We start from the raw sequence: 144,179 nt of genomic DNA on the forward strand, positions 1-144,179 counted from the left end.
TCTATTGGTCATTCTTTCGAGTGTTTCCATGGCTCGAATCAAGCTGTTAAGACTAATAAAATCCAGTTGGTAATGCGTTGGACGATAGTAAAAATGTTAATAGAAAATAATACGAGTCTGCCGACGAGAGGTGTGACTATATATTGTTTCTTATAGGGAAATGTACGATATGTGAAAAACTGACTCATAAATCTTAGTGAACGTTAATAAATTTTTCCCCTTCAAAATATTTTTGTCCAGAATTGTTTAGTGTGACACACTAATCTACTTTACCACATTTTCTGGCATGGACCAACCTCCAAGGTTTCTTTTAGAATATTTTTTGAGTGGCCAGCTTCCGAATGCTACCGAATTTTCTTTAAAAATGTGGTTCAGAGCAACGTTCAGCGCGAAAACCTTAACTATCCTGTTATAGAGACCCCTGGACCTTGGGATGCGAGTCAGACACTCTAACCCTAGGCCACGCAGGTACGCGGTACGGCTTTGTTAAAGCGAGGCTTTATATGTATGCTGTGTGGTCGAGCAGACCGCTGTTTCTAACACAGCCACTGGCGGAGCTTGCGAAACCCATGTTGGTCTTCCCTAGCTTCCGTCAGGCTGATGAGCGGCATCGTGGTGGGCAGGTCGCAAGTGCATCATGTCTAGCAACAGGGAACAGTTTGCCCACAATCTGGTTAGCAGGTTTTGAGGACGTCGCCTGACCTCTATCGACCAATCGGGGATTTTGGTGACAGAGAAGCATGAAATTTTCTTGAAGGCAACCTATATGCTATCGCATTAAAACATACTTTGAAATTGCCCCATTCCTTGTGCTGCAGTGCATTCTCTCCATCTTCGTCTATCGCTATTATCATGGGGTAACAGGAAACCTTCGCCAGATAAGAAAAAAATTACGGAACAACAATTGGACGGACGCGGACGAATGCGATTGCATTCTCTAAGTCGCCAATCTACTCCAGCATTGATTATATTGCAAGTTTGATTCTGCCACAGTCATGAGTTCCACTTGCCTGTTCCACTTACGACTGTGCAACCACGCGAAAGGTGTAACTTGATAGACCTTGGCGAGCCCTCATACCACTACCGGCGCAGTGGCGCAGCATTTAAGCTATGCGCCAGAGAACTGGCTGGGGGCTGTTTCAAAAGCAGCCACCGGTGGGGTTTGTGAGAGCCAGGGTGCTCTTCCCAAGCAATGCGAGAAGGAAAAGCTGCCGCGAGTCTCATTTTTGCACAAACAGTTCGTCGGAAGGGAGGCTACATTATATGCTGCATGTAGGCCTGCGGTTATTTCAGTCATTCTCTAGGCCATTTTCATTTTTGGAGCAATTTACCGTTCGGTGTCTCCCTCGTCTCTCCTACAAGTGAAAAAGGATTGGAGAGGGTAATCGTTAACAAATGGCCAATCCCCTCAAGGCCGCCTTGCAGGTGAAGGATTCACACGGACGCCACTGATGCTGCCAGACACTTCATGGCCTTCCTAATGCAATCGCGTCGAAACCCAGTGCCGTCCGCGGTTGTGCAGAAAAATCCTCACTGGCTGCAGGGCAGTGACGTCATCTCTGACATTACCAGAGCTGAGAAACAAAATTGGTTGGAGGGCCGTTGCGTCAATAGTCCGGAGAATGTTCACTTTTGGATGGGAACTGACGTCATCAAACCGGCTACGACATCATCAGGTCAAGTTCTTAGGGCCGTAGCTTCTGCTTGCTAGCCGTGGCAGGTCTTTACAGGAAGAGCAATCTGGGTCTCAGAAGCGCCACATCCGGTGTATTCACCAACAGCTTTGAATGCTATCGCGTTGCAAACGCATAATAAAGTTCTGTACAGATGTTTCAATGCAATGCAATTTTCGGCGTCTACGTAAGAAAATTTTCTGATTAATCAAGGGGTAACGTGGACTTTTGACGCCTACACAACCCTCCCACTATCGCTACTGCAAGTTTCTATATGGTGTGGTCCATAACTCCATAAGTTTCCGTAAAATTTAGAGGAGTCAATATGGTGCATACGGAGTTTGTGCGTACTATATGGAAGCACATACGGAAATTGGCGCACTCCATAAGACGTCATGTTAAATGTATGGAAACCGCATGGAGATTATATAGAATTCTTATAGGTTCCGTAAAGAGGGGGTATGGATTTCCATATATTGTACCATATCTTATGCACTCCATATTCCCATAATTCCATACGAGCGGCTAATACAAAAAGTTTCACTAGGAGTGGAAGATGGAAACCTGGCCACCGGACTGTGTGCAATTTCCCTACCGTGCCAGAAGGCAGGTGGTCTCCCACCCAAAATTTCCATTTTGTCCAAGCCCCAAAATGTGCAAAGTATCTCTAAAATCCACCAAGTAAGGCTTCATCAGCAAACTCCCAGCATTCTTCTTTGTGGTCATTTCCAGTAGGTCCCTCCCTCTTTGCAGGGAAGGATACGGCGGTAGTAGGAAACTTGAATGTGCGTGCTTATTTGCATTTTTCCTAGTGCACTCTTCTTGTATTCTCTGTTTACTTGTAAAGGCAACTGCATTTCAAACGTAAGTCGTCCGTTCGAGCAGCGAAACGAATTTCGCTTCTGTTGCTGCGCTAAAGTGCCGCATACCGTGCGGGAATTTTTCACCCGTAAGAAAACTGCGAGGACAGAAGGAGACTGTGGTTTCCACTCGTAGTCATGCAGGTGATCCTCGGCTGCACTCTCTTGTGTAAACTTTCGTACTGCTCCTACCGTCACATCGTATGCATAATGTAGACGGGTGAGTACGCGGGGCAAAAACTGTAGAGCACTGCAGTCTGGGGCATCGGAGAAATGCGTCGGCTTTTGCGTTTGAATGTCAGGAAGATTTTTACAAGTCATTCTTCTCCAACATGAGTACAAATCCCCAACACGCTTTACCGTTGTACACACCACAACGCGTTCACTACGTACCCCTCTAACACGCTTGAACCGACATTTAGTGGCATATGCGTTGCCATCCCGCGTGGTACACACAGGTCCTTTGTTCGAACCGCGCTTCCGGCTAATTCCTTTTTTCAAATGGTCATTTTCGTGCGGAAACGCTTTGCCGAAACACTCTGCTGAAACTCTTTGCTGACAAGCTCTGCTGACAGGTCCTGTACACGCTCCTAATGAGACAATAAATGTTTTCGCATTAATAAAGTCAAGTCTTATCGCAGGGGCTTGGTTAGGAGCCAGGCTCTTGAGCCTGTGCGGTTCGCATGCGTATTCGGCTTAGCTCGAGCGCAACTATATTTAGTGAAAAGCGGCACCTGATTAAAAATCTGATTTATTTCCTCCACACGGAGCTGCTCCCGCGCTCTAGACAAGTCTGGTCATAGCTCTCGCTTCTACGTGCATTGAGCCCAGCGCCGGCAGCACCTCCTGTCGTCGATTTCGCGAAGCAGCGACGGGGCTGCTCCCGCTGGCTTGTTGCCGCTGTCCCCCTGGCATTTTGCTAACGCGTGTCCCGCTGAAGCTTTATATAATCGGACAAGCATTCAATGAATCTCACTGGTGGGTTTAGCCTCCCTGTGTGAAAAAAGAGCCTGTTCTGAGGATTTATACTGTGTGCTTTCTACTGTCTGCGGCCACACTTGACGGGACAGCTAATCACAGCAGCTATAGTTACCGATTGCTGCTGAACCACTTTTGTCGCAGTTCTGCGAGGCTTTTTTCCTGAATTACCTTAAGTGGTCCCTTAGTCCGTAATAGACACGATGTATTCGTCTAGTTGCAAGTTTTCATCAGCACGGCAGAAATAATCTGAACTATAACACGAAATTTGTCTGTAGGGCAATATCGTTAGCAACATGTATAAAACAGTTAAAGTAGCCGAAGAGCTATAGTAGCCAATGTAACCAGAACGTTAGAGAGTTGAGCACAGCAATGTGGACATCCGGCAAGCAACGAAAGAGGAAGTAAATAAAGACTCAGGAGCAATGCAAAAGGGGAAATCAGGTGTTAAGGATCAGGTTATAGCAGATCTGTTAAGACTGAGGGGAGATTTTTCTAGGAAAACTATCCACCCTGTGTACGCAATGCGTTATTATCTCAAGCGTACTGGAAGCTTGGAAGAACGCTAATATTATCTTAATTTATAAAAAATTTGTCGTCAAGGGCTTGAAAAATTACAAACCGATCAGCACAATTGCAGTTGCCTACAACGTATTTACTAAGGTAATCGCTGATAGTCAATACTTCAATAAGGCATATGATCAGGCATGCTTTCGTATAGGATACTCCACAATATATCATATTCACACTATCAGTCAGGTGTCAGAGAAATACGCATAATATAGCCAACAGCTCTCTATAGCTATCATTGATTACGAGAAAGCATTTGACTCAGTGGAAACATAAGAAGTCATCCATTCATTGCGGAGTTGGCGTGTAGAAGAGCCATGTGAAAATTCTGGAAGATATTTATAATGAATGCGCAGCTACTGTAATGTTCCATAAAGTCCGCAATAAAATTCTAAAAAGGAAGAGCTTCAGGCAGGGGGACACATTCTGGCCACTGCTGTTAACCACCTGTTTACAGGAGTTTTTCCGAGGCCTTAATTGGGAACAGTTGGGGTAATAGTTAGCGAAGAATGCCTAAGTAATCTGCGACTCGCTGATGACATTGCCTTACTAGGTCCCTCAGAAGATGAGCAGAAAAGCATGAACAATGAGTTAGACAGATAGAGCAGAACGGTGGATCAAAAAAGCAACAAGCAGAAAACCAGTCTAGCAAGGAAACAGCAGTTCACAATGGGTAGCGAGGTTCAGGAAGTGGTAAAGGAATAAGCCTCTTTAGGACAGATAGTTACCACTGATCCGGATCATGGGACGGGAATAACTAGAACAAGAATGGGGTCGAGCGCATATGATCATGATTGGCTTGGAATAAATCTCAGATCATGAATGGCAGTTAACAAATATCCCTCAAATGAAAGGTATACAACGGCTGTATCTTACCAATACTCACCTACGGGGCAGAAACATGGAGGCTGACGAAAAGGGTTCAGCTTATGTTAAGGACCACGTGCGCCATATGGAAAGAAAAAACATAGACGCAACGTTAAGAGACCGCAAGTGGGCGGAGTGGGTGAGGGAACAAACTTGGATTAATGACATCGAAGTCGAAATCGGGAGGATGAAATGGCCATGGCGAAATCATGTAATGCGAAGGCAAGATAATCCCTGGTCCTTACGGGTAACGGGGTAGATTTCAAGAGGAGGCAAGCGCAGCAGTGGGCGGCAGAAAGTCAATTGTGTGGATGGGATCCCAGAAGAAGGACAGGGTTAATTGAAGAGACATGGGAGAGGCCATTGCGCTGTGGTAGGCGTCGCCAGTCTCCTGCTGATGACAAATGTGTTCAGCAGGCAATGAATGCCAAAAAGCCGCGATTATTAAAGCGAAATAATTATATGCCTCTTGTGACAGAAAACCTGTCAGCGGAAGTTGTTTTCAAAATATGTCCGGAGGAAGTGGCACGTCTCACCTGTTCAGAAAAGAAATTAGCTGGCATTGAGTTTCGAACCCAAGCTCTCTACGTACCTTGTGGGGACGCAATGCAAATTCCGCAAAGGCTCTTATTTTTCTTTGTTGGATAACAATCAAATCCGCGAAGCTAACAAATGCTTCACGTACACGCATACTATTACGCGATGCAGACAAACATTCTCATGTCATCGTACCATGAACTCCACCGGCACATAAAAATTGCGGGAGATATACACATGCGTCAAGAATCGGCAACCATTCAGGCGGGCAGTCCTGCGCAGCATAACGACCCCGCACCAAGGCGCACTGTTCCCTGAACAGGGACTTAGATGAACGAGGTGGCTGTTCATGTTGATCTATCAAGCGGCTCTTCCATAAGATAAAAAGTCCAATAAGCGTTAATCGATCGCACAGAATACCGGAGTATTTCAGGACAGAAGAGAACCTTATACTGTAGGGTTAGATCTGAATGTCCTTTTCCATTGTTTACTGTAATATGTCCAAGAAAAACGCTGCATCACGGCACCACACAAAGAAATGGTCGATCGTCTCTGGTTGTTCGCATAGGCAAGAATTCACGGACCCTGGCACAAAAGTTCCCTATTGACCTCAAACATGGCACGATAGTCCCCGACCATGGAACAACAGTCCCATGACACATTAGTCCCGTATCTTGACGGATAGAGTAGAAGTTTGCCACGAAGGGTCGTTGGTTTAAGCGTGTTAGAGGGACACGAAGTGAACGCGTTGTGCTGCGTATGTAATGTGTGTTGGGATTTAATGATGCTGAACAAAAATGACTTGCAAAACGTTGCTGGCGTCATCCAAGGGACACATGATAGTAATGGCTCAAAACAGTTGCGGACGCCTTCCAACGATCACCTGATGAGTGTCACGTGACAACGATGAGTTGCAAGAAAAAAATTGATGAAGTTCAAGCGCAAACCTCTTTCGCCCTGTAAAGTTGGGAAATAAAGTTAATTTGATTTGATTGACTGAATGCTTTTGCATTTTTAAGATGCAGCAGACTGCAGTGCTAAGTTTTACGAATTCAAAATACGAAATCAACGCCGCGTACTCGTTTGCACATCATTACCAGGAATTCGGGGCAAGTACTTCTAGTCCGTGTGGCTGCCACCATGCAGCGCATGGCTTTGAACATAAAAAGTGGCACGTCGACACCATTTGTGGCATAAAAAATTGACAAATATCGACGTAGTGCGCGCTAGTGATGCGCTATAGGCCGTTAGGCTTAGGGGCACTGGCTAGGCGCTGTTAAGAATTTCCGGTAATGGGAACCTGAGTGCAAATTCTTAAGTTTGCAGGACCAGCACTACTCGAAAGTTCGTGGCGCCACTGTGAAAAACTAGATGAAGGTGAAGGAGGTGCTAATGTAAAGCCGTGTAAAAAGATCAGCACAAGTGATCAATTATTGGTACAAACTAATCGCCTCTGGCCGTTCTGCGGTTCACGAAAACTCCAGTAACAAGCATTGCTGCCATTAGTCAATCTTCAGTCTTCCGTCACGTCTAGCAGAAAGTCGCAAAGAATTCTTAAGGCTGGCTCACGTGAAAACAACTCAGCGAATTTATCGATTAAGCGGCGCGTCACTGCGAAAAAGTTTCAGTCTTCTTGGAGTCTGGTCGCTCGAGCCGCTTGAGCCACCGCCCCGACTCTAAATAGGTTTTTGCTTCGCGGCGGCAGGATTCGCCAGCGTTTTCGCTTGCATGTGAAACAGGCGTCCGCTCCTGCGTTGAGCGTCGCCGTTGGCCTCAGCGTAACCGAGCGAACGAGAACATCGGAGGATAGGAGAGAGAACGCAGAGCGCAGCGGAGGGAGGGAGGACGGCGGTTGCAGAGTGAGCGAAAGGCGGAAAGCGGAGGAGGAAAGTGCGACAGCGCCACTATGATGCGGTTGGCAAGCGCGAATATTGCGCAGTTGCCCCGAGTGCCATGGATCTCTACGACTACGCGAGGGGGAAAGTGGAGGAGTAGGTAATGGTGGCAGAGGAGAGAGCAGATTAGCGCTATGGTCGTTGGCCGGAGGCGTGGCTCATGGGCAGCGGAACACTGTGACGCTGCCCAAGTCGAAACCCAGAGCAGCCTCCGCTCTGCCCTGCGTGTTCTATATGTGGTCTCCTACGGTCTCAGTGCCGCAGTAGCGGCGCTCAAAAATCGCGTTAGCTAGAGGCGTGTTTTTTAGCGACAGCTACATAGCGCTAGCGTTTAGAGCCTTCAGCGTGGTGCGGAGCAGCTGCTGCTGCAGGCGATGCGGCTCGCCGGCGAAACCAAGGAGGGGGGGAGGAGAGTGAATCCACGTCCGGGGACGAAGAGGACGAAGGAACGCCCAGCGACACGCAGCGGCGAAAGGCTGACTTTGCAACTTAACCGGGCGAATTCCACGCGGCTAGCTGTAGCTATCGCGTCACTCCAGGTTTAACCAGAGCTAAACCACAGCCTTTTTTTTCCACCCAGCCATTGGCCGATCACTTCTGCTGATCTTTTTACTCGCGACTTCTGCAATACAAAATTGCATTGCTCGTCGCACCTATTTTGTGAAAACTGTTGTCAGAGGAAGAAAAAAAAAATCGTTGCTTTAAGACAAAGGTATATATATATATATATATATATATATATATATATATATATATATATATATATATATATAAATATATATATATATATATATATATATATATATATATATATATATATATATATATATATATATATATATACCGATGCCATAGGTAGCGTAAGGGGGCTCTCGCACAGTTTCCGCCCTCGCCGTTAGATTACGTTCCACGTCACTCTCGTGGTATTACAGGACGGGCTACGTCCGCCGCTATGGACGGGGTGGCGCTGGTGAACACTCTCAAGGTTAGCTTACACCCATTAAACATTAATACCCACGAGAGCAGCAGATTGGACAGCCGTCGCCGTAGCTCAGTTAGTAGAGCACCGGACGAGATATTCGGAGGTCGTGGGTTCGGATCCCACCGTCGGCATGGTTGATTTTCTGCTACTTTATAAGTAACTTTAGTAAGCGGTATTATAAGAAAGCGGTAGATTAATCTAAGTTTTATTATCCCACTGATACGCACAACACACTAACAGAAAAAATTAACATTCCCCTATGCACCTTGGTTTTAGGTTTTGGAGACTGTTAGCACAATATATATATATATATATATATATATATATATATATATATAAGATGGATGGACAGATAGATAGATAGATAGATAGATAGATAGATAGATAGATAGATAGATAGATAGATAGATAGATAGATAGATAGATAGATAGATAGATAGATAGATAGATAGATAGATAGATAGATAGATAGATAGATAGATAGATAGATAGATAGATAGATAGATAGATAGATAGACGCAACCTTTATTTTTGTCAATTGACATACAAAAAGAATCAGGCCTACATAAGCCTCGGACGGCTTACGTAGGCCTGGCAGACAACGAACAATATAACAAGAAAATACCAAAAGGGACAAAGTGCAGAGTTTGCAACGTAATGCAATAAATTCTTTGTGCAGCGTAATGCGATAGGCTCGGCGATATCACTTAGTCACGCGCCGCGCATGTGCAGCAGGAACCGCTTATGATGCTACATTCTTAGTCTGGTTCCACCTAAGGATACACTTAGTGCGCAACTTTTAAGCGCCTGTTCGTTGGCTGAGCCGCGTTGCCGCCGTCGGTGTAACTGAGCGAAAGAGGGTACCGCCGCTTGCTCATAGATGGCGCTAGAGTGGTGCGTGCCGTCAGGATATATTCCTGCAGGCAATATATCAAGAAAATGAATTTGAAATAACATGGCAGGGGACTACGAGTACGACAACTGGTCGGGTACATGAAGGATTAAGGCAAGCTTGTCCTCTATCACCGCTGCTGTTCATGATTTATATGGTAAATACAGAAAGAAGGCTGCAAGAAAGCATACTAGGTTATAACCTGTCGTGTTGATTAGGCGGAAAGGATTTAGAATAGCGACTGCAGGATTTAATGTACGCGGACGATATTGTACTGTCACCAGATAGCAAGAAAGATTTCCCGACTCTGGTTAATTACTGTGGAGACGAAGGAGGCACTCTAGGTTTCAGTTTTAGAGCAACTAAGTCGGGTGTGATGGTTTTGAATGATACAACTGATAGCTGCTTGCAATACAACAATATGAAATACCACGAGTGACCGAATACAAATATCTCGGGGTATGGGTAAACAAAGGGCATATGCACACTGAAAATCACGAACAGTCACTTACAGCAAAATTGCGAAGAGATGCCGCGATAATGAAACATACGGCATTATGGGGTTACAACAAATATGAAGTACTGAGTTATTTCGAAAGGAATAATGATGCCGGGGCTTACTTTCGGGAATGCGGTTCTTTGTTTAAAGGCAGGAGTTCAGTCGAGGTTAGAAGTAAGTCAGAGGGCTGTTCGAAAATAACACTAGGTGCCTATGGAAAAATCAGAAACGAGGCAGTACAGGGGAATATGAGCTGGGCATCGTTCGAAGCCCGGCAAGCACAGAGTAAAATTCTATATAAAGAACCCATGAGGAAATTGGACGATAACAGGCGGGCAGCTTAAGTATGTAACTACCTATACAGGAAGAGCATTGACTCACATTGGCGGAAATTTACTAGGGAGCTAACCAATAACTATGCCAGAGACGAGGACGGAGAAAGAGCATTGAACGAAAGGTTGAAAATGCGGAAGGTAAAAATTGGATAAATTCAATGGAAAAGAAGCATAGTGTAGACAAATATCGATACTCAAAAAGGCAGATGAGAAAGGAAGCGTATTTTTATAGCTCAAGAGGCTTTGCCCTGCACTTTGAAGGTAGCTTAGGATATCTTCCCGACTCTCTAGGGTTTAGAGATAAGAATAGTCATGTAAATAAATGTGCGGTGGTGATGAGCAAAAAGCCTTTGGAAGATTGTTGGCTCAAAAGTAGAGAGGTGACAGAAGGTTACAAGCGCAGGAAGACATATTTAAGGAAAATGACCAGTTCTAATGAAGGAAAAAAATGAGCATGGTGGCAAGTGCCACCACCCCGCTTCAAAGGGGACGCTCCTACTTTCCATCCATCCATCAGGCGCGCCGCGCACGCCATCACCACTGCAAGAGCGGAGGAGGTACGGAGGTTAGGGGAGGAGTGGTTTGCATGCGGAGGTCTCGCAGTCTCGCCACACTCCGCTCCGTGGCGCGCGCTGCTTTGAAAAGTGCTGGATGCGACAAATTGTGCACATCGGTCGCGCCAATCACGGCATTGTCTGCTAGTATGAACCGTCTGCTTAAATGCGCGAGAATGTCCCGTTCCTCGCCGCTACTCTGACGACCTCGCGAAACACTTGTGTCGGCTTCGTTACCGGGTGCACAGGCGGAACGTATTTCCATCCATTTCTCCGGCCACACAGCCACCTTCATGACAAACAGACTGGTGAAGGGCGTGTTACTTAAAGAGTACACACATACGCGTATCTCTCAGTTTTTTGCCTCAATATATGGCAAAACAAAACACCTACAGAGCTGCGCTCAAATTTCGCATTAGTGAGCGCCGTAAGCATCCGCAGAAATCTTTTTGCTAAATGTTCCGGTAAGTGCGACGGTGATTCACGTGTTCCTAAAAGATGTGGAACAGTATTTTCGAAATTTTAGCTGGAACTGTGCCTCGCATATTTTTAGTGACGCAGCGCTTCGCATATCCTTAAATGAAGTGGTACTCCAGCCATTCTCGGTGGAACGCTTTTTCTTTCGGTCAACGTTGTCGCAGTTGCTGTTTCAGTCCCTGATAGCCTTTTCCAGGTGCCTTGTAAACAGAAGCTGAAGTTGATAACTCATTCATGGAATTCAGCTATCAACTGAGCATGCGAGAAGTGGTATAGAGCAGGAACATTTCTATAATACAACTAAAGAGCTGAGGTTCTGTCAAATTAAGACTTCCTCACACCTTGTGGGCTCTTGGCACTCAGTCGAGTCATGAATGCTGTTCAGGATAAACTAGTTATGGATAAAGTTATGGATGGAATTATTCTCAACAGGATTCATGTTTCGATTGAGTTCCAAGAGCCTACAAGATGTAAAATACAGTATATCTTAAGACCGCATTATTGACCTAGTCATTTAAGCATCCGCCTCGCATGCGGGAGGTGCGGGGTTCGATTCCCAGTGCCGCCGGGCACCTGCCGGTGATGTAATGGGTACAAGGTTTCCCCTGCCGGGGGCCGGCTTCTTTAGTGTGCATTGCTTGGAAAATGGGTCGTTGACCTAACCTTGACTAGAAGGAAAAAACCTTGTGACATGGCGCTTCTTGACCACAGATGCCGTTGCGCCATAAAAAAAAATTCAGCATCAATATATACACCTTCTATTATGTATGTAATACTCTGGCGACAAACTTTTAAAATTAAATTGCTCCCAAATTGCTGCTGTGCTGCCAAATAACAATAACGTAAGCTTAATCAAATTTATACTTAAGTCATGGTGCTGCAGATTGCTTTGTTACAGAGCTTGAGTATCCAAAGTATGTTTCATACCAGACTCACAGTTAACATGCTACTCCTCACTTGAGTGTGGTGTGTGGTCCTCCACCTCCGTCGACGAGCGTTTTAATTGAAAGCACAGCCTAATATGTGATGCCTGCATACATCTCGTTTTCGTTTTCTTATTAATAATGGCTCAACTGGCAGTAGGCAACTTTAACTTTGTCTCTTGCATGTGACAGACACTACAATCTTAGTCGGAAGCGGAGAGATCAAGTGTTCAAATGTCAAATCACTCACGTAAGTATAGACCAAAACCATCTTTGAAAAAATAGGGGTCGTCTGCGCTCTCTGGGTATATTAGTGCTGCAGTCACTTGCTCTAATTCAGTGTTACCGTGTATAGATTTAAGTGTTTGGCACTGCTCTTCATGCTTCTTATATACTGCAGGAAAGCAGCCTAATTCGGTTTTACAAATTTGCATCATTCCAAATTCCCTGGAACCATGCTCTTAACGCAGTTTAAGACAATGCGAAAGATGCAGCTATGCGGTCGCAGCCGCAATAGACAGATAAGCAGCAGTGTTGTAAGCGTTACAAGAAAAGTATCTAAATACGTTACTCTTTAGGCTAAGAAGAAAGGAGCGCGTTACCGCACTAAGTTAGCTACAAAAAAAAAAGGAAACGCGTTACCGTCACCGAAAAAAAGGTACCGCACGTTCCTCTGCCGTTACTCCATGGCCATCAATTTTAATCAGTGCGTCTTCGTTGCAAGAACTCGTACAAATTTTATAAATCTCATATTTTACACAAAACTTATAGCCCAAGCAATGCTTTCTCATGAAATATTGATTTAACGATAATATTTTGCACAAATGTGCAGGTGATTAGCAATATTATAGTGGCCTAAAGTTGCCTTTTGAGTTACATGTGTTGGCTTCTAACTCTGGCACATCGTGAAGATGTTTTATGTCACATTAAACGCATAATAACACTTCATCATCAATTCTAACTTCACAAATGAAACATAGCTGAACTCTCAACAAATTTACAGTAATTCTGAAAATTGTGATGTCTCAAAATGCTTGGCTTGCTTCCACTGTTTAGAGAGTTGTGCGAGTGAGTAGTTTGGGAAAGGAAGCTAGGGGAAGGGAAGTGCATGTATGCGTGTTCGTACACCTCTTTCGTGCTTTATGGCTGTTCTGTCCAATTCCTTTAGTTGGGTGCGTCATCGAGGGCAGGTGTTTTCTGGCATGCGTGCGAGCCGCAACAAGGGTCCTGGAGAGCACCGGCACATTTTGTTTACATGCAGCGTCACTATAGGTGATCTGCGCTTTTTTATTTGAAGCAGGCCATTGGGGGGGGGGGGGGGGGGAAGGGGCAGTTGGAATAAAAAGTATCTAGTAACGTGACACCTCTCGTTACAAAAAAGATATTAACGCAAATACGTTGCCCGTTACAGTTCCGAATTCGTAACGAGTGCGTTGCTAAGTCGGTGAAAGAAACTATCGCGTTACCAATAACGCCGTTGCTTGTAACGCGTTACCGCCAATACTGCCTCCATGTTAGTTCGACTAAGCTATAGGCCTCTCGCGGGCTGGTGGCTCTGGCGGAGCAACACGAAGCGTTCCGTGAACTCGCTGGCTTCTTCACGGTCTGCGCTGCACATTGGTGCGCAAGGCGGCGATTTTCCGGTGTCTTGTATCATGACAAACTTGCATGAAGCAGCTAGATCAGAGACGACAAGCGAGTCAGCAGCGACGAGGAAGACAGCGTAGTGATCTTTTAGCTCAGCGGGCACACGGTTAGAAAGTATTTTGAATCCTAAAGGTGCGAAGACCTATTCATGCCGACCGTTCGGAAAAGTAGTATATCACGTGAATGCTATATTTTACGCTTTCATTCTGTGTGTGTGTGTGTGTGTGTGTGTGTGTGTGTGTGCGTGCGTGCGTGCGTGCGTGCGTGTGTGTGTGTGTGTGTGTGTGTGTGTGTGTGTGTGTGTGTGTGTGTGTGTGTGTGTGTGTGTGTGTGTGTGTGTGTGTGTGTGTGTGTGTGTGTGTGTGTGTGCGTGTGTGCGTGTGCGTGTGCGTGTGTGTGTGTGTGTGTGTGTGTGTGTGTGTGTGTGTGTGTGTGTGTGTGTGTGTGTGTGTGTGTGTGTGTGTGTGTGAAGAGGGGGAGGGTCAACTTGTTTTGGGCTATTTTATGTATATAGTGTAAGACGTCCTCGAGTACGGGACTCGACATTAACAGTCGCTAAACGTCTATTAACATGGGCCGGGCGAAAAGGCTGAGTGGGTAAATTGCTGGTATCGACAGTATGTGATGTGTCAGCATGAGGATGCGTAACCGTGCTGTCCCTTCTGACAGCATTCTTTCAAGCTAGCTGGTGCACAGTTTGCCGAACTGTTAGCGCTATAGGCACGGACAGCAGACAAGGAGACGACGCACATCGCTACTAACACCTCGAGTTTAGCCGCACTGTGTACATTAATTTCATGTAGTCCGCCTTTCTGTGCTAACGGTCCCGTGCATTCTGGATTTGCGCTGTTACGGGGCTTAGGGACGAGGGCGGTGTAGCCACCACCCCAAGGCACTGGAGCAGAGAGCGGAAACAAGCGCGGCTGGAAAGCTGTTATATCTGCTTTCTTTTTTTGAGCTGCCTTCTATACTTCTGCTTGTTCTTCGCCTTTGCTTGAAATTCGCCTTACAGTGGCTGGCGCACTGTTTCTGCAGCGAAGCTCTTGAAGAATATACCGGCAAGGACCTCGATGTAGCCCTGAGCGACGGCACCGCCTGGGACCACTACAAGTGGATTTCAGTGTACTCCTTTGATTCTAGACAGAACTTGGGACACTTCGGGATCCCATCCCCACTGAAGGTGCCGGTGAACGTGGGCGGCAGCGGTGGCAGTCGGCCCCAACGGGCTTTGCAGCGACGCCTTCGTTTGGGAAACCAGAACCTCCAGGCTGGATCTGGTACGAAAACAACCAAGCTTGTGCTGTGCGCCCTCTCCGAAAGGCTCATTCTCTTTCTGGCCCCTTGATCCAAAATACTAATGAAAAAACAAAAACAAAATATGGAACCGTATCAGGTTCGCGAGCTGATTTACTCGATTTTGGCTACATGCGCAACGCTACAGTAGTTTTGTTTCATGTCAACATTTTGACAAAACTGTCCTGCTGGGAGGCGGCCTGTGCAGAAAAAGCCTTGAACGCTCGGACTAAAAGCAAGTGTGCTTAGGTGCAGTAACGCGAAAGGATTTTTCTCACGGCGTGTCCTTCCTCCTCATGCGTGTCCGCCATCTGCTAGACAAGCGCGGTACATTGCGAGAGTGGTTTTTAGTGAGTGCCCCATCAAAGCGCAACGACTGCGCTTCAAGCACGGAGGAAATTTACAGGTAGCGTACATCTGTAATTTAGATGTACACCAGGCATGGGGTTGTAGGAAAGCTATCTCCAAAGGAAATAAGCTATGGGAAACAATACAGAGTCTATGGCTATTCATTCTGAATTTACCCCCTGGAATGCACACGCATAGGCAATAGTGTCAGCATGGATACCTCCCCGGATCTGACGTTAACAAGAAACATTAAAGACGATAAGTAGTCTAACAAAGGCCACGAATTAGATAGTGATCACTACACAATATCTACATTTCACACCATGCCCACCTCCCCTCATCCAGCAGAAGCGGTGGAATGGGTCGGTTCCTTCAATAAAGACACAAAAACTGCCACCGTCGAGCAACCAGTTGAGGAACAGAGTCAGATTTCTGACTCTAGACTACTGCGCAAGTCAGAGGCCCACCTAAGCCTGCAGATGCGGTGTAAAAAGCAAATCGCAACAAATCTATGAACAAACGAGTTGCAGCACTCGAGCGAAAGATAGAAGAGTACACACTAGAATTCCAAGACAAGCAGTGGGGCCAAATTTTCGATAAAATGAGCGGGCAGATGGGCCGTAAATACACATGGCAGCTACTACGGCACCCAGACCAAGTCTGCACAAAGTAGTCAGCTGGCAAGTGGTGCACCAGTTTACGGCCACTAACGAAGACCTTCACGAGGACCTACAGAGGCGATACCGAAACACTTCCCCGGTTAACCCACTGCCGGATTACCAGGGGATCCCCAACGATGACTTAGACTCAGACATCGTGAATGCCGAGGTGTGATACGCCCTCAGTCAACTCCGCACCCCCGCCGCGGCCGGTCTGGACGGAGTTACAAACAAAATGCTTAGGAACCTCAACCCCGGCTCGGTCGTGGCTCTCACAGACATCATGAACACCTAGTGACGCGAAGGAAAAATCCCAGAGTATTGAAGGCATGCTATAGTCATCTTCATTCCCAAAACGGCAAGAAACTTTGTATAGAGGATCTGAGATCCAGATCACTCACTTCTTGCTTAGGCAAGTTGATGGAACACGTAATCGTTAACCACCTACAAGGGTTTGGGGAAGACAGCGATCTAATTCCTCCTAGCATGATTGGCTTCAGAGCGCATCTATCTACACAAGATGTCATGCTTCAATTGAAGTCCGACATCATTGACCATGTGCAAGAGACGGGCACGAAGGCAGTGCTCGGCCTTGACCTGAACAAGGCATTCGACAACGTCTCGAACGAGGCTATCCCTACGAACCTATCTGACATTAATCCCACGTTGCGGAATTCACATATATCCGCTCCTTCTTCTCAGAGGACTGCGGAGCTCGCAGTAGGTGCGACCGAGTCCGACCCCATCCACCTAAGGGGCAGAGGAACACCTCAAGGTTCAGTCCTCTCACCTTATCTGTTCAATCTGTCCCTCATCAATCTTCCCTCAAAACTCGCCGCCATACCCGGGTTGCATCATACTTTCCACTCGGACGACATAACTCTGTGGGTAAATACAGGGAGAGACGGCCAAGTGGAGAGTACACTGCAGCAAGCGGTAGACACGGTCGAAACATACGCCCTAGCGGCGGGCCTCTCGCGCTCGCAACAAAAATCTCAACTCTTTGTACTCAGAAACAAGCCCAGAGGCGTACACCTAAAAAACTACGTTCCCCCGCTTCCCTTAAATGTATGCGTAGGAGGTTTGCCCCTGAATGGGGAACACCTCATACTCGTCTGCGACGCTGGCGATAAAGAGAAAGAACTTAATTGCCACAGACTCATCAGACGAATATCCAACCGCAGACAGTGCGTCAAGAAAAAGAATCTTTGTCGTCTGGTTCAGGCCTTCGTTCTAAACAGTCGTATACTCCGTCCCCTACCTCCGCCTATATGCAGCGGAGAAGAATACAACCAAAAATGTCATAATACAGGCGCACAAGACCACACTCGTTCTACCGCGTCACGCATCAATAGAGAGGCTCTTAGATCTGGGCATGTACAATACGCTAGACGAACTCTGCGAAGCACACCTCACGACACAAGCGGAAAGAATTACTCGTGCCAATGCGGACAAAGCCATTCTCTCCAGTCTTGGACTGGGCAACGCACCTCCGAGAGGAGAAGCGAAAACTCGGCTACCAAAACATATTCTGAAGAACCTACTCATAAAACCACTCCCCGAGAACATGTATCCCGTGCACCACGAGGGCTCTCTTCGAGCCAGAGCACGCGATCTACACGAAAGTACAGGCAGCACTCGGGAGTGGTGCACGTGGATGCTGCGGAGTACCCACAAAACAAAGCCTACGCATTGTTGGCGGTGGATGGGCCCGACGGACTGCTACAAGCCGCGACTAACAAGCTCCTCCGAGATAGCGTAGGAGGCGGCAATAGATTTAGCTATAGCTAATACCACCGCTGGTAATATTTTCACCGACTGAAAATTCGCCGTTCTCAATTTTGCGGTGGGGCCGAATAGCACCCATCACCCTTAGCATTCTGAAAAAAGCAGCCCTACCTGCCAGGGAGATCGAACTGATTTGGGTGCCGTCCCGCTCAGACAGTCCAGGGAGCGAGGCAGCTCACAATAAAACCCGAGGTTTCGTCACCTGGGCAGGGAGCTGGCCTATTCATCCGCTATTTACGAGAGACGGCATGACCTCTTTTAGTGACATTAGCCATCATCACACCTTGGGCAGGCGAGTTTATCCCCTGCCTGTTAAAACATTGTCCAAAGCACAAGAAACCACGTGGAGACGGCTTCAAACGTGCTCCCTCACGAACCCCGCTCAACTTTCACTCATGTACCACTCGCATTACGAACCCCAGTTTTTTCCGCTGTGGCAAACGTGCCAATTACGACCACATCTTATGGAATTGCAAAGAACCGCCTCCGGCGGAACAAGTACAATGCCCTTCTCTCGAGCGGTGGCAGGTTGTGCTGGCGAGCTCAGACCCGAAGACGCAAGTCCGGGCCGTCGAGTGGGCCGACCAGGTCGCCAACGGTCATGGACTAAGGGCCACCTAACACAGTCCTCCAATCACCGAGCTCTTCTTGACGAAATACAATTTTTTTCTAATCCAATCCAGTGACTCAGTGCGCAGTACGTCCGACACGCCGTATGTTGCGGATTCTCGAAGCTGCGATATGTGAGGAAAGCGCTGCCTTGGGCGAGCAGCGAAAAATAGAAAATGAGCTCAAGCTAAAAACTCGTCGGCGACACTGGCGAGAGAGAGAAACAACTTAATTGCCACAGAATGTCGGTATTTAGGGCAGGTGGGCTTGGTGTGGTCCCCTGGTAGTGGCGAGCTCCTTAGCCCACGAAGTGAGTGCCATGAACCTTCTCTTGTCATCACTACCCCCAGTTCTCACCAGTCAAGTCCTACCAGCCAAGCTGCCAGGACGCCCACCTGTTGTGCGCCGTGCTGCCGTTCTCCGACCGCCCCCCCCCCTTCCACCCGCACCCCTACCCCCAGCTCTGAACAGTGATCCCCGCAGAGGGAAGCAGAAAATAGAGCCACTCCCCACCTACATTGAAGCGACCGTGATGGTCTTGTCTGGCCTTCTGAGGAGTTGGTTCCATCTTTCCTCCGACAGGGCTGGCAGTAAGCTTCGTCGGGATGGGTGTCCTGCACAACCCCAGAGGTTATGCGCCTGGATGGCGATTTGTTGTAGTTGTCAGTGGCTATTTATTAATAAAATAAGAATGGAAGGAAAAGATGTTGCAAGCCGTGGCATCATCCACCGAAACCTGAATCACCTGAGTAGCGGCTAGCGGGAATAATAAAATTACATGGAGAGAGAAGGAAAGAGGCGAGGGGCGATATTTATCTGGTTACAGTTTTGGCATGCGCGGTTGTATTCCTCGTCTGTAATGAGTGATAGTCTAGAAGGGGAAAGACCGAGTATCTGCAACCTGCGGAGCATGGTGGCTTGCGCTCGATGAAAGCCGTGGTGGGGAGGCGGGGAGTGGCCTCTCGTCTATGTTTGGAGGTTGGTGATTTCGGCAAAGTTCAGGGGAGCCTGGGCAAGAGCGTCTGGGTGTGTCCGGCCGGTCGCCCAGTTGGTTAGGCCTCGGGTTAGTCGGCCGACCCGTTTGCTTCCAGAGTTTCCCGCGTGGGCGGGTACCCAGAGTAGATTGATCTTTTGGTCGCGAGTGCAGCCGCGAAGGATGCGTGCAGCGGGGTGGCAGATAAAACGTGCCAAGTAATTTTGTGTCGCTTCGTTAGAGTCTCTGAGGACTGCGTTTACATTAGTCGGCGATGGCGGATTCTTCCGCTGTTGTGGGAGAGCGGACTCGTACTGTCGCGGTTGGGACGAGAGTGATTTGTGGCATGGTTGCACAAGCCACGTATGTGGTTGCACTTTGTTGTGCAGCGTCAACGTGTATTTGTGCTCGTCAGCAAGGAATGTGGCAACCAGTTCTCTGGCTTTGAACTGGTGCCGCGTATCATGGCGGCCAGGTAGCAACTTTTTAGGTGTTGGTTTGATGGGCGGCTATCGACTATCAGAAATGGGGGCCGTGGTGTGAACGTTGCCTATGGGGTTGATGTTCGGACGGTCAAGTGTGAGCCGGGCGTGATTGGTGCGGGATATGTGGTGGATTTGGGTGGTCTTGTTTTCCGCTGAGTCCTACGAGCGTGCTGTAGATGCGGAGACGGAGGGGATGCTGTGTGCTGCCGTACTGGTGCAGCCTTAGTGCCGCTTTTCATGCTGAACATACAGTGCGGTTCACAGCTTCCTCTTTCCTCCGGCGGCGGAAATTATAGGAGGGGTAGGAGTAGATTATCCTGCTTATGAGGAATGCTTTACGGTGCCGAGTGCCGGATCACGATGGTCCGGCTGGTAATGTGCGTGTCTGTTGTTCGCCCGACTCGCAGGCGCTTGCATTACATCCGATTTCATCCCAGACTTAACCATGCTCTTCACCACACGGCTTCGCGTCCTTCCACGCTTTTGCGTTCTGATCCTCCTCTCTTTCATACCTCTTTACGTGCGTTGCCGCCGGGACGGCAAGAACGCGAAACCTGGAGAACTAGGTTGACAGCTAGCGTGGCAAAAAAAAAGAAACCACTTTATAACGGTGCTACAAGAGGCCCGCGTAAGCTTCTGTTGTGGGCGGGAAGTTTTTATAATGGAGTTGTATACAATTAAAAAACAGAAGTTGCTGCGTACATCAAGCAGTTTGCTGCCGCAGAGTTTAAACACTGTGGGTGCTTTAAACCAGTAGGAAGTTCACAGACAAACTCCTTGCAATTTTTTTCAAATGCATGGCGATTCAGAAAGCTGTGTGCTGCTTTCGTTTACAGCGATACATAAACTTAAAAGAACGTCTTGCTGGGCAAGTTGGTACATCTTTGGATTACAGGCGCGAAAACAGACAGACAGACGGGCGCTCCGTCCCGTTTATCTACCTTGTGGTCTGTCTGTTTTCGCGCCTGTAATCCAAAGATACATAAACACTTACCTTATTTTCTTTAACATTATATTTACATTAGTTCTTATGATTATAAAGGAGTTAAAGCAGATTAATAAAGTATGAAGTGTACTTAAGTCTCCTTACGTGCGGAAATGCGAAACCTGTTCCGCCACCTGTATCATCTGCTCGGCCAGCCCCGTACATACGAGTGGGGTGGTTCATTGGGGGCCGCCTGATGTGGCTACGGCTGCACGCCAAGCACGGGGAAAATTTACCGGAAACGGAGAGAATTTAGTGCTCGCTCGATTACAGCGTATGTAATTAACATGCTACTAATAATGTAGGCCTCACTAAATATTTTTAAGATACGTTTTTAAGAACTTCGCATTTAGCAGATGCGCCTTTATTGAGCGTAGAGGGCGAAGTGACGCGGCCGAGTGGGCCAATCGGCGGCCCTTATTCGGTTCGCAACTAGACACCAATTTTATTTTCTTATTTTTATGCTATAACCAGAACCATTTGCGCTGTATTTATATTGCGGACAACTTTTGCGGACAGATAACCTACAACTGAGCCATCTAATGCTTTTGCATTAATAATGTGTTTAAATTAACTCCTCGGATTAACGTCCCGAAGTGACAAATGGACGATGAAGGATGCTGTAGCTGAGTGATGAGTATTTAGACCACATTGTGTCCTTTAGCATTGGGAAATATCATGCAGAACCCGCAATTTCTTATATGTCGCCTTCATCGCCACACAACTGCAGCGGCCGTGATTAAACCCGCGACCTTGGAGCAGTAGCTGAACGCCAAAGCTACTAAGGCACCGCTGCGGGCACAAATACGGTTGCGATTGTTGCTTTACAAGAACGGTAAAGATATGAAATAAAAATATAAACAAATATGCCCCTAAAGGTTGTTGGGTTAGTTGTAAAAAGCTTTGTATATTCATTTCCAGGTACCATGCATTGGTATAAATCAATTATTTCATGCTTGCAATATTAACTAAAAATACAGGTGCATTGTTACTAATATAATACCAGCAATGAGAAACTGAGTCAATAGAAATGAGCTTCTAGCGATAGACATGCATTTATGCTTTAAAATATAAAATCTAACTTTCAATGGCACTTTTTGCGCAGATTTCGCCCAGCCAGCCTTCCTGGCTAGCAGTGAGACGAATGACCTGCTGTAGCATATAAAGATTGAGCCGAACGCTTTGTTTACACATTCAAGCAAGGGCAAAAGTAGAAATCCCAAAGGCTACTTGTTGATATTTGTTTGATGTGGTATGGTGGATGCTTCTAAAAAATAAATGAAGCCATGAAAAGTTTTGTTTTACACTTACCTCATGTCCGCATAGAAAAGGAACCAGCGAAAATAGACGCAAGACAAGAACAAAGGAGGCACACACCACAACGCTGGACTTACAACTGATTTATTGCGATGAAAAATCGCTCATTTTAAAGGAATTTCCTGCCTGCGCACCCACCCTACAGACAATACACTTCGCGCACCACATGATGACATGCCTACTATAACGATAAAAACTTGTACTCCTTTTCAGTGATAATCAGAGACGGCTCGCTGACGCATTTCTGCTTATTCTTTCTGATCATGAATGCCTCCAATAGCTCACGCTCACGTTTAGATTTCCCCCGCCCGATAATGCTGGCAATGTGAAAACTAGGAGAACATTTGCAGTCCTTTACGTGTAAGGCTAGATTGCTGCCTGTGCCTGTGCCCAAAGTTGTGCGATGTTGCCTCAGGCGCTCATTTAAGCATGCTCCAGTTTGGCCTATGTAGATTTTCCCGCATGACAATGGGATTGAATACACCACGCCCACTGCGCATGTGGTGAACATAGTCTGGTGTTTCGTGTTGCAAACACCCGTTCTGCGCATGTCTGCAAAGGTTTGGGCGCACAAACCGGACAGTTTGCAAGGAGCAGAAAATGCCATAGTGACACCAAACTTCTGAGCCACTTTTTTCAGACCATGTGAAGTCTTGTGGAAGTAAGGCATGACTTCCAACTTTCTTGTTGGCACTTCTACTGGCCTGGCATCCTTTGAAGATAACTTCAGTTTTTTCACCAAAGATTCCGCCACCGCCAGCAAAACCGAGGGAGGAAACCCAGAACATTGTAGCCGTTCAACCTGCTCCGCCAGACTTTGCTGCATCACATGAGGGCAACTCTTCTTTAAGGCATTCAAAAAACATTTTTAGCAAAGTTTTTAGCAAAATATTTTTAGCAAAGTTTGACTCGATGCTACAAAGATCTCTAAACGACACACGTGTTGCAAGGGTTTTTAGATATGTTGACGATTTTTTAGTAATTTTGAACTTAACCGAAACTGACCAGTTCACCCTTGTGGCAGACCAGATTTTAAATATTTTTAGCACTTGTTCTAAGAACTTGGTTTTTACGCATGAGATTCCTTCTGACAAGACCATTAGGTTCCTGGATTTAGAATTGACTTTTTTACCCAATCAACACGTGTGCTGGAAATATGCGCCCAGGTCTAAGAAGGCACTGTTGCCGTATGATTCGGCCCATTCAAAGTTAGTGAAGCGCAGCATTGCAAACTTATGTTTTTTGAATGCCTTAAAGAAGAGTTGCCCTCATGTGATGCAGCAAAGTCTGGCGGAGCAGGTTGAACAGCTACAATGTTCTGGGTTTCCTCCCTCGGTTTTGCTGGCGGTGGCGGAATCTTTGGGGAAAGAACTGAAGTTATCTTCAAAGGATGCCAGGCCAGTAGAAGTGCCAACAAGAAAGTTGGAAGTCATGCCTTACTTCCACAAGACTTCACATGGTCTGAAAAAAGTGGCTCAGAAGTTTGGTGTCACTATGGCATTTTCTGCTCCTTGCAAACTGTCCGGTTTGTGCGCCCAAACCTTTGCAGACATGCGCAGAACTGGTGTTTGCAACACGAAACACCAGACTATGTTCACCACATGCGCAGTGGGCGTGGTGTATTCAATCCCATTGTCATGCGGGAAAATATACATAGGCCAAACTGGAGCATGCTTAAATGAGCGCCTGAGGCAACATCGCACAACTTTGGGCACAGGCACAGGCAGCAATCTAGCCTTACATGTAAAGGACTGCAAATGTTCTCCTAGTTTTCACATTGCCAGCATTATCGGGCGGGGGAAATCTAAACGTGAGCGTGAGCTATTGGAGGCATTCATGATCAGAAAGAATAAGCAGAAATGCGTCAGCGAGCCGTCTGTGATTATCACTGAAAAGGAGTACAAGTTTTTATCGTTATAGTAGGCATGTCATCATGTGGTGCGCGAAGTGTATTGTCTGTAGGGTGGGTGCGCAGGCAGGAAATTCCTTTAAAATGAGCGATTTTTCATCGCAATAAATCAGTTGTAAGTCCAGCGTTGTGGTGTGTGCCTCCTTTGTTCTTGTCTTGCGTCTATTTTCGCTGGTTCCTTTTCTATGCAATATGAACCAACTAGCCCAGCAGTTTGCACTCCTGACCTCATGTCCGCATGCGTATGCTGCTATTCAACGTAATAGTGAAGTACTGAAGTAATACTGAAGTACGTCCTCTATCTTATACTATGACTTTTATTTTCTGGCTTGTCGTTTATGAATCTTCTATGGAAACTGCGTCTTGTGCAAAGACTGAGTCATTTTGTTTTGTGTTGGACGAAAGCAATTGTTCGCTACCTAGATTGGGATTCTCTAACAAAGTGAACAACGAGTGCAGTAGGTAGCACATTAAAGCACAATATGCTGTGTTCTGGAATACATTGTTTTAATGCGTTGTAGCAAATCCATGCCTGATAAACTGAAGGTCCTCCCTGAAAGTACATGCTTTGCAAAGCATTCAAACATAAAAAAGCCGTAATTTCATTTCAATGAAAGCTCTGTACTGACTGGGGTACCTATATCGTGCAAGGACCTGTTTATAAATAGTGAGTTTTCAAAACTGAATCAGATATGAATTGTGTAGCTCCTTCACCCAGTCAACACGAAGTATTGCTAAACCCGAATCGAGTACGAATGCAATAGTTACAGAAGGAAGAGACTACAGAAAGAAACTATTTACTAACATTAGCTACTTCCGCGAATACTCCCTGAGAAACGAATAATCGTGTGATACACGGATGTCTGAACTACTGCACATTAGTACTGTGCTCTAACCTCTGTTCGAAGGCGTAACAAATCTCCTCACAAGGAGGGGCGTAACACCTGGTTGGCAGAGTAGCAGACACATTTAGTATTGCCGCCAGGTGTCCCCGGGCGGCGCCTTGAGGAGAAAGTGAGTCGCGCGTGCTCTTTGCAGCTGGAAACTGCTTGATTCCTTGCGGCCTGTGCCGAGCCTGTTGATTCTGCAACCCATTTGTAACTTTTTGTGGTGGAGTGCGCTGGGTAAATCGCTCTGGAATACGTCGCACACCCCTCCGAACACCGAGGACCCCAGACCTCTCCCTGTCGACACGCCAGTGCACCGGGTCAGCAGCCGAAATCTTGGACTGCCCCCTGAGCATGGGCTATTGGAGACAACCTCGCCGTTTGGCCGACTGCCTCCTGTCCTCAGGCCATTCGACTCTCCCTCGGCGCATATTCCTCAATCGGTAATACAAGGCGCCGCGTACTACACCCTCTAGAACCCACGGCTACCATAGTCCTTTCACGGGACTCAACTGGAGGACGGAGAAGATTGGCTCCTCCAGTTTGAATGTGTCGCCTCATTTAAAACCAATGGGATGACGCCGCCATGCTGAGGAACGTTTTCTTCAGCTTGGAGGGCGGTGCTCGTAGGTGGTACGAAGACCGTGAGGACACTCTTTTATCACGGACTGAGTTCCGACGTCATCTGCTCGCCGCGTATGTCAGCGCTAATCGTCGGGAGCAAGCTGAACGAGCCTTGCAGTCCCGCATGCAAATTCCCAACGAAATTGTTACCGTGTACGTCCAAGACATGACGCGGCTCTTCCGACGGGCTGCCATGACTGAAGCCAAAAAGCTGCGCCACCTAATGCGCGATTTTAAAGAACAGCTTTTCGCCGGCCTAGTGCGCAGCCCCCCCCCCCCCCCCCCAGCACTGTCGCCGAGTTTCTAGCGGAGGCAGTCACGATGGAGCAGGTCCTCCGGCAGCGTTCCACCGCGTACGACTGGCCAGTCCTTGCTGCTTCTGTTACGGAGTCCCTCCCGGTTTTCAACAGCAATACCGACTTTCTCCGGGACATTATCCGCGCTGTTGTCCGTTTGGAGCTAGAGATGATGTGTGGTACGTCGCAGCCAGCAGCCAGCTCCCTTATGAGCGTTATCCGCGAAGAGGTGCTGCAAGCTATCAGGCCTCCGTTACTACACGCCGAGCCACAGCCTACCCAGACAGACTACTGACGCCTGACATACGCTGAAGCTCTGCGACGCCCCGCCCCAAATCCACCGGCATTTCCACCGCACGATCTACCCTGACGCGCTGCGACGCCCTGCACCGAATCCAGCGGAAGTTTTTACCAACCATCACGACGTCCTGCTACCCTCCGTGCAGCCAGGGCAGCACCGCATCCCGTGTAATCGAGAATCCCTGCACAGAGCGGACGTCTGGCGTGGCCCTGACCACCGGCGTTTGCGCTTTCACTGAGGGGAGCCCGGTCACCTGTTCCGCCGGTGCCCATATCTAGAGCTTCGCCTGCAGGGTTTCCCTCTCATGCGCCAAGGCCCCGGCTTGGCCAAAGACCCCGTGAGATTGAAGAGTACATGACCCAGCAACCTCAGTGGTCCATGGCGCGCAGTCAGACCAGATCACCGTCACCTTGCCGTCCAACGTTTTCACCGAATGTGCAAAACTCCTCGCAAGCGACGGCGGACCGCTCGCCCAGCCCTCGCCGGGAAAACTGAGGACAGCGACCTCCGGGGGCGTGGTCGCTAGATATCGACGCTGTAAAAACCCCCTGACGATGCAGACGACGCAGACCTCCGATGATAGAGATTTGACGACGTTGACGATAGCAGCTGAACTAAAAGACCGCTTCTCCCTCGACATACCCGTGCTTCTCGATGGTCACAGCACTAGCGTGTTGGTGGACACAGGAGCGGAGTTTTCAATTATCGAGTGCAAATTGGCTGAGCTTCTAAAGAAAGTTACAACCCCTTGCTCTGGCGTGCAGAACCGGACGGCAGGGGGCCATATCATTACTCCGCTTGGACAGTGCACGGTTAGGGTCCAGATCAGCTACTGAACGTTCGTAGTTAGCTGCCTGGTGCTCCGCGACTGTTCTCGTGACCTGATTTTGGGCGTAGATTTTCTCCGTGAGAATGGTGCTGTTATTGAGCTGCGGCACAGAACCGTTACGTTTTCGACAGCGGAAGCCGACGACACCTCCGACTCTCGGCAACGGAGCTCCTCCATTCGTATTTCCACTGAAAGTGTCTTAATCCCGCCGCGCTCCAGCGTTTTTGCAAGCGTCGATTGCGATCATGTGCTACGTGATGGACCTGAAGTTGCCGAGGGTAACCTTTTCTTGCTGCTGACACGTGGTATTTGCGCGTCCCGAAGTGTCGTCCACCTCCGTGACGGTCGGTCGGAACTCCTGATTAATAATTTTACGAGCGAGCCTCGTCACCTTTTCCGAGCTACTGCCGTCGCGTGGGCCGACCAATTGGCTGATGTTACTGAGTGCTTTGCGTCCGAGGCCATGGACCGTACGGACACGTCCCTGGATCGCATCGATATTAGCTCTGGGCTCTCAGCGACTGAACAGCGCGACCTCCGCGCCCTACTGCTCCGGTACAAAACCTGCTTCGCATCCTCCTCGCACGTGCCGCAAACGACGGTCACGAATCATCGGATCATCACTTGCGATGACGCTCGACCCATACGACAGCAGCCGTAGCGCATATGTCGAAGGAACGCGACGCAATCCAAACTCAGGTGAATGAGATGCTTCCGGACGGCATTATCAGACCCTCTAAGAGCCCGTGGTCGTCGCCAGTCGTGCTTGTTAAGAAGGATGGGACACTGCGTTTTTGCGTGGATTACCGTAAGCTGAACGCCATAAAGAAAAAGGACGTCTACCCGCTGCCTCGCATTGACGACTCGGTCGACAGAGTTCGCCGCGCCAAGTATTTTTCGTCGATCGACCGAAAGACCGGATATTTGCAGATTGAGGCTGATGAACCTGACCTCGAAAAAACGTCCTTCATCACACCCGACGGCCTATATGAATTTAAGATGTTGCCCATCGGCCTTTGCTCTGCGCCAGCGACGTTTCAGCGCATGATGGATACTGTTCTGGCTGGCCTCAAATGGCAAACCTCTTTAGTTTACCTATATGACGTGGTGGTGTTCTCAGAAACCTTCGACCAACACCTTGAACTCCTGCGTACCGTGTTGGATGCCCTGCGGTTGTCCGACTTGTCACTTAAACCCGAGAAATGCCACTCTGGCTACAAAGAGCTGAAGTATCTCCGCGTTGTTGTGAGCGCCGATGGCATACGAACCGATCCCGAGAAAACTGCCGCCGTAGCCAAGTTTCCTGGTCAAACTACAAAGAAAACGCTCAAGCGTTCTTGGGTTTCTGCGCCTAATACCGTCGTTTTATCACCGACTTCTCCAAGATCGCTGAACCCCTCACCCGTTTAACACGTGACGATACACCGTTCGTCTGGACTGCCGAGCAACAGGCTGCTTTCACAGAGCTGCGCCAACGGCTGCACACTACCCCTGTGCTGGCTCACTTCGATGAGGAGGCTGCTACCGCGATGCACACAGACGCTAGCAACATCGGGCTTGGTGCCGTCCTCGTTCAACATCAAGAAGGCGTGGAACGTTTGAACGCGTATGCGAGTCGCACACTCTCGCGCATCGAAATCAACTACTCCACCTCGGAAAAGGAGTGCATCGTTGTCGTCTGGGCCACGATGAAATTTCGGCCTTATATCTATGGCTGTAATTTTAAAGTGGTCACCGACCACCATTCCTTGCGCTGGCTTACCAATCTCCCGGACCCATCAGGACGCCCAGCACGCTGGAGCGTTCGCCTTCAAGAATTTCATTAAACAATGCGTATAAGTCCGGACGTAAACACGAAGACGCCGACACGCTCTCACGCGCACCTGTTGAGCAAGCTGATTACAGCGCAGAGGATGACAATCGTTTCCTAGGTGTGATCAGCAGTTCGGACTTAGTGGCAAAGTAGCGTGTTGACGCTGACCTGCGGTCATCATGGATCACCTGTAGGGCCATGCTTCCAACGTACCGCGGCACTTTTCGCGCCACTCGTCCTCTTTTTGCATTCGCAATGGCGTACTGTTCAAGAAAAACTCCAGCAACGGTGACCGGCCCTACCTTCTAGTCGTGCCATCAGACCTCCGTGACGACATCCTTCCGGCATGTCATGATGTGCCCACCTCTGGCCACTTGGGATTTGCACGCACGCTCGCTCGAGTGCGACAGGGCTATTATTGGCCTAAACTTGCAAAGAGCATCCACCGCTACGCCAGCGGTTGCCATTAGTGCCAGCGTCGTAAGTCACCACCGCTTAAGCCCGAAGGTTTGCTCCAACATATTTGCGCCATCGTGCACACCTTTTGACCAAGTCGATCGGCATTGATCTTCTGGGCCCATTCCCTGTGTCGTCTTCTGGCAATAAGTGGATTATAGTTGGGACTGATTATTTGACGAGCTATGCGGAAACCCAGGCGGTGCCGCGCAGTACATCCTCTGAAATCGCGCGCTTTTTCATACACCACATTGTTTTACGACATGGCGCCCCGTCCTCCGTCATCACCGATAGGGACACCGCGTTTACAGCTCAGCTCATGCACGAGGTGTTCCAGCTAAGTCGCACGAACCACCGCAAGACTACTGCATACCACCAGCAGTCAAACGGGCACACGGAGCGCCTCAACAAAACCTTAGCAGACATGCTCGCAATGTACGCCGACGTACAGCACTAGACTTGGGACGAGATCCTCCCATATGTGACGTTTGCCTACAACACGGCGATTGAGGAAAGCGACTCGATATACGCCGTTTCGCCTCGTCTACGGTCGTGATGTCGAAACGATGCTCGACGCTATGCTTCTGTGCCCCCCTGACGACCAGGCGCTCACGCCAGACGCCGAGGAATTTACCCGACACGCAGAGGAAACCAGCCAACTGGCCCGTATGCACATCCGCCGGCAGCAGGAAACTGATGCAGAACGCTGCAACCAACGACATCGCCACGTCGAGTACCACCCTAACGACAAAGTGTGGGTGTGGACCCCGGTACGTCGCCCCGGCCTGTCGGAGAAGCTCCTGAGCCGCTACTTTGGACCCTACACAATGCTGCGCCGCATCACGGATGTGACGTATGAAGTCCTCCCCGATGGCACTCTGCCCAGTTCGCCCCATCGACCGCAGCCTGAGGTCGTGCACGTACTGCGTATGAAGCCGTACTTTAAGCAGTAACGGGCACCTCGTTCGCTCCAAGTGCGCCCACGTATTTGCTTCCTTTTTATTTTTTCGATGGGGAGGGGGAATAATGCCGCCAGGTGTCCCCGGGCGGCGCCTTGTGGACAAAGAAGAAGTGAGTTGCGCGTGCTCTTTGCAGCTGGGACACTGCTTTATTCCTTGCGGCCTCTGCCTTGCCTTTTGATTGTGCAACTCATTTGTGACAGTACGCAGAGCCCTAAATGGGCTGCATGGGTGCAGGAAAAAATGTCCCTTGAAGATACATCTCCGGAAAAATGCCCTCAGAAAGCGAAAAGTTGGAGGGAAGGTCCAAAATACGAAATTACCTCAAAATCACATTCTTCGGGTACCCACTTAAATAAAATTGCTTTCTTTATTGGACTCTTCTGTAACTTTTGAGAAGGAGTGTAAGCATGATGTATTTTGAATGCCTGAATGCCGGCAGTCTATTCGTTGGTCAGTCAATTCCATGCCGATAGGTGAATTCGCTGCAGGTACAATGTTGCATCGTTCGTTTGTCCTGTCTCCTCCAATAAGAGTGGCCTGGCGGATGCTTCACATCGCTAAGGGATTAGTGGGAGGCGTTCGACGGAAAGTTAGCACGTTTTCGCTCAGTTAACCCGCGTTTACGTACCGGAAGTGTACCATGTATCACAGCATTCTAGTATTTATTGGGAACCTTCTGGCAGTAGTTTCCTGGGGAACAGTCCAGAATTAAAACACCTCTGCAGAAATAACGTTTAGTACAAGACCAGCGGGAACATTTTGTTCAGTTCAGAGCGCATTGCATACCAGTACTGCACGTAGAGTAAGATAAGCTGAACATCAGGCAGGGGGAAGGTTGTACCCTTTAGAAAACCGGCGGATACCCGGCTGCGGCAGGGATAAAACCTCCCCTCTTGAAAGCGATGCGGATGCTCAAATAACAGGCTGCTAGGGGAAATTTAATGTCAGCAGTTAGGTACCAGTGTTTCCTAATTCTTAAATGAGGACGTTTTTTCTGGGGACGTTTTTTTTCCGGAACCCGGGTTACATATGGGTGCGAGCATAAGCGGGAAAGACGCCCGATGCTCAGTTTCCCCCATTAGGTCTTTGTCTTAGCTCACGAAATAGATGGCAGCGGATGATTCCATAGCCAAACAAGGAAAGCAGGGCAGTCACCCTGGGCATGGATTTTAGAATGTAATTTTATGGTGTCCGATGAATTACAATTTATGATATGTAGGGAGGTTTTGTTTTCCCCTGGAATCCTGATGAAACTGCCACAGCTCAGTCAATTCTAAAGGATTACTGGAAACAGGGATGGAACACTTTGATTCAGTCCAAAGCGCCTCGGGAGACCATAATCACGAGAAATATTTTAATGCAATAAGAATCGAGTTCGTTGCTTCTTGCAGCTACTGTGAAGTTAATAGCGCGAATTTTGTCATTATATTTTCAAAGATGACGCTTATACAACGGGTGTATTCTAGCTATTCACAATCTTATCAACAAAGACTCTCTGGCTAACAGAGGTGCTGGAAATAAACTATGAAGAGAGCGTCCACATATGGCAAAGAAACTGTCAAGTAAAACGTCGTGATACTGAGCAAGAGGACTTGGGGACTTGGAATGCACGAGAACAAGGGACGAAGAGAAGTATTTCTGCGCGTAACTATAGTACAATAAAGCAGGAGGGCGCATACCCAAGTAACTAATGACGGACACCAAACCACGGCCGAAATGAAATGTCAAGGCAGGGAAATGTTCATTAACGAAGTTATTTGCCCAGCAACATTTTGACCACTTCGTAAATGTCGCCGGCGTTTGCGTTGGACCGAAATCTCTTGTCGTGGAGTCAGGGGTGAAACTGTGCGGGGTGAGGGTTTGCGGAAAAGGACTTTCGGCCTAGGCAGGAATAATTAAGTGAATGGCGGGGGAAGCATAAGAATACAAGCGTGCTTCATCTATTGGAATGAGTGTCAGTTTACTAGCTAGGGAAGTAACGGTACACAAAAGGCGCCCGTGTATTGTGCGACGTCAGTGCAAGCTAAAAATCCCAAAGTGGTCGAAATTATTCCGGAGCCCTTCCCTACGGCACCTCTTTATTTATTTCTTCTCTCACTCCCTCCTTTATCTCTGCTATTACGGCGTAATTCGGGCGGCCACAGAGATCCCAGGAAGTTCCTAACATGACCAATATCATATTCACTTCATGATATTGAACACTGCACATTCCATTCCACTGCGCCGTTTTCGTCATTGAAAAACTATTTTCAACCAATGTTCAATTTTCGAACAAGGAGATATTTTTGCCTTTTCCCCAAATTGCATCTCTTATGCTTTTGGTGCTTATTTCTGCCTTGAGTGAAGCTGGAAAGTCACTGTGGCCGCCTGAGGTGCAATGCAGTATTCCGTTCACCATGCAGATATGCATAATTTAAATATAGCCACGCATCAGGTGGCTTTCTGCGTTGAGGAGCGTAACTGTCTTCCTTTTACGGCCAGTGACTTCCCGGGCTTCACGATGATTGTCGTCAAGCTGCATACCGAAAACGTCGACAACGGCGGAGACCACTGGCCCGTGGCGCCCAATCCGGACGGCGTGGACCTGACGGACCACAACGCGCTCTCCCTGGTGAGTGATAACGCTTGTGTGGGCACTTTTTCACATAGCTGCGTTCGCCGCCAACATGTGCGCCCGTCTAGTGTCACGGTGTACCGCAGTTCTCGGAATCTCCTGCTTACAACAGGCTGCTCATCACTTCACTGAACATTGCAGTACTTCGCTTCTCTAAAGCGTAGCCGCGGACCAGAACCCGCTCTCATGGGCCAGCGGGTCTGCAGGACAAGCGGTTATTAATGTAGAAAAGGTGCGGTAACTTTCTTGCTCCAGAAGCTTTCTGCTAACAGCTCGGTGAGGAACAAAAATTCCGCTGTGTATTGCATAGTTCCACTAAATTATATTTAGGTCCACCAGCGCTGCGTGGTATTAATGCGCATTGTTTATCACCTACCTGTCACGTGACTTTGTGACGTGATCGCTACCTTTCTGATGTACCAGGTGTTTCAGAGAAGCTGATCGGGGGTTTTGGATGGAGAGAGAACCTTTTTTCGGCGCGACATTGCCAGCGTTGGCGGACGCCAGAAAACAGACGAATCATGTAAACTGCTTAAGTGTTTAACTAAATTCTAATTGTTACCTTCTAACTTTTATCGAGAGGCATCTGATTGCAAATAGGGGTATGCAGCGGACCGTTAAGAATAGCCACATCAGTTTTTAGAATTTCGAAAACGAGATTACCCTCGCCGCTGTGGCTAAAGCAAATTTGGCTATATTGTGCCAAAATGTGCTCTCGGAAAGCATGTGGGCAACGCAGCTTCTCCAGTGCATGTAACTAGACGAAAAAGAGAAATTTTGTCGCAAGATAGAGCCGACGGTAATGGCGTTTTCGAAACGCTAAAAACTGATATCGCTAGTACTAACGGTGGGCTCCAAGTTCCTACTTGCAATCAGGTGCCTCTCGGTAGGAGTGAAAAAGATAAAAAGTCTATTATCCGTCGACGGGTGCGTTTTGGCGTCCGAGTGATCTCCCCGTCCTTTCCTCTTTCTCTCCTTTTCTATTTTGCTTTGCGTCTTTCTCTTCTCTCTTATTTATTTTATTACGGCCGACCGCAGGTTAGGTGCTTATTTGGTAGACAAGTCTTCAGGGCCGGTGCCAATCTTTTCCTCCCGTCTCAATTTATTTTTGAAGAGCAATATCACGTTGCTTCTTTTAAGCCGGGATGCACTAATAGACAATATACCGCTACGATACAAACCTCGCTAGTGGTGCACACACGCGCCCTAACTATATTACCCAGCACCTGGCAAGCCTTGGGCATGCGAGTAGCTAGTAGGGTCTTCTCTCGAACTCCTTGCTGCCTGGAACGGCTTGTCGGTGACAATTTTTATGATAGACTTCTGACAGCTGAACTAGGTGTTATGCGCAACACTTATTCTGAAATAATTATTCAGCAACGAAATAGTTTCCTGAAATTGACAATGTACTGTGAGCATCAGACGGCTTTTTTAATGTTCCCGGTACCAAGGGGAAAATTACATCAATGCCTGTGTGAAAGACGTAGGCCATCGCGGCAGGCAGTAAGGTAATAAACTCATTGAGCGTGGAAGCTTTAATTCCAAATAAATGTCTTTGCCGCACTTGACGCCTGTGGGGTGTTGCTAGTCCATACAAAACAATCGTGGACAAAGACATGTTTAAGCAAGAAACCGCAGATGAACGCAATTTTTCGATATAAAGTAAGATGTCACTATAACAATGAATATATCCGCAGATCAACCGACGCCAGTGCTGTATTTCTTGTAATAACGTTTTTGCTGTTGTCAAAAGCATTCCCTATTGGTTTTTATGGCGGACTTAACCACTGCCTTAATATGTGCCAGACAGTTTCTTACAATTTTTCAATTTTCAAAATTTTGGTTCGACAACGTTGGACATGCTGATAACTTATAGTCTTACAATGAATGTCGTCAGCTTCACTTAGCTCTGTGCGCCCCAATTTTCTCGCCCAAATTCTCACTCTCCAGGCCAGTATCATAGACGAGGTGAAGAAACAGCTCCTGGACGTTGCGAGACACGGACGATACGCGATGCTGTCATTCGCCATGTACGCAAGGATGTACCGCATGAAGGCGTCATGGAGCAAAGTGTCGGTCCGCGAGACTTCCGAGACCAGCCTTAACATGGACTACGCGGCGGTGAGTCAGCCTTTGTTTTATATTGAATTCGTAGTTATCATCATCATGCTTATTAGGCCACTGCAGGGCAAAGGCCTCTCCCATGTCTCTCCAATTAACCCTGTCCTTTTCCAGCTGCATCCACCTTTTGCCTGCTAAACTTACTTTCTCTTGGAATCAGTGTGCTCCCCTTAAGGACCAGCGGTTATCCTGCCTTCGCATTACATGCCTTTCCCAAGCCCATTTATTCCTCTTGATTTCGACTAGGATGTCAATAACCCTAGTTTGCTGCCTCACCCACTCGGCCCGCTTCGGGTCTCTTAACGTTACACCTATCATTTTTCTTTCCATGGCTCGCTGCGTTGTCCTTAACGTAAGCAGAACTCTTTTCGTTAGCCTCCACGTTTCTGCCCCGTAGGTGAGTACCTGTAAGATACAGCCGTTGGGCACTTTTCTCTTGAGGGAAATTAGTAAACTGCCATTCATGATGTCAGAGAACCTGCCATATGCGCTTCGCCCCATTCTTATCCTTCTAGTTATTTCCCTCTCATGATCCGGATCGGCGGTCAATACCTGCCCTAAGTAGACATATTCCTTTACCACTTCTAGGCCTTAGCTGCCAATTGTGAACTGCTGTTCTCTTGTTAGACTGTTGAACATTACCTTGGTTTTTTGCATGTTAATTTTTAGACCCACGGTTCTGCTCTGCCTGTCTAACTCATTGATCGTGATTTGCAGTTCACCTCTTGAGTGACTAAGGAAGGCAATGTCATCAGCGAATCGCAGATTATTTAGGTATTCTCCATTTACTCTTATTCCCAACTGTTCACAATTTAGGCCTCGGAATACCACCTGTCGACAGGCGGTGAATAGCATTGGCGAGATCGTGTCTCCTTGCCTCACGCCCTTCCTTATTGCTGACTTTATGGAGGACTATAGTAGCTGTGCAGTTGCTATATATATCTTCCAGTATTTTGATATTAGGCTCTTCTGCACCCTGACTACGCAATGCCTGTATGACTGCTGAGGTTTTCACTGAGTCGAGTGATTTCTCGTAATCTATGAAGGCTATAAATAGACGTTCGTTATATTCTGCTATTTCGTTATCACCTGTTTGATAGTGTGAACAGGATCTATTGTTAAATATCCTTTACGAAAGCCAGTCTGTCAATTTGGTTGATTAAAGTCTAAAGTTGCCCTGACTCTATTAGCGATTACCTAAGTAAATACCTTGTAGGGAACAATATAAGCCAATCCGCCTGTAATTTGTCATGTCTTCGGCGTCTCCTTTCTTATGAATTAAGATAATGTTTGCATTCTTCCAAGCTTCTGGTAAAGACGAGGTCATTGGGCATTGCGTAAACAGGGTGGCTAGTTTTTCTAGCACAATCTCCTTCCCACCCTTCAATAGATCTGCTGTTACCTGATCCTCTCCAGCTTCTTTTCCCCTTTCCATTGCTCCTAAGGCTGTCTTTACTTTTGTTATTGGCGGGATGACGCATTACTGTGCGTTACGGTCTCCTTCATTAACGATCTGATTACATCGGCTACTGTAGAGATTTGTGTAGAACTCTTCGATTTCTATGTAGGCCGACGGGGACCACCGGAACTGGGACGCCATATTCTTTTACGTCACCTTTGCCTATAATACTGCGGTCCAGGAAACGACACCCTTCACTCCATTTCGTTTAGTACATGGTCGCGATGCCACAACCACGCTGGATGCAGTGCGGCTGCCAGCTAGCGCTACATCCTCTGTTATGGGTGCTGCCCAATTTGTTCCTTACGTTGAGGCCGCCCGCCAACTCGCTCGACAGCGCATCCGGCACCAGCAAGTTCACGACGCTCGGCGCTACAACCTCCGCCACCGAAATGTGCGTTACCTTCCCGGCGAACAAGTCTGGGTGTGGAGCCCAATCCGCATGCAGGGACGCTCTGAGAAGCTTCTACGCAGATACTTTGGCCCCTACGAGGTGCTCCGCCAGCTCATTCAAGTAACCTACGAAGTTCTCCTTCTAGGCGGCCGACCTCCGAAGTTGTCCACGTCGCCCGGATGAAGCCGTATCACGCCCGCTAGCCCCTCGCGCCTGTATACATTACACGCTAGAGACGTGCGACTACCCTTGTGCTCCTGCCTCACATTGCTACCACACCGAGTCAGTGTCCTTCAGAGAGGGGGAGCAATGCCACACTACTAACTCCTCTAGTGGAGCCGTACCGCCGCTAAAGTGCATTTCCTGGCAGTTGGCAAGCATTGAGCCATGTCGGGGCTAGATGCTTTGTCGTCTTCATCTCTCGTGCTGCCTGCTGCTTTGCGCATCCCAACAACGTCTTGCGCGTATATGTGACGCAAGTAAATCAGCCCTGGTTACGCTAACCGTTTCTCGGTGACAATATATATGTATATATGTATGTATATATATATATATATATATATATATATATATATATATATATATATATATATATATATATATATATATATATATGTGTGTATATATATATATATATATATATATATATATATATATATATATATATATATATATACACACATATATATATATATATATATATATATATATATATATATATATATATATATATATATATATATATATAGTTATATATATATATATATATATATATATATATATATATATATATATATATATATATATATATAATACTTAAGCAGACAAGGTAAAGGAAATGAGGGGCTCGTTTTCACAAACCTCTGAAGGGAGCCAACAGTCACCGAAACCAAGGTGCTTAGGGGAACGTGTAATTTTTTTAATGTGTTGTGCTTATCAGTGGGATAATACTTCGATTAGTCTATCGCTTAAAGAAAATGACATATAAACAGCGGAAAAACAAGCAAGTCGCCGGTGGGATCCGAACCCACGACCTCTGAATATCGCGTCCGGTGCTCTACCAACTGGGCTATGGCGACGGCTGTCCAATCTGCTGCTTTCGTGGGTATTTATGTTTTGCGTGTTAGCGAAACTTGAGAGTGTTCACCAGCGCCACCCTCGTCCATAGCGGCGGACGTAGCACGTCCTGTAATACCGCGAGTGTTACATGGAACGTCATCCAACGGCGAGGCGGAAACAGTGCGGGAGCCCTCTTATGCCACCTATGACATGAAGACTGACAGGGCCGAGACCATTGTTAAGCTATTAGCAGACAAGGTAGATACATATATATATATATATATATATATATATATATATATATATATATATATATATATATATATATATATATATATATGTATATATATATAGCAGAAAAAACAACCATGCCTCTAATGGGATCCGAATCCACGACCTCCATTTTACGGCGAGAGAGTTATCTAGGTGGATTAGAAAAACGTTATTCGTTCGTATATGGACCTCAGTGCCCGCTTAAAGTAGGAGCGACTAAGGTCGATGGGCAGGGCTTTGGCGCCACAATGGACCTAACGTTGCCGAAACATGGCTGTTGCCAAAAGTGTGTTTGAGAAGGAGGTGAATGAAGATTCCAGTCAGCGGCCATCCACAGATTTATTGATTAGTGGTGGCCATTACTTTGTAAGCAGTACTAACATTACAATGCGAAAATGGAGTTTGTTTAACTTCGGAGAATGAAGCCTCCACCCTCCATAAACGTCATCCACCACCAAGTCCTCACCCGTTCACCATTCACAAGACTTCCATCCACTAAAGGCCACGCAGCTGCGAAAGAAAAATCATCTGCGAAACCGAATTCAAGGACGCACTGAGAAAGCCACCTGCTGGCCTGAAGCAATTATTACCCACCTCTAACTTATTCCCCCACGTTCTTAGCGAGGGGGCTGCCACCCAGCTGTCTCCGCCACAATCTAACTTCGTCCCGACCTCATCTCTACCCTTCATAAACACCACCCACCCACCATACCATATTCGTCCACTTTAACCTTCCATAAAAATTATCCCCAAGCCTAATTGGTAATCGGCCCTCTATTGCAAATGGTTGTTTCCTTCTATTTATTTGTAGTACCGGCCTTTGCCAGTACATTTCCAATATTGGGCCAGTTGCCTGTGCTGCTTGGGAGGAGACGTGTGTGAAACCCTGACTCAGAGTAAAGGTAAAAAGCATCAAATTCAACATCGAAGGAAAGTCTAATTACTTTCGAAGAATTGTCACCCGAGATGTCTGTATTGTTCTTGTTACTTCATTTTAAGGTATGCAAGATGAAGGCAGAAAAGGACAGCTCTGACCACGGGACAATGTACGTCGCCGATCAGCAGAAGTTCCTCGCCCTTTTTGACTCGCCCAGCACGTTTAAAGCCAAGGTATGCCGCGTGTGACCTGCTTCGGGATTTCAGAAGAGCCACGAACATCTCGGTTTAATCATATCGAGCACACAGTAGCTAGATTTGATAGATGCGTTTCACAAGCCCTGTGCACGTGAGCACGTTTTATGCAGCGGTAATGTACCGTGGTCTTCACTGGGTCCCCGCGCCTTTTTAGGATTGAGGCAACATTAAGACATGACACTAATGAGCGGGTCAGACAAATCGACAGATTATAGGCCATCGAAGAGTCGAGGACAAAATTTGCTAGGACACACAATCCTCGAACGAAGCCGATAGCTGACAGACATGGCGCCTATGTGCATAAATGATTTTATAGCGTCCTAGAGACTGCTTCTACTGATAGCACGCTGCCTCAATTTCTTCAGCGCAGGCGCCACCAGACGAGGCATCCTTAACCTCTCAAGCAAATAATGTAAGGCATCAGCCACCGTCGTGGCTCAGTTTTTGTGGCGCTCGAAAGACGTGGGTTCGATCCCGGCTGCGGCGGTCGAATTATGAATGTCAGCGCATGTTAAAAAACCTCAGATGGCGGAAATTTCTGGAGCCCTTCATTACGGCGTCCCGCATAGCCGGAGTCGCTTTGGGGACCTTAATCCCCTATAAACCTAAAGCATACAAGGCGTCGTCTTGAACATTATAAGCTGGGAAAAGAGCTTGCCTCTAGATCTGCAAGATTCATTCAGTATGATCCAGATGATTCTTGTCACAACCTGCAGAGTGGTCTATTGTCGAAACCTGAGGCTCTTAAGGGCTACGATATGCCAATGTCAGTAATAATCGTTCTCATTCCCAGCAGTCCGGCTGAACGTGGACGTCTTTTATCAGCCCTTAGAAGGACGATTTTCAATCTATACACAATGGAGTGCACCGTCTACAGACGGGGCAGAGGAATATTTGTGTGATGTAATAGCATAGGTGTAGGGGTGGGAGCTATGGAATGAGCTTTAGGTTCGTAGAAGGCTTTTTCTTTCTTACCTATAGACCTAGTGCTCTTATTTAGTCAGAATTGTCGAAGTCGCACCACTCTGCTACTCCAGGCGAGCTTTCAGAAAGGCATGAATGAACGCAAACTTTAGACCTGCAGCGGAAAGACATAAAGCGAATCTCCTACTTTCAACAACTCCCGCTAAAACACTTTTAAGCACATCATTGGACTCGTAGCTCTGCAACTAACACACTGCCCAATACAGAGCCAAAGGGTCGACAGGACGAAAAAACATTTCAGTCATGCTTACGGACTTGAATTACATGAAACTAAGAGGTCTTCTAGGATAAAGCAGATATTTTCATCGGTCGGTGTTCTACAGGCGCGCTTTGTTTTTGAAAAGTTTTTCAAGTAAATTTATATAATTTGCCACACTGAAATCATTTAGGCGCCCTTACCAAATGTTTCGTTAGTTTGAATTGGAAGTTTCCCCAAGAAAGGTTCTTGCAAATAGAAATGTGCTGTCCTTGGTCATAGAACTGATTGTCGCCCTAAGGCCTGCTTTACCGCCACCTTTACTTTATTCATTTATTTTCGACGCACTGCCAACCACAGAGGATTTTTTACAGGAGTGCGTGAATAGACGCTGAAAGTTAGATTTCTATTCCACGCTGCTGTTTACAGCCAGAACATAAATACAGAGTAGCTTAACATATGAATACGCAAACGCGGAAAATAGAATAGAAAGGTGACATCGATGTGGGAGAATTTTAATTTACTTGTGTGCATCTGCAGTGTCTAGCGAGTGCATTTAGGGTGCATTTTATTTGTACTTACGGAGTTAGAAAACTACAACCGGCATTTAGTAGGTAGGTGGTGGCGCTGTGAGATTCGATGTTTAGTGCATTGTGTAACGGCGCATGAAAACGACACACACGAGAAGAAACAGATAGGACAACGCGCGGCTTCTTCTCGCCAGAGTCTTCGTTTTTAGAGCGAGAGCGCCACTTCACTAGCAAAGCCCGAGATATGTGTGAAGCCTCAACCTTTGACATTTGACGCGGACCTTACGCAGCTGCTCCGTCAGCGCGTGGGATCGGCACCCCCCATCTCCTCACCGCTATAGATAGCTATATCGGCTGATTATAAAATCTTCCATGCGGTTGCCTCAAGTGCTTTGTCCTACCAGGTTTAACTACAGTAAACCTAACCATTTCTGTTTTGTAGTGCGCTTGCACATTGCGTTTTACATCGAGTCGTCAGCTTATCGGCTCCCTGTGGGGAGAAATGGGGTCGAGATCGGCCTAGCAGAATAATAAAGAAAAATGGTCGGGTGCTACCTGCTGTCTAAACTGTCAACGTACTGCAATAACCCGTAGTGAAATATGAAAACCACCAATTCGATCCTGATGCGTGTCCGACAGATTAGCATGCGGGTTTTTCGTTAGGAGTAAAGTATACGAGAAAACAATGCGTGTTCTCAGTGCCTATCTGACGCAGTGCGAAAAGTGCAAAGTGTGCCGCTGCGCTGTACAATGCGTGGCAAATGCACCTCCGTACTTCGCATTTGAGTCCTGTAACTGCTTAGGAAATGGCGCAGTATCTGTCTCGTATGTCGGCGGACACCTGAACCGCGCCGTAAAGGAAGGAATAAAAGAGGGAGTGAAAGAAGAAAGGAAGAAAGAGGGGCCGTAGTGGAGGGCTCTGGAATAATTTCGACAAGCTGGGGATCTTTGACGTACACTGACATCGCACAGCACAGTCCACCGTAGTCGACAGGTCTCAGTTTGCATGGAAAGGGCTCGAAATTTTAGAATAAGGCGGCCGTTCTTACTCTGTGAGGGTCAAATACACTAGCTGTGACTCTCTGTGGCCAAGCCAATTTTCTGCCATCAAAAATCAAATCATTACTGACTTCAAGGGACCACTGCATTATTCATTATGTCAAAGTCATCTCTGTTCTTGCAGCGGATCCCGGGGTATCGTATACAAAACGTATCTATCACCATTGCTGACACTACAAAAACGTGCCTTGAAAACCATAGGATTACCTACTTCGTAAAGTTCTAACATTTTTTTACGCAATGCAAATAATGTCGTTCTCTACCATACGCGACTACGAAATAGTTCTTATGGTTTATAATATTATAAATACCAAATAGCCCTTAGTACATTCAGTATTCCCGTGGGCAACACTAGACAAGCCAGTAATGGCAATTTAAATCTTCCAATCTGTTATAATGTATAAAAAGAAAGACGAAAAGAATTTACAGGAGCTAACAATTGACACTCGTTGCCAATTGAAATAAAGCAAGCTAGGAATTTTTAAACTGACGTGCAAGAGACATTTTCTGGGTATCGAAGCAAGGCTACAAAATTAGTTTTTCTTCAATGAGTTCGTGACTGCTAACCTATATATTATTTTGTACTGGAGCGCTGACTATCATTGGCTATCGGTACAAATATCTGTGTATAAATTTAGTTCATGTCATTCAATAAAACTTCTTGATTGATTGATTGACTAGTTAACATGCTTTGCCTGTTTTCGAGGTCCGCCAACAATAGAATTAATATGCTGCAAAAAGCTTCCCTTTAGATCAAAAACCCTATATGAAAAATAGTCACCTTTACAGAAGCACCTCATATTTCAAAGAAATGACGCTGCCGTAGTTGTATTGGCTTTTAATCTGGTCCTCTGTCGGCACCTGTCCGCAGACTAAGGCGAGGCTCAACGTTATGCCGAAGAACTTCACCGGACTAGCTGTGTATAACGGGGAGATGGACGACTCCGAGGACGCCTGCGGAAAAGGAAGATTCCCTCGGCTTCGAGCTATCAAGCGGGCGCTCGCGGCTTCACCGCAGCTAAAGGAGGACCTGGGAAAAGGGGGTCCTGGAAAAGAAGTCCTAGTTTTTATGACACTTTCCATGTGTCAGTTTTGCCTGAATTTCTTCTCGACATTGCAAGACAAATACGTAGGATAAATGGCGGATGACAGTTAAGTTTCACGAGCTTGAGCAGAACATTACTAGTCAGGAGATTGAAATGAAGGGCCTAAAACGCGTGGTGATTATTTATAGAACTGGGATAACGTGAATATGACACGACTAGCTGACGTCAAAAAATAAACGGTAAGTGATCCTCTAGGAATTCAAAGAAGACTTGTGGGCGCGGAGAAGGAACTCCTATTCACTAAACTCGGTTGCCGACTTACATCTGCGACCTCTGTCTATTGCAGCTGCTCTTGCGCTAGCTTACCGGCTGCCTGCGAAACAGAAGCAATCTGGAATTAACATGTTGCAAAGAAACCGAAAAGGACCGATTGAAATTGAGGCGGAAAGAATTCATTCACAAAAATTCATACATTGGAGAAATTTCGGGCAACGAACAATATGGTAAAAGACAAGGGGAGAGGCGTAATATTTTTCTTGGTAAGGCAACGATAAATCTGATACCTTTCAGGTTAAGGGAAAACATCGGGCCAGTGTGCCGGCGACGCTTAGTTTGTTCTTGTGTGCTTGAGAAAGAGTGAAGAGCAAATAGCGATCTCTTCATCGTCAACTTTTTAATGAACAGCAATCTCTTTATAGCCCTTGTGTGTAAAGAAATACTTTCACGCAGTAGTGGCTCCAGTCCGGCGTGTAGGAAGGGAGCGAAGAGGCCAGGCTCAACGTTATGCCAAAGAACTTGAACGGACTGGCTGTGTACAGCGTGGAGATGGATGACTACAAGGACACCTGCGAAAAAGAACGATTCCCTGGCCTTCGAGCCATCAAGGCGGCGCTATAGGAGGACCATTGAAGTCGTGTAAATGCCGCTCTCGGCCGTGGTCATTTTAAAGGCGGCAGGCAACTAGAGGCAACTAAGTTGCTAGAAGATTTTGGAATAACGTAGAATCTGCTCCGCATATAAGGAATGAGTCGAGATAAATCTGGTCATGTATTGCTTCACAAAGCGAAAAGCGGTGTGCCGGCAGCTTTGAAGAATGAAAAAGCACTACACAGACTGGCGACATTTATCCCCCCTCAAATAAGCATCGATCCGATGCTTTAAAACAAGCAGGCAGGCTAGAAATATGTAAGCCGGATTGTGCAAAATAGAGTAGGAACACTGAGTCCTTTAGCGCGCATAGTATGGCTTTAAACAGACGACATAGAAAACTTTAGGTAGCACTCGGCGTCGCTGGGGGACAGTCATTTCGTCAGGATCGACTCAATAGACGAGTTCACTTAGCAGAAGAAACATGTACGGGCCGAAATAGAGGCACAAAAGCTTTTCACCGAATTCACGGCGGTGAATCGGCGTCCAAACTCGGACTCTCTCTCCGGGCTTGTATTCTGCGTTGTGTCTTAAGTTGTAGCGTGTGGCGTCAGTCAGCTGCTGGTCTGTGATCCGTAGTCGGGCACGTCTAGGGCTACTTCTGTGGGGTGAAGGTAGGCCCGGCGACATCGGCGTTATCTTCTTCGGTAACGGTGGGCAGCATGGCTTATAGCCTGGTCGTAACCCTCCCTGCCTAAAATGCGTCACATGGGTGGCCTTCTGTGCTGCGGCGTGGTAGGGGAAGACGTCCTAATGCAGGATGACGTCCCAGGTCTTGAGTTTGGTATCGACGTACATGGCGAGCATATCGGCGATGGTTCTGTTCAGGCGTTTCGTCAATCCGCTGGTCTGCAGATTATATGCACTTGTCGTCTGGTGACTTGCTTTTCTGTAACGCAGGACGTGTTGCGTCAGTTGTGTCGTGAATACTGTTCCTCTGTCCGTGATGAGCCCATCCGGAGCGCCGTGTCGCAGCTGAATGCACTCAACGAAAACTTGGCGACATCATACGCTGTTTCGTTGGGTAGGGTTTTTGCCTCAGCGTGGCGGGACAGGTAGTTGGTCGCTATGACGGTCCACTTATTTCCATATATTGACTTTGGGAAAAGGCCAAGCAAGTCCATTCCGATATGCTGAAAGGGCCTTGAGAGGTTCAATGGTGTTCAGGAATATTGATGGTCGGTTGGCGAGTGTGCTTCGCCACTGTAAATCTCGGCAGGTTTTCAGATAAGGGGCGACATCGGCAGAGCTGGGGCCAGTAATACTTGTCTTGAATGCGGCGCAGGGTTCGAGAAAACCTGAGATGTCCAGCGGCCGGCACATCATGTGAAGCCTGTAGAACTTCTTCGCGGAGTCTTGAAGGTACAACACGGATGAAGGCTGTTTTGTTGGATGCGAAGTTCTTCACGAGGAGATACTTTTGTACACAAAACGAAGACAGTCCTCGATTGAACGAGGCGGGGGATTAAGGAAACTTGCCTTCGAAGTACGTTGCGCCAGCTCACCGGCCGCCTGCGAAACAGGAGCGATCTGGAATTAATATGTTACCAAGCAACCGAAAACGAACGAGTGAGTTCAGGCGGTGCTTTACGTTGGGGTCTGAGCGTTTCTGCGGTCCCAGGAAGGCATCTTCATTGTCGTCCGGCGACGGTGCATCTAGAGGGGCTCGTGACAGGCAGTCGTCGTCAGAGTTCTTGCGTCTGGAAGCGACGGTGACGCCGTACTCCTGGAGGCGCATGCTCCATCCAGCGAGGCGGCCGCAAGGGTCCTTCGAATTGGCAAGCCAGCACAGTGCGTGGTGACCGCTGAGCACCTTAAACTGTTGTCCGTAGAGGTAGGGGCGGACTTTAGACGTAGCCGAGATGGTGGCAAGGCACTCATTCTCGGTTGACAAATAGTTAACCCCAGGCCTTCTACGGGGAACGGCTAGCGTATGCGATTACTTTCTCCACTCTGTCAGATTTCTGAATGAGGACGGTGCCTAGGCCCACGCAGCCTGCGTCGGTATAAATTTCAGTCTCGATGTTTCCATCAAAGTGCACAATGATTGGTGGCGACTGTAAACTACCTTGAGGGCTTCTGCTAGCGGCGCTTCTTACTTAAGTGACCTGCCTGCCTTGGTTGAGCCAGATGCTCGATGATGCGCGTAAAGATATTGACAAACCGTTGGTATTAACCGCACAGTCCGCGGAATCTGCGCGCAGCTTTCTTATCAGCCGGCGTTGGATACAGAACGATAGCAGCTGTTTACTGTGGGTCGGGGCATACTCACTAAAATGGCAGTTTTTTGCTTTAATTGAAAGCTTAGGCCAGACGACCTGATGTCCTCTAGTACTTTTCTAAGCCTTTTTAAATGGTCTTCAAGGTGCTGGTTCTAGGCGAAGAGATGTCATCTAAGTATACTAGGCAAATTTGCCACTTGCGGCCTGCAAGCACCGTATCGATTACTCGCTGATACGTCACTGGTGCTGAACGGAGATCAAATGGCATCACTGAGTGCGGAATGTGGTCTTTTCGCGATCTCTTTCATTTGCCTCAAATTGCCAGCAGCCGCTCTTGACGTCCTTCGATGAGAAATGGTGGGCGGTAAAGTTTAGCCGGCTAATTGTGTCTTCGGTGTGGGGTAGTGGGTAGACGTCCTTCTTCATGTTATTTAAGCGGCGGTAATAGATTCATAATCGAAGGGCATCGCGTTTCTTCACTAGAAATACCCATGTCGCCCAGGGACCCTTCGATGGCTAAATGACGTCATCGCGACGCATTTCGTCCACTTGGTCCCGGATGGCTTGTTTTTCTGGCGGCGAAGCAGGTTATGGTCTCTGGTGGAGAGTTCAGGCGAGCTGGTCAGTTACAATGCGATGGTTTGAAATCAGTGGTTGTCGGGCCTTCGGCGGTGACTAAAAGCACTCGCTGTATCTTCGAAGCAGATTGCGGATCTGGTCTTCTTTGTTCAAGAGCATGGCGGTGTTTATGTCAAATACGTGCTAGTGATCTTCCTTAGGTGTATCTTCTGGATCTCCATCCAAGAGGGAATAGACGTCGCGAACTCCGGATATTTCGTTGAGGTAACCAATCGTCTTTCTTTTGTTAACGTGCCGGTATTCTTCACTGAAGTTCTTATGCAGCACTTGAGCTTGACCATTGCAGAAAGGTGCAATGCCCCGTGCGATGCCGATTCCTCGATCTAGAAGCAACTCCTTGTTCCCTTCGATGAGAGCCTCCGTGTTCTTGGCATCCGTGGCACCTACGATGACTATGACGCTTGATCGGGGTGGGATGCTCACATGTTCATCGACAACACTTAGGGTAAGATGCTGCTTTATGGTTTTCATCGAATGGATGGCTTCGTCCATCGAAAGTGATGAGCTTGAATCCTGATGCTTATTTCGAAAATTTATGCCAATATTACGCCGAGGGAACAGGGCTGTAAAACTTTGAAGATCGCAAGACAGGTATGTCCCGTGGCAGTCATTCGCGCTGTGCATATTCCTGACGACGTAATGAAGGGTCCTCCTGCGAATTTGTGGGTCGTCCCAAATAGTCGTGACATTCCTCAACTGCGCAACAAATATTCCATTCATCACTGATCAATCGGATTCTGTGTCGAATACAGCGGTAACTTTCAGCTCGTCAATAGCCGCCTTTAAGTCACATGTCCTGACATTTGCGCTGCAGATCGTCCACAGCGTCGGGTCATGTCTTCGGCGGGTATGTGGATTTTGGATAGGACGTGTGGTCGGGGCTTCTGGGTGGCGGTGTCCATTTCAAGTTCGGTCGCGTCATGGTCGAGCTCGTGTTTGTGAGCAGCGTCGGCGTCGCAGATGCGCTGTCTTGATGCGTGCTGGTCGGTGTAGGATCTTCGTCGTTTCGCTGGTGAGCAAGTTTGTCTGCAATGGTCACTTTCTTTTATTTCCCCTGCGGTGGCTGAGGGGATCTTCCGCGCAGAGCCGCTGCGTAGATCCGGCCCGGCGACGCAAAACGGGGCACGGACGGTGATGGTGAGCGGGAGAGACGACTAGATGACACGTACTCCTATTGACGCAGGTACTTGTCGATATCCCACGGTCTTTGGCCAGGACGGGCTCATGCTGCATTTACAGGGATACCACGCAAGGCCATTTTTTTGTGTGGGAGCATTGCGGAAGAATGATGCCGTTTTCGCCACAATAGAGGCACAGTGCGCGGCGCTGGTGGGGGTTCTCCTGAGGTCAGCTTTTGTTGGGTGATCTTGCAACTTTATTTATTTCAAAATACTGCAGGCAGCAGTGCTGCCCAGACAGGAGAGGGTTACAAAAGGTAAGCTTGCAAAGAACGCTCAAAGGTGTTAATGTTAGTACATTCAACAACCGAAGCAGGCAGGCGATTCCATTGTTCGATTGTGCATGCGAGAAGATTTTTGGAACTGCTTAGTCCTGGCATTGTATAGCCTTATCACTTTTGTGTGGTTCAGCCTTGATGATCTTTGTGGTGGACAAAGTAAATACGAATCACGTGGCAATCCTGTTTTGTTAGGATATAATAAGTGCAAAAATTTTAACCTGGCGATCTGGCTGCTCATCTGGAGTGGCTCCAAGTTATGCTGCCTCAACATATTAGTAACGGAAGATAGTTACCGGTAATGGGATGAGATGAACCTGGCTGCATGACGTTGGATGCGCTCCACCTGCTCGACGTTTTTTACATGATTCGGATCCTACACAATAGAGGCGTACTCTAGGACCGGTCGAATCATAGTGCGATATGCTACAAGTTTTAACGCTCGATGGGGATCCTTTTAATTTCTTGCATAGGTAGCATAATTTCCTGAATGATTTCGAGCATATATCATGGAGATGCATAACGCATTTAAGATTGGTAGTAATTGTCAGGCGTACATATTTAATGGATGTGACTGCATTTATGCTTTGATCTCCAATTTAATAAGCGTATTGTAGGGGATGTTTTTAGTTGTAATTGTCATTGACGCAGTTTTAGAAAAATTGATTTTCAGCGCTCTTTGTTCACACCTGTCCGCGAGTTTACATAAATTGGTATTTAGTAGTTGCTGACAGGAAGAATTCTTGAGGACTGAATAAATGACACAATCATCGGAAAACAATTTTACAGTGATATCTTCATCAACATTTTGAGCAATATCATTCACATATATGAGGAACAAAAGCGGTCCCAGCACAGATCCCTGCGGTACACCGGACAGAACACGCACTCGGACCTCACTCCACCACATTCAACAAACTTTCTGCTTTTCTGTAGGTACGCTTGCAAACATCTGATAAGAATGTCTGGCATCCCGATTTCTTATAGCCTCTCAATAAGCAAGTCCTGCGGCACACAATCAAATGCCTTGGATAAATCCAGGAAAATTGCTTCTATTTGTTAGCGGTTATCAATGGCCAGATAAAAGTCATGAATTACGGATAATAGCTGCGTTGAAGTGGACACGTTTTTACGGAACCCATGCTCAAATTCAACAAAAGAAGTTGACCGATTCAAGGTAGTTGGATATATGATGAGCTATTATGTGCTCAATTTGCAACACGTACATATAAGTGAAATAGGCCGGTAGTTTCCAGCATTAACTTTTCACCGGACTTAAAGACTGGCACTACTATTGCGACTAACCAGTCACTAGGCAGGCAACTTTGATCAAGTGAGGCAATAAAAATCACGTATAGGTAGTAAAAAATAATCTCAGACTAACGATGGAGAAAGGCATTAGGAATGACATCGGCGCCATTTGACTTTTTTGATTTATATTTAATAAACGTGGATATATTCCCTCGCGGCTTAGAACTAAATTCGGCATCTTAAAACAGGAAGGAAATGCATTAACACTGGTGCGATATGATGAGGTAGAAATCTGAGCGAATGCTCTTTGAAACGTAATATTTAATTCATTAGCAATGTCATTAAAATCTGAATTAACATTACCATTAATACGTAGCTGATCAACACTCTGCTTACTACCGGAAAGAAAGCGCCAATATTTGCCAGGAGAATATTTTATAAAACAAGCAAGGGTATTCTCATAGAAGTTCTTGAGTGTATTTCGCAGTTTGGAAACCAGATTTTTGAGAGCATGCAGGTTAGCCTTACAACCCTTTGATTTCCGTTTCCGTGCTCAGCACCGCTTCAGGTGGATGATATCACGGCTGATCCAAGGGTTGTGATGCCTCGTTTTCTTACGCCGGACAGGAATATATCTGTTAATGCATTCCTTGACCGTATTCTTGAACCTTTCCAAAGGAGCGAGACGTCACCTCCGTGTTCGAACTTGGGAAATTTAAAGGGCAAGGTATCAAGAACCGATTCGTCATCTCCAGCTGAAATATCACGAAACGTTTTAAGAGAAGGCAGTACTTTGCTCCCATGTGCGTTTAAATTTATATGGACTGACTTGTGATCAGCGATGCCTTCCGTGATGGACAGATTACAATCTTCTGCAAAATTTTAAAGAAATATGAGATCAAGGGTCGTTGCAGTTGTTTCTGTCACACGTGTAGGAGAAGTAACCAGCTGTGTTAGGTCATGAGGAAAAGCTGCATCAAGGAGAAGACGTGCACTCTCGGCATCATGCGATTCTGTTATTTTTAAAGAGTTACAATTTATACCGGGCAAGTTTAAATCACCGGCTAGCACAAATCTTTGATTAGGTCTTATTAAGCCTTCAAGATGATCAGTCAGTTCTGCTATGAAGGATACTGGGCTTCGGGAGGATCTAGAAACGACGCCGAGTAGAGTGAAAAAGTCGCGATAGCTGATTTTACACCACATGCTGTCGTGATCTATAATCTGATCGACTAAGACGCATTCAATTTCTTTTTTCACTATCACAGCCACTCCACCCCCTCGCCCATTGCGATCTCACCGCACTATCTTATAGGAAGGGGGCACAATTTCAGAGTCAGTGATTTGGGATGACAGCCATGTTCCAGTAACTGCCAGTATATGGGTATCATGAAGAAAAATAACGTCTTCAAGTTGACTTGCTTTGTTAGCAGGACATCTTGCAATTAATAAAGAAAAGCGGAGTGATTTGGGGGAGTGGGTGATTGATATTTTTGGGGCAATGCATACGGCTCATGGCGCTGAGTGGGAGGACGCCTTTGGCTGCGAACCGCGGCAGTGTAAGTCATGGCCTGGGGCTATGTGTCCTTCCAAGTGCCAGTGTCGAAGTGCAAAGTGTCGAAGTGCCAAAGTTCCGAAGTGTCGAAGTGCAAAGGGCCAGTTGCACTTCTCGCACCATATTCATGAGGCTCGCTGCTTGAGCATGTGGGGATGTTGGCAGCAGTCGTCGTAGCTCTTCGCTGACGATTTCGCGGGTAACTCCCCGCGAGTTGGGACTAGGTGGGGGTCGTCGTGTCTGCACCAATGGAAGAGGCATAAGCTGTGCGGTTGTACTGCCGAGTCCGGACATCGAGGGTCTTCTCGATCGTGCAGGCTCCTTGCATGAATTCCTCGACAGTTTTTGGCGGCTGGCGGACGAGGCTAGGAAAGTGTTGTTCTTTTACGCCGTGCGTAAATAATTGAACTCTCTTATCTGTGATCTCGTGGTCGACGCGTCAAAACAGGCGCTTCATCTGTTCGACGTATCCGCGGACGGGTTCGTTCGGAAGCTGGATCCCGGACTCGAGTTGTTCGGTTCTTTCTTTCCTCACGATACTGGTGAATACATTCAAAAGTTGCTTCTAGAATAACTCTCATGTCGCTAGGAACGACTCGTGGTTTTCAAACCATTTACGTGCTGAGCCTCTAGGAAGAAAAAAACACGCCTCCCATTTTCGCTGCATCATCCCAATTGTTGGATAATATCATGTGCTCAAATTGGTCCAGTTATTTTTTGGGGTCTTCGCCTAGGGATGTATTGAAAGTTGGCGGCACCCGCGGCTGCTGCAGTATGATTGGGGCCGGCATCTTAGGTGAAGTTGTGATGCTCGTAGCATCGTCTTTTTTAGTCGGGTGCGGTCCGGCAGGGTGTCGAACTCAGGCTGCTCTCCCTGGAGACGTCGGCCTGCTCGGTCAACTGGCGGCTCCTGCTTCGGTGCGAAGCGCAGAGGGCTGGCGTCACGACTTGCAGGGGGTGTCCGATACATGGACGGCAACCCCGTACCTTTACTAGATGTGCATAATGGTGACGGCAGTCTGGCATGCAGGAAGATATCTAAAATGGTTTACGAACGAAATTATTTAGTAGGCTGACTTGCGCCTAAATGAGTTGGCGGTGACGTAGCAACAAGCCTGCTTGGCAGTCGTCGAAAAGAATTCCCGCCGCTCTCAGCCATGCTGTCTTTAAAACTATTAGCTAACTTTAGAGATGCGGCGTGCAAAGTTAACACAACACTTTGGAACAACGTATAATCAGCTCCGCCTGGAAGAGATCAGTGTAGATAAACCTTGTCGCGTCTTGCAAGCAAAACGATAAAGCAGCGTGCGGCAGCATTGAAGAATGAAGCAGTACACAGACTCGCGGCAATATTCTGTGCATTACCTGCACTTCCTCGTACAGTAGAGAACGTGCAGCGCATAATCAAGTTTTGTCAAAAAAAATGTTTCACGGTACACTGCATGCCAGCATGCCAGCATATATCCTGCATGCCAGGACTGCTATGACGGGACACATGGCACTGAAGACGATATATTATGGGAATGCACTAGCAAACCCCCTCCGACTACACACTTGCCAGATCCTTCGGCGGAGGAATGGGAGAAGCTGTTAGCCAGTTCTAGAAAAAACAACTCAGCTGGCCCTCATCATTCGAGCTCAAAAGGTAGCCCCCGACTGAAGGCCATCCTGCACTCTCCCCGGCCCCATCCTTACATTCCATTGTGTGGCAATAAAGTTGCAACCACCACCACCACCCCTAATTTAGCGAGAGGAATTTAGAGTTCCTGTTGCCTCAGTAACGACGGCACATACCCACGTTGGTGGATAGGCCAGGGTTTGGTGCGCATCCGGACAAAAGAAAACTCATCCACTTTTGGATTAAGCGGCTCATGAATTGAGGTAAAGGAGTATGTGAGAAAAATTAATCATGAATTTTGAGAGATCTTCAGGAATTTGCTTAAACTGCAAGGAACTATCGTGCTGTGCATTGCACGTCGTCATCTTCACCAACATCCACTGAGCCACGAATGAGCCTATCAGGATAATCACATGATTTCGCACGTCTACTCGGTTTACCCACGTTAAAACCATACCACTTATTATGTGAAAAGTTGTTTTTGACGATAGCAGATGGCGCAGTAACTTCCTCAAATCTCGGTGGGCATCTGAACCCCAATCTAATGGAAGGGGTAAAAAGTATGGAAAGGCATACAAGTGAGGGCGTTCGACGTAATGTGTCTGGAAGTGCGTCATAAAATCTATCACCGTTTCTAGATAGTACTCTAACACAATCCCCTTAAGATATTCTCAACGTGCACACACATAATACCCTCGGAAGTTGGTGCAAACGAAAGAGGTTAACTGAACGCCTTGATCCAACCAATGGCCTAATGAAATGCTAAAGTAGAGCTCGAAAAGGCGGGACAAAACGCAACTGCAGCGTCAGCACCTTCTTTCAAACATAAACAGTAACTGGCCAAAGAGTAACTATTTACGAGACGGCTACTCTTATATCTAAGTAATCTGCAATTCGCTGATGAGATTGCCTTGCTGAGTCACTCAGGAAATGAACTGCAAAGCATGATCAATGAGTTAGATAGGCAGAGCAAGCAGCACGTTGAAGCTAAAAACGAACATACGGAAAACAAATTTATTGTTCAACAGTCTCGCAAGGGAACAGCAGTTCACAATTGGAAGTGAGGTGGTGGAAGTGGTAGGGGAAAACGTCTACTTAGGCAGGTAGAGACCGCTGATCAGGATCAGGGAAGCGAAATATTTAGAAGAATAACAAGAGGATGAAACATATGGCAGGTTCTCTCCGATTGTGAATGGAAGTTTACCAGTATCCTTCAAGAAAGAGGTGTGTAATAGCTGTATCTTACCCGTGTTGAGCTATGTGGCAGGAACGCGTAGGCTAAGGAAAGGATTCAGCAGAGGTTGAAGACAATGCAACGATCTATTTAAAGAAAGATGGTAAGTGTAACTTTAAAAGACCGGAAGTGATCAGAGTGGGTGAGGGAACATCGTAACGACATCCTAATGGGAATCAAGAGGAATACATGGGCTTGAGAAGGGCATGTAACGCGAAGGCAAGATAACCGCTGGTACTTAAGGAGAGAATTCCAAGAGAATTCAACCGTAGCAGGAGGCGGCAGAAGGTTAGGTGGGCGAATGGGATTAAGATATTTGCGGGGATAAGCTGGCCGCAGCTGGCAGAAGACAGGGATAATAGGAGAGACGTGGGAGATGTTTTTGTCTTGCAGTGGGTGTAGTCAGGCTGATGATGATGATGACCCTTATCGTGTTCGCGTTATGTTCTTGCCAGCGCGCTTCAAGCAAGGAGAACTCGAACAAATCCAAGAGAAAGTCCTGCGAAGCGCCAAACTGGCGTTGCACCAAATATGAAAATCTGGAGGAAGAAAATTTTCAGGATCCCACCATTGGATAACAGCTCTGCCCAAAGGCTTCATCGTCATTATCAACATCGCGGCATTATAGAAATCAATCAAAACGACACTTTATTTTTATTCGGAGTATCAAGACTGACAAAACTGAAGATTCAGCTCGTTTTTCCGTGTGTGGTCTGTGTGTAGGTGGCAGTGAAGCCATGTGATCAGCCTGGAACGTTTTGTAAATGAGATGCAGCATATGACAAAGAAGAAGGGTGACACCGCACCCCTTTGCCACTACACCTCGGCCAATTCGTCCATGTGCGTATGCGCAATGTTTTTAGAGGAAGAAGAAGTTTTATTCCGCCACAAAACAACCGCCACCATCTTCCGGAGCTCGCGGCTGCACAAACAACTTACATAAGGTAATTACGAATGTAAGAAGACGCCAGAAGGCGGTACGACAATAACCCACAATCTGGGTGATAGATTGATCGATTGTTCGACTGGAACCTGTCTTTACAGTGGGTACGCGCAACTTCTGCATTTAAGGACAACATATCTACCACGGTCTTTCTCGGTCTGGCAGCCCAGTTCCTCAGACTGCAGCCCATGGGTAAGCCTGGTTATATTTTATCTCGCTGCCCCCTCCCCTTCCTCCTCATAAACAAGTATACACGTGAGGATCGAGGAGGGCACGTTCTAAAGGTGGTAAACTTTATATCTACAAATAACTCCTCCTCTTCTCTCTATTCTTACGTAGCTCAGCTTTTGTGTGTATGCAGAGGACGACCGTTCCCTGGGCGTCCTGGCACATAACCGCAAACAAACGTGATATACTTGTCAAGGTGAGGAGTGTAATTGTATACGAAAGCTGGGCGAATTAATAAAACGCGGCGAGTGGTCAGAACATGTTTAGGCTCGTCGGCAGCCGCCAGTGAGCAAATGGCCTGGTCGCTTCCCACGGAAGCTTGAAACAAGCAGCTATGTGAGCAAACAAGAGCTACCTGTTCGAGCAAACCAAATGGGTAGGAAATGGAAAGTGGAGAATTGGAGCCTCTGGAGGAACTCCCTAAACAGCTATGACAATAATGAGACATGATTTGCAACGGGGTCATGATATTATACAAGGGCTTAATTTTAGTGACCGATGAAACACTAAATAGATCACGTTCATTATTTTTCACATGGACTATCTATGTTTCATGAGTCCTTGATGTCGATTACTAGCATTATCTCTTATATGACACAATAATTTGGTGTTTTGATGCGTGCGCGCTGAGATCTACAGGCTCCCTTACTACCACCATAGCGACACTGTTTTGTGATTATCATGTCATTTCTGGTCAATGACGCGATCTTCACAAAATAAGCCCTTCCCTGCTGACGCTGCCGATATATTTTGTGACAGGGCGCTCTATATGCCAGACCTTACTAAAAGTGTATAGATACTTGCTTACGTCTATCCATAGTTTGTCGGCTGTCTATAGAGAAGAGTCTACTAACATTGTACGGCCATAAACTTACAGATTGTCTATCGACTGTCTATAGGATTTCTACTGTCTATAGACTGGTCTATAGGATTTGTCTATGGAAAGTGTACAGCTTTCACTGAAAACGGTACATCGACAGTACAGAGACTCTTAACGAAATTTTTGTAAGAACGGTGTCTCTTTCAGGGCTGACATGAGGCTATAATGTGCTTAATGGAAAAACTGCTATTCCAAAACAGAGATACATACATGAGCCAAGTTACGTTTCCGCTCACACCAACAACCCACTAAATGTCCACGAGTACAATTCCCGAATTAACACATTCAAATATAGTTTTCTCCCCACGAACAATACATGATTGGAACAGTCTGCCCGCACAAATTGCTGCTTCCCCTGCCACATCTTTTTACAACGCGTTGAAAAATCACCTGTCAGTATCATTGTATTCAATTAACATGACTGTTAGGGTCACTATTAATATCAGTGCAGCAATATTTCTTATCCTAGTGCGTTGTGTTCTTTACAGTGCGCTTAAGGCACACATCACGCCGCGACATGTGGTTGGGCGAGGTTCGTTAAGATCATCTTGTTTATGAGAACAGGGCTAAAGGTATTACTGGTAGCAAAAAACTACAGAGGATGTTTGCGAAACGCCTGATTTGTGCTAATTAGAAGCGACGATGAGCGCGCATTGTCGGGAGACGGAGCGCTCGCGCTAGGCCAACTTCGCACGCGCAAGAGACGATTTAGCTCGGGTCAGAACCATGGGATAAGTTCCACGTAGAAGACGACGAAGAGAGGGCAGTGCTGCGGGACGGAGCGTTCGCGATGGGCGCAGGGAGAACGCGACAACGGACTATTTCGCTTGGGGTTGGTACTCAAAAGATTAGTGCTTACGCATTAAAAAAATTCTTGTGATCCATTGTCTCTTGAAAAACGCAAGTGCTGTTATTCCTTTATTACTCTAGATCTATCACAGAATGCGACTTTGGTTCCGGATACTAATTTGGAGTTGAAAATAGTACAGAGCAACTGAGGGATTGAAACACAGGTGGTACAGTAAGTACAGGACCTCTCCTTGTATTGCCTACTATATGACTGTGTCTGGTGCCTTCGTACTGACTGACCGTACGGCCCTGTCCCGTGCATAATGTCGGACAGCTGTGGACGCATTTCCAAAAGACTCGAAAGCAAAGCACGCCTAGACGACAGCGTTTTCGCGGTAAACGACGAAGATAAGGAAGGTCAATTACGGAGCGTGCTAAGGTGGAATGTTGCGGACCCCGGATATCATTTTTTGGGTATAATTTCTCCTTCCTGCTATTTTGGCGACATCTGCGAATTCTTCCTAACTGTACAGTTGTAACATGGAGAAGAATAGCTATAGATTTTTGCATTATTTTTTCTTCCCTCTTGCAGGTGACCAGTCAGTGGTGCTAAAACCGGAGCCGGTGCCGGCGCCGGCGCCGACAGGCGAGCGTGAGTGCTATCATAGTGACAGCTTGATTGTAGAAGTGTAAATATAATGGAAGCATGCATAACGCCATACTTGCTTGTCGCCATGATGTCATCAATAGATAAAGCCTGCTGTGGTGTCCAATAGGCCGCAACCTATACATGAGTCGATTCAACATCAGTTGTAGTAGCAACGGTAGTGGTATTTTTAGTGGTAGTAGTAGTGACAGTAGTGGTCGTGGTCGTTGTGGTGGTGGTAGTAGTAGTAGTAGTAGTAGCAGTAGTGGTAGTAGTAGGTGTAGCAGCTGTATTAGCAGTAGCAGTAGCAGCAGCAGCAGTAGTAGTATTAGTAGTAGTAGTAGTAATAGTAGTAGCAGTAATAGCAGTAGTATTAGAGTAGTAGTATTTATTTATAAAATGTTGGAGTCCAAGCGCCAAGCAGAGTGGGCAATATTACAAAACAGCCAGAGATAACAATTGCCAGCGCATAAAAATTCATCCAATAACGCTCTTCACAAACAATCTGATATGCGGATGAAGAACATAGAGGCAACAAGGGAAAAACTGCATTGCCATAGCATAAAAGCAGAGATTAGTAAGAAATAAACACAGCAGGGCGCAGACAGCCAAGTAGTAAGAAAACATTTTCTTGGAACAGCCGAGTTTGTGAATAACGGAGACATGAAAATGGATAATCAGGTAATAAAGTTACATGCCAGGGAAAAAATGACAATTTACTACCCCTGCTTTGCATTGTCGTTGTCCTTTTGTTGTTGACTTGGAGCGAGAATTTCCTTTTCTTTGTTGTATGTATTTTTTCTCCACTCCTGTAAAAGCCCTTCTTGGGCTGACAGAATCAATAAACAAACAACAAACACTAACTCAGATGAGAGAAAACATGCCCTCTTCAAAATCGACAAAATCACGCGCGGCAAAACACTGCTGGCGTTTTAGCATTGCTTAGCACGGAATATTGCGCGAAAACAGGATTTTTCAGGTAGTGGCGTTGGATGCGGAAAATATTTATGGGCAGATACACTTGCAGGAGGTTATGCGCAAGCTGGCGTAGAGGGGGCCAGCCCCTACAAGTAATATGAACACCAAAGCCATGGAGAAGAAAGCGAGATTGAGGTGTCCATTCACCCAGGGAGCCAGTTGTGCGCGTTTTTTCGTCAATATCAACGGACTCTACAACGTTGTCCACGCTAACGCCAGTGAATACGCCGGTGGCCCACTTGTTTTGTTTGGTTTGGTTTTTGAGGAAAGGAAGTGACGAAGCAACTGTCTGACATAACTCGGTGGACACCCAAACCATGCGGTAAGAGAAGGGATAGAGGAGGGAGTGTAAGAAGAAAGGAAGAAAGAGGAAATTGAAAATTGGTTTATGAGGAAAGTAAATGGCGGATTATCTCTCACATATCGATGGACACCGGCTTGCTTGCTTGCTGTTTTCAGAAAGAATGGAAAGGAAAGTGCACGGGACTGCCCATTGGCTCAAGCTGAGCCACAATCGCTGCCGCGTGCTGGAAGTAGGAGAGTTAAAGGATAGGAGAGAAAAGATTGAAATAAAAGACGCGTGCTATTATGTGGACAAGGGAACTATGCTTTAAGGGAGGTATTAAAGGAGGGAATGAGAGAATAAAAATCACCTGGCTGCTACATCACCACCGCTGCTCCACTTTAAGGTCTAATTGCGGCGCCGATGAACTTGGCTTGACTAGGCTAGTAAAGCTTTCAGTTTAATACGTGAGCTAGCAAGCTATTACACTGAGCGATACTACGGGCAAAGGGAGAGTTTTTTGAATAGTTTCGTGCGGGTGACGTGTTGCGTGAGGCTGTGGTCATGAATGTAGCTAGTACGTTGGGTTAAACGTGGGCGCAGGTAGTCGCCGCAGCTGAAAAGAAACTGTTTATAATAAAGTGAGAAAATAAATTTTAGCCTGCCGAGTGATCCTGCTTTTTTTCAAGGATGGAATATTGTTTGCGGCCATGAGATCGGATGGTGAAGTATGCCTCTGTTGAAAATGAAGCGAACTTTTTGTCTTTTTACCAGCTCCAAGTAATATTCATCTTTTTTTTTTGAAATATGGATCCATCATACACTAGCATATTCAAGTTTAGGTCTTATATGTGTGCTATAAGCTAATAGCTATATGGGTTGTGGGGCAGATTTTAAATTGCGGCGGCGAAAGCCAAGCATTTTTCGGAAGCCGCATCGCAAATTGTTATTTAAGGTTAGGCCTAGGTACTTGTCATATTCGACGTGCAGTCATTTCTCGCGGTTGAATGTATAGGTAACCCGTAATGGTTTTTTCTTATTCGTGACCTGTATCGATTTGCATTAATCATTGCAAAGGACCAATCTTAAACTGCATTAAGGTTTGTTTGCACTGATTCTTGATCGTGGTGACTATATATGTTAGGTTGAAAAGACCACAGTCAACTTCAATTAACCTATTATTTATGGCAGTGGCGTCAATGGCCGTGACGATGTCATTGATGTAGTTTGAGCAGCAGTGATTGAAGTACGAAGGCAGAAGTTGTCTGCAAAAGAGAAATGGGGGTGTAGGGTGACGCCGCATTTATTGAAACCGCCTTCCTGAGCAGTGCGAACCTGTGATCAAGACGGACGAGAAGTAAGGAAGAATAATGCGCCATACTCTCGGAATCATAGATTATGAACACGTACAGTACAACGTGATTAAAAGAGTAGCGCTTTCAATTCGGCCCAGTAGGGCAAACTATTTTCCTTGTGTTATGTTCATTTACCCCCAAGAAAAATAAAGCTGCCGGTATGATGAGCCAATAGGGTAGCTAAGCTGAGGTATTTCCTTCGGCCTTCTTTAATAGGTTTTAATACGTTCAGGATAACTTCAAAATGCGTTAAACTGTACAAGTGCAATATAAGGTAGGCACAAAATGAAACGGAAGACAGAAAGAAACTCGAAATTGGCGAAAGTCTTTATTAAAAATGGAGTTATAGAGCCGAGGGACAGGTTTGCGTTCAGGCCAAATGCCTTAGGCCGCTGGGCCTCTGCTGATAACATTTCCTGCGTTATCAATGGATAATATTTCCAACACGTACTGATCGGACCTCAAGTTGCATGCCATTTCAGAATCAAAGCGATGCCGCGTCACTTTAATCGTTCTCTTGCTTTTCAGAGCCGTCAGCAGCGCCACCAGGCGGTGAGTCCGCACTTTAGAGCTGAGCTGAAAAATCATTTTTATCGCATCATTCTTCACGATCATCATCAGCAGCAGCAGCCTAGGTTATCGCCACTGCAAGAAAAAGAGTTCTCCCGACGGCCGCGAATCTAATCAGCCCTCTTCCAGCAAATCAGCTTAATCCCAAGCGCCCAACTATTTGGCGACCCTGACCCCTGACTCCCCCTCTTTCTTGGATCACCTATTTATTAGTGCGACAGCATTAAAATTGCCGTCTGGCAAAAAGCATCCGGTTTCTTCGTGACGAAATTCCCTCATTGGTTGAGAGGGCCGTGACGTCATGTTCACAGCGAAATTTTAAAGTGTGTGGAGTAGAATGTTCGATTACCTTCGATTATAATATTATATGGGGTTATGCTATAACCTGACCTGATATTCCAGCTTTGTCCACCTACTTATACCCACAAATCCGCACAGTTCAGTAACTAACCCTTACTAATCCTCACTGAACAACCTTATTTCACTTTGTGGAGCAACCTGCTTCAAACTTTGAGGTCCTTGGACTATTCAGGAGTGTGGGCAACTATCAAATATTTCGAATTTTCTTCTTTGAGGATATTATTCTTAAGTTCTTAAGTCTTGGCAGTATACAATCTGCGGTCTCGAGTAACTAATAGGAATGCAAGGCTTCTTAGGCTGTGAAGAAAGCGAGAAGGGAAGGCTGGGAAAAAGTGAGCATATAAGCCTAAATAGTGCTGGCCAGCGTGCGAGAATCAGCTGCAGCCAGTTAAATCTGTATGCCCCGTTAATTGCAGCAACCTTTAATTTCTACTTCGTTCTGTATCGTAATTTGATTAACTTTGCCCCTACCTACCACTATTCGCGGCGCACAAGCGCGGTTCTCAATTGAATGTCAAGCTCTGTCATGTCAAAATGGGCCACCCATCGAGCTCACCAGCGATTCAAGCATTATGTACTTTTTTCGGTTGTATCTGGGTGAGCTACACTTCATAACCTGAGTGTGCCCTCTAATTACCCAAGCAGCATAAGTGATCGCCCCAACATCAGAAAGAGACGGTTTTACTCTGCTCCTTCGTGGGACCGGCCTTTGTCAATATATGTCTAATTTTGGACCAATTACCTGCGCTGCTTGGGTAGCTACTCCTGCGCAGTTGCATTCTTACTGCCATTCTTTTTCCATGACCTTTATCATTCGTCACTGACGTGGCACTTTGCGCGTTAGCGTCCTCAAACAAATCCCTCAACCACTCCCCCGAGTTACTGCACAACTATTTTACCATGATGCTAAGTTTATTAACACTTATGCCAAGCTTTTTCTAATGATACGCGAGGAATATTTCCCGGAAACACAAGGTGGAAAATAGCGGACGGATTATGCCACGCCACCTGATATCTGCGTACGGTAGAGGCATGCCGTGGAGGGGGAGGGGGGGGGGGGGGGTTGGAACACTTAGAGATAGCACTCACCCTAGCCTACACTACTGACGTATAACAGGCTTAATAAATCATTTACAATGAAAAATAGGATGGCTCAAAACATGGAAAGAGGAATATCGTACAACCTTAAGTAACTATAAAACAGCAAAGAGTGGACAGAAATCTTTGATCATCTCATTCATTTCGTAGAGGGCTGAGGTAGCTGCGCAATGCGATAGCATTAGAATCTTCTGATGCCTTTCAGGAGGTGATTACGCTTCCGGTCTGGTGACATTTCCTCCAGCCAATTGGCGAATTTAATTTCCAACGGCATATTTTTTTCGCGATTTTTTCTGGCGTCTAAATGAGGAGGTGTGAAAACCAGCTGTGGAAGCGTGCATATTGCCCTAGTGCGCGCCAAAGCCGCAATGCGGCACTGATGCCCTTGGAGTGGTTGCAGTGAACGCACTGCTGCAGCCAAAATTCTCCTCCTGAGAGTTAAGTGCTCAGTTTCACGTTTCGCAGCACTCTTCCTTGGCATACGCTTACAAAAACTTCTTAAGACAGTCTATACACTGCCCATAGACTTCTGTGTATAAAGTTTATAAACTCTCTATAGACGAATCCTAGAGTACAGTCTGCAAGTAGTATAAATCCTATAGACAGTGTATAGACAATCTATAGATATATGGCCACACACTTTTAGTAGACTTTTGCCTATAGACAGTCTATGGACTATGAGTAGACAAAATATCCATAGGAAGGCAATATAGTCTATCGAAGGCCGTAGATTGTAAATGATCATTTACCCTTGTCGATAAATGTCCTGTTCAGGGGCCCCAATCCTTAGGGCATATTCGACGAATTTCGGGCACTTGCGCACATCCATTGATTAGAAGGACCTTGAAGGTAATTTTTCCTGCGCATTGAACAGGCTCGAATTATGTGTGCTGCAGCGCCTGTAAACTTCACCGTTATATAACCTAAAGGAGGGTCGATGTACTTCGTAGGAGAATTTGCGGTGCTTGGGCGTACGTAAAAAATATAATAACAATAATCGAGGCAGTCATGAAAAACAATCACCTGCAATGTCTGGAGGTTGACGGGACATGCAAACTTCATCCGGTGGTGCCAATACCCAGCCGCTTGGTCACGAGGCGGCGCTGCAATTTATATTTTTCTGACAACGCATCCGCCACCAGTATTTAATTTGCATATTTGGCAAGTGCGGGCATATTTGTAGCATGCACCTGACGCTTTTGTAAGCAATGTACGCAAAACAACAATGAAGGTACACATCTCATCAGTAAATATTGAGAGTAAATAAAGAGATAGTATGTTGGGAACTCTTCAAACACAATGTAAAATATGATAGGCGCGTGTTCCGATCATTGCACCAGTGCCAACGTTAGAATGTTGGTACAGAGGTATAACGTATTACTACCACAATACTCAATAGGGTTCGTAAAAATTTATAATTTATAATTGATAAATTTATAATCTAGGTTTTCACAGTCACGGTCATATTGCATGTAAGATGTAAAACACAGTGCCATGTTGTCGGCCAGTCGTCAAACAGCACCTGGGTTTGTATTTTTATTCTTCGCAGCATGTATCACACATGCAATAATGATGTAAAATCGCTGTAGTGATTCATAATATTAACCAAGCGTCGACACGCGTGGGGTACACGTCCAACATATTGGAAGCGGTCGAGGGAAAGTAGCATAACAAAATGCTTGAATCACTTTTGCTTCCTTCTTTACCAGTGCATCTGGTAAATATTAAAAAATTGGGGTCATTAATCAGTTTAATCAAAGGTAGAGCGCTTCAGTAACGTGAATTAGTGGTCGGTTTTACCTTTGGTTTCGGCGTCCATGTTATGGTTGTAGCGCTATAGTTGGATACAATTTAGAACAAAGAGCAGTTAACACCGGGCCTCGCACGGCAGAGTATTTTATTACTACGCTAGCCAATCACAACAGTAAACAAAATCAGCTGTTCAATGTTTGAATTTAATAAACGGGTCATATTTATCCAAATTTTAGACCTTATAATTTTGTCTTGCGATTGGCTTCTTGTTTAGGTGACAAGAAAAGTCCTAACTACGGACAACTATTTCTCGGAAAGGAATTCTGTGCGACGGCCCTAAATGCGGGCAGAGCTTCACTGCAGACTTAAGTTGTATCCGAGTACGAGTATGTTGCTCGATATCCCTTCCTATATTGATGTTGAGCGAGCGCGGTCGTTACATTGAGGTATCACAACAGTATAAGAAAAAAAGGCTATGAAAGTGTTTAGTACACTGCCTGATAACCTGTTTCATAACTGGAGACTGGAGGGTCGAACTGACTCATTTGGAGTTGGTAGTTGCTCTTGTTATTTGCCTGCATCATTAGTAATGCCCCACTTATATGCATTGTTGTGAGCTGTTGCATATTTCTGCAAGGCATCGGACGGTGAATAGGAGAAAACCAGTTCATTGTTGCATAGATACGTGGCTCTATATTCTAAGATTTTTTTCCGGATTTGCTTTTCTATACTTTCACCCCTAGGTACTGCTACCTCTTACGTCAGTGCTGCCTTCACTGTGCACAGTAGTTAAAAAGGCAGAGTCAAAGACAATGTTAAAAATGTTAAAATGGAGATCTTCAAAACAGATTATCTTAGAGGCGGACCCCATCTCTCTTAAACAAAATGAATTAGTGTAAACGGCTATAAAATTGCAATTCTTCAACGTGACAGAATGGTTCCAAGTTTTCCGGGTTCCCTCCACAGCTTTGGCATAAATACGTTCAGATGAAGTTACTTCACGATAGTTACTTCACTTATTTGACATAGAACTAGTGTTTTATCCGCCTGTGTGTCTTTCTGCACTTCTCTGTATGGTGCGGTTACTAGTGGCCCTTATGAACGAATCCTACCGTGCTTCCGTTTTCAGGAAACGCGGAGTAAGTACAACTTTCCTGTGGGAAACATTTTATTTGGCATATTTGTTTCATTTACACGAAAATATCGGAAACCAAAAATAGGCAGGGAAAGGCGACCTAACACAGGCACACAATGTCGTTCCGGTGTCAGTCCCGCATCTGCAACACAAGAACAAGCAAATGCAGCAAAACACCCCGCAAAAAAAAAATGACAACAGAACCTTGGCTTTCACACAGAATTGTACGATGATGATTGTACATTTCTAGACCTAACTAAAAAAACAGTGACTACTATTCCTTTGGAGTGAAGTACTTTAAAATCTCCATGCTTGCATCCAACAACAGAAAAGACATCGCTCAGTGCGCTGTCAAGCCTCAAACATAATTATTGCTGCGTCGAACTTGGAAACACAGTGATGGTCCCCGTACTTAGAGGAAAAGTAATTACATGCGCTCAGAAAGTAAAAAGACAAAATAAGTTAGTTGATCGACAAGCTCTTCGAACAATTGAGGCTGTCAGTGTAATTGGAAACGCAGACTCCCGAAGAGAATTCCATCAAAGAGCCGACGGAAGTTCGATGGCGCAGGGATTGGATGCAATGATTCCAGTAGCAATGCACCAGATGAGAGGCCCCATAGAAGGCACGGAGAACGACTTGGTTTAGACGCGCACTGTACAGAACTTGGCTTCTACGGCGTCCCTCCAACAGGCGATAAGTCATTTAGTATTGTACTTGTTTGGGAAACGAGTGTCACTTATCCCGCATAGCCTAGCCATCGATTTGTCTCTTGTCAAAGTAGACGTAAAAATTGCCTTAGCTGGGGCAGTTTCACGTTGTAAGCGGTTCACTGACACTTCGTCGTCGATGGCACACCGTAGAAGCGAATTTGTGGGATCCGGACAAAACAGGTCTAGCTTTTCTCTTACTTCGGTGCTGCTGTTGTGGAGGTTGTCGTGGACCTCACCATGGTGCATACATTTTTATAATGATTGGATTCCATTGGCACAAAGAGGGTGCTTGATCACAGAACGCCATTTCTGCCTCGTTTTGGTCTTCATGAGGGGAGGTCAAAATGCCTATTTTTTCAAGCTTTGCATAAGTAGAAAGTCTAGTACAATGGCAGGTGATGTTTTTACGAGTTGAAAAAGCTGTGGGTACCTTGAAGGCCTGTGTATTGCACCCCGCATGCCCTGTACAAGAAGCGAGGGCTGAACAGACTAGGCCAGAACTGCTCTTGACAGATTCAATTTTATTAACACCACCGTCCGACGAAAGAGCACGTTAACAAGTAGTAAAAATTTGCTCTCTGAAGGAGTGATTGATATAAAATTTGGAAATGTGCTTTTTCTCCAGCTTTTATATTTTGCCTGGGTAAAATATATTATTCTCCGGGTCGTAAATTTTTGTGTTTTGTGGCGTTGACTCGAGGGTTAAATGAAAAATATTTAACTCGATAAAGTCAGGGTGTCTTTTTCACAGTGCTTTGAAAGAATAAAGATGATCTCATGGCTTCAAATTAATACTTTGGCAAGTGTTTTCTTATAAACAAAAACGTAATATATGAACGGGACGAAGAAGGGCGAAGACAGGACAGCTCGTCGCGTGCATACGGTACGTTTTTGTTTATATGTCTGACCAACTGGCCCCTCAGTATACCACGTCTTTTCTAGCTAAAAAGATTGTTTTTGTATTTTTTCCGCATTAATTCCACTCCAGAATGAGCCCGCGACGGGCCTGCAAAAGGTGTAAATGAATAAACTAATAAAATGTAGAGCAAAGCGTCTCTAGGCTGGAAATCAGCCTAAGCCGCCTTCATAAGGAAGAGGTTAAGTTACGGGCCGTAGAATGAATGGTTGAGAAAAACAACCTTGGAGAAGAGTTTCTAAACGCATCTGTAATGGCGTGGGGGCACACATAGAGGGCACTTTAAAAGACTGAATCTCTGCACGTTGCGCAACACTCTCGCCGTTACCTTTCTATACGTTTTGTTTTTATGGATGCAAAAACTGCTCCATTTTAAAACTCGCCAGCAGGTCTTTAGAGAGTAACTATCCCATATAATTGCCCAAGCAAAGCCATACAGCTACTAAGGCAAACTATGCAGCTTTTTCAAAAACTTATTAGCTGAAAATATTCGTTCTGGTCATGGAACGAACTCAGGACCACCGCTTGTCCGGAGCAGTTGCTCAATCACTTAAGTTATCCAGGACGGCTATCAGATGAAATAATGAAACCAGATTTATTAACAACTAGAAGTGTGAATCATGCTCCCCTAAGCACACTGAAAAAAAAACAAGCAATATGGCCAGAATTCTTTAGACCAGTGCTGTTTGTATACATTCATCACATTGAAATCAATTTTGAAACTTTCATTATTTGATTCAATCATTTTCAGTTTCACATACATTTCAGTTTTTTCGACTTGTGCAGACCTTTTACCTTGCTCTCCGTGGTCATAACGGGTGTTTCTTCCAAGACCACACAATATTAAAAAATATCATTTTTGAGTTAGAAGACCGGTTTGTTCGTCATAACATATAGTTAGCGATGTAGTACATCAGAATACAGTTAAGACGTGCTAGCTAGCAGGCTAGTTAACTAATATTGAATAGTAAATTTCTGACTCTGTTAGGGTTCCTTATTGTTCAGGGATGTGTAACCTACGGTATCCAATATCCAATCCAGATTTCAGAATTGAGAAACCCTACTTATCCTCGGCGCTGTGGCCGAACAAATCTTGGCTGCATCACGCCATAACGTATGCGCTTTTTAGAAGCCTTCTGTCAAAGCAACCTCTTGAGCGGACATAACTTGCCAAAAGAGCCAAATTTTTTTTTTTGCGCCGCAGCTCCGAGGGTAGCCGCTTTACGAAGTTGTAAAAAAAAACTGATACTCACTGTGGGCTATGCGCCTCTCAATAACTAAGGAGCCTAACGACAATATTAATATTTTGCTATTTAATATTAGTTAGCCAAACTGCTAGTTAGCACGTTGTAGCTATGAGTTCCCATCGACATTGCTGTACTCGCTGCACTAGTTCCTTGGATTTGCGAGGCGGTGCCGCCGGCCAGCAGCGTCAGTTCAAGTGCAGCTTGGCAGTGGCTGACTCCAAAACGAATGGTCGAGTACAGGCCTGGTCGTCTGCTCGCCTTGGCGTCGCTGCCAAATTACAGCCAACTGTGTCTCGGACATCAACGGGCGCCAAAATCCCGAGCCGCGCTCAGAATTTTTCGAACAGCTAATCCCAAGGAAGTGTCGCCATGAATTTGCCCCTAGAAAGAGCTGCTTCATAGAAAAAAGAGAGTCATACATTGCATGTATACACGCAGACGACTTATGAATATGCTCTGAAATTCTCCCCATGAGACTCGATGGCTTCGGTTTGCAGTTATGACGCCATGAAAAGTTCTTAACCTCCTCACCTCCTCTTTTCATGACAGAACTGTTGTCGATTCATTTAGCGCGTACTGTCATATCTTAGTTGCTTCTCCAAACCTGCACATGGACGCCGCCATATTGCTACACTACAGCTTCACTTCCACTTCGGAGAGTTCAAGCCAGCGAAGAACTCGTGCTGCACTAGGCTGACACTTTTGCAGAATGAATACGGAAATGCAGCGGGCGCGCGCTGCAGTGGCAAAACGAATGCGAAAGTGCTTCACTCTTTGAACTGGTGCAGAGAGTGCAGCTAATAAAAGTGGCCCACAGTCTGATGTACTAACCGCACCGGTGGCCAAGTGGTTGACCATCCGCCTCGCATGCGGGAGGTGCGGGTTTCGATCCCCAGTGCGGCCGGGTGCCCACCGGTAATGAAGTAGGTACAAGCTTTCCCGCGGCTTGATGCTCGGCTTATCTGGGGTGAAATGCTTGGAAAAATAGGTCTTTGACCGCTCTTCAGTAGTCAAAAGTTCGTCGTGCCATGACGCTCTTTAGCCGCAGATGCTCTTGCACCGTAATAATGCATAATCATCATAGTCTCTTGTGCAGGTGCTGACATAGGTAAGCGGAGCACGCTATTTCGTTCTGAGAGCAATCACGCCTTCGCTATCAGAAATGATTAAAATTTGTTTCTCCTTTAGAATGCGCACATGGATCCACTTCCAACATGCACATAAAATAACTAGCAATTTCCACTAGTGGGTGCATGAAATATGATAAAAGGCAATGGCGCGCTGCGTTTACTTTTGTCCGCACCTGTACTACATCGCGGACAGTGATATGCCAGAAAAAGCGCTCTTGCAACCCAAGAAGCCTATGTTTAAAACTTGTGGAAAATCTTGGGCGAAATGCCCTGTATATTGCCATAGCACCAAACAAATTCTGCGACATCATTCACTGTTTGGGTATTGATTGCACTAGAATCTTATCATCAATTCGTGCCGACTCGTCGTCTACGCTCGCAGAGGAGGAGAAGGTGAGGGCGGACTCAACGTGCCAGCGCTCGTCTGCGGCGGCGTCTGCCTGGGGTTTCTGCTGCTGTGCGGCATAGTTTTCTTGGTCGTTTTCAACAGATCCTGGGAAGATCGTGAGTGTCTCTTTCGCTGCATGGTCGGAATAAACAGCGAGCAAGTGTTATTTGCCGATCACACGGGACCAGTTCGCTGTTGGTGCTAAGCAACTGGGCCCGTGTTGTCCTTTCAAAGCCTGAGCAGCTGAACGAGGGGAATGAAGGGACTGTATCAATAGTATCGCTACTGAAACGCTCCATAGGAGTCGCTCGTATGGAATGATGGGAATATGGAGTCCACATTATATAGAATAATATATAAAAATGCCCGTGCCCCTGTACGGAGTCCATAAACTTTCAATAAGACTTTCATAAAACACTCATAAAATGTGCATGACGTCATATGGAGTCAGTAAGTTTTCATACGCGTATTCCATAAAGTATCCACCGACTCCTCAAACTGCATACTGCGTGCATATAATGATTTTGGAAACATGTGGGATTATCGGACTCGCCTTATGGAAACTCTCAGTAGGGATACTGTTGGTTTTGTTCGAACAACAAAAATAAAAACGGCGATGAAACAAGGGGTGCCCGCAACGGCAATTGCTATATGATCGAAAATGGAATCAAGGTTCGCCATGGCGGCTAGTTAACTGCTACATGAAGTTGAAAGGCAGCTCACGCAATGTGACACCAGTGGCGGTGTCAACTGGAATGGGCGGCATTTTGCGTAATGGCACAATGGTCACGCGGAAAGAGGTTTAGTGTATCACACGACCCAGTGACAGTCACATGGCGAGCTAGTACCATTGTCACGTGACTGATGGCAATGCGTCATATGACTTTCTATAGTTTGCTTCTTTTTATATTTTCAGAGGGAGATAAGCGCCGTACTAATAGAACTGAACCCATCATCCCGGAACCGTCAGGTAAGACGAAAATTTCTTTATTGTGTTTTAAATCGACGCATTCAAAAATCATAATATTGAGTGAGACTGAACCAAACCAGAGGATAGTTGTAAGAAGATTGTTTTTTTTATTTTTGGTCGCAGAAACCGTGTAAAGGAGAGCGAGAAAGAGTACATGTGCTACTATAGAGAAGGTTCTCTGAGGAATGTTTAGAGCCAGTTACGCTCAGGCACAGCAAATGTGCGCCGCTTTGTCTTGCTTTCATACCTTTGTTCTTACTCGACACGCCTGTAGCAGACAGGAATTAAGGTCAAATTAAGGGTTGCTAATGGCTTCCAATTGCCCTATTGTTGTGCGTTCGCAGTGCTGTGAATAAGCAAGAGCCCTCCCGGTGATGGCCCCCAATATTCCTTATTTCTTATTCTTTTACAACATGAATGTCTGCACTCCGGCAGCGCAGCTAAGCACTCCAACGTTGGAAATGCATTGGCAAAGGCCGGGTCTACAAACAACCGAAGTGGAACCATTCATTTCCAAAACTGGGCAGATTATCTGTGCTGCTTGGACAGCGACTACGCATCTGAGATCGATGCCTAGCGAGTCAGCACCACTGCGATTCGCCGCCGGTGACGGATTCACTTAGTTGTCTGCGGGTGAAACCTTTTTAAATGTTCGAATCTGCGCACAGTCATAACTCCTAACTTTCTTCTAAGTTCAAAACCGAAACTGAACAGCTAATATTGCTCTATAATGGCTTTTTTTTTTGTTGGAATGGCGCTGATGTTTTTGCGCCCAGCGGTGCAGCATAAGTGCGAACGCATCAATTAATCTGAATGCCGGAATATGAACTGTGTGTTGCAGCTCAACTTCATGGTTGCCAGGATTGCGTTGATGCTGGAGACGATGAACGTTTGTATAGATTTATTTTCTTTTGCGAACAGGAGGCCGAGACCCGTCAAGTAAGCTCAACTATGCCGCTCATGGCATCGACTTTTGAACAGCGCTTACAAAAAGGAACAACCGTTAGGTTTATATTCTGCTTTGGAAATGGGTGGAAGGAAGAGGGGGGAGGGGCGAGGCATTATTTGATTTTCAAAAATAGTTAATGGTGGTGCGGCGAGTTGGGCGTGTTGGTAGATGGTTTTGTGTACAGCGCCCGTCCTTGTCGCCTCGTCTCTGTCCTCGTCTGTTCAGCGCTGCTTTTCCAGAATTCCTGGTGGTGCTTGCTAGGTTCACTATAGTGCACTCTATGCATTAAAGAGCTTTCCACAAACATCCTCTTTTTGTTTGAGGTGGCGACCTACCCCACTATCATTCTGCAACGCATCATGCAAAATACCCGCCTGTTTTCGGCGACATTAGCTTTTGGCATGCTGCAAAAGATTTGTAATTCAGACTGCCAGTCGGCTCTGAAGAAACAATTAGCACTAAAATGAAAATGTGCAGTAGTGAATGGTGTGTGCATAGCCACACACCACATTTAGGAAAGATGAGCCTTAAGACGATATCGGTTTGTCGTTGTAACCTATCTGTTTTTTGCTGCAAGTAAAGGATCAATATTACTTGAGAACAGTGGTATGCGCAGATGAAGTGTCGAATTATTTCAGGCTCAAATTTGATATTGACAGCAGCACATAGCGAGGACGAGTTTTCAAAAGGATGTTTGGGTGCGGAAGCGTTGTCTGGTACGAGTAGGTAGAGCGTTATAGTTATAGCCGAAACATTGCTGATCACGAAGTGGTTGAGAAGGTAACGCTCTGCTGTTTTTACCGTGAAATATTCTACATAGTGTATGGCTCAAGCAATGACAGCCCGCGGGCACTGATAGTAATTTGGCCTGGAAGGTTACATTGGACACCTTATCATTCAAAGTGCACAAGTTGGTTGAGGCAAGGCTTGCTATGAATGGGGCAGTCGATGTGAAATGTGCATTTGAATACTGGAACAGGCGCGGTGTTATCTCAGTGTCGTTGGGCTTAAAATATGTCATCCACCTGAGCTATCAAATGACGTGAATGACATCTGTTGCTTTGTGTGCGGTTCTTGTGCATCCTTGATTAGCCTGAACCTAAGCGCACTCATTCTGTAACGGCTATGGTTTCATATTAAAACCCGCAGCACTGCAATTAAATAAAACTGTTAATCTAGCTTCGACTGCCTCTGAGGCCTAAAAGCGCATCAATGACTGCGGTTTACGCTACAATGTAGTCGTGGTGTCAGTTGGTGCCAATAGCAACGCTTGGTTAGCTGGCACCATACTTGCAAACTGCGTATTTCTCTAGATAGCGATGTCGGCATTTCCTATTGATAAGACTATGGCTCAAGAAAACTTTTTGGATGAGTTGGTTAGACCGGGCGCATTGTATCAGATGAAAGTTGGGAACGATGGTCTCGAACTATCGCATCTCATCCCAACCAGTCAATAAAAACCACACACTTCCAGGAGGTGGTGTATTATAGGCACAGCATTGAACCGATTTTGAATGCGAAACCATTATACGACTGAATCGATCAGATATCGTGTTAGGGACCTTCTTTCTTAAATGTAGCGTGTGATTATACATACATCGATCAGTAGTGCACATTTTCATTGTAGTGCTGTTTCTTCAGAACCTACTGGCAGTGTCTCATTGCCAAATTTTTTGCAGCATGCCAAAAGGTAATGTTTTGCATCATTTCAAAAGCCTGGTGCGATGAAAGGTGATAGAATGGGGCAGGTCACCATCTCAAACAAAAAGCGGGGATTGTTGAAAGCTTCATCAAGGCGTTGAATACGCTATGGCAGACCCAGAAGCACCACCAGAATCTTTTTGTTAAATGCCGGTTGTGTAAAGGCTAGCCTGAAGAGCAGCAGTCGTAACGGGGAAATCGTTAAGGTCCGATAAGAGACGTCGATATTTTAACGCCATTAATTGCTGACATATATTTCTGTTAGGAGACCCTACTGCTGCTATCCTAAGTTGCATGCCCCGATTGCTTAAGTACTGATTTAATCACTATGAATGTAGTTGGTTTAGGCCTGACCTCCCAGGTTTGCAATACTATGCCAAAGTTTACACTTGCCAGAACGTGAACTAACTGTACCCGTATTTCTGGCCGGTGGGTTGCTCTACCATGCTCCGTGACGTTTGTTCGAAGCTAAATGAACGCCAAATCGACAAGAATAAGACTTTGTGGGCCGAAACTAATCCGCTTACGTTGAGATAATGTGCAAGGTGCACATAGAAACGAACAACGCAGTGGCCTTCTAAGTAGGCTCTCTCGTCGGCTGACTGAATATAAACAAGCATGATGGGTTTGACACTATTAGTCACAAAATTAAGCATGCGCACCAAGGGTCCCAGAGGCTTGCATAACTCAGGCTTGACTAACTAAACCACGGAGAACAAGAACACTCCCACGGCAACGGCTGTTAAAGGCGCGTTTGCTGTTTCGCTGATGTTCGCATCGGCGTCATCTGCGTAACACCCTGCCGTACTTACCAGTCAGCATGCAGTGGCGTCAAGCATTACGTCCGCGTAACTTGCCAGGTTGATTTGCCGGCATGTATTGACGTCACTAATGACGTCACAACATTGCGCTAAAGCATAACACCAACATCAGTAGTCCGTATAGCAGTACATTTTACAGGGCTTCCAGTACATCTTGCTTGGCAGCGGCCGTCCTATCCGTCTTTTTGCGTGGTTTGTGTTGAATTTAGCGCTGTTTTTACCTTTTGTTAGAAAAGCTTGTGTATTTTATGCCTTTCTTTAAAAAGTGAAATTTCCTTGCAAAGTGATGTAACGGACCTCCAGTGTACCCCACTGGCCATTTAGCGCTGATTATGCCGATTTGTAACAAAGTGCCACGCTTCTATATCAACTTTATGTGGAAGGTTTAAACCACAGCGCATGGCCTGCTCTGTCAAGCACCGTGGAAAACGCATAAAAAACTTATCCCGTCTCAACGGTGCAGGCAGAAAGCGTTTGTGTCGGCAATTTGTCATTTTCGGCGCTCGTTATGCTTCTTGCGCTTATTTGTACGCGGAAAATCGGGCATGTGGTCCTCTGAATAATGCCGCACTGCGCGGTGCGCACGGCCTGCTGCGCCATGCTGGACCTCGACAGAGTAAGCAAGGCAAGGGGGCTACATTAGCGAATCATGATTAGCGGAATTTAAACATACTGCGCACAAACCTTTTATTACATTCGATCCATCCTCGTGAGCAAAGCCTCCAATTTCTATTCGCTTTATATTGCCGCGAATCATTGCACCGTTTGTTTTCGCACTCAAAACGGCCGTTACGCGGCTGTGTCATTTTGTTTTGTAATTCGAGATTCGACGAGACTTATGTTCATATATCGGGGCCGGTTACAAATGCTTCCACATTTTTCCAGATGGCTGTAGTTGCTTTTGGTTCTTTATTTCGAAGATTCCTCGCCAGCTTTAAATTGAGCGCGGCCAACAACACCAAGCATTCAGGACGATGACCGCCGACCACGCTTGCGGCTATAGCCGCTGTCGAGGCTTTTAGTTCTTAATGGGTGCGAGTCAGTCCCTTAACCACGGTTTATGGGGGTTTAACGTCCCAAAGCGACTCAGGATATGAGGGATGCCGTAGTGAAGGACTCTGGTAATTTCGACCTCCTGTGGTTCTTTAACGTGCACTGAAATCGCACAATACACGGGCCTCTAGAATATCGCCTCCATCCAAATTCGACCGCCGCGGCCGGGATCGAAACCCCGTCTTTCAGGTCAGCAGCCACCGCGGCGGCACTCAGCCCCTTAAACCGTTTCTTTTGGATGCCGTTTCGTTGTCTTTTTGACTGATGAATGTCGTCACCACAACGTGACAGTTTGCATCAACCTTTGAACATTAATATATATATATATATATATATATATATATATATATATATATATATATATATATATATATATATATATATATATATAGAGAGAGAGAGAGAGAGAGAGAGAGAGAGAGAGAGAGAGAGATGTGTGTATGTGTGTGTGTGTGTGTTATGTAAGTGAGCATTAAATACATTATTAACGAAATAAGCTCAAAGTCTTGCCCCCCACTCAAAAAAAGTTACGTAGTAACTGTAGATTACCCCGTCTTCAACCTCTCTGCAAACGGTGCAATGCGCATGCGTATATGCAAGCCTTGGCGAAATCACGAGTGGTCATTCAGGCTCACTCACAAATGCTTGGTCAACGTACGGGCTCTCTCAAACTCACACTGACAAGAGCTCGACCTCATTCGAACTCATAACTGAAACTCATTTTGGCGCACTCACGACTCACGACTAATCTAGACTCACTCACTCATTTGAACCCACGACTCGAACTCACTCGTATAGACTCACGACTCATCTTGGCTCACTAACTTCTACTCATGACTCATGTGCGCTCTCTATTTCGAGTCACGACTCACCTGGGCTCATCCACTCATTTTAACGTGATAGCGGTAAATACCGAGTAACGAAGAAAATCCGGCGTCGGAGCTGTCGGCACTGAGCGAAAAATCAGCATCATGGCATTGGCACGCGGTGCCCAGAGAGGAACCTAGGAGGCAGGAGGGCCACCTCAGTCACGCGATCTTGCAGTGTCATTATAACTTGCCTACCGCATAGTCAGAAAACTGCTCACCATAATAGCTGGCACTTAAATTAATGATTGGTCCCTTGGGAACAGCAGCCTCGGTCACACAAGGCTCACCACCGGGAGAACCTGACGTCGAAGAAGAGTGGCGCATCGCTTATCCGATGCATCACTCTCCCTGTGAGGGATATGAGGACTCCCGGGTATTTATGAAAGCAAAGTAGAAAATGACCTCCTGCAATATGTGCATTAACTCATTATGCTATCGCGTAATACCCTTAGAGCGGAGCTTAAGCGTCCCCCATAATTTTTGACTCACGGCTCATCTGCACTCACTCATTCGTATCTACCCATGGCTTATGTGCGCTCACTTATTCGGGCTTACTCGAATATTTCAGCTCATGACTCACCGAGGCTCACCTTGACTCGTGACTTCCTTAAGCTCGCACATCGAACAGTGGAACCATTTTTGTGCCCAGCGGCCCATGTTGCGCGCCTCAAATGCCAAAAAAGGTGTAACACAGTGTTGCGATGAGATCTATATGCAGTTATCCTGTAGCCTGAGATGACTAGAGGCCTGCAACTTCCGCTCGCGAGAATTAATGATCTGAGGCGACTACATGTTTTTGGCAATCAATTAAAAAAACAGTAAAGGAAGAATTAGAACAACTGTGATGCAGCAAGGTATAGCTATTATTTAACGAGACTAGGCGCGGCGACTAACAAACTTTTCTCGCCTTTATATAATGTTCTAGAATGATGCAGCCATAAAAATTACATTGCACCAAGGAAATAAATTTTTCTACATTATAACCTCGACCAGAAGCGCATTTAGATTTACGAGTGCGCAGGAAACTCGCGTTTAAGAACTTTACAAACTCGGGTCCAATTGGTATCAGATTAAATGTGATCATGGGATTGTTCGACCTCACATCATGTATTTATTTGATTTGAGGCCCACACTACAGAGCAAGGTAGGAGGATTCAGATCACAATATCAATGTTAGCTCACTCTCATCACGACACAGATCGTAATCCGAATATGAGTACGAACTCACATACAACTCAGATCAACATATGAAATGAGCCTGAGTGAACCTGATTAAGTTGACTCAGAAGTGAGTCTGCCGAACATGTGCAGTTTATATTCCGTTTTCCCAGTGTCATTTCTGGGTTAAAATTATTTGTTCGTGCGCGCGGTGTGGTCGACATTAGCTGTCCCACTGAGGCCAAGCGGCGGTAAACAAGTGCGCAGAAAATTTCTATTAGCTAGAAAGCGGCCATCATTAAAGTTAGCACTCTCTCCTGCGCATGCATCACTCTAAAATTTTTCACCACGATTCAGGTGTGAGAAAGGTTTCCCAGAGTGTCAGAGGGCTAGAACCTTTTTGGCCTTGATAAACAGCCTTATGCTGTTCATAACATATTAACAATGTTCGTGAACATCCAACATAAGAAAGGTGTTCACGAACACCCTTCAAAGTGTTGAACACGCTTAAAGGGTGGTAGCCCTGTGACAAGAGCATTATACTTTTGAAAGTTCACGTGTGTTTGATTTGTATTCCAAAGTGCACGGCTCAAATTTTTATCATGTTTGTCATTTTTGTTCGCCCACCTGCTATGGTCCCTGATGGGACTGGCAGTATTGTAAATAAATAAATAAATTAACCGTCATTCGTCTACATGGGAGTGCTGTCTGGTGCTGAAGCATTGTGGCGAACGAATTCAGCCTATTCTACCTTTTCGTCTTTATATTTTTTTGCCTTATCCGGAGCGTTGTGATCATGTGCTGCAAACAGTAAAGACGATGGCCAGGATCAGCACCAATGCTGATTAGTTGTGCGATAAAACCAACCACACCTCTTGTAGTTGCGGCTACAGTGATAGTAATGGATTCCGCACCTTGAAACCAGCATTTATAATTCGGAATAGATCTCTCCCTGTCGTCTACGACATCATTCCTTTAGAACTCGTTTTCTATGTAATAAAGCCCAATAGGGCCAGGTGTAAATAGGCACACGTGACAAGGCCGACATATTCCCTCACTGTGCCACCGACCGTCGTCACGTAGCGTAACTGTCACGCATTGCTATAGCGAAGTCATGGCTGTAACGAAGAAATCGCGGGACCCCTTTGACTTCGTTATAGCTAGTTTCCGCTGAATGTTCGCCGCCGTATAGAGATGTCGCTAAATATAGCATCGCATACTCAGTGATAACTGTCCTCTTTAGATTTAAAAAAAATATTTACGCAGAATATCTAATCTCCCTTCAGCATCGCTCTCTGTAGAGTGGAAACGCAAAAAGGTGCCTGTGAGCGTAACATCGGTCCATCCTAAAGATAACCAAGTGGTGGAAACTATATCTGAGTCTTCATCTGCGTCGCCTCTGTGCTAAAATTTTCACTAAGAAAATATAGAGTAAACGTTTCACCACAGTACATGACTCCAGAAAGAGCGGGGAGTTGGCCTTGAGGAGGAAGTGACGAGGACAACTACGAAAAATTAAAAGTCAATGTTTCACCACAGTACATGAATATAGAAAAAGCCCGAAGTTTCCGTTAGGAACGAAATTATCAGGATGGAAATTAAAACTTACAATAAACATTCCACCACAGTATACGACTCTAGAAAATCCCGGAGTTGCCTTTAAGGATGAAGTGAGCATGATGGGGAGGAAAACTTAAGAGTACGTTTCACCACAGTACATAACTCCAGAAAAGGCCCGTAGTCGCCCTTAAGGACAAAGGCGTGTTTGAGTTAGTTTCTGAGGCCTAAGTGAGGCAGCGCGTGTCTGTGTTAGCAAATGAATATATGCCTAATTAGTGAAGCGCATTAAGAATTGCAGTATGAATTAATTGCGTAGTCTCAGCATTGAGGCTGTTGTCAGAAAGTTTAAGACCTATAATTTTCATTTTGATGACCACGAGGATGGGGGTGCCATTTAGTGTGACTCAAATGTCACACTAGGCCTTTGAAGAATCTTACTTTAATGGTTCAGGGAGACTTTGAGTAGAGAATTAGTAGTAGAGCAGGTTTTTGTAGAATTTGAGTATTTTAGGATTGTTTCAGTAGTTTTCAAGAATACTATTTAAAAATATTGCGGGGTAATTAAGACTACCTATGTACTTTGAATGCAAAAACAATGTCTCGTCGTGAGTTCTGGTGCGAGGTTCATTGCGATTCATTCGTTTCTAATGAGACACCCACTCGTTAGCATACAGTCACAGAGAAACGATTGCACCGGGTTCAGCTTTATTCGCCAAAACTCAGTGCGGTTTGGTGCCCTTCGAGTTGTGTGCCTGGATCACAATCTGCAGTCCCTGGTTGAATTCCTCGCACCTTGAGAAGGAACTTTCTTTTTGCTGATGGCGTCACCGGGTTCTGAACGACGCCGGCTTTCATTGCCCATGTGCCATAAAACGCTTTCGCATTAAAATGTGCCCGTCAGGGGCAAGGCACGCCCGTGTTGGTAGCCCATAACAAAGCGATGTGCAAGCGAATAAGAACAAGGCAAGAATACGAAAGCCGCGCTTTGCTGTGTATCTCCTTCCTGGTGTTGTGGGCTGTTGCTCTTTACTGTGACTAGATCTACACTCAGTAGAAATTGAAAGAATATTTTGGCCGATTACAGCGTTGTTATGAGGAATAGTCAAAACAGAGGAAGCTTTCAAAGCTAGAAAAAACAAAATAAAAGAAAAATGTGGTCTCCACTTGCCGTTTCCTTAAGCTGACTGTGGTGATGGTATTAAATTTTTGCACATGTATTTCCAATGCTTGACCACATCGATATCCTGTTCCCGCTGTTGATCACGAAGTCTGTATTACTTTCGATATCATCATCCACATCACGTTTTCAGTTGAGCGGCGGGAAAGAACTATCCTGGTTTTCACTTTAAACATATTGGGAATAAATTTTTTTCCCACAAAATAGTAGCCAGCTGCTCCCAAGTAAAGCCGAACAATCAAAATTCTCTGAAAGCACAAGCTGCTTGGAGTTATTATCAGTGTCGGTTGAAAGTACGTGCGAAATGTACGCTGCTCTTGAGGCGATCTTTTTAATTCGCACGTTGCGTGCACGCAGAGTGGACCTACTTCGGAGTACGCGTAGGAGACCTGGAATCCAAAGGACATGGCGTGTCCGGAAAGGTGTACGCTGCGACGGCACAGGTTATCTGCCTCGTCGACTTCAATTACGATGGTGCAGGGTCCTGTAAGTAATAGCCATTGACTGAGCGTTTGTCCCAAGTTTCCGGAATAGGAGGTCTAAGAGGATTCTGGTGTGGGCTAGTTGGTGCATACTTTCTACGACACAGATTGACACAGCGCAACGGGACGAGGACGAGAAGAAGAAACACGATACACAGGACGGACGCTGCCTTTGTTTCGTGCTTCTCGCCCTCGTTCACTTGCGCTGTGTCAATCTGTCTCGTAGATAGGAGGTCTGTTTGTGAGCCCTGCAGTGAGGCCACTTACGTCAGGCCGCAAAACCTTAGGGATCTGCAGGGCGAGTAGAACTGTCATCCTCATCGCTGAGAACCGTGGTGACTTCATAGGCACCTCTAGTGCTCCACTGTACTTCTAAAGGACGATCCTGTGTCCCTGAGAGTTTTTACTGAAGCTGCATCTGCTTGTGAAAAGAGTAAGTTACGTTCCTTTCTTTTCGGGCAGTTGTGAAAATAGGTTGGGCGTTCTTTCTTCTGCTCTATGAGTTGCTCACAATGTTGCAATGAGAGTGAGAAAGAGAAAATTTTAGGAGCATCCATGCAATGCGCTCAGAAGGTCACCCTCACCTTTGGTGCACAAGCAGCCTAAGTGCATTACGGAAAATTGCCAGGCGAGTAGGTACATGATTTCAACGAAAACAGTGCGCGAAAGACGGGACTGAGTGTGTACATGTCTCCTACTCTCGTTCCCGCCTTTCTCGCGCTGTTTTCGTCAAAAGCAGGCTAAAGTTTCACCTTAACAATGTAACGTGCTTGGCCTATGGCTGACAACCTTTAAAGATGGTACCAACCATTAAATAATGTTCGTGACACATTTATGATATTAGGATGTTCGGGAACACTTCACGCGTGTACATAGCTGGCCATATTGGTGTTTATATGTACCAGAAGGGTATCCATGAACACCCTGAAAGATGTTAGCCTGGCAGTTAAGCGCAACTTTTGTAAAACTTTACAGGTGCAAAGCATTTTAGTGTAAGCGGTACCAAGCGCCACTGTTGCTCAGAGTCAGCGTACTAACGCTGTGCTAGAGGTAAAGGGAATGTGGAATAATAGGCGTAGTCACGAATATTGATTTTCCATCTCTCTCTTGGGCGATGTTGTTGCATCCAGATGTTAACGTGGAGTGGTAGAGGGCGGGTCTCGTGAGTGACCCGGGGGACGTACTTCGCGACTGGTGAGTTTGAGACAGGCGTGCAGGTCTTCCGACGTTGGCACTTGGAAAGGCTTTCCTCAAAATTACTTATTTATTACAATATTTACAACTTATTTACATATGCCGACAGATTTCGGCCTCTCCACTTTAACTAAATAAAAGACAAAACTCCAACACTCTCGCCACTCCGGACCACCGTCGGCCACCACACGGCCAACCCGCCCGGCCGCCGCTCAAGCAACTTGCTTCTCCAACTCTGCGACCCCGGGACCACCACCGGCCGCACACGACCGATCTGTCCGGCTGCCACCAACCAACCTCCCGCGCTCTCCTTAGCGCGCACCCATCTCCTTGTCCTCCCGCCAAAACTACACCCTCAGCCAATAGGTGACTTTCCCGCCACATTTCGGACGCAACATATCACAACACAAAAGAAAAGCACACAATATAAAACACACGCCTTGCAACACAAAAGAAAAGCACAAAATATCGAACACACGGCTCGCTGCAAGCTGCCGTGGCTAACTAGAAGAATGCCACAACGAAGGGGGAGAAACCATTTATGACACATGCGTCCTCTTAGCCGCTCTGGCCTAGGGTGCCCGGATGCCCGCTCGCCTCCGCCGCTGGCCCATCGAGCAAGCTGCTGTGGCTAACTAGAAACATGCCACAACGAGCGGAAGAAAAACCATTTACGACACATGCGTCCTGTTAGCCGCTCTGGCCTAGGGTGCCCGCTCGCCTCCGGCGCTGGCCCATCGAGCAAGCGGCCGTGGCTAGCTAGAAACATGCCACAACGAGCGGAGAGAAACCCTTTACGACACATGCGTCTCATCGGACCATTCCCCCTCGCTTAGGCCGAGGCTCCCGACACTCGCGCGCGACGCCGCCCTGAGAGCCTCTCACTTTTACCGCGCGTTCCCCTGCTCCCCTTCGATGGCCCTCCTCGCGCCCTACCACGACGTACACCAGCTGCGTCGTGACAGGCGTAAAGGGCATTTATCATGACCGATAATAAAAGGTCTGGTGACGTTGCTATGACATAATGCCATTCGTGCGGATAACAACCCTGACGCGCCACTGTTGCTCAGAGTCAGCACACAAAACCTGTGTTAGGGGTAAAGGGGATGTGGGTTAATAGGCCTAAAGGGCGTTTATCGTGACCGATAACAAAAGATCTTATGACGTTTCTATGTGATGACGTCATTTCGTGCGAATAGCAACCATGACGCGCCCCTGTTACTTTGAGTCAGCACACAAAAGCTGTGTTAAGGGTAAAGGGGATGTGGGTTATTAGGCCTTAAGGGCATTTATCGTGACCGATAACAGAAGATCTGGCAACGTTGCTATGTGATGACGTCATTTCGTGCGAACAGCAACCATGACGCGCCCCTGTTACTTCGAGTCAGCATACTAATGCAGTGTTAGGGTTAAAGGCAATGTGGATTAATAGTCGTGAAGGGTATTAATCGCGACCGATAATAAAATTCTGTTGAAGTTACTACGATATGACGTCATTTCATGCTGGTAACAACCTCGAAGCTTCTCTAGGCTGCGGGAGCGTTCATGGGGCGGCGTTTCTGGCTCTGACAGGAGTCGATATAAAAATGCAAATGCCACTCATCTTGCAAGGTGTTTATCAGAGATAGCTCTGAGCTTAGCTCTGAAAGGCGCATTACCAGGAATTCGGTGCAGCGCCCAGACAGTAAGCCCAATCAAGCGGCCTGTCACGTTGTGTTCTGCAGGCACGCAGTGAATCTCTTTCGTTCTTACATTATGGATGACGTCAACGAGGTATTTTTGAATGTTCCAAGCAATACTAGAAGCGCTTGGAGCAAACTCCTGGTAATGTTCTGGAAAGTAGGGGGGGCTGTTGTGGAGTGCGGCGGACCCGCATTAGTAAACTGCGCGTAATTGATTGAGAAACGTGATAGGAGAGTGAGGGTGAAATATTTTGGTGAACGACCTCGAAGAATGGCGCCACAATTAAACCACACAGGAAACCTTATGAAACAAAAGACTATGAAATGTTTGTGATACACGGATGTAGAACTGTGGCTTTGCTATATTGAATATTAGTCTGCTAAAATGTTTCAACAGTACTCTCATTAGTAATGTAAACAAAATGTATTTTTTGGCCCTTCAGGGACTATTAAATGATTAGGTTGCAGTTTTACTGTGTTGAATTGCATTTGTCTCTTTTTTATTCGCCTTGTTTACTATGCATAACGTTTCTCCTGCAATGCAGTTTCCTTCATTGCATTGCGTATGACTCTCTCCGCTAAAGTTGTCGACTTCTACGGGTGACTAAGCCTATCAAGTGGTCACTGCAAACAGCTTTTTCTGGCCATCCACAGTTTTTGTTTAACAATAGCCTAAATAAACATTCATTCATTCATTCATGGTTGGAGAGCAAGGCAGCACGCTTTGCCAGTTGACCTAGCCTCACTGAAAATAGCGGAGAGGAAACTGAACAGACAACTAAACTTTGTTCGAGAAGCGATTCGGAATGCATGCCAGGCATTCGACACCAAGCACGCATTTTGGTGACATGTGCCTCACGTATTTTTCATGTTCCTGCCAGTTTGAGTTTGTACATTGCCACGCAATGGTGCGAAAAAAAAACAGACAATAGACGAGGCGATTGACGTAGAACTGCAATTAACTATTATTGGGTTGACCTGGGCGCACAAAGAACTGAAGCCGGCGGCTGTGACCATAACAACAAGGCAAGATAACCTCTGGCCCTTTAGGGTAACAAAGTGGATTCCAATATTAGGAAAGCGTAGCAGGGAGCGGCAGAAAGTTAGGCGGGCGGATGAGGTTAAAAAGTTCACGAGGAACGGTGGCCGAAGCTGGCAAAGGACAGGGTTACTTGGAGAGGCATGGGAGAGGCCTTTGCCCTGCAGTGGGCCTAGCCAGGATGGTGATGATTTTGATGGTGAGTGAACTTTCCAGATACGACGTGCAAAACAACCACAACAGCATCGAACAACGTATAATCGGTTCCATCAGAGTGCGATAATTCGCGCTAAACCTGGTTTGTCTTGCATCACAAACGAAAGTGGTAAAGCCACGTGCCACCGATTTTGAGGAATAAGCAAACAACCACTACAAACCTTTGTGTGAATATACTAGAGCTAAAGCTTTACTCTTCGCACCAGGTCAAGTTTGTTGTGCGTTTGACCTTGAGTCGGCGGAGCGGAGGTGTGGCAAGTGACGTCATACCACATGACTCGTTGGGGAGAGGCGCGCAGCTGCGTTCGCTCGGATTCTCGCCGCTGCTGTACCACGTGACTGGCAGGGGTGTAACAGCTGCTTCTCTGGCGCCAGTCGGTCAGTCTGGCCACGGATGAGGCACGCGCTGAAATGACTCCGGCGCCGAACTTTGTGTATCTATCCTTAAAAGAGCTTTCGCTCATTTCACGAGTGTTAAGAAGCGCTACACGTCAACTAGTTTTTTTTTATCGTTTCTAAAAGTCGTTTAGATTTTTTTCATGTGCCGTCTGTACGCCTTCTTGTTACCCCTCTTTGTCTCACAGTGTACCTTTCGGAGATTTTTAGATATATAGAAAAAGAATTGAGAGGAAATTTTCTCCATGGTATCTTGAAAGTTTTGATCTTGCGAGATTAAAAAGAAAGCCTTAATTCTGCTTTTCACACTCAAGAGGGCCGGCCGTAAATTCAGCGGGCACCATCACAAACCCTTTTCGGTGAATTGTGCGCCTTCCAGGAATTTTTTCGTAGAACCCCGTATTTGTTGTCTTCGGTCGTTCCAGAAGCTGTTAAAGGGACTATGCAATAAATAATTGAGATTACGTAAAGCAGACGAGAGATAGGCATTCGATCACTCATCACCCCAGTGCAAGAATTTTTGAGCTAGCATCAATAACACTGAAGATATAGACGAAATAAAATTACGCTCCTCCTCTCCCCCCTCAAATCGTACACGAGGAGCACCAGAAAAAAATAAAGAAAACAGCTCTGGGACTGGGTCCCGCCCATGAATACGTCGTCCGCCGACGTTTATTTTGCAACTTCCGGTTGTCGCTGCTAGCCCCGCAGCAGCAGCGTCGGCGGCGTGGCGGCATCTCTCCGGTCTCTTCTCATTCCTGGATTGCGGCGCGTGTTGGGTTTCTTTGCTTGTCATCTGTGGTAATTAGCAGTAATAAACCCGGACCTCGAGGTGCGACTGCTCGCTTTTACGGCCCCGATGGGCATCGAGCCCTATGCGTGCGCACGAAGAGCCTTGCGAGTGGCTCCGGAACTCCCTACAGAAGGAGGCGGCAAAGGAAAATTGAAACCATATGCGCGAAGGCAATGCCCTGGCTCGCGCTTGGCAGAGAGGCTCGCGCGGCGGCACAAGCAAACGATTTTCACGGCTACCGGAAGTGTGCCCGTGACGTCGTGGCTTCCCTGGCTCCAGCGAATGAGAGCGTGTGGTGGCCTGGCGACGTATGGTACAGTGACATCTTTGTTCCACAATTTTAGTTCCAAAATCGGTCACTACGAGCACACCAATCGGCCCGCGAATTTTGAAAAACACGGTTTTTAAAAGTTCATAATAAATTGCCGGCTCAGTTCTGAAGACTCATACTTAGTGTGAATGCTTCTTAGCATCATTTCTAAGCATTGAAATCATTTACAAGTGACTTTTTATTCGTTGCATAGTCCCTTTAAATGGCAAAAAAATAGTTAGAGTTTGGGGAGGAAGAAAAAGTGCCCCGAAAATTTAAATGTGCAGATGCCCGACGTCACTCGTCAACACGAAGAAATTACTTTTTCCACCCTCATTGGGCAGCGAAAATGAGCTGTTTCAAACAAACAGGAGAGTGCGGTTTTAAGGTAAACTACAAAAAGTCAAGGCTCAGAAAACAAAACTAGAAACACAGCGTGTCGAAAGCAGGATAAATTAAACAACGGAGGAAAAGCACCGTGCACGGAAGAGTGATAACCGGGAAAAAAAATTAGCAGCTCTGTATTAGATCAACAAGCGACACAAAAACGTCGCCAGTGGAGCAAGCGATGAAAGAAAGCTCCGCAAATAACTTGCAGATAAATCTAGGCTCGAAGTAAACAATAACGATTGAAATGCTAATGCCACGGGCGTTCATAAAGCACGTGTTATCAGCAGCATAGGTTTACAACGTTCTTACTCGGGCATGAAAATGAGTTCGTGTTTTTCTAGCTACAATGAAAGGTAACAATTTATTTCCATAAAGTAGCGCGCAAAAGTGCCCAGGCATCAAAAGAAAACTGACACCATCAATCGGTACAGTTGAAGTTCTTGCACTGGTCCGCTTTCAGTATTTGAAGGGCACTGTACCCAAAAAATTCACGCTGAGTTGGCACTTTGCGGCTTCAGCGCCCCAGATTATGAGAGAGCGCTCGAATGGCGCCTATGATCTGAGTGCGCTCAAACAAGCCTGTGAGAAAAATAACGGTGTGACCGGCCGTCACTAAGCGGTGGACCACAAACGCAATGGAAGTGGAGGCTCAAGTCCTCACAGGCCAGCGGACAACTGTTGAAGGAATAGTCGAGCAAGTTGCTATGGGTGCCGACTTATCGCACAACGTCCTTGACAAAAACCTGCACATGAGGAAGCTTTCCGCGGTTTCTGAGGCTTGCGCAAGAAGACTTGCGGAAGAAAGCGGCCGCAACAATGTTGAAGCTTTACGAGAGAGAATATGATGATTTTTCGGTCACCTTACCACCATAGATGAGAGTTGGGGGAGTACTGTGAGACAGGAACCCAGCGGGAAATAATGGCAGCATTTAAACTGACTAGCGCGAAAGGAGGCCAAGGCTGTGCGTGCATCAGGCAAAGCCATGCTGAGCCTGTGTTAGGAAAGTCGTGGTGCTCGTCTTACCGATTATCCTCGCAAAGAGAAAACTATTACGGGGAATAATTATTGCGAGCTTCTCACAAAGTTGTGAGCTGCTGTCGATGCTCAGCGCAGAAGAACGCCCACGAAAGCGTCCGTAGTCGTCTCCTTCGAAACCAGTGACGGTAACAAACGCTGTGACCTTAGGCTAGAAAAGCTTGCCTCTTACTTTATATTCACACGGTTTCACACCAAACTTTTTCCTTTTTTCTCGCATGAGGAGCACAGTACGCGGGTAAACATTTCCGGGAGGATGAGGAAGTGGTCCCTCAAATGTAGCTATTCCTTAAATCCCAACAAGTCATGCTTTTTGGGCAATAATCTTGAAGACGGAACATGGTTACGTGCTGCTGTCAGAATATTGAATGCAATGGTCGATCCGTTCGATGCTCGGAGATATATTTCTCCTAAATACTTCCCATTGCTCGCATCAAGTGTTGAGTTTTCCATAGAAAGTTAATAGGGAACGTTTATGAAGATAGGAAAAAAAACATTATTAGCAAAAAAATGCAAGCCTGCCCATGGGGGATCGGATGATATATTTATTGTTGCAGTGAAATCTTACGATACACTAAAAATGGCGTTCATAAACTACTTCCCGTTGAAAAATGCTCTTGTCGAGAATTCCTGCCTATGAATGAGAAATACTACTGGAATAGTCTGCGGCAGTTCGTCCATAGTTGGCTAAAGTGCTTGGACTTGGGAGGCGAATATGCAGAGACAGATTAAACTTCCTTTCAAGTCTCTATGCTTCTTCATGCCAATAATATGTTCACGGCGGAGCTGTTGCAAGTCATCCTACGGTACAACGAAACACGCTGCCCGTGGGTGACTGCGTACCATGCGCAGACCAACGTTTTTACGGAGCGCTTGAACAAGACCATAGCGACTTGGCTGCGCCGTACGTAGGCGCCGAACATGGCGTGGGAAGTCATCCTGCCTTACGCCGTCTTCGTCGAGGGCAGTGCAAGAGGTCACGACGCTGACGACGTTCAGGCTCGCCCATAGGGAAGACATGACCACGCTCGACGCGATGCTGCCCATCGTTAGCCGAGAAGATAACTTCGGAGTCGCAGCCCACACTCTGAACAGAAAGGAGTAAAAAAGGGGAGCAAGCTGTCCCCTAGAACACCCCCTTTTATTAAAGTAAAAGTGCTAGAGGACAGATTGCTTCATTTTAACTCCCATATGTAGGCGTATTCGTGATTAGACTGCACCTACAGTGCGCGAGGGAAGTACGCTGCCTCGCGCACTGTCTTTAATGGTCTTTAATGACAATGGTCTTGGTCTTTAATGACCAAGAGCACAAAAATGGCCGTCGCTGCCACCTACTCCGACACCACGCAGTATACAAACCGGGTGACCACATATTGGTGTGGACGCCCATTCGCCGCCACAGGCTGAGTTTAAAGCCAGTACGACACTCCTTCGGCCTGTACACGATCATACGTGGACTTGGAGAGCTCGACTACGAAGCGGTCCCCGGCGGACCGACAGCATCACTGCGGCGCAAGAGCGCGCACAAAAGCTGCGCATGTGGTACGCGTGAAGCGTTATTACGACTTCGTATTTGCATTCTGACTGATTGTTTTTGCATTCTCTGGGTTTATATTGGCGCACATTTTTCTTCAACGTAAACCATCCGGTCGGTGCTTATTTAAGAAAGAGGTGATGCCGCAGAGGCTTGCAAAGTTTATGTGTTCATGCTTAATGCCGCCGGAAGACGCGTTTATCGCTTTATTTGTGATGCACGACGCAGCTGTAGATTTATATCGAAAGATAACAACAAAGTGTAAGAGATTTTGCGCTGTTCCTGACTTGTTGTAACTTCGCACGCCGTATCTTGAGAGAGCGCCTTTCTGTCTCTGTGTCTTCCTGTGTTCGTTCACTTGCGCCATTCAACTTTATGATGAACCAACTAGCCCAACAGCAATTACTTCTGTATCTATAAAGTTCGATGTCAGCTTTAAATTGAGCGCGGCCCAGGACAGGCAGACATTGTTCGACGACTGCCGAGAACGCTGGTTGGCGTCCCCGCCACCGAATCATTCACTTCTTTGTCGGTGCAAGTCAACCCAATAAAAAATTCTTTTCGAAGCTCTTTTGCTGTCTTGCTGACCGTCGGACAGCTGTCAACATTACGTGGCAATATGAATTTTACGAGCTCTTCTCTTATTTTAGCAAACAAAAAAGCGCTCAAAGCAACACTAGTGCGAATGCAGCTGAGCAAACGTTTAGTTTAGTTTATGGGTTTAACGTCCCAAAGCGACTCAGGCTATGAGAGACGCCGTAGTGAAGGGCTCCAGAAACTTCGACCACCTGGGATTCTTTAACGTGCACTGACATCGCACAGTACACTTGGCTCTAGAATTTCGCCTCAATCGAAATTCGATCGCCGCGGCCGGGATCGAACCCGCGTATTTCGGGCCAGCAGCCGAGCGCCATAACCACTCAGCCACCGCGGCGGCGCAGCTGAGCAAAAGCTGTCATGGTAACGTGATGGTAATTCTGGAACATTTTGCGCATTAAAATAGTCATAGTACGTGGTAACGGCCTAGTCTCCAGATTCGATATTTTGGTGTTTGGTGCTGGTGGTCTTGTTGATCTTACTGCCTCCCGGGAAACTGTGCAAAGGTTTCCGGAGAAGTTCGACAAAGTCGTGACTGATAGCTTTCACACCGTTCGCTCGGTCGTTTGCTCTCTCCGCTCCGTAGCTGCTGTTTTCATGGTTGGAACGACGGATGATCCCGACGACAATGGCGAAGTGCTACGCGACTTAACGCTAAGGTAAGCGGCATGGTCCCGGAAAGTAATGGCTGTTAAATAGTCGCGTGATGCGTGGATATATGAGTTACTTGAAACTGGTCAGTACTTTTCGACGTAATCTTAGCACAAAAGACATGCGGCAGAATATCTTGGATGCTTTAAACAAGGATGCTAAATAAAATAATGTGACCGAAGCCAAGTGAAATTTTATCAAGGGCCCACACATCTTCCCTTCCCTACCTTTAAAAAGTATAAAGACCCATCATGAAGCTATGCATTAAAAATTCAAAAACTGTAAGCATATCCCTGGCAAAACACTTCTAGTCACGCGTCGCAGAAGATGCACCTAAATATTAATATATTTACCCCTATAAAATATAGACTCGGTTCTGCCGAATTTCCGAAAAAAAAAACGACCGTTATCCAGCTTAAATGCTGATTGGGTGGGATTCCGGCTGTGACATGGGTGCCTGACTGACACCGTCTTTCCTGGTGGCACTATATCCGGAAAGCGGATATTGCAACCCGTTTTAATGTATACCTTCCCATTCAAACTCGTCAGTGGAGCAAAACGTTTGGCTCAATTTTTCTCGGCTGTCTCGGCTGTGATTCACATAAAAAACTGTTTGAAATAGGAAATAGGCGCGTGGAAAAGACGAGCTGTTGCGGAAAGTGCTGACGCACTGTCAAGCCGCTGATAAGAGCGGCGGCCGCTCACTTCGCCACGGTCAGCGAGCGCACTCCGTTAGCGGGAAAGCCTCTGAGAGCGCTGCAGTATGGCAACGCACGAGCGCAGTCACGTGGTGTTTTTAATATATTTCACGGGCTTTCTTTTGATGCCGGAAAAAAGGACCTCGGACGAGATACAATGCCACAATAAACTAGATCGGTTGTTTCTAAATATGCTCTAAAACCTGAAGTAACACTGTTGGCACTGAAATGAATATTTGAAAATTTGCGCAATTGATCTTAATTAGGTAACACGCGGAATATATAAATATTCTGAGGAGCGCCACACGATGGCACGAAGACGAATACAGCTTGACTACAGTGGTGTACCGAGAACCTACTGACCACCAGCAATATTTGCACTTTGATAGTAGCCATGTGACACTTGTGAAAACCAGCATCCCCTACAGTCAAACACTTCGGTTCAAACGTATCGGCTCTAAACAATCTGACTTTAAAACCAACTGCGCCACACTTCGTAGCATGCTCATTAAACAAAATTAACCCCTCAGCTGATCGATCACGCCATAGAGCGCGCAGATGCGTAATCGCGAAAGATTCTACTATCTAAAGAAAAACCAGATACTTCCTACTCAAACACCAACCTTGTCCTCACTCATTCTGCATCCGCATCAAAAGTTCCTTATAATATTCTCATGCAAAGTATTCGCCAGAAGGAAATATCCGTAGAGCCACCAACGGCTTTTTATAGAAGATCGAGAAATCTACGGGACATACTAATTTGCTCAAAAACTACTGCTCCATAACCCACAGGCTGCCACACTTGCAAAAAAAGCCGCTATAAAGTTTGTCCGCATATGACTAAGTCTCAGAGCGTTAGCAGTACTGGTTCTAACTTTCATTCAAAAATTCAGGGTGGCTTCACCTGCGATAGTGCGAACGTCTTTTACCTACTCCAGTGTACCATATGTAACCTTCCGTATGTAGGCCAGACTGAAACCCTCTTTATATTGCGCTTCAATAACCACAGAGCCCATGTTATACCCATCTCAAACCTGTCCCTATCAAGACATTTCCAGCTCTGAGGTCATTTATTTCATCATATAACAGCTCCTCTTCAGGAATGTGCATTTAGATCTAATGACGACCGATAAATTAGAGTCCCTCCTTATCTATAAGTTTAATATAGTATCTTCTGGTTTGAACGAAAGCACGGGGAAATTGAGCACCCTACCAGTTCAAACATACTGATATCCACCGATGTTAGTGCTATTCTGTTCGTTCATTTTGTTCATGTATATCGCCCCCCCCCCCCCCCAGCGTTTGAGTTTAATCGCATTTGTATGTTCAACTTGCCGCTCCATCATATAACTAAAATTTCGCTACGTTCATCTTTATAGATCACCGCATAGGTATGCATCTTATTTCTTTTTTTGTGCTCGGACAGAACAGGCAGATAGCGTCATGAGTTATTTTTGTCAGGATGTAATAAAAGATAATACTGTTACCATTTAGGCTGCTTTAGCGTGACCGTGTGTTTTTTCAGTGTTTTTAGAGTGTACAAATTCTCGATTCTTAAGTTTTGCTGTCCAGTAATCCTGGTTTCTCGTCTTTGGACTGTAAGCATGACACGTGTAATCATCGGTCGTCGCATTCTATAGAAAAGCTTAACGCTTTAAATTTCGCAACGTACCCCTCCTGTTCAGCCGTTGTGACCCACATTCGTGGACCTACATACCGCGTTTTAGTCACGTGTGTGTTATGTTTTTAATCTTCTGTGCATTATATCTTTGAACGTTTTTTGTGCACCCGTCGTCATATTCTGTGCTCTCCCTTCCTATTCTGTTATTCTGATTAAGGCCGTTCCACGGCCGTGGCCGAAACGTCAAATACATTGTTTCAACGTTGGTCTCTGTTTAGTCAGTGTGTGTGTGTGTGTGTGCGTGCGTGCGTGTGCGTGTGTGTGTGCGTGCGAGTGTGCGTGCGAGTGTGCGTGCGTGCGTGCGTGCGCGCGCGCGCGCGCGCGTGTGTGTGTGTGTGTGTGTGTGTGTGTGTGTGTGTGTGTGTGTGTGTGTGTGTGTGTGTGTGTGTGTGTGTGTGTGTGTGTGTGTGTGTGTGTGCGTGCGCGCGCGTGTGTGTGTGTGTGTGTGTGTGTGTGTGTGTGTGTGTGTGTGTGTGTGTGTGTGTGTGTGTGTGTGTGTGTGTGTGTGTGTGTGTGTGTGTGTGTGTGTGTGTGTGTGTGTGTGTGTGTGTGTGTGTGTGTGTGTGTGTGTGTGTGTGTGTGTGTGTGTGTGTGTGTGTGTGTGTGTGTGTGTGTGTGTGTGTGTGTGTGTGTGTGTGTGTGTGTGTGTGTGTGTGTGTGTGTGTGTGTGTGTGTGTGTGTGTGTGTGTGTGTGTGTGTGTGTGTGTGTGTGTGTGTGTGTGTGTGTGTGTGTGTGTGTGTGTGTGTGTGTGTGTGTGTGTGTGTGTGTGTGTGTGTGTGTGTGTGTGTGTGTGTGTGTGTGTGTGTGTGTGTGAAGGAAGCCAACAGTCACCGAAACCAAGGTGCATAGGAGAATGTTTCTTTTTTTAATTTGTAGTGCCAGTATATTCGTTTAACAAAAATTGCTTATAAAGCAGCAGAAAAAACAACCATGCTGCCGGTGGGATCCGAACCCACGACCTCTGAATATCGCGCCCGGTGCTCTATTCGGAGGTCGTGGGTTCGGATCCCACCGGCGGCATTGTTGTTTTTTCAGCTGCTTTATAAATAATTTTCTTTAAACTAATTGACTGGCACTACAAGCTAAAAAAATTCTCCTATGCATCTTGGTTTCGGTGACTGTCGGCTTCCTTCATATGTTTGTCAAACGAGCCCCTCAATTCTTTTGCCTTGTCTGCTAATAGCTTAACGAGGGCCTCGGTTCTGGCAGTCTTGATATCATAGGTAGCATAAGAGGGTCCTCGAACAGTTTCCGCCCTCGCCGTTAGATGACGTTCTACGTCACACTCGCTGTAATACAGGACGTGCTACGTCCACCGCTATGGACGACGCTACCGACAGTAAGAGGCACATTAATATTGCACAACACTTCGCAAGATTTAGCTCAGTGCAGACGATCATTCGCAGTATTTTGAGATTGAGTCGCTGGAGATGATGCCCATAGACCTATACATATAATTTTGGTCACGACAAATCACACGTTTACTTGGTCAAGCCTACATGTATTGCCTTTTGCTTTGTTACGACCACACGCCTCGTATAATGTGTTGCCTTCCTGTGTACTACGGATTCCCATAGAAGGCACCGTAGCACGGGTGACAGTGAGAAAGATGGGCGGATGAGTTCTGGGAATTTGAAATGGATAAAGACAGCGCAGGACAGGGTTAATTGGATGTCTGCGAGAGGGGCTTCTCTGTGCTGAAATGAATGTAGTTAGGCTGGTGAAGATTACGACTGTCATATATTACAATTACCCTCGCGTGCTAGGTCAGCTATCCGTGACGGCGGGACGCTTTCGATCAGAGGGTGAAGAAGTAGGTAGTTCTGCCCTGCTTTCTGGAGGCGCCATGCCGATGACCTGTATTAAAACCGCATAACGAGGAAAGGCCCCTATCATCACGGATTATCTATGTGCTCAGACGACGGTCTCACCATGGTGAGGGACAGCTGGGCGCAGAACAAGACCTTGTGCTGGAAGCGGCCGTGCCCGACCAGCTCCAGCAGGACCAGGTACTCCTGTCGCAGCTTGCCCGGCGGCAGGCAGCGAGCCAGCTCCACCGCCGACAGGGTAGTGTCCATCGGAGTGCCCTCCGGCACGTTCATCGCCCACTCGCGCCTGCTTAGACTGCTTCTGAAGAGGAGACATGCAGACATAACTAACTAGGCATGCAGCACACGTTTGTAAAGACAGAAGCGAGTAATTTCTCATCAGCATCCAACCAGCGTAAACGTTTTATGGTTTATGGGAGTTTGACGTCTCAAAGCGACTGAGGTTATGAGGGGCGCCATAGTGAAGGGCTCCGGCAATTTCGACCACCTGGGGATCTTTAACGCGCACTGACATCGCACATTACACGGGCCTCTACAATTTCGCCTCCATCGAAATTCGACAGCTGCGGCCGGGATGGAACCCGCGTCTTTCGGGTCAGCAGCCGAGCGCCATAACCACTCAGCCACCGCGGCGTCCCCAGCGTAGAGGTGTTAATTTCCGGCGGAGATCGAGAAGCGCCAACCGTACTTCCCTTAGCACTCCAGTGCAGCCTTAAAGCATGGCTGGTGACACCACATGATTACCCCCTATCAGGTGTACAGGGCACAAAAGAACTAAATTCTTTGGGTATTGAAAGCCTATAACACTGAAAAAAAAACCCAGTGAAGCTGTAATCAAGAGAGTATGAGGAGTGGTGCCACGTACTTCACCTTGTTTGTGAAAAGGGCTGGCCGCTACACCTGGACACTGGGAAATCAGCTGAAGCCGCAGGAGTGCCGCGTGTTGAGCCGCAGGAGCCTGTTGTGGGCTTATCTTCGCCGCACGGTGTTTCTGCTGGCTCTTCTTCCCGTGTATTCCTTTGCGTTGCTATTCCAAAGGGCTTCCGAGGCCGGAGGGACCGTGGAGCGACGTGATCGAAGAGGCAGATTCTTCTTCTGGGCCTCCTGCTGAGCGTGCAGCACTTCATTTTCTCTTTCATGCAATGCGGATGCGCTGCAAAACGGACCGAGCGCCTGCGTACGCCTGCTGAAAACTAGAGTAATTTTGCGAAGGTTAGTGCAGGGGGTAGCGTTAGGGTAAATAATATTGTAGAAGTTAACGAGGAAAAAAACCAGCAGTCGAGAATCACCGGGATGTAAACAGTGTGCGGATGCCCACTGAATCAGTGATTGCTACCTTTGCCGGCACTTCCTGCCCCTCTGAAATCAAGGCATGGCCTCTAATTTTTCGGGTAGACCCATTATAATCTCGGCCTCTGCAGTGTAACAACTGCTGGCGTTATGGACATAGCGCTGGCGGTTGCAAATCCAACGTGAGGTGTTGCATCTGTGGGGATGGTCATACAACAAGCACCTGCACTGAGAAGAATGAGAAGTGTTGCCTTTGCGGTGGTGCGCACTCTGCAAACTACTCAAATTGTCCCTCTCGAGCTCAGGAAATTCAAATTCTGGAAATAATTGACAGGAAACGCTGTTCGCGCCGTGACGCTATTTCAGAGGTCAAAGAACGTGCACGCGGTTATGCCGGTGTGACCGCTCGGCAAGGTGTCATGCTAGACTCAACGCTGTCCCAGGCAATTGCGGCTGCTGTGGAGGCTTCGATGTCTAAAATGGTAGAAAAGATTGCCGCAAGTCTGTCGGAGTGCTTTACAAATGTTCTAGCGGCTCAGATTACACATGCCGTGCAGGCTAGTTTGGCACCTCTTTCGACAACAATTCCCTTTTCTCTTATCCGGTCTCAAATTCCAGTTGCATCACAATCCCAGGAACAAACTTCTGTCACTTCCGCTGTACCTACCTCGGGTACTTCGAGGGATGTTGATATAATGTATGATTCCGAGATGGTGGAGCCTGATGCGCGGCTTCTTAAGCGCAGTGGGTCCCCCATGTCTCATTCGTTGTCTTCTCAGGGCACCCAGCCCAAATCAAAGAAGAAGCAGCTTGGCACTAAACCCAAGGATACCATTTTGGAGCAGGCAGTTGCTGCTGCTAGACTTTCGCAACCATAGCGTCGTTGCGAGTTCTGCAGTGGAACTGTCGATCTATTCTTTCCGCTTCCACAGATTTACACTGCCTTTCTACTCAGCTTAATCCGGATGTCATAATTCTGCAAGAAACGTGGCTTTCAGCCGACAAACATTTTCATATCAAAAATTACCGGTCATTTCGCCTAGACCGCCAGTCAAGAGGCGGGGGTTTACTAACTTTAGTCTCTTCAAAATTTTGCCACAGGGCTTTGGTATCTTTTCAACAAATGTCTCCTGACTGTGAGATTTTGGCAATAGACTTTGTACTTCCTGGGTGCTTTCCATTTTCAATAGCAAATTGTTATTTCCCCAATGGAGTCCAGGATGTTAGACCTCTGGATTTTTTACTCGTAAACTGTAAAAACCCAGTTCTCGTGGCTGGGGACTTCAATTCTCACCATGTGTCTTGGGGTTTTAGGACTAATTCGTGCGGCAAGCGCCTTTGGGACTGGGTTTCTGATCACAACCTGATGTGCTTAAATTCAGGATCGGCCACTTATCTTCGCTCACACACTCAATCTGTTTTAGATCTCACGTTCATTAGTCCTGGAATTGGCGTAACGAATTGGTCGACAGTTGATAGCGGCACTTCAAGTGATCATATACCTATTCATTTTGATATCATATGTCGTCTTACTCCGGCGTCTTCTCAGTTGCGGTCACATGTAAATTATGACAGATTTCAGACTGCGTTGCGCTCTGCCCTTGCTCCAGTGTCTAACATCGCCGAGGTCCACCAGTCAGCAAGCATATGTCTGGCTATTGAGGAAAGCCGTAAAAAGTCGGAGTTCCTGGTGAGGCCAACAAAAGGGAATTCTTCTAACTGGTGGAATGCGGACTGTGCAAGAGATTACAGGCGGAGGAAGGCAGCATGGAAAAAGCTTCTTCATAACCAATTTCCGAATAACTGGAGTGATTATAAATTTATTGCAGCCACCTTTAAACGCACAGTTTCTCGCGCAAAGGAAAAATATGACTCAGAACACTTCGATTATCTTTCAAAGGCGGGCAACCGACGCGCACTATTCGGTTTTCTACGGTCTAGGAAACAGCTCATGTCCTCTCATAATTTTCAGTCATTAGTTATGTCACCCGTAGAAGCTATCCAGGCGGTTGAATTAATAGCCACAGGCCTGCAAAAGCGGTTCTCGTCTTTACTACCTATGCGACCATTGTTGTTTGCACCAGTCGTACCAAATGATAATGCCTCACAAGTAAATCTATCAGAGCTTTCACAAGTTGTCCAGAGATTTCCAGCTGCTGCTCCTGGCCCTGATGGCGTTACCACAAAGATGCTCAAGATTCTATTTGAAGAGTCTCCCAACTCCTTATTGCACCTAATAAACTACTCTCTCAAACACGCTTGGATACCTTCTGAGTTGAAGCTGTCCAAGGTGATCCCTTTACTTAAAAATCAGGGTGGAGGCTATGAATTGGATAATATTAGGCCAATTGCTTTAACATCAAACGTGGTAAAGTTGATAGAAAGGTTGTTACTAATTCGGGTGTCAGCCATTGTGGACCGCAAAAGTATACTCAGTCCGTGCCAACTCGGTTTCCGGCCACGGTGTTCGATATGGATTGTACATGCTGATCTTGAGAGCAGAATTCTCCTTGCTCGTCGTCAACGCCTGGTCGCGGCTTTGGTTACGTTAGATGTCGCAAAAGCTTACGACAGTGTAGAACACTCCATCCTGATACATAGGCTACAGTCTCTTCAATTTCCAGATTATATAGTTGCATGGATATCTGCATTTCTTCATAACAGGGAATTCTTTTGCGTCCATAATGGTGTTCATTCAGAGAGGTATAGACAAACGCGAGGTGTACCGCAAGGAGCTGTTCTTTCTCCTGTGCTCTTTAATATTCTGTTAAGCTCAATTCCTCTCGGCCGCCATGTACGCACTTACGTCTATGCGGACGACATTGCGTTTTTTGCTGCTGCGCCTGGTATACATTCTCTGTATGGTCTGTTGCAGTCATATTTGAATACACTTGAGCACTGGTTGAGCGGATTACACATGAAGTTAAATGTTGGCAAGTGCGCTACTCTTGTTTTCCCTCTATTCACTCCTGTAGTGGTCTCTCTCACTTGCCAGTTAAAAATAATACCGCAGGTTCAATCCCTAAAATACCTAGGGGTCATTTATGACAACAAACTCACCTGGCTACCTCACATTGACCATGTCGCGGCGAAAGGGGCTCGTGCCGTGGGCATGTTACGGAGATTTTGTCATCACCGGTACGGCATGCGCAGAGATGCGCTATTAATGATCTACATAATGTATGTCAGGCCAATTTTAGAATTTGGATCAGTGATGTTTTCAGGCTCGGCTACATATAAACTTCGCCCTCTCGTCCTTTTAGAGAGGGAAGCACTTCGCATGTTCCTCGGCCTTCCAAAATGTGTGGCTATCAATGTGCTGTACCTTGAAGCCCGCATTCCGTCTCTCTTATCAAGACTTCAATTTTTAACTGTGCAAACTTACCTCAGGATCTATGAATCCCATTTCCACCGTTCCCAAAGCATTTTCTGTTCTCAGCCGACCTCCTTTTTTGGTGTCCCCTGGTCTCGTTTCAATTCCCCTCAGGTAGTGTTTGTGCAAAGGTTACTTCAGCCTTTAGATGTAAACATTTATGATATCCTTCCTGCGCTTCGGAATGGGCCCACTATCCAAATTGTTTTCGACGACATATTCCCAAAAAATGCAAAACTTTTGCCCCCGAGTATTCTAAATGGCCTTCTAGAAGATCATCTGAGGACCCTACCAACCGATATAGCAATAGCCACTGATGCATCGCAATGCAATGGAAAAGCAGGTGTGGGAATATTTTGCTCCCAGTTAGACTGGTCCTTTTCACTGCGCCTTCCAGATTTCACCCCTATTTTTCAAGCAGAGTTTCTAGCAGTTGTACTTGCTCTACGCAAGCTAGACCCCTCTATTACAGCAGTTGCAGTAATTACTGATTCTTTATCTTTGTGTTCGTCCCTCGCTGCACAGGTTGACGGTCCCATTTTATCAACTTTCTTATCCCTACTTCCTCCGCATTTGAGCCTTGTTCATTTAGTTTGGGTTCCCGGCCACAGCAGTGTGACAGTAAATGAGATTGCTGATAATCTCGCAAAGGCTTCCCTCAGCGGCCCTGTGTTGTCAATCATCCCGGCTACAGCCTACATTACAGCATCTAGATTTCGGCGACGTGCGTTTTTAAGCATGCAGAACACATCACTTTTAACATCGGCGGATTATGAGCACCTTAAATATTATTGGAACAGGAAAATTTGTTGCTCTCGGCAGCTTGAAGTATCACTGACGAGGCTACGCTGCCGCATCCCCCCTCTAAATTTCTATTTACACAAGTCGGGTTTGGCGCTCTCTCCCCTTTTCTCTCCCCTTTGTGCATTTTGCCGTGAGCCAGAATCCATTGAACATTTTTGGCTGTATTGTCGCCGATTCAACTCACTGAGAAAAAGGTTGCTGGAGGAGCCCTTGCAGCATCTTGGCCTTAGTTTGAGCAGCCCGCTCTTGCTATCATTTGGCGCCACCACATTTCGGTTCAGCCACAGATCTGTTTGCACCGCTGTTCAAAATTTCCTGATAGAATCTCACCGACTGCCTTGCTAAGTGTTTCAACCTTTTCTTTTCTATCAATTATTACATTTTGACTAAATCATTAATATTTAATCACTCTCTTTATTATTATTCTTAAAATTTTAAAATCAAAACACTCATCCCTTTTCTTTTCATGACGAAAAATTCACCGGTGTTATGCTCCCACGTGCTTTTCCTTTTTGTTAACTGAGTTCAGTTGAATAGCCACCCGATTCTTGGCCGATCCCCCAGTGTGGGTATGTGCCATCTTTTGATAGGCTAACAACAACAACAACAACAACCTCGTTTATCAGCGTAAACGTTGTGATTTTTTTAAATCTTTGTCCCGTTTCACTCCTACATGAATCCCTTCCATCTCGGTGCGTGTAAGACAGTAACTGCGCCTTTCTTTTCCTTATAACTAATAAGCCACATCAAGACGCGCACTGTCTGTAGGTTCTGCAGAGCGAGGACGCTCATGCCTCGACCTATGACAACTCAATTGCGGAGTCACCAGCGCTTCAAGCGCTACTGCTGTTGTAACGTGGATTTTGGATTCGGTTTCAGTTTTTCTAATGCTCTGGTGCTTTCTCGTGCACACGTGGACTCCGTTTTTGCCTACTCACAACCGAATTAAGTGCAAATAATGTTTAGTTTACGGTTTAGGGTGGTTTAACGTCTCAAAGGGACTCACTCTATGAGGGACGCCGTAGTGAAGGACTCCGGAAATTTTGCCACCTGGGGTTCTTTAACGTGCACTGACATCGCACAATGCACGGGCCTCTGGAATTTTGCCTCCATCGAAATTCGACTGCCGCGGCGGAGATCCAACCCGCGTCTTTCGGGTCAGCAGCCGAGCGCCATAACCACTGAGCGGAGGCCGCGCACTTCGGCTCAGAGTCTCTCTGCTTTGTTTTACAGCGACATCTGTTAAAAGGGCGCTTAGGAGCGCTCATTCCAATTTGCATTCAGAGAGAGAATCTTTCATATGTCTCTTTTTCAGTATATTGATGGTTCATCTTGTTAGAGATGAGGGGTCCTTGAGTGAGCTGACTCTTTCAGCTCCGCAGGTCCCTTCTACGAATGACGTTGTCGGACTTGGTGATGAAGGAAACTGTACAGGGGGTTTATTTTACATTATTTGCAAGATTTAGGAACCCATTAGAGGGTGATGGGGGAAGGTCGGAGGATCTAAGATCTAAGGATGATCGAGGATTCCTCCTCATGGCACTCGTCGTCTGGTTTGAAAAGGCTCCAGTCCCTCGGATTCCCCAGATTCGAGGAGGTCTTCGCCAGGTTGGGCGTTGCCTAACTTGCGCTGTCGTACGCATACACACACCACTTCACAAAGGGATACGCCCCATCACATGTCTCACCGGAGAGAGAGGGTGCCGCTGGACCATCGCCCCTCCTGAGAGAGCGTTGTCTTCGCGTCCGAACGACAGTTCTCACGCCGTCAAGCCGAACACGTCTTCCAGGAAGTCCGAATGGGCGAGGCGCCAGCGAGCCGGCACAGTTGAGGGGGTGAGCCTCTCCTGCTCGGTTTGGCGGTCGCTAACTGCCTCCGTAGCAACGTTGTTTACAAACGGCGGCAGAGTCGTCCGTCTCGAATCCAATAACCCCAGCGGGGACAGGCCGTGGGAACGAAGATACCTATCGCCGTGCAGGGAACCCGGCTGCAGGTGTCCCGGGCCGACTACGCAGCTGAACCAGACGGGCTGTCGCCAGAATCCTTACAGCTCCTCCGCGGCCCGAAAAATCTCGCATGTCCAGCGTTGACAACCTCTGGGCAGGAAGAGATGAGATGGCGTCCGTGTTGTTCCCCTGGATTGCAATATCAGCGCCCCCAACGCAGAACCCAAAGCACCACCAACAAAGGAAAGCGCAGGTGTGACGTTCCAAACAGCAAAGCACTGCCCCACCCTCAAGCGCTCGGAAGTCGCCAAAGAATCACCAGGCTTCTTACATTGACAACAATACACTTTTAAAATATTGTGCTTAAATTTAGGTTGATTTTGTGCCGACTGAGCGCGAAACATCCCCTTTTGAATCTGCCACAGCCGGATTACTCGGAACAAAGTAAAAAAAACACTCACACAGGAGGTGATTCCTCCAAGTTCTCCCGATTACATAAGTCTGGTCAAGCCATCAGCATTTCCGGGCAGTTTCCCCTCCTTATAACGCACCGAGAAATTGTACTGTTGGAGAGCCAGACTCCATCTGAGCAAGTGACCATTTTTGGGGGACATCTGTCGCAGCCACGTTAAAGGACCATGGTCAGTCTCAAATACAAACTTTGCTCCGTACAGGTAACACGACAACTTCTGCGCTGCCCAAACTAAACACGCGCACTCTTTTTCGGAAACGGTGTACGCTTCCTCTCTACTGGTCAGTTTGCGGCTGATGTACAGAACTGGGTGTTCTTCATGGTCGTAGCCAACTTGGCTTAAGACAGCACCCAGCCCTCTATCGCTGGCATCACACTGGACTCTAAACTCTTTCCCATAGTCAGGGGTCCTGAGCAAGGGTCGGGACACGAGTGCTTCATTCAGGCTTTTGAAGGCGTTTTCTTTTTGGTTTTCCCAACTTACGTTAGTAGCTGCTCCCTTTCGCAAGGCGTCAGTTAAGGAATTAGCCTGCTGTGAGTAGATAGGAATATATCGCTGGTAGTACCTAACTAATCCCAAAAAGGACCGAATGTCCGTTTTCGTCCGTGGTTGCGGAAATGCTGCTATCGGGGCAATCTTTAACTCGGATGGGCTCCTAGTTCCCTGGCCTACAGCGTGGCCCAAGTACGTCACCTGAGCACAATCAAATCTACACTTTTCTGCCTTAAGTGTCAGTCCAGCCTGTCGTAAACTGGAAAACACGGTCTTTAGGTGTTCTAGATGCTCTTGCCAGGTTTCCGAAAAAAATAGCACATCGTCTAAATAAGGGAGTGCAAAGCACTGCATGTCCTTCAATACGATGTCCACGAGTTTCGAGAAGCTGTAGGGGGCATTCTTCAACCCAAAACTAAGCATTAAGGGTCGAAAGGTGCCTGCTGGGGAGATAAAAGCGACATACCTGCTTGCGCTTTCTGAGAGGGAAACTTACCGATATCCCCGTACGAGATCGAGGGTGGAAACGAATTTCGCGCCGCTCACCCTTTCTATCCTTTCCCGTATGTTGGGAATCGGGTATAGCTGATCCCTGATAATTGCATTCACCTTTCTATAATCCACGCAGGGACGAGGATCTTTCCATGGGGCCTCAACAAGAATTAGCGGTGAGGTATAGTCAATTTCCGCTGGCTGTACAACACCTAACTCCAACATGCGCTGAATTTCCGTGTCCATTATTTCCTTTTGCCGCGGTGATACCCTGTAGGGTTTCGAATGTACCGGCTCATCAGAGGTGAGCTCGATTTCGTGTTTCAGGAGGTGTGTCTTTCCCGGGTGACTGCTAAATAGGTCAGCGAATTCGCTCAACAACTGCTTTAGCGTGAAGACCTGGGTCGCGCTTAGGAAATCTGCATTCACGGAGAGAGCCAGAATTTTCTCCACGTTGTCATTAGCGTCCGCACCACCCTTCCAACCCTGACTCTCCTGGTTCACTTAGAGTCAGGTTGACGATCCCGCTGCGTTCCACGAACAGCTTCATCAGATTGCAGTGATAGATTCTCACCTTCTTTCCCCTGCCTGGAACCCTTAGCGCGTAACTCTTCTCCGAAAGTTTTTGCAACACTTCCACTGGACCATCCCAGTGAACTTGCGGCTTGTTTTTTCTCGATGGCCGGAGGATCATCACGCGATCGCCCGCGGTGAAACCTCGAAGGCGCGCGTTTTTCTCATAATAGACCATGGCGGCCTCCTGGGCAGCTTTCATATTTCAGTTCACTAATTCCCTCGTGTTGTTAAGGCGGTCCAGTAGGTGAAGCACGTACTCAACCACTGTCTGGTTCACTCCTGTCCCTTCCCACATTTCTCTCAGCATTCGGAGGGGAGAGCGGAGGGCTCTTCCGTACACGAGTTCTGCTGTGGTAAACCCCGTAGCTTCGTGGGGGACTGTTCGTAAAGCGAAAAGTGTGGCCGGCAGACAATCCTCCCAGTCTGCTTTATGCTGACAACAAAGAGTGCGTCGCACCCGCTTCAGCACCGAATGCCATTTCTCTACACTCTTGGACTGCGGATGATACACCGAGCTGTATAACAGGTTTATTCCGCATCTTTTTAGGAATGTGGTCGTCAAGGCGCTGTAAAGACCGTCGCCTGATCGGCTTGGATTTCGGCCGGAAATCCTATTCTCGCCAACACTGACAAAAGGGCGTCAACTAATCCTTTGGAGCTCAAGTCCTTCAACGGAATTGCTTCGGAAAATTTTGTGGTGGAACATAGCATAGTAAGCAAGTACTTATAGCTTGATTTCGTTTTAGGCAAAGGGCTTCCTGTGTCTATTACAAGCCGGCGGAAGGGTTTCAAGATCAATGGAACAATTTTCAGTGGAGCTTTCCATGTCTCTCCCGGCTTGCCCACGCGCTGGCACGCATCGCATGATTTTACGTAGCGTTCTGCATCTTTGAAACAATCCGGCAAATGATATTTCATTAATATCCTCTCCTTTGTTTTATTGATTCCCAGATGTCCTGCCCAGCCATTTCCGTGGAAGAGACTCAGAATGTCCGCTCTCTATTTTTCGGGCAGGGCCAGCTGATCAAATATTTTGCATTTTCTGTCCTGGTAGTGTCGGTATAGTAAGCCTGCCTTCTCATGCATCGTTATGCTGCGTCTCGCGATGCCCTCTTTAGCTGTAAGGCGCAGTCTTTCCAAAGTGGGATCCTGCTTGTGTTCTTTTATTAGGGACTCCCTGTTCACCTGCAGAAGGCGATCAAAACTACGCGATGTTGGAGATAAAATGGATCCTTCAGCGTTTTCTACCTCATCTACCGACTTAGTGGTTGAAGTCCCTGGTCGCTCATCTGCTTGGTCAGCTGTCTGGCTTTCATTCGTCGTTGGTTCCCTTCCTCATTTGTTTGCAACTATATGTTGGCTGGTGCGTCTCTGGCTACCTGAGGTTCAGGAATCGGACTTAGTTGAGAGGCGAGCTCACGAGTTTTCGACCTTGTCAAACCTTGTATCTCCCCGCTTCCGAGCTTCTGGCCTCTCTCGCGTAGCAATTGCTCTGATCGGTTCGAGTAGAGGTAAGGTTATTTAAGTGACACGGCCTTCGAAACTGCGGCCTGAGTAATTAGCTCTCCAAACGGTCCACAAATATTCACTCCAGCTATGGGAAGGCATACACTGTGTTCTTCTACTGCCTGTTTTATCCACGAGACTTCTCCCGTAAAATCGTCCGCGGAAACGTAAGACGGATGGACAACGTCCATCGTCGCGGCGCTATCACGAAGCAACCTGCACGGTTTCCCGTTAACGTGCAGGTCGTGCAGGTATGGCTTAAGGAGCTCAAGATTCTCGGCGTTATCCTCGACGCACGAGACACCAAACGTTGCTTTGTACACTTCGCTGCAAAGTGCCCACACTATTGCAGTTGTAGTAACGAAATGGCCTACTAGCCTCAAACTCTTTTTTCGTGGCTTTGTCAGCTCCCTGTCTCTTTGCCTGTTCTTCACGCTTTTCTGGCTTACCTTCGTTGCCTCCTATTGCTCCGAACTTCTAGCACATCGCGTATTTATGCTAGGCCCTTTATCTCGCATCGCGTTTCGAGTGTGTGACGCACCCACTTCAGTGCTCAACCTTCTGCACGGAACGTACTCCTTTGCTAGCTCAGCGGCCCTTTCAACTGTGTCGAGTTTTTCCCTGCCTTGAACCCACAGTTTCACCAATTGGGGAATGCTTCGGTAAAATTGCTCAAAGGAAAAAAACACTCGATGATTTTGTCTCGGCTTTCATAAACCTCGGCTCCTTTTAGCCACTCTAGCAGATTCGTCTTTAGGCCATACGCGAAATCCGGATAGCCCTCGCTATCGTTTTTCATTGTGTTCCTGAAGCGCTGTCGGAAAATTTCGGCTGACAGCCGGTACCTTTTAAGCAGGCTGGCTTTGACTTTTTCGTAGTCAGGTGGGTCTTGTGTGCTAAGTCTCGATATGACTTCAGCTACTTCACATGGCAAGAGTGTCAGAAGCCGTTGCGGCCATGTACTGCGAGCAAAGTTCTCCCTTTCGCAAGTTCTCTCAAAGTTTCCTAGATACAATACTATGTCCCTTCCACTTTCAAAGGGCTGCATGAATCTGTTCATTCTATATAATTGTACATCGCTTGCTCTTTCAGGAGACCCGGCTCTCGTACTTTCGATTTTCACTTTCAAGCTGCAATCGCTGTAGATTTCTTTATTCTTTTTCAGCTTCCCACTTTTGCCGTTCTTTCTCTTTTATCCATTGCGCTTCCCTTTTTCTTTTTTCCTCCTGTACGAAATTCCGCGTATCTACCAACTGATCGTCCTCTACGTGTTTTCGAATTCTCTTGCATATTTCAGGTTTTGTAAATTTACCGTGTACTTCTATTGACAGTTCCTCGCATAACAACAGCAAGTCCGACTTTAACAATTTCAAAAGGTCCATGACAATGCTTTCTCCGCTTTGGCAACGCTATCTGAAAAATGTCGTGAGATTACTCTTTCTCAATTGACATACACTTTCCAGTGATTCTAGATTATCCTCAAAATCTGAAGCCTGGCGAATCCTATAGCAAAATGCCGAAACGCTTACCGGTTGAGAAAGCACGATGTCGCACGGTCCATCCCAGCTGCTGGCAACCAGTTGTTAGAGATGAGAGTTCCTTGAGCGAGCTGACTCTTTCAGCGCCGCAGGTCCCTTCTACGAATGACGTTGTCGGACTTGGTTATGAAGGAAACTGTACAGGGGGTTTATTGCACATTATTTATATTTAGGAACCCATTGGAGGGTGACGGGGGAAGGTCGGAGGATCTGAGAATATCTGAGGATGATCGAGGATTCCTCCTCAGGGCCTAACTTGCCTAACTTGCGTTGTCGTACACACACACACACACACACACACACACACACACACACACACACACACACACACACACACACACACACACACACACACACACACACACACACACACACACACACACACACACACACACACACACACACACACACACACACACACACACACACACACACACACACACACACACACACACACACACACACACACACACACACACACACACACACACACACACACACACACACACACACACACACACACACACACACACACACACACACACACACACACACACACACACACACACACACACACACACACACACACACACACACACACACACACACACACACACACACACACACACACACACACACACACACACACACACACACACACACACACACACACACACACACACACACACACACACACACACACACACACACACACACACACACACACACACACACACACACACACACACACACACACACACACACACACACACACACACACACACACACACACACACACACACACACACACACACACACACACACACACACACACACACACACACACACACACACACACACACACACACACACACACACACACACACACACACACACACACACACACACACACACACACACACACACACACACACACGCGCGCGCGCGCGCGCGCGCGCGCACGCACGCACGCACGCACGCACGCACGCACACACACACACACACACACACACACACACACCACGACGACTGCTTTTGCACTAGCAAGGCTTCTAGTGCTGGCGTGCTAGCGCACTGAAGTAATAAATTACATGCCATCTAACCGCGCTCAGTTCAGCTTCACTCATATTGAAGCAATTTTACCGTAATCTCTTACCTGTCTTGAAATATTTCGCTTTTGACCAGAAACTAGAACAATCGCTGTCGGCTGAAAGAAACACCCGTGCCATGGGCACTTTGAAGAATTTTTCGAAAAATACATTTGCCTGGACTAACTCCTGAGCTTTGATGTAATTACTCTGCATAGGAAACTGAGACACAAGCGAATGTTAAAAATGACCAGGCCAACGCGGCTAGATTTTGGGTCACTCGAGAAATTTTGGAACCGCTCCTATAGGCACTGGTCAATTGAATCTTTTCCGGGACGACAAAATGGAAGCCAAATGGCGCAGCCGGTCATAACCTCTAAATTACGGAATTTATCTCGAACATTACCTCTCTATTCGGACATGACGTAACCTAAGCTGCATACGAAAGATGAACAATGTACGCGCATTCCGTCTCATTCGTCTTTCGAAAGGATGGAGGCAATTAAGTTTGGTAGCGTGTCATCATGGCTCCCTGAACTCAGTCTGTACACAAGTCGGCTCGCCTTAGCTCCCATGCTAGGACGTCATGTGAGCTGGAGTAGCGTCGCGTTTGCTGGACTGCTGACGGCTGCGTTCCAACTGCACTATCTGGTACACAGTCGAGTCACCCCACTGGCGATATAGGCTCGGAATATATTTGCTGGGTGCACCCGAACAGTGGAATTTTAAACAACCACATCTTGAATCCAGCCATGCTTTTACGCTGAAAACATGGTCCAATCGACTGTTGAAAACATTGAGAGGATACTTAAGCACCGCCTTAATGGTATGAGGAAAAGAGTTGATGGCTCCCTTCAGCTGCCTGGAGCCCACTTTGCTCATCATTTGAGTTACGTTTTGCGCAAATTCCCATATATACACAATAGGTCATTCTCTACTTTACATTTGTAGATCGCGGGGAGTCAGTCATACCACCATTTGCACAGTGGTGCAGCGATTAACAGATGCGCTACTGCCTCGGCAGGTGGTTGTTTCAAATGAAGCCAGCAATGGGGCTGGTGAGCCCCAGGCGGTTCTCGCCGAACAACCTCTCGCAACCTATTAGTAATTTACCTGCCACCTGTCCTGATGGGCGGTTTGCTCACAATGCGGTGGGAAGGTTGTGATGACGTCACAAGGACGTAGGACCAGTGAGGGGAGAGGGCCACCTGCCTTTTCTCTCAACGCTTGTGCCGGAATTTCTACAGATTTAAGGCCTTAGCGCTGTCGCGTTAACAAATATCGCGTAGATTAGCCGGTACATCGCTCTACAAAACCCACAAGTCGTAAAAGCAGCTTGCATTGGGTTCGTATAGTTGTGGGATTCGCCTGTGTTGGCTGCATTTTGGTAAATGCAATTTGAAGTAAGGTCCCCGCGCTGTGCGAAGGCTGAGCGCGTTAGAGAACCAGGTTGGACAAGGTAATCAGGAGGTTTGAGCTACAGGTTCTCTCGCCGCCGACGTGTTGCCATCGCCTAGGAAGCTCATGGCCGACATAGACTAATACGCAGTCATTTCGTCTACGGGGTCAGTTTATCACTGTCCCGATTTATCAAATCTATAAAAGCAGGCAGCTGTGCCTGTAGTCAAGGATTTTTTTTTCCGCAGCTCGCTTGTTCAGCCTAGAAAGATCGCTATCACGGACGTTTTTCTTACACAAAACACCCAAAACTGCTCTTGTCACCCGAAAGTTATATGCCTTGTTTCAATGAAGCAGATCAGACAGGAGGGAAATTCCCCCCAAGACTCTCACCTTCACCTCTCACTATCGACGCTTCAGACACTTTTTTGTCAGTGATTGTTCGCCGAATAAACGTTGTCACTCCCCAATAAGTCGTTTTGGTTTCTTGTTGCACGTATTTTGAATACAACGAAACGACGTAGACCGCGCTTTGCAAAGATCTCGTTGATGCCTCGTGTTCCTACGACGCGAGCGCTTCCACATAATGGAAAAGGATAGAAACAGCAGTCATAGAAACAGCACCCTGCTTGCTCTTCCGTAACTATCGAATAATTAATTTCGACTCCTCTCGATGCAGAACCGATGAGCTGATGTATTATAATAGGCATATTTAACCTGACAAAGATTACCACTGCTATGGAAGTTAAGTTAAAATTATCACTAAGTAGACGAGTATTGAGAAAAAAAACATGTTTTACAGCTCAGTAACGAGGAACAAAGGTTAATACACAGCAAAACATAGCGCTCCAGATTAATTAACCTACCCACCAAAATGTACTTGTTACATCGCAGATGTGCAGAACAAAATACGCAAAGTATGCAACGACAGAGTGCCAATAAGAAAAAACCTGGTCACTGGTATTAGTACCACGCATTTGTGAGAAGCCCAGATGTACATCTAACGTAGCTCTAAGGAACACATACGGCGGCTGCATTTTCCTTTCAAAGTTTCCGTTCCTTCTGGCGACCACTACCGGGCCTGCGTATCGAAGGCGTCGAGGCGATTGCGCTGTGGGATGACGAGACGGCTTCGCTAAGCAACATCCCACCAGGGGCGCCCGAGCCTGTTGTTGAGGCTTGTCATCCTCGGCCACAGATCCACCCGCGACATCAACCACAGCCTTGCCTCTTTCAGATTGCACAGCACCAAGCCGCGGCGGTGCAATACTTTCTTCGCGCTCGCCGAGCGCCTCCGTTTCGTCACGGCGCGGTGCGATGGTGGTGCTGGCAGCGTCACCGACTTCTGACTTCTTGTGCCTGTCGCCCTGGCCCTCCATTAGGATGCTTTCGATGCTGATGCCGGCGGTGTCCGGAGCAAACGCGAAGGCGGTGACGCCGCCCGCAAAGGTGACGACGCCGCAGAACCAGCTGAGCACCGCCAGTGAGAGCGGGTCAGTGCCCATCGTGGCGAACAGGCTGACGACTGCCAGCGCCGAGGCCCAGTAGAAGGCGCACACGCTGCCGAAGAAGTCGAAGCCCCTTCCACGCAGTGGCGTCAGCTCGATGGCCAGCACCGAGGACCCGGGACCCAGGCCAGCGGAAAACGCGGCGCTGAAGACGACCTGCGGGCGTCAGCCTGTGCTCAGTGCGTGCACCACGGCGTGCACAATGTTTCCGGAACAGCCTCTGAGTAGAGGTCAAGCAATAACGATTGCTTCACTTATGCTCTTTGTTCAAACATTTTGGAAAGCCAAAAACTTGGGAAGTCTTTGTAAGGATTTCTAATGAACCATAAAGGTCCGACCATCACATATGTTATGGAGCTTTCTAGAACTGCTGTGTGCATCTCGTGCGCCTTATGTGATTTACGAGTTACGATCCATTTCATTTTAATGACCATGTTCTGTGTTTCGTGATGTATAGAAAGTTTTGCCTAGGAGTTTTAGCTTCCCAATACTTGGCGGGTAAATACAGTCCTGTATGTTTTAGCTCGAAGGCTACTTTGTGTGGACGGTCATTTTCATCGTGCTCAAATCGTGACACTTGTCCATGTGCGACCTCTCAATCCGGCCTCCGCAGTTTGTACTAAGAGCTGACTGGAGTACTTGTATTTGGGCGTGTTGGTTCACATCTTTTCAGGAGGACACAGGGGCGCAACAAAAACACACGGACATAGAAGTAGACAGGGTTAGATTATTGAATACTGAAGCCGTGCGTGAGCCCATGGCTGAATACTCTGTAAGCAGGAATATAAAAACACTATTAATGGATTTAATTTTTGCCAGAGATGAGAAATCTTGAGATGTTACCAAAAAAAGAACGCTCCTTATTCAAACCGTACACAGCGGAATATTTGCGCATGAAAAATTGCACAGTAGTTGTCTTCCATCTTGGTGGACTCCCGAACCGCGCCGTAAGGGAAGTGATGAAGGTGGGCGCGAAAGAAGAAAATGATGAAGAGGTGCCGTGGTGAAGGGCGTCGTAATAATTTCGACCACCTGGGGATCTATAGCCTACACTAACATCGCACAGTCCACGTGCGAATTTGCGTTTCGCCTCCATCGAAACGCGGCCGCCCCGACTTGTTTCGAACCCGGGAACTTCGGCTCAGTAACCGAGAGCCCTAACCACTGAGCCACCGCGGCTGGTTTCTCGCGTGCAGAGAAGGAAAAATTCCAGACAAAAAAAGCTTATTGCTTGAGCTTCAAGAACGTGCACGAACAATCAGAGCGCTGATATTTGCTAAACGGAGATGTACTTGGCCCAGAGTACCTTACTCAGAGTGAGATCTGGAGCATACAACTCAAAGACTGAACAACAACACAAACAACATCCAAACGCGGAGTCAACGCTAACACTAGTGGCTTCGGTTAGGTTTTATGTGCAACTACGAAATTAGTACTCGTGGGAAAACACATTATTTCAGGCTATAGACAGAATCAAGCCTAAGGAAAAAATTGGAGCAAGGAAAATCGCCGCTTTCGGTCTGAAGCTGTAAAAACGTTGTTTGCGCCTATGCCCAAAGGCGGAGGGTTGCTTCTGTGAACGGTATTGTCACTTTGCGATATCAGAAGCAAACTCCAGGCTCACATAACATGGCCATAACATGGTCTCAGCCTATGTTACTTTCATTTAGGAAATATTGATACAAAAATTCTTGGTCACTTTTGCGGTGCTTTTTAAAACCTGCGCACGAAAGTTATTACACTAAGTTTTTCAATTTGGGTTAGATTCAAAACGTTCTTCCAATTGTTCTCGATGACGCCATCTTTTTTCTGAATCAAAAGAATAATCGTTCCTCTTAGGGTTACTTCAAAATAAATTTTTAAGTTCTGGTATTGTAATTTTGTACTTCCTGCTGAGCATTTCTTTTTTGTAGACAATAAGTTTTGCAAGCAAGTCGAATTATAATGGTTCAGTATATGAAGCAGTCACCTAGTAACCCCTCGCAAAAGACGTCGGCATATTTCTTACTTCGCAGATAGCCCTTTCAAGCAGTCTTTTCAAAGGAGAAAATATGCCTTTAGGCCACGAACGCAATGTCTTGAGCAAATTGGGCTGACCGCTTTGTTGCGCACTGAGAATCTTAAAAAGCATGAGGGGCATAGTTTTCAGTGGCTTGTATTCTCAATTGCATAATCAACCTTACCCTTATGTTTTCTGTCGTCTTCCCTCTATCTTGCTGTTAGCATAGGCCCGAAAATATCGTTCTGTAACCTTGGCCTTGTACATAATTCAGTGGCAAATGCTCGTACTCGAAAAATTTCTTTACTTTCTTTCAGCTTCAGGACAGCTGAAGAAAAAGGAAGCATGTAATCCACAACGGTAGAAACTTGGGCGAGTCGGTAATGGTGGGCCATGGTATGTGAGGGTAGTGCAAAACGGGAGAATGGACAAAGACGCACACAGCACAGGCGTCATTCTCTTCCCATTGTCCCGTTTTGCGCTACCCTAACATACCAAGCTTTAGTCCTCAGCAGAGCCGTGTATCGCAAAACAGCTTAGTGCACTTTTAAACTTTAAAGTCTATGGTGCATGACTTGCACAATAGCAGATGACGGGAAATGCTGGGCTAAAAACAATAAATTTTGTCGAAAATTTTATTTTATCTTTTGCGCCGGTCCCGCCAAAGCGAAATAATAGGATTTCGTACAGCACTTTTTGGTTTTTGATTGTGAAGTACCTAACAGATAGGGACCCGATGGCTGCCTGAAGTCACGTCCACCACTTCAATGAGCTGATGACTGCATTTGGTACGATTCTTCTCTTTTAGCGCTCCTACGAGCTCGCCATATAGTGGCTTACTCTTCAAGAACACAGGCATTCGTAAGCAGGAGAAAAAAATTAGAGATCACTGCGACTATCCGCATTGGAAGAATGCGAAAGCGTTGACGCCTCCTCCACACTGGTCACCTTTCAAATTTGGCGTCACGGTTGTTTTCTCGTTCACTTGGTTGATTGGTTACTGATTAACTGTAATTATACCCTCGTTTCATGATTGAATGAATGAACTTATCCCTGTCATCATGGGGCCTCATGGTCGGGGCGCAGCAATTAGGAGGGCGTGCCTACCGGCCGGCTCTCAGCACAGGAGACAGCGGAGTCTTGTAGTAAGCTGTCGCAGCCTGTCTGATGAGGAGTCTTTGCTGATCTGAGTCGTGGCTCCGGATCAGCTCTTCCCAGGTGGCAAGGTATGGGATGTTTTGTGGTTTAGCCCCAGGAGAATCCTGACACTCCAAATTTAAGTGATTTTGCGAAGTCATTCTATGGCAGCTACTGCAGAGCTCAGGCTCTCCAGTGTCTTCATCGTGTAATATAGAGTACGGAAAGAATCTGTTGACCTGAAGCCTCCTCCAGGCCCTGCATTCCTTTGGAGTAAGTGACTTATCTGGAAGTGAGAGTGTTCTATTCAGTCTAGGTGTTTCGGTTATTTCTTTATACGTTATGAGAGGGTCTTTATTCCTACTCAGGGGCACTTCCAGAGCAGCTCGGATGTATAATTTTCGAGCAAAGCTGTGAGCAGCCTCATTCCCCGGAATGCCCTCATGAGCAGGAACTCATTTGAGGGAAACCTCTCTGCTTAAGGGGTATCTTCTTAGCAATTTAGTGCCTTGACTGGAGACCATCCCCTTACAAATGTTTTGAACAGCTGCCTTACTGTCAGAGAAAATGATCTTGGCTTTGGTACTGACGCACGCTAGGGCAATAGCAGCCTCCTCTGCAACTAACGCATTCCTAGTGTTAATCGATGCTGCAGTCACTTTCTCCCCATTCCCATCAACGGCGGGAATGACGGAGGCGCCATCAGACCCACAGGCTGCGTCGCAGAAGGCTATGTTACCCGGCGGGTCCCGGGCAAGATTGTTCATTATTGTTCGAGCTCTATGTCTTCTCCTTTCTTTATCATGGTCCGGGTGCATGTTCTTAGGTATATTGGCAATTTTGAGTTGCTTCTATATGCCTCCTAGGGGGATTAGCTCTGCAGCATACGGGGGTTTCCTCTCGCTCTCCCCTAGGTCATTGAGGATCTGCCTGCCTGCTATTGAGGAGATAAGCCTCCAAATTGGCGCTTCTCTTACTGCCCTGGTGATCTCCGCACAGGTATTGTGGACTCCCATACTAAGTAGTTTCTCCGTTGAAGACTTATGTGGGATGCCGAGAGCTCTTTTGTATGCATTAATTATTAACTTGTCCATTTTCTCCTCCTCTTGCTAAGATTCAGAAATGGAGTCGCGTATGCAATCCTACTCACTATGAATGCTTGTACTCATCTCAGGAGACCGGTCTGTTGCAGGCCTTTGTTTCTGAGGGAGATCCGCCTAAAGATACCTATAACATGGGCGACGTAGGTGCTATGCTTCTTGGTAGTGGTTGTGTTACGTCCGTACGTCTGGAGAAAGTATCGTAGGACTCTTATAGCGTCAACCCTAAGTACTAACCTACCGCAACGACAACCTCTATCGTGCCGTCTAGGTGAGGGAAGCGAGTCTCTTTCTTCAACTGGTTTTCGGTATTAAGCGAGAAGATCTCAGATTTTTGAGGGGAGCAGGAAAGCCCTTTCTCCAGAGCATAGTTTTCAACCACCTCTGACGCTGCCTGTAGCCGATATGAGATGTCGGCGTTCGTTCCCCTGCTGTCCAAATGGTTATATCATCGGCATAAATGCTGTGCTTTAGCCCTTCAATTCTATTTAGCCTGTGGTACAGTCCTCCCATGGCAAAATTGAAGAGCATTGAAGAGAGGACTGAAACTTGAGGGGGTCCCCTTATTACCGAGACCAATCTTGTTTGAGGAGAGTCATACAAAGCTTATCGTGGTCTTTTGATTGCTTAAGAACCTTTTGGCATAGATAAAGCTCTTGATGCCTACTCCGGCCTTTCTGAGGCTTTCAAGTACCACTCTATGCTTCACATTATCGAAGGCTTTTGTAAGATCCAGCCCCGAGATTACCCTTCCCCCTTTAGTTCCGTAGGGATCATCAAGTATATCTTGTTTAAGCTCTAACATAACATCCTGTGCGCTAAGACGCGGTCTATAACCTACCATTTCAACAGGCCAGAGTCCCTCGCTGTCCATTTAGCGCGAGACTTTTGTCTGCACTGCCTTTTCCATGAGCGTGCAAGCAAGGCGTCGGAGAGATGGGTCGCATGTTGCCTAGATCTAGACTTTTGCCAGGCTTAGGGATAAGCACTAATTTAGAGACTTTCCATTCCTCTGGTAAGTCCTCTCCGTCCCGAATCTTGTTATTTAGCTCAGTTAGAAAAGAAATAGAATTCTCATCCAAGTTCTTCAGAGTGGTCGTGGCGACGCCGTCACGACCTGGAGCCGATTTCTTTTTCAGGTCCCGTAACGCTGCCCGCACCTCTGGAACCTCGAACGAAGAATCAATGCTTCTATTTTCCCGGATTTCATATTCCGGTATTCGAGAGCCTGGGTCTTGACAAACATATTTTTTGCGAATCTTATCTAGCAGGTCCTCGTTACTCTCTTTAAATTTATGCTTGATTTTGGTTTGATTTAGCCTGGTCTTCCTCTTGGATTTGGTTGGATTAATCATATAACTAAGAATGGCCCAGGTTTTGGATAGACTCATATTAGATTGAAGTTCATCCCACTTCTCCATCCAGTTCCTTTCGCGCAGATCAGCGGCATGCTTTTCTATGCTTTTTGCCAGTCTCGCAATTTCACCCCTAATATTGCGATTCCATCGTTGACTTTCCAGTTCCCTTTCCAGATCCGCTTTCTTTCTCAGGAGATTGGCTAGTTGACTGTCCAGTCGGGGCACCGCTAGGGTGTCTTGATCTGTTGCTTCCCTTAGGTCTTTATTAAGTGCCCTTTGCCATGCCTTAAGAGTAGGCCAAGCTTTAACTTCCAGGCATTGTCTAATTTATCGAAATTTATCCCAGTCAGTGATTTTTCTGTTGATTTTGCGAGCCCTTCGGTTGAGGGCATTGGTGATCTTCAGCTCATAATGATCAATCCCGAAGTTGTCTCCAGTGTTCCTCCATTCCACATTGCCACATTCCACATTGCCACATCTGGTGACGTGTCATTATTGATGCTATTCCCAGATCTAGTGGGAGCCATCGGGTCCGTTAAGATAGACATCCCATTGATTATTATGGCCCCCTCGTTTCATGCGAGAAACCATTTCGAGTTTTCAATTTTCCGCTCCGCTTCGTTCCCGCCCACTCACTATATTCCCGTGCAGTCTATTTACCTGTACACTACCCATTGGTGTTAATTAATTACCTAATTGCCTCTAATTTATCATTCACATTTTTCTATCTCCTGGTTATATATCGATCACTTATCACTGTTCACGTGATTGCCAATTTCGAGTTTTCAAACTTGTCGCACGCTTTGGCCCCATTCACACTTCCAGTTTTAAAATTTGGCGCTACTCTGTAGCACCTGCTACTTCCGGGGTTTTCGAATTTCGCGGCACTTTTTCTCTGGCACCGCCCACTTTTTGGACATTTTTGGCTTTAATTAGTGAACTATTCATCCAAATTAGAAATTTTTTCGGGCAGCATCCTCACATCATCATCTTTCGATTACAGCCACTCGTTTGACGCCATTTCTTCTGAGTTGCCCACAACTGCTGCAAATACATTTTGTGCACACGATCCCCACGGACATAGCCTAGTAAAGCTTTCGCTTTAAAATTAAGAAGAATTCTATTTGGGCAATTTTACCCACCCTGTTCGTAAAAATGCATGTTTTCGTCACTTGACGCTGCATCTTACAGCGCTGTGAAAGCGTTCCATTCCTATTTGCACTCCAGAGATCATTCCAACCTATTTCTTCGACAACACGATATAGTTAACGCGACTTGCATTGTTTATGCCGAAAAACTGTCCACCCGCGCTTCCTACAAGACATAATCATCTTTTCTGGAAGGAACATGAAAACCAAAACAGACAGGGCCGTCTATAAACATTCTTTGTTGGCAAGGTCGCAGGAGGCGAAAGCTATTGCATCCATGGTGTCCGCCGCCTCAAATTCCCGAGCTACCCCGGCGCCCTTTTACGGTCCTTCAGTTCATGAGTAAGGGCCCTAAAATAGCTGGCTGGCCGCCTGCAGTAAAAATAATTGGCGAATAATAATGCTCCTTATACTGACCGGAATATCGTCGGTGCAAGTAGAATCGTCCCGCCCCCACCCTTCCTTCCCTAACAACTTAATAGCGATATAAATTAACAAGATACAACGGCGACAGAGCCAATAATTAGCTGCAATAAGGACAATAAGGAAATTTTATTCGAGACTTCAGCGTCTTTCTTTCGCTCCAGAACCTTCTGCCTTATCTGTTGACATGGAGACCACTATGTGTGCGCATCTGAGTGGCGGTATCACGCTTGTAGCTATAGTTTGTTAAAGAAATTGCAACATTTTCATTTCGCAGCTTGGAGCCGAAGTTGAGGTAAGAGCCCAGGGTGGTCTTCAGGGCACAGGCAGGGTTTGATGCACCAAAATAGACGGTTCTCAGTACCATCATGCTGCCCGTGCACAAAGTCGCCGACACCGCCAGTGGCCTCACGCGCCCCGGCCGGTCCAGCAGCTGAGCGCACATCGCTGTTGTCGCCAACTACGGTGACAGTAGCATCAGGAAAGCTACAACCAAGTGCCGGAGAGAACTGAAGGGGAAAAAATTCTTTGGCGCGTCGGTGACATTATTTTTCTCCATATTTAGCTTTTTTATTATCACGCATAAGGTTTACCTGAGCGCGGCCATAGAGCCCCAGTTTACTATCGGGTACAAAAGTCTCTACGACACTCGGAAATAGATTTAGGTCAATAGGAACCAAGTTTCTCAGTGATAAGAACGTTTCACATAAAAAAATGTGTTTCACTTTCACCTATACAAGTGCGGTCTCGATTCGGCAGCTAATAATAGAGCTATCGGCTTCGTTTGCGCCTCTCGCATACTAAACTCTTTTGTGCCCGACTGTACGATTGCCAATTTTGATGCATGATTTTAGCAAAGCACAGTTCGTCCGGGTGCACCGCTTGAAATCACGCGCGGATACCTCGCTCAGGCAGTGATTACACCAAATTGTATGTATGACCAGACCATCACGAAGGCAGGACGTTCGTGGCTTCAATGAAAAAAAAACCGACAGCATGCTTTGTAAGATGGATTTAGAATGTGTTGGCGCACCTCTCCGTAGGTGTTAATACCAAATGTTCGTGTTCCGTTTATTTGCAAACTAGTGTACCTAAAGAGAGGTTAGCCTAAAGAATGTCGCGATTGCCGTTGCATTCCCAATAATGTCTGTAAGTGCGCACGGACAAAAAAACGGCGGTATGTGGCTGCAGTGTACCTCTTGGCCACCTCCTGTACTTGAGGACGTCGCAGTGCAGCTGTATTTCGGTTCCCGCAATCTACCTTCCGTTCCCTGTAGTGTTCTCTCCCGTCAGCGCTGCGGGGGTGGAGGGGGGGAGAGGGTAGTTTTCAGGCCGTAAAGACGGCCTCCTTAGGGTGACCTTCGTTTGCGAATGAGTTCCAATCCGGCAACAAGACGAACAGACATGCTTGCAAAAATATATATGCAGCTTCCGTCTGACATGCGATATTTGCCGCGTCTGTTTATTTTCTGAAGGCTTGAAAGATCATTACCGTCCTCACTATCGTCCTCACCGTCTTCAGGAAACGGAGCAGTGTTTCGGAGACGAATTCATGGTTAACCTCTCAACAGTTTTCACTGCTTGCAAGCGTCGTTTCCGAACGGTTGTATTGGCGGGCTCGGGCGTCGAACGTTTTTATGGTAGACGCTTCTTGAATGAATTCGTCAAAATTTTTGGGAGCATTGCGAATGAGGTCAACAAACAAGTGCTCTTTGACGCCTCGCAGCAATAACCTTACTTTCTTTTCCTGTGTCATCACAAGGTTCGCGCGCGGCAAGAGGCGCTTTTTTCTCGGCGAACATTATGATGGACTCGATAGGCTATTGGATGCGTGAATCCAGCAGTAGCTTGGCCCACTCCCTGAGTACGACATTATGGAAGTCTTCACTAGCTTTCCTGTGGAGAGATCTGACGTAGACAGGAATGTCTGGTGGCTTTCGTGCCATGTTTCAGCAAAGCTGTATGTCATCTTCCCACCTGTTGAATTGTGCCGTGCGCTCGAATAGGTCGAGCCGTTGGTCAGGGTCTTCACCACCGGTGCTGTCGAAGGTTCACGGTACCTGGGACTGCTTCAGGATTAGTGGGGTCGACGTGGGCTCATGCTACCGTCGATACATCTTTCAGCCGCCGAGTGCGCTCCGGCAGGGTCCCGACCTCAGTTAGCTGCCCTTGCAGATGTTGGCTGGCTGGTTGGTCTAGTGACAGGCCTTCCGACGAGACACGAAGAGGGAAGGTGTCAGAGCTTTCAGAGGGTGTACAGTACATTGACTGAAGTCCTGCACCTACACCAGATGTCACGTAGTGGTGGCGGCAGTTCGGAAGTCAGAAAGACACCGAAGAGGGCTTTGAAAAGAAACGGACTCGCGCCCGCAAAGAACAGAATGACTCGCCGGCAGCGTTAGCCATAAGCGTTCTTGGCCGTCGTCGAACAGAATGACCGTTGCTCTCATCAGTGCTGAATTTAAAGCTGATAATAATAACCTTTCGACATAAAGGCGTGCGAAGTAGCCACAGAGCGTCCTACCACTTAAGATCGGGAACGCCTGGCTGCGATCATTGGCGACAAACGTGGGGCCGTATTTCATAAACTGTCGATTTTAAAATGGGCATTGCGCGTCTGTCTGGTACTTCGTAATTACAACCTTTTACCGTAAATTTCCGAGACTGAGTATATTGAAAATGTGTTTCATATTGAAATAATTTGTGTAGAACCTTTCGAAACAGTCTCCCTTGCAGTCTATACACAGCTTCCAACGCTTCATGAGGTCTTGGAAACAGTTGGAAAACCCTCTTTTTGGCAGGGCGGTCAGCTCTTTTGTCGTGACGTCTTGAATGGCCCCCACGTTCCCCATACAGCGACCTTTTATAACTCTCACACGAGGAAAGAGGAAAAAATCGCATGAATAGAGGTCAGGCGAGTATGGCGGATGAAGTAGTAAAGTAACGCTGTGTTTGGCGAGAAAGTTTGTCACGCTGAGAGCAGTGTGCGGCCTTGCGTTATCGTGGAGAACGCTCCATAGTACAGATGCCCATAAGTAGGGCGAGGGCGTCGCAGTGCACCACGCATGTGTTGGATCACGCGGATATAAAACTTCTTATTCACCGTCTGCCCTTGTGGGACAAACTAATGGTGTATGACACCTCTGGGATTGAAAAAATCTATCAGCGTCGTCTTTGTTTTGGTCTTCTGTCGCCGCACCTTTCTCGACGCCAGAGAGCTTGTGGACCACCGTTCGGCGCTCTGCCTCTTTTTTGGGGATCGTATTGAAAACACAATGTTTCGTCTTCAGCAATGATGCCGTCCACGAAAGGAGCATCCTTCTCCGCCTCGGAGAGCAAATCAACGTTCACTGTTGCCTGCGCCTCCGCCTGGTCCTGTGTGAGGGAGTGCGGCACAAGTCTGGCATTCAGCTTTCGTTTCCCCAAGTTCTCCCACAAAATTTGGCGGCATGTTGTCTTACTAATGTCGAGAGCATCTGATAGCATGCGGACTGTAATGGTGCGGTTTTGCTGCATGATTTCCCTGATCCTAGCCACGTTGTTTTTACTCCGTCAGGTTGAATATCGCCGCTGCCTTGTGTCGTCTTCCAGCGAGGTTCTCCCGAAACGAACCTCTTGCGCCACTCGAAACCTCGCGCCCGCGATAATGTCTCGTAGCCGTAAGCGTCACGAAGGAGCTCATACGTCTGTGTGGCTGTCTTGCCAAGCTTCACACAGAATTTTATGTTTACACGCTGTTAGAGGTGGACGTTATCTCTCCACATTAACTCACAGTAGAATGCATAGACGACTAGTGACAACGTATTTTTCTGCATGTAGTGCCATCTAGCGGCTGCCACATCAATTAACATAAATGGTATTTCAGCAGAACACGTTCTTGGGCAAGTTGGTTCATAGCTTGAGTAAATGAAGCGCACAAAAACACAGCACACAGGAAAGGAAGACACGAGACAGGCGCTCAGGTTAGCTCAGGTAAGCCCGATAAGATGGCGCTACACATACGCACCAACATTTCTTTAGGGGAATCATTTCTAGAGAAGAAAATAAATCAGACTCGACACTTTAAGGTTAAAGATTGCAGTCTATGAGATATACCCGCGGCTTTCAACGAACTGTGGAAAGCGATCATGCCTTTGGTTAGAATGTGAGCAAACCTCACTGTCGGCTTCATACAGCAGTCAATGGCAACCAGTGGGCAGGTCCAGTCACCTGCTGTTGACAGGGCTCTGCCATGCACCTCAGCAATACCAGCCAATATTGAGGCCCGGTCGCCAACCACAAAATGACCAGGTCGCTTTTCACAGACGCGGGCATATATCAGTGACCATTGACAGAGGACGAGACGGCCGCTAAATGGTCACTTTAAAATGAACAGCTTATAAAATACGGCCCTGGTCGCATCTTCGGTCACAAATAAGGTGACAAAGCTTTATATTCTAATTTATTAGTTGTCAGATGATACAGTTGTAAGCACAACCCAGTCAAAACGCACTACAGGATTCTAAGACAGAAAATGTCTGTAGTCTGTAGTCTTGTCGTATTTTGGGTATGTCTTGTGTAGTCTGTCTTGTCTTCTGTAGTCTGTCTTGTCTTTTGTAGTCCTGTCTTGTGTAGTCTGTCTTGTCTTCTGTAGTCTGTCTTGTCTTTTGTAGTCCTGTCTTCTGTAGTCTGTCTTGTCTTTTATAGTCTGTCTTCTGTAGTTTGTCCTCTCTATTGTAGTCTGTCTTGACTTCTGTAGTCTGTCTTGCCTTCTGTATTTTGCCTAGTCTTTTGTAGTGTGTCTTTGTAGTGCTCGTACACTGTGTAACAGTCGTTATTGTGTCACCTGTCAATTAACACAGGATTTGTGTTCTGGAGTAGGCAGTGCACAAAAATGCACAGCTTGTTAATGGTCGCCTGTCAATTAACACAAGCTTTGTGCATTCCAGAGTAATTCGTGCTTTTTTTCGAGCTTGCTGATGCATGCTGTCCAGCGTTGTCCTGGCCGCCGGTTCCTAGATACATCGCCCATGAGCCAAGAAAAATGGTTTTTGTCTTGGCTGAAAAAAAAGAAAAATAGAGATCACCGCTGCTACCTGCGCAAAAAAAAATGTGAATGCGTTGACGCCTCCTCGACACTGGTCGCCTTTCAAATTTGGCGCCATGGTTGTTTTCTCGTTGACTTGATTGGTTAGCAATGAACTCTTATTTTACCCTCATTTCATCCCAGCAACGAGTTCTAGTTTTCAAATTTTCCTCCATGGATCGTTCCTACCCACTCACTGAACACTCGCCCAGTCTAATCACCCGTTCATTGTCTTTCGCTTCTCATTAATTACCTAATTGCCTAATTTATCGTTCTTTTTCCTATCTCCTGGTTAAGTATAGAACACTTATCACTGGTCACGTGATTGCTCATTTGGAGTTTTCAAACTTAGCGCCAAGCTTTGGATTTGTCCATACTTCCAGTTTTTCAAACTTGGCACTATGCTGTAGCTCCACCTACTTTCAGCGTTTTCAAACTTCGCGGCACTTTTTCACTGGCCCAGCCATTTTTTGGACATTTTTGGTTGTAAATAATTATTCGATTATAAAATTTTCTTTTCGAGCAGCATCCTCACATCATCCTCTGCCAATTACACAACCAATCGTATGACGCTATCTCTTCTGAGTTGCCCACAACTGCTGCGGACACGATCCCCGGCAACATAGCCTAGTAAACTTCTCACTTTATTCAAAATGTTGTAATACTGAACAAGGCTTATGATTGGCCGAGTTGGTACTGACTCACCTTAAAACCAGCCAGAACACACAAGACATGAGCTCAAGAGGCGGGACGAACAAATTTAATTGAAGATTTTGATTATTTGATTTGTGAGGGTTTAACGTTCCAAAGCGACTCGGGCTATGAGGGACGCCGTAGTGGAGGGTTCCAGAAATTTCGACCACCTGGGGTTCTTTAGCGTGCACTGACAAGGCACAGTACACGGGCCTCTAAAATTTCGCCTCCATTGAAATTTGACTGGCGCGGCCAGGATCGAACCTGCGTCTTTTGGGACAGCAGCCGCGCGCGATAACTACTGAGCCACCGCGGCGGCATCATTGAAGGAAAGCCGCAAAAGAAGACCCGCGAAGAGATACAAGCGCACAATAACCCAAAGCAGCGAAAGGGCGAAGTGCAATCAAAGGTCACTGGCATACTATTGAATCATCTAAAAAAGCAAATTCCTTGCGGTGAAGGTTTACCGATGGCTTAGCCACACGTGTCCTTAGCCTTATCGATGTAGTAAGCCTCAACTATCAATCGACAGATTTATCCCTTCCATAAACCACTGATGTGTCGTGGAAATTAGGCGTGCAAAGAGACAGGTCATCCTCAGATTTGCATTCACAAGAGTGACCATGCAGTGCCAGATTAGAATTTGCCTTCCCCCTATACAGTGAGTGTGCTCAGTCAAGTCCAAATTCAGATATCTGCCTGTCTCCCATATTAGTTGCAGCCATAAGGCAGTGGAACGCAATAAACTCCATTACTTTTGCAAGTGGTGAACCTTTTTTTGTCACACTGTCCATTGTGGACAAGTACCCAGTTTTATCAAGCCTTTTTAATGGCGGCGCAAAGGCCTCCTGTCTTGCACTTCGCTGTTAAGACAACAGCAGCATTACGCTTTCCCGCGACTTTCTTGAGACTGTGAAATACTGTGGAGGTAAGGTGTATCAGCATCATCGGAGTATGTGCTCCTTACCCTCGAGCGAGTGAAAACATACTATGAGAGGTTGTTGAGATGGGCAAGTGGGAACCCAGCTGCTTGGAATCCTGCTACAAGAATGCGTCCTCAGCAGTGATGGTATGCCTTACGTAAAGCTGATGTCATGCACACGATTGCACACCCATCGAGTGTTTCCATCTTTACTGACCTTAACCAGCGACAAATAAACCTCTTCACCATACTTCCCCAGCAAAGAGGGGTCCGACTCGTAGCTAAAAAGAGCCTTCCCCGATCTTTAGCTGTAGCCCCGACAAACATATTAGTCCACAAAGCGCAGGTCTGCATCAAGAAACTGCTAACGGTTCTGCTTAGACAATTCTGATGTAAAAGACAGGCCTTGACCGCATGCCTTAAAGACTCCTAAAACATCTTGTGCCAACTTATCTGAGCCTTCTATGTCCAGAAAAATTAGATACAGTAAATGCTCGTTAATTCGACACTGACGGGACCGCAAAAAATTGTCGAATTAACCGAATGTCGAAATATCAAATGAACCATAAGAGATATGAAATTTGCCCCAGCATGACATACCTTTATTTGGCAAAGAAGTTTGTTATTGCCATCTGCTTTTTCGGGCGAATTTGAGCAGCTACAACAGCTCTAACAGCTGCCAGATGCTCCGCGGCACGCGAACCATCCGGAATTTGTTCTCAGAAGTCTTCCAGCACGGACAAGGCTTCTGCGGCTTCTTTCACCGTGCGCTTCGGCGTTTGGGGCAGGTGCTCACAAACGTCATCTTCCGACGAATCGTCGTTGTCGGCACCTGTCACTTCTTGGATGATTTCGTCCTCGGTCAGCTGACCGGCATTGGCGACACCATCATCGATGGACACGTAATCCGTGAGCCGCACGGCAGGAGGCAAAACGCTGTCGAAAGAGCTGTCGTCTTCTGTGGTTGCGTCAGCTGCTTCTGTCGGCAGTTCCCCCACACCGCAGTTCGGTTGCACAAAACCGCTGTGCCGAAAGCAGTTCGCAATAACTGCTGTAGGCGTGTTGGCCAATTCGTGCGCCAGAATGTTCAAAGCGCTGAAGAGCGTAAGGTCGTACTTCTTCCCAGCTTCCATACAGAGAATAATGCGCTGCAATACATGCTTTCTGTACTTGCATTTTATATGCTGGATTATGCCCTGGTCCATGGGCTGAAGGGCTGCGGTTGTATTCGGCGGGAGGAACACAAGCTTAATCCATTCCAGGCCCGACACCTTGCAGTGAGCACTGCAATTGTCCACAACCATGAGGACCTTCCGTTTCTCAGCTCGAAAACGCCGATCCATTTGATGAAGCCAGGACTGAAATATGCTGGACGTCATCCAAGCCTTCCTGTTGGCTTGATATTCAACCGGAAGGCGCCACGCGTTCTTGAAGCACCTCGGCTTCTGAGCCTTTCCGATCACTAGGAGAGGCAGACGCTCTGTTCCCGTCATGTTGGCGGCAAGTAGCACAGTGACCCTTTCTTTTCTTCTTTTCCCTGCTGTGCAGGGGTCACGTTTAAAGGTGATCGTCTTATCCGGGAGTGCTTTAAAGAAAAGCGCTGTTTCGTCAGCGTTAAATATATTCGGAGCGTCGTACGCAGCTAGGTGTTCACGAAGCCCGGTGATCCGCCCCTCCTCGATCCCGTCTTCGTCCACGGATGCTCTTTCGCCACACACACTCTTAAAAGTCAGATTGTGACGGCTTCTGAAGCGAGCAAGCCAACCTTCAGAAGCTTTGAACTCTTCAAGGTTCATTTTTGTGGCGAACCTTTCAGCCTGGGCACAAATTAATGGCCCACTCACAGGCAGGTAGGCCGCACGTGCGTTTCTAATCCATCGCATTACGGCTTCTTCGAGTTCCGGGTGGGCCGCAGTCCGCAGTCGTTTCCTTTTGCCACCGTAGGCTTCACTGTCAAACGCCTCTATAATGCTGTTTTCATTCTTCACGTAAGTGGCCAAGGTGGTTCTTTTAACATCATACTTGACCATCACGTCAGAGCGTGAAACACCATCCTTCAGCACCTTCAATATTTCCACTTTCGTGGCTAGGTCCTTCGCCTGGGTGTACTTCGGCCGCTTTGCCGGTGTTGCCAACGGAGCAGGACGCGATGGCGAGGCGCGCAGGCACGGCGCGCTACGCACTCGAAAACAGCACAGTAAACACGCTGGCAAAGCACGCAATATCCAGAAAAGGCGTGTTAGTGTTCAATAACCGCGATCGTAGCAGCAAGAAACACGGGGCAACGACGACACACGCCAAAACGAGACTTGCTGAAGATAGGGTTAACACGACGACTGAGCACGACTGCAAGAGGCAACGAAGCACAAAGAAAGACACCGGGCGCTTCGGCCACTGCTAACCTTGCTTCCCTCGCCCTCTCTCGCACTGCTGATGACGATGACCGTGCGGATGGCCTACGTTACATTCTTTTTTTCTAACTTTACAGTAGTGCCGCTCTTGGCGGGCCGTGGAACTAGGTCGAATTAACCGATGGGCGGTAAAATTTGTCTGAATTAACGAGAGTTTTGCCCCATAGACTCCTATATATAATTGTAGGGATGCGTGCAGGTCGAATTATTTCATTGTCCGAATTAACAGGGGTCGAATTAACGAGCTTTCACTGTAGTCATGAACATAACGAAATGCTACTATGCCAAGGTCTTCCAAACAGGGCTCTAATGCCTTATGGACTTTAGACAAAAAAATGTCGCTGAGCTAAGGTACGACCTGCGTGTAAATACCGCCCTGCCAACTGACAAATGCGGATTTGCAGTAGAAGGACAACAGCCCCATGAAGCCAGCAACCGAAATCACGCAATTATCTGTAAAAGCATGTTCATTGTTCACCCTGATGCAGTTTGCACATGTGACAATGAATAGTGCAGGCCCTCCATGCCGATGCTCACTGCAGAGCACCTGCCCAGGTTGCTGTCCACAAGAAACTAGAACTCCACAGAACTCCACTTTTGTGAATTGGCAAGGCGGTATTTGCATCAGAAATCAGGCATATGCAGAGGGTCTCAGGTTGCACTGTTCCTCCGCGACATTCTTCTGTCCATAGTCGATACCGCATCAAAGCCCTGTTTGGAAGACCTCGGCATAGTAGCATTTCGTTATGTTGATAGCTCCCTAATTTTTTTGCACAAAGAGGGCTCAGATAAGTTGGCACAAGACGTTTTAGAAATCTTTAGGCATGTGGTATGTCTGAATTTCACTAAGCATAACCGTTTGTAGCTTCTTGACTTAGACCTGCGCTTTGCGGACGACCACATATGTTGGCGCCACAGCCCAAGATCAGGAAGCCTCTTAGCTACGAGTTGAACCACTCGAGGCTGCTGAAGGACAGGTTGGCAATCGCATGCATCACGACCGCTTTATAGAAGTCATGCCATTACAGTGTTTAGAGTGCATTCTCGGAGCAGGTTTCCAAGCCAATGGCACCTGGGTTCCCACTTGCCCATCTCGCGCACCTGTCAGAGTGTGTTTTTACTCTCTCGAGGGAACGGAACACCATTCACATGATGCTGACGTAGTTGAGCAGCACAAAAAGACGGGCTGTATACCTTACCTCCATGCCATTTCGCTCCGTCCCAAGAAATTTGCACCAAAGTATGATGTTGCTGTTGTCTTGACCGCTAAAAGTAAGGTAGGAACCCTTTGCTTCTTCGTTCTAACCAGGCTTGATACAACTACGGGTAATCGTCCGCTATTCACAGTGGCAGATAAAAAATGTTCACCACTTGCAAAAGTAAACGGGCTTTTTGCGTTCCACTGCCTCGCAGCTGAAACTACTACGGGCAGACAAGCAGATATCTGAATGTGCGCCTGGCTGAGGGCACTTTCACTGTATAGAGAGGAAGGCGAATTTTCACCTGACACTGCACGTTCAATCTCGTGAATGCAATCGAAGGACGACCTTTCTCTTTGCACGCCTGATTTCTGCGGCACATCAGTGGTTTAAGGAAGTGATAAAGCTGTCCTGATATAGTTGAGGCTTACTACATCGGTAAGGCTAAAAACAAGTGCCTGGCTAAACCGTCTGTGAACCTTCACTGTAAGGAATTAATTTTTTAGATGGTTTACTAGTATGTCAGTGCCTTTCGATTGTTTTTTGCCCTCTCACTGCTTTGGGGTTTTGCGTGCTTGAATCTCTTTGCAGGTCTTCTTTTGCCACTTTTCTTCAATAAAATTTCAGTTGTTTGACCAGCCTCATCTTGTGTTCATCTCTTCTTTTGTGTTGTGTCTTCTGGCTGGCTTTAAGATGTAAAACTGAACGCTGGAAGACAGCCATTTTAGAGTCAAGCGCACTTATAATGGCCACAGCTATAATGAATGTTCCTTTATTACAAAAAATAGTGCTTACTTCATTAATTTATGCATGAAGTATATGACACTGCATCAAAATAAAAAAGGACTAAGCCTCTAACCCTCATGGCCAAACTGCAGTTACAGCAAACAAAAGGACACCATAAACCTGCCCCACATGCAAAAGCTTGTTCTTCAGGCCAATGCAGAAATAAGATCAGATTACTTCCCAAACTACTTGACACTGCCACGCAAAGTAAAGACTGTGACAGGCAATAAAGGAGCAACAAAAAAGCGTACTGTAGGTAGCAGCCAATCTCATGCAGACAAGCTACAAGGTCAGGCCAACATAGATGTGGAAGAAATTTGAAAAAAAGCCACAACAAGCACATAATAATTTTTAAAGTTTTCACAGCCCTTTAAATGCTAATACTTTCCTGAAAAAACATAACAGAAGCGGCAATTTTTTTTCGGCAATCAATTTTTTTCATGTACTTCATGGTTCTTGAAGCACGGGCAGGTGTAGAGTAGTAAGATTAGTGCATGCATCCCTAAGCAATGCTATGCCAATAACTGTACTTACAGAAAAAGCTTGCCTGAGTGAATACCACTGGCCATCCACTAATTTCCCAGCCTGCTCCAGGTCCCTGGCAAAAATCACACGCAACTTGGTGGCTTGAACAACGTCTATGCAATTCTTGGTCTTTATCTGGAAATTGAGGGATCAGTGAGATATCAAATTGTACATGGATTGCTTTGTTTCAATGACCGACTAAGAAAAAACAGCAGTTTCTGTGAGCGCAACTATTTTTTCACACTAGTTTCTTCAGCAAACCAAGTTTATCGTGACCTAATTCACACTGACTTGCTGCACGGTCCCAGAACTACTGTGTATAGCTCTATGGTTTCAAATGCTTGTTAGCTCTGAGCCCTTGGCCTTGCACTCGTTAATGCAGAAAAACTCGAAAAGGGCAACCAGAGCTTCGAGCTTTAAGCCATAGGTATTCAGAAGCTCAGTTGTCTGTGGGAGAAATTTCGGCTGGGTGACAAATGCTGCTCCAGCTACTTTCACTCCATTGCAAAAAACTCGCATAGCAGAGACCTGTCCTCCATTTTACATTGCAGAAACAATCACTGAAATTCAAAGCACGCATACTAAATGCACACCTACCTTCCAACGCAGCTCCATAATAATGGGTATAATTATTGGAATAAAATACCAGTCAGTACATGCAGTTTTCAATTTATCCAAAATTATAAGCAGCCGACAAACAATAAACATTAAAAGGGAAATAAAATAACCAGAATTGTTTAAAAAATCTGTCAGGAGAATTATGTGGCATCCACTACCCTCCAGCAGCTCTTCGGCTTTGTGCACCTTCAAACCGCACTTTCGCACAGGCACATTTGCACAGAAATTGCGTTGAAACTGATCTTTAAGAATCTTTATTGGTGCAACAGTAGGTAGAAACCAAGTTTTACTCAAAAACGAAGGGCCCTACACGCTGCATCACAAGCGCAGATGGTGCACTTGAGTCGCCTCTTATGCTTATGCAAGAAACAAGAACAAAGATATCTTGACTAAATCAAAAAAAAGAGGAAGTGCAATGCATGTGTAATGCAGAGAAGATATAAGCAATACCACACTAAAACACTGGGAGGATTCCAAGAGTAGGTGAATGCATGAGTGGGTGGCAATCAGATGGCTAAATGAGATTAGGAAATTTGAGGAAAAAGGGTGGTAGCATGTGGCACAGGACACAGTTACCTAAAATGAACTAGAGAACCATTTTTCAGCACTAATTTTAACAGCACGTTCACACGACAGACAAAATCACTAACTCCAGGAATGGACTGCGCATCATGCAACTCAATGTCAATCACCATTGCAAATGGCACCAGCACCGCAGACTGCACATGAGGAAAAGTAGACATATTTTTGCTCTCAACTTTGTGCAGCAGTCAGCTGCGCTTTTAAGAGCAAAGCTCTAAAGTACGGCAACATTGGCACTTTGTTTTATTGACATGAGGGGGCTTGTGAGCGTGCAAGCAGGTTAACGCTGCTTTACCCGCCAGGTCTTGTATTATGTCTACAGCTTGTTGCAGGGTATCCTCTATCTGACCATCGAAGCCAGTTGTGGTCCATAAAGTGATATCATCTGCGTAGAATGTGTGTTGCAGCCCCGGGATGGCTGCTAATTTAGAAGGAATTTTAATTAGTGAGAGATTAAAAAGGAAGGGTGACAGGACTGAGCCCTGTGGCGTTCCTTTACCTCCAAGTGAGATAGAATCTGATTTAATCTCTCCCACTGCTATCTCTGCAGTTCTGTTACTGAGAAATGACTTGATGTACTGGAAAGTTCTTTCCCCTGGCTTGATGTCTGAGTGATTCCTAAAGATAGCATCGTGCGTGACATTATCAAACCCCTTGTTCAAATCCAAGCCTAATATGGCTTTAGTTCCTCTGCTGCGCTCCATGTCTATTATGTCTGCCTTGAGTTGCAGCATAACATCTTGGGTAGAAAGATTAGCCCTGAAGCCTAGCATGGAGTTAGGGAGTAAGTTATTGTCCTCAGCGTATTCTTGTAGCCGATTGAGAATTATATGTTCCATTAACTTTCCTAAGGAGGATGTTAAAGAGATTGGGCGTAGATTCTCTATACACAATTTCTTGCCTGGCATTGGAATGAATGTAATCTTTGCATGTTTCCATTCTTGTGGAATGTTTCCGTCTGTCCAGTATTTGTTCATGAGATCAGTGAGTGCTGTCACTGACCCTGCGTCCAAGTTTCTAAGTGCTTTGTTAGTAACACCGTCAGGCCCGGCTGCAGACGTGGTGCGTAGTTGCCCCATGGCAAGCCACACTTCCGACTCCGTAATCTTAGCGTCCAAGTCCTCGTTTGGTGTTCCCTGATAGTTTGGGAGCGTTCCATCTGGGGTTGTGTTCAAGTATCGATCTCGTATTTCCGTTAAGAACTCTTCTGTGGTGCCTTGATACTGATGCACTAATCTCATAAGTTGACCTCGTTTAGTTGATTTAGCCTCTGTGGGGTCAAGAAGGGGCCTTAGCAGGTGCCAAGTTTTCCGGCACTCGAGCTTGCCATTCATGCGGTCGCAAATTTGCTCCCATTGTTTGTGTTGAAGCTCTAGAGTATATTTTTCAATTAGTCTCTGCAACTGTGCGATTCTCTTTTTAAGATTTTTGTTGTGTTTGTTCCTCTTCCAGCTGTTTTGCAAGCTGAAATGTGCTTCCCACATATGCAATAACCTAGATTCAGGGACTTGTCCTTCTTCCATGCCGATTTCGGCTGTGGTAGCCTTAATGTCCATTTTTAGTGATTCCACCTAGTCCCCCAGATGTTCAATTACTGGGTCTGTGCTTTCATCTTTTTGTCTTTGTTCTCTTATTACCCTGAACTTGTCCCAGTCCGTAATTTTTACTTTGTTGAAGACTGATTTATGCTTTGCTGTCTCAAAGGTGGTAGATATAAAGTATTGGTTACTGCCTAGCGTGTGTCCTGTGTTAGTCCATGTTCAGTTTTGTATGTTCTTTGCCAGGGTTAGGTCTGGCGACGTGTCTTTACATATATTGTTGCGTAGTCTCGTGATTTCTTGGGGGTTGTTCAGGACAGTTAGGCCTAGATTTCGGACCACTTGCCATAGCCTGTTGCCTTTGAGACCGGCTCTAGTGTATCCCCATTCCGGGTGTGGTGCGTTAAAGTCCCCTACTATTAATAGCTTGGCTTTAGTCGCTAGTTTCAGAGTCTTGATAAGTAATTCCGGTACACCGGTACCCTTATCTTTGGGTGGGCTATATACATTAAGCAGAAACAAATTTGTATCTCCTCGTTTCTTGGGTAAAATCTCAAGGAGGACGTAGTCTTCCTTTGAACTTTCTATGGAGTGCTGTAGAGCAGTAATATTGCGTTGCAATAATACGGCGGTGGACACGTCCGTAGTTGAGCCGGCATCATATCCTGGCGGAAGAAACGCCTTATAGCCCGGTAATTTGACCGCGCCATTAGCTTCTTGCAGAGCAATAATGTCTGGTGGACGTTGTTGTTCTTGAATGTGAAACTGCAGATTCTCCCGTTTGCGCCGGACGTCTCTGCAATTCCACTGCCATACCTCAATTTGTTGCGACGGGGCCATATTGGTGATCCACTCTTTGTTGTAATGATGTTAAGCTGTTCTCCAATGCGGTCAGCTTCTCCATCACTTGTTGAAACATAACCATTACTTGAGTTTGGAACGGTCTGAATTCCACTGCTAAGGCATCTACCTTAGCCTCTAAGTTTCCTACTCTAACCTCTAGGCTGTCTACCTTGTTCTGAATGCTATCCACTCTTGTAGTGATTGCATTAGGGTCAGCTCTTAATGGAGCGGGCGTAGCCGGCTGGGGTACATCGCCTGCAGAGGCTTCGGCAGATCGTTTGTTTTGGGTATTCTCCGCGGGGGGAGGGGGTCTTTTAACTGCGGTGCGTTTGTTTCCATAGCCTCGCATGCGGGAATTGGTGCTTTAAGAGGGGCTTGCACAGGTGTTTGCTGTGACTGTGCTCTTTGCTCTCTCGAGGCCATGACAAGTCGACGAAGCTCCGCCATTTCTTTCTTTAGTCTGGGGTTTTCCTTGTCATGCGCCTTAAGCTCTTTGTGGAATTGTTCTAAAAGTTTCTTCTCCCGAACGCTCATCAGTTGGGAGGCCGGATTTGGCCAGCTCACCTTTTTGTTGGTTCGGCTGCTGCTTCTGCCTCGGTCTGAACTTGTGCTCTTCTCTCCATCAGCCGCCCCACTCAGCGGCGGGAAGGAACTGGATCTATCTCTGCCCTGGTTCCATGTTTGGTTCCTCGCCCAGCTCGAAGATCGTTGCCTGGATCTCGGGTGATGCTCCACGTGATGTTGGGCCGCACCTTACACGTGATGCTGGGCCGCACCCTCGTTAAGCTTATGTGGTTGTTGTCTCCGGATCACGAGGCGATGCTTGCAATTCCGGCTCCCGGTGTGGTGTGCCCCATGGCACACGATGCAGTCGGGTTTACATGTGAGTGGCTCCCCATCAGGAGGTGCAGGATGGTTCTCGCCACATCGGTGGCACAGGTTGGCTTTGGGTCTGTAGCAGACGTCGGCTCTATGTCCGACTCTCCTGCAGTTGTAGCAGGTTTCGACTTGTTCCCGGTAAGGGTGCACATGGAATACGGATACCAAATAGTAGATATGGCTTGGAACTTTGTTCCCTTGGAATGTTATCTGGATCGTTTTTGAACGACCGAGCTGACGAGCGTCGAGGATCACGACACCCGGGTTGCGATTAATGAAGCCTTGTCAGACTTCCTCCGGCAAGCTTCCGTCGTAGGCTTGATAAATGACACCTCTGACTGAGTCGTCTGGCGCTGCTACATACACTGAAAACCGAAGTGCAATCCTAATTGCATTTGGCGAAGCCACGCTAATCATCCGACATATCTTTTTGTGCCACTCTTTACCTGTGCCATGCGCTGTGCTTTTAACAATGCTGGTGGAATTCCCTGGGCTGGTGGAAGGCATTAAAGAATGTAACTGATCTTCAGCAGAAACTCTGATGTCCTTTCTGGCAGATTTTTGCCAGCGTCTGGGGCGATCCTTTGCCAGGACTGGTACATTAGTGGTTGTGTTTTTTTTATGACAGTCTGGAGACAAAAGTGCATCCATGACCGTTCCGGGTCGTTTTCACAGAGACGCCGACTACGTCATGCTTCACACTGTAGGGGGCAGAAACACAGCGCATTCAATACGCAACCACGGACTGCGCTGCACAATTCGAGGAAAAATATATGGACGAAAAAAGAAAGGCAGGCAAAGGCACAGCAGGAGACCCCTCCCCATTGTCCTTTTTTTCCTCCCCCTCACCATCTGCAACCGGGTGCCCGTGTACCTCTTGTAAAAGAATTTCGCCCTACGTAAGCTTCTGCTCACATCCTTGACCCTTCGCGTTAGCGCCTCTCCCACTTCTTCACCGTTTGATGCTGCGAGCCACGCTTATTGTTCTCTTAGCCTTTGTGGGAAGAAAACTGCCAGAAGTTTTGCCCGAAGGGTAGAAGGAAATTGAAGGATGTTTTGGTTAAGACGACTCCTAATTTTTGCTTATTTATTTTAAAAACAAGCGATAACAGCAATTGCATATCGCTTTTAGCATGCGGCTCGAGGACGGTGTGTGATTCGTTCCCCAGTGCCGCCGTTTACCCACTGGTTTCCAATGGGCACAAGTTCTCTCGAAGCTTGGCGCTTGGTTTCTTTGAGCTGAAGCGCTCGGAAAATGTTCTGTCACCTAACCTTGTGTTGAAGAAGACACTTCATCCCATTGCGCTTGGTGCGAGGTTGCCATTGCACTATTACAACTCATCATCAGCAAAAGAAAACATTTCTAAGAAATGGATACCCAAGATTCTTCACTCGATGTATCATCCAAAACCGAGAAGGATGCAACGAAAACAACTGTATATGTTTATATGCTAAGGATACGCCGGTGGCAAAATTGCGTATGCAGCTCGTACGTAGAAGGTGTCAGCGAAACCTTGGCCAGTATTCTCTGAAAGGAAGGGATTCAAACTACACACAAGCTGGCCACCATTATCGGACGCCTCCGCTGCCCCTTCAAAGATAGTCTTCCTAAAGATAATGCCTAAAGCGTGGTCATGATGCAATGTATACCTTTCTTCGAGTGCTTGGTGTCGTAGGCCGTGGAAACAAGTTATGGCACATTTAAAAGTCGCCGGATAGTGTTAATCATTCCCTGGAAACGGCTCCCTCTTCTTACTCCCGCGGTTTGTGTGCTTATAAAGCCCCTGCAACTCCCCGGATCCACACCTTGAAGAAGTAGCAGTTTATTAATCACTTCAGAGGCAACAACTGACAAAAATACAAAAAGGAAACTAAAAATGTTGCTGGCCCGGCGACTGCTATCTAATCTCTCAAGCACCGGAACTGCAACCGGTGGAAATAAAGGCAAATAGAGAGGATAGCAAGAAGTACATAGAAGAGTGACAAAAAAATAAAAAAGGGGTAGGTTCGCACGCCATATGAAAAAAAAACCTAATATGTTCGCGCCACTCTTGCGACAGTGCTTATAAGTACTGTTGCACATATTCGCAACACGGTAAATTCACTGCATATTCAGTGCCGCGCGCACGTAGCGTCCTGTCGCTAATCGCTCGTGCGAGCGGCAGATTGCACAATCGGGCAGGATGGAGCGCCCAGCCGCCGCGCTGGAGATAACCACTAAGCTTTGAAAGTCGTGTTATCGGACAATAACTTCTGTTCATTTCTCAGCAAATTTAGATCATAATGTTTAACGGGGGTTTGATTCTTGATTGCTGCTCTGGGTAACGGCGTAGTTACTAGCTTGCCGTACTGATGGCCCATTCTTCAGAATAGTTCCCAGCATGCCATTCTAAGAAGTCTTCGTTAGCGGTTCATAGTTTACGTACACCGTTCACATAACTGCCAAAACTAGCATGGATTACAGCAATGGTATAGCTCATATCGACGGCGAACGATCGAATCGTGAGAGGCACTGTACCAACCTAGAAAAAAAATGTTGTGAACTACCACACACTAATTTTTACATTGGACAAATCACCTACTGCCATATAACGCAGCATCAGTTTTGCTGCCTCTTATAGTGCAGCACTCAGTCATTTAAAGGCATCCGTGCTGCGCTTTCACCACATCGACAAAACTTTCGACGAGCTCTCTGCTTTTGAGGCTAATTACTGGAATGTTAAAATGTAGTTATTAATACACGATCTTAAATTTTCAATGCACAGTGCAAGAACCATATTATACAAGTATCGGTGAGTTAGCTCTAAGTATGAGCGTCCGGGAATTGTGCATTTCAGTGCTTGAACGAAAGTACCTGGAAGCTTCATTGCTTTGCAATGCTAATGCGCACGCAATTCCACTATCACCTATGACCGTGTCGTGGGGTCACTGTATGCGCTTAAATAAATGTACCTGTCAAGCAAAAGTCTCTTAATAATTTCCTCTACATACCGCATAGTAGGCACGCGCTTACTTGTAGGACTTTATGTAGCAGCTCATAATCGTAGCCTAACTCCGATGGGAGAAATTTTGATAAAAGTGCGCACTCGTACGGCACGGCTCAACCTCCCAGATGAACCTACCAAAACAGGGACACTGTAGCAGGGACACTGTAGCATGGACACTATAGCATGAACACTGTAGCACGGACGTGCGCCTTGCCAACACACCGAGAGAGGCAGCCACGCGTTTCTTGCTGGTGCGGGGGATTCATAATCAATAGAAAAACAGCGCAGGAAATCTTTTGCTCCACCAAAATGTAATATACTTCATATTTCTCTAATTGCAGGAAATTACGCTACCTTAAGCTCCGAGAGCTTGTCGATGTATTTTAAGTTAGGGCTTTTTGGAGCGATAAAGTGAAGTCAAGTGGGGTATATTTCGGGACCTCGCCATAGGCTGCATGCTATCGTAGCTCACTGCGCATGGTAAGCGCAATATGTAAGCTACATTGATGAAACTCTATTAAAAGAAACTTTAAGAAGCATTCAACATATAGGCGTGAGAGCTAATCTCTAACATTTATGCGCAACTAGGTATTAATTTTTATTTTTCGTCGCCATTGAGTTACGCGCTGTCACGCCGCCGGCTGTCGCGAGATAGCGCGACCGGTTTTTCGAGGTGCATGGGCCAGATCCTGGGGATGAATGCGTCGCAACTTCTCCTTCGTCGCTGTGCATAGCTGCAAATGTAATTGTCACCAGAGGCTGAACTCTTCTCTAAGCAGCCCGCACCTCGTGCCAAAGGGCTTCTGGATATTTCTGAGTTAGAAAGAAAAGCTTTGGGGCCTAACGAACCGGCCCCTATGCAGTACTTTTTGTTGTTAACCGGCTCGCTCATTCTTCTAAGCATACCGATTCTAGGGTTCTGGTAGCAGCTACACATCGCCAGTACTGGGGATCATACAAGAAAGTGAATCTCTAGGAGAAACAGGCGCTGAAAATTTCATTTCAACTTAATTCTACTCAGTTTGTCACCAAACAAGCAACTTGAAGATCAAGCCCCAGAACTTCAGGAATTGCTTTACCACGTCATTGCATGCATCACAAGGCTGCCGCTTTTATTTCCACTGTTTCTTCTATTCGAGTAATTAACGTCTGCGGGTTAATGGACAGCAAAACGTTTTCTCTACAATGAGTGTTATCTTTGATGGCGCAAGCACACTGGACGTCGTAACACAGAAACAAATAAAGGCCTTTGAGTGCAGACTAATATTACGCCGCTCAGCTTGACTAAAGAGAAGAGTCCAAGTTCGGAGAAGCCGAAACAACTATTATGCAAGCGAAATCCCACAAAATGAACACGCAGATTTAATACGCATGCATACACGCTGAAAGCAATAGAAACAGTAAAAGTCACCAATCTCGAGCGTAAGTTTCCAATTTGCTGTCACTTTTTGCCCACCAACCAAGTACGAGCCTATAGAAAGAAGCAAAATTGTGCTGCCGATTTATCCGCAATTTGTGATAGAAGTATTCTGTAAGATTTCATGTGGCTGTAGAAAAAGTTCAATAAAAAATGCAATACCGGAACTGTACCAAAAGCTCAGCACAAGCGATTTCTTGCCTGCTGCAGAGGAGCACTTCGTCCGCCGTGTGGCCCGTTTGACCCTCGGGTATGCCCCGCATGGGGAAGTTTGTTGTCTAATGGTTCTTCCCACTTTCCTCAAGAAAGTCGGTAGCTTGATGTCAGAGCGCCTATAGGCACCCTGCAACCGCCAGGCGCTGCCACCTTGGGTCGTCGTGAAGCGCCACCGCGTAGCCGCTTTTGCGTTCGCTGGGGGATAGCTGCAGCAGACGGCGTGCCTCACGCGGTGCAGCGGGAGGGCGGTAAACAATGTGACCGTTGTTTTATCGACGGGTTTCCTACAAGTTCAAGACGTGGACGCTTTTTCTTCGCGGTGCAAACCTAAAAAAGAGTACACTACTACTGCAAGAGGGCCACGTCTGCGACGTCAGTGAAGCTGTGCTTGCGCATGGCTCCGAAATCGCGGGAAAATGCATACCGCAGACCACAATAAACGCAGCGACAAAATCCGCGACGCATGAGGTCAGTTTCGTTTCTTAGGAAGCACTGTACAAGTGCTCTAAACAAATGTGAGATTCCAGATGCCGACTTACATATTTTTATCGCTGTACTGGTGTTTTAGATCGACGGAAGCCGAAGAATCCGCAGAGCTAGCTGTGACTGCCGCACTGGCGTGGCGGGAAAATGTCAGCACACGGCGGCCGTTGCTCTCTACATTCAACAGTACAAATATAGCTCCTGCACAAGCCAACCGCGATCTTGGGGGCCTTCCGTCATCGCGGCAAGCTTACCCTAAACTGTCCAAAGTTCATGGGCCGAGGAAAGAAAACGGTAACTTCTTTTGGTCACGCTATCGCATGCAATCACCCCACTCGTTCTGAAAGCAAGATTCCTTGATGATATTGGCGAATGTACATTAATATAATCTTATTTTACGTTTAGGTGCGTGCGAAAAACGTTGATGTCGGCCATGTGATAAGGTTTTTCGCGGAAATCATATGTCCGTTGACCCACATGCTTTGCGCAGACGCACTACCCAACGACGAAGTTGCCCCAGCCGCTTCCGAATGCTCTGAAAAGGAACTAGAACTTTTTGAATGGCCCAGAAAAGGAGAAAGCTTTCACTGTTATGAATTACAAGAAAGCAGAGGCAGAATGATTTTTAAACGATTTAACTTTCCTGAGAGGTTTGTGTAATTTAATTTTTTATTCAGCATGTCATTATTTAGGAATTAAGGAAACATTTTTTCAAAGACCAAATTAATATTTAATGATCTTGTATCACGATACTGTTTAAATCATGCACGCTCTTAGGCGTTGAGTAAAGAATATATCACCAGTGCAATATGGTGCATGCAAAGGACATCAAAGACATGCTCCAGAACAGACAGAGGCCTTTGGAGTAATGAAAGATTCTGGAGAATCACAGCCACAAAGGTATTTCAGTAGTGTTTAACTTCTCTTTTGCGCAGCACAGAACCTCTTCTGGTGTTCATGTGCACGTGCCAGTGCTAAAACAGCTTTGTTATTTACTTCTGCACGCACACAGGGTACTGACCTGCAGTGAAGAGCTCCTCTATGACCGTGCTCAACGCGTTGTCTCAGGAACACAGTTCACTGGTCCTGCGTTACAATAGGTTTGGCAAAGGAGCCAGAGGCGAGAAAAAAATTTGGGGCTGAACATGGTACAAGGGTCTCTCAATTTGGCCTTGAGGTATGCTCAGATGATCCATGATTGGCGTGCTCTCCGGACGGAATTTTCAAGTAAGCAGTTGCATAAACATGTTTTGTAGTTGACTAACTAAAATGTGATTTCAGGGATCAAGACGGTGAAACAGTTCTGCTGAAAATAAAATTTCCCTACACCAGGAGAAACCAGAAGTTGACAGAAAGGCCCTCACTAAAGTACCTATGTGGTGACAGACTTGCATTTATTATGCAGTCGCCCAAATTACGCACAGATACAAGATAGCTTGCATGTTCTTAGCCTCGAAAAGTGCTACTTCTATGTATATTCGTCTAGACTCCCTTACAATACCTGTTGTGAGGGACAATAGATTCTTGTCTTAGGCAGTCCCAAAGCTGTGTTAGTTTTATTTTCAAGCTTTTTTGAAGGCAATATCTGAAAGCAGAAAAATGTGATATTCCCCACCAAGCAGCCCTTTCACTGGCCATAAGGCTGAGCAGTCGTTTATTACATGTGGATGCAGTACATTTTATTTATACTATTCACAATGGCTCCACGGCAGTCATTTTAGACAGTCGCATGTGTAGTACCACATTCTCCACTGTAATAGTCTGTCAGTGCAATAAACAGTTGAAATCAAGTGCAATCCTGCGTTGTGTTTACTGTCCGTCTTCCAGCCTTTCCAGCAAGTTGAAGCTAAAAATTTGAGTTCATTGCAGCTTTTGACAATACAGTGCAGCATTGCCACGGTGCCACGGCAAAAAGAAAGACATAAATCCTTTTTCTAGGCCCCTAGCACCCCTAGCATCACAAGCAACGGTGCAGCAGTTTTGTTCATTGCAACAGCAAACACATAACACAGCAGTTCTACTTTTGAAAAAGAAAGAAAACGAGCAAAAATAGAAAAATAATGCATTGATCACAGAACACGCTGACAGTGCAGTAATGAAACAAACATAAATGAACGGATTGGGTTTCGCTGTGCATAAAAGGTAACGAAAATGCACTCACTGCTGAGACAGAAAAATAACTGTTTTTGAAGCACAGACAAGCTGGGATACCGTTCCATTATTTCAATTAATGAAGTACGGCGTTTAAAAGCTAAGGGACTTGCCCTGATGGTAAAATTGTGCCATAGGTCGTCCTATTTTTTGTTTTCCTGAATGTGTGTTAGGGCACTTCAATATTGGTTCAACGCATCAGTCACTGCAGTAATTCTTTGCAGAGATTCCAGGCTTAACATTAGTAATAACAGCAACCACGTGGAAGATGTCTTCAACGTATCTAGCCAATTCATGCGGAATTCTGTTAGTTCCAATTTGAAATATCTTCAGTCGTTGTATCACTCGCTCTACATGGATGCGTACCGATGCTCTTTCATAACTAGCACCCACTTCTGACTCGGTAAACTGACGATTTGTTGCAAAAGGTGGCATTACCAAAGTTACTTGCTGTGCACCAACCCCAGTTCCAATGGCTGGAAAGCCCTTGTCGGCCAATATAACGTCACCTGGTTCCAGAAGAGACAATAATCTGCTCTCAGTGGTGATTACTGCATCTGTGGTCCTGCCTCTAAAGCCCTTAGAAAATGTTATCAACCCGTTAGGAGCTATGCCAATTAGATATTTCAGTGTATACCGTCATTTGTAGTTAGAATACCACAAGTTACGCTTATCAATGCCTAGTGGCATTTCTGTTTCAAGTTCTGTGCAGTCAATAATAACTCTACACATTGGGTAGTGCTCACGAAAGCTAGCTGGCATTGTTCGTTGTACAACTAACCGTGACTGCCAGAATATCCAGGTTTTTGTAGCTGTCTTGAGGTTAGCAAGAATTTCTTTGAAAATTCGAGAAGCTGTCGTGCTGTTAATGGTCAATAATGTTGCTAGAAAGGAAAACGGAAGGCCATGTTTTAACTTGATCAAAAACAAAAGCAGTTTGTCTTCAAGGGAAAGTTCATTCACCTGTTGTGGTGAGGCAGCAAGAACACTAAGCAGAAGTGCAAAAGTTTGAAATGGCACTGCTGTTAATGAGTGCAGTGTACATTCATCATTAGACAGCGCTTTAAACCCACCGAAGTAGGGCTGCTTATGCACTGGGCCAATGACCCTGTCATAAAAATCGATATCACACATAGTTCCTTGCTCCACTGTAGATGATGTCTTGTGGGATACAAAGTAGCTTGCAGTGCAATTAGAAGTCGCCGAGAGAAAGATGAGCTCTCCAGTAACGCACTCCGGTTGTTCTTCTGTCATTGTAGATGCAGTGAATATGCAGTGAATTTACCGTGTTGCGAATATGTGCAACAGTACTTATAAGCACTGTCGCAAGAGTGGCGCGAACATATTAGTTTTTTTTCATATGGCGTGCGAACCTACCCCTTTTTTATTTTTTTGTCACTCTTCTATGTACTTCTTGCTATCCTCTCTATTTGCCTTTATTTCCACCGGTTGCAGTTCCGGTGCTTGAGAGATTAGATAGCAGTCGCCGGGCCAGCAACATTTTTAGTTTCCTTTTTGTATTTTTGTCAGTTGTTGCCTCTGAAGTGATTAATAAACTGCTACTTCTTCAAGGTGTGGATCCGGGGAGTTGCAGGGGCTTTATAAGCACACAAACCGCGGGAGTAAGAAGAGGGAGCCGTTTCCAGGGAATGATTAACACTATCCGGCGACTTTTAAATGTGCCATAACTTGTTTCCACGGCCTACGACACCAAGCACTCGAAGAAAGGTATACATTGCATCATGACCACGCTTTAGGCATTATCTTTAGGAAGACTATCTTTGAAGGGGCAGCGGAGGCGTCCGATAATGGTGGCCAGTTTGTGTGTAGTTTGAATCCCTTCCTTTCAGAGAATACTGGCCAAGGTTTCGCTGCCACCTTCTACGTACGAGCCGCATACGCGATTTTTCCACCGGCGTATCCTTAGCATATAAACATATACAGTTGTTTTCGTTGCATCCTTCTCGGTTTTGGATGATACATCGAGTGAAGAATCTTGGGTATCCATTTCTTAGAAATGTTTTCTTTTGCTGATGATGAGTTGTAATAGTGCAATGGCAACCTCGCACCAAGCGCAATGGGATGAAGTGTCTTCTTCAACACAAGGTTAGGTGACAGAACATTTTCCGAGCGCTTCAGCTCAAAGAAACCAAGCGCCAAGCTTCGAGAGAACTTGTGCCCATTGGAAACCAGTGGGTAAACGGCGGCACTGGGGAACGAATCACACACCGTCCTCGAGCCGCATGCTAAAAGCGATATGCAATTGCTGTTATCGCTTGTTTTGAAAATAAATAAGCAATAATTGGGAGTCCTCTTAACCAAAACATCCTTCAATTTACTTCTACCCTTCGGGCAAAACTTCTGGCAGTTTTCTTCCCACAAAGGCTAAGAGAACAAGAAGCGTGGCTCGCAGCATCAAACGGTGAAGAAATGGGAGAGGCGCTAACGCGAAGGGTCAAGGATGTGAGCAGGTGCTTACGTAGGGCAAAATTCTTTTACAAGAGGTACACGGGCACCCGGTTGCAGATGGTGAGGGGGAGGAAAAAAAGGACAATGGGGAGGGGTCTCCTGCTGTGCCTTTGCCTGCCTTTCTTTTTTCGTCCATATATTTTTCGTCGAATTGTGCAGCGCAGTCCGTGGTTGCGTATTGAATGCGCTGTGTTTCTGCCCCCTACAGTGTGAAGCATGACGTAGTCGGCGTCTCTGTGAAAACGGCCCGGAACGGTCATGGATGCACTTTTGTCTCCAGACTGTCATAAAAAAACACAACCACTAATGTGCCAGTCCTGGCAAAGGATTTCCCCAGACGCTGGCAAAAACCTGCCAGAAAGGACATCAGAGTTTCTGCTGAAGATCAGTTACATTTTGTAATGCCTTCCACCAGCCTAGGGAATTCCACCAGCATTGTTAAAAGCACAGCGCATGGCACAGGTAAAGAGTGGCACAAAAACATATGTCGGATGATTAGCGTGGCTTCGCCAAATGCAATTAGGATTGCACTTCGGTTTTCAGTGTATGTAGC

At 46.5% G+C, this 144,179-nt stretch overlaps 1 protein-coding gene across 1 annotated transcript; it reads left to right on the forward strand.

Annotated features, from left to right (window-relative positions):
* Nucleotides 1-32,723: 32,723 nt before the first annotated feature.
* Nucleotides 32,724-91,745, forward strand: LOC144134196 (uncharacterized). Its single transcript, XM_077667155.1, has 14 exons — nucleotides 32,724-32,834; nucleotides 34,788-34,958; nucleotides 39,143-39,253; nucleotides 42,918-43,103; nucleotides 54,858-54,938; nucleotides 55,039-55,129; nucleotides 57,427-57,486; nucleotides 67,646-67,661; nucleotides 69,400-69,521; nucleotides 70,322-70,375; nucleotides 71,297-71,314; nucleotides 80,021-80,149; nucleotides 89,919-89,991; nucleotides 91,691-91,745. Exons 1-14 carry the CDS (start codon nucleotides 32,724-32,726, stop codon nucleotides 91,743-91,745), a joined length of 1,278 nt encoding a protein of 425 aa, XP_077523281.1.
* Nucleotides 91,746-144,179: the final 52,434 nt, after the last annotated feature.

Source organism: Amblyomma americanum, chromosome 5 (assembly GCF_052857255.1).
Source record: "Amblyomma americanum isolate KBUSLIRL-KWMA chromosome 5, ASM5285725v1, whole genome shotgun sequence".
NCBI classification, from domain to species: Eukaryota; Metazoa; Arthropoda; class Arachnida; order Ixodida; family Ixodidae; genus Amblyomma; species Amblyomma americanum.

Excerpts from the sequence above, each read along its gene's own strand:
- LOC144134196 (XM_077667155.1), top strand. The coding sequence starts at position 32,724 with ATGATTGTCGTCAAGCTGCATACCGAAAACGTCGACAACGGCGGAGAC. Across the intron at positions 54,939-55,038 it reads GCACAAACAACTTACATAAG|TGGGTACGCGCAACTTCTGC; the intron begins GTAATTACGAAT and ends CTGTCTTTACAG. Across the intron at positions 80,150-89,918 it reads TTACGATGGTGCAGGGTCCT|CTGCTGTTTTCATGGTTGGA; the intron begins GTAAGTAATAGC and ends TCCGCTCCGTAG.